Genomic DNA, 144,179 nt, shown 5'->3' with positions numbered 1-144,179 from the left:
CAGTACTTCTGCATTATCCACAGACATCTCTGTAGCTTCTTTTCCAGTCACCTCTTCCAGATGACCGCGCAACTCTAGCCCCACCTTGGGCTCATCTTCAGCTGGCGGATGGAACCCATGTTCCTGTACCTGATCCGTTTCTGGTTTCACTGAAGATTCTCTTTCAGTCAGAGGCACACTTGTCACTTGAGTCACTGGATCCTCTTGGACTTGACTCACGGTCTGGTCTTCAGCTCCCCCAGCAGTCTGGCAGACCCCTATCTGACCTACATCTAGTGACTGCTGACACTCCCCGTCCTCAGCCTCTGCTGAGTAACTCTCCTCTAGTGTGTGATGCAAGTCAAGTGTTGTGAGCCCATCAGGTGTACCTGCTCTAGTTACCCGACAGTCTTCCCATAATTGCTGAAAAAATTGAAAATCCGTCCCCAGTACTACATCATACTCCAAGGAGGGCTCTATTGCAACCTTGTGACCTATAGTACCATAGGGAGTAGAAATACAGACATTAACCGTTTTATATCCCCAAATACAGGCTTGTATAGACATTATAGCGGGGTCTGGATTTCTGCTGCTGGACTTTACCAGACTTATTACACATCTAGGGTCTAACAAAACGGTCATCTTTTTACCTTCTATTTCCAGCTCACACAGGTTTTCTTTTGTCCTGTCAGAGGTGGCAGCAGTACTCTTTACATCTGAACACATCAACATAAGTTTTTCAACAAAAACATTATCAGATTGCACATGTTCAAAATTTACAGGACAGTTCATAGCACTAGGACCTAACTCAGGCAAAGTGTGTTTTGTTACATTTGTTCCCAGTCCTGCATTTAACATTTTCTGTTCACCAGATTTTTTCAATCCGATCTGCACAGTGTGAACAGTCCCATGAGTCTTCATGAGGGGTTCCCCACCCTCACATGATTTTACAACTGGACATAGGTTGGTACCACCTTGAACACTGTTCACACAGTCAACTAGGGAAACACCACCCTCCGCCTCAGCATTTTTATGCACAGTCTTATAGTCTCTAAACATGGCCCCCATAACCCCTGGAACAGTCTTACCAGAATCTCTTGCCGTCCAATCGGTTAAGGGCTGGCGCTGGACACCTCTCACCAGCTTCTCTGCTGCAGAACATCGCTCCATTTGCTCTTTAAGTAGCTCTGCAACCTTAAACCCAGCATCACTGTTAGGCTGAAGTGCACACTGTTGTCTTGCAGCTTGGCTTACTCCCACTTTAGTCAGGATCTCTGTCTTGACTTTCTCATAGTCCCGTAAGATCTTTGGATCCAGTTCACAATGAACTTTTTGGGCATCTCCTCCAATGAATCCAAACACCAAGTTTCCCCAGTGTGTCTTGGGCCATGCCTCATGCGTAGCAATCCTTTCAAACTCTGCAAAGCTTGCTACCTCCTGTGCTGCAGCAGTCTGCAACAAAGCACTTATCAGGACATCCATCTTGCAACACTTCAAACCTTGCAAACACAGTACAGTCGTCTGCCGAAATGTCAGCCGCTTGCCAACAAAATTTTTCTGTTGCCCCTAGCAACGCCTTTATACACAGTCTCAAAACGTAATCTGCACTCTCTTACTTGAGAAAGAGCGCCCACTCGCTTGATGCGATCTGTTGCCCCTAGCAACAACTTCACCACAGGCGCAGTCCTGCTCTTGTACTCCACAGCTGGGCTCGTCCCACTGTCTCCTCTCTGAGAAAGAGTACACCCTTGCACCATGCACGGTAGTTTTCTCTTGGCAACAACTTCACTGCAACTCGACCACAGGTTGCTCCTAGCAACGTGTTTGCCCGCATCCGACACAAATTGTAAGGATTCCTCCTTGGGGATTAGCTCTGGGATCGTCCTGGACACTGCCACGGGACACGTTTCCACTCAATAAACCCGCAGACAACAGTTATTCATGCAAGCCTGGCACCTTGCCAGCTTTATTTAGACAGGTTGCAGGTAAAACAAAACATAACTCAGGAACAAACTAAAGTCCTAGACCGTCTGGTCACTGACTACACATATCAGCATGCCCTGACTACTATCTGGTGAGCTACCCTCAGCCAGCATAAAACATGTGCCCCTGCAACCTGTTACTCACAGTTCACACCACTTCTTCACTTCTTGGACCGCTCACAGTTCGCTGTGTGTTTCCTCAACAGGGTCCGTGTGTCTCCCCCTACAGCGACATGCTGTTAACCAGGGAGAGCCCCAACTATTCTGTTTCTTTTCCTTTTAAACACACACTTTCCCTTCCTGATACCTCATTAATCAGGCCACAGGTGGAGCATTCTGCAGAGATAGCAAGGGAAATACACCCTTTCCTTGCCACACTGCCACTATATATATATATATATATATATATATATATATATATGTGTATATATATATATATATATATATATAACCGATAGATAGTTATGGCATTATAAGGGTTATTCTTGTTATGTATAGCTATGTAGCTAAATGCTGTGTTAAATTGTCTTTATAATGTTTGGGGTGTCCAATCTTATAATTTGAGTTGCCTGATCAGGAATAATATTATCTTAGGTTAGATGGGCAAGGATATCATATTATATAATGGTAGATATAGGCAGATATGTTTAAATAATATATTTCAAATACTTTCTTATGGTAGTATCCACCAGTAGTGTTATGATATACCACAGTATAAAATTTAGTTATGATGACCATACAAATGTTATAGCATTTAGGAAAATTAAGATACTGGCCATGAAGATTGAACACATATGTGGATACCACTTTTATATATATATATATATATATATATATATATATATATATACATATATATATCTATTTCCAGTCATCTATTTGAGATTTAGATTTGTGGATATTATTTTGATCTAATGGGACATGGACATCAAATAGTTATAGAAAATATGGCTGTTTTTAAAGTCAATACCTTGTCACAGACTGCCCCCTATAGTTAACCCTAGGAATAGCATACAGTCATGGCTGTAAATGTTGGCACCCCTGAAAATTTTCTAGAAAATGAAGTATTTCTCACAGAAAAGGATTGCAGTAACACATGTTTTGCTAAACACATGTTTATTCCCTTTGTGTGTATTGGAACTAAATCAAAAAAGGGAGGAAAAAAAAGAAACTCCATAAATGGGCTCGACAAAATTATTGGCACCCTTAACTTAATATTTGGTTGCACACCCATTGGAAAAATAACTGAAATCAGTCGCTTCCTATAACCATCAATAAGCTTCTTACACCTCTTCCCTTGCAAACTGCTCCAGGTCTCTCTTATTGGAAGGGCGCCTTTTCCCAACAGCAATTTAAAGATCTCTCTACAGGTGTTCAATGGGATTTAGATCTGGACTCATTGCTGCTATTCAGAACTCTCCAGCGCTTTGTTGCCATCCATTTCTGGGTGCTTTTTGACGAATGTTTGGGGTCATTGTCCTGCTGGAAGACCCAAGATCTCGGGCGCAAACCCAGCTTTCTGACACTGGGCTGTACAGTGGGACCCAAAATCCATTGGTAAACCTCAGATTTCATGATGCCTTGCACACATTCAAGACACCCAGTGCCAGAGACAGCCAAAAAAACACAAAACATCATTGAACCTCCACCATATTTCACTGTAGGTGCTGTTTTCTTTTCTTTGTAGGCCTCATTCCATTTTTGGTAAACAGTAGAATGATGTGCGTTACCAAAAAGCTTTATCTTGGTCTCATCTGTCCACAAGACATTTTCCAAGAAGGATTTTGGCTTACTTAAGTTCATTTTGGCAAAATGTAGTCTTGCTTTTTTTTATGTCTCTTTGTTAGCAGTGGGATCCTCCTGGGTCTCCTGCCATAGCGTTTCATTTCATTTAAATGATGACGGATAGTTTGTGCTGACACTGATGCTCCCTGAGCCTGCAGGACAGCATGAATATCTTTAGAACTTGTTTGGGGCTGTTTATCCACCATCTGGACTATCCTGCGCTGACACCTTTCATCAATATTTGTCATCCGTCCACGCCCAGGGAGATTAGTTATAGTGCCATGGGTTGCAAACTTCTTGATAATGTTGCGCACTGTGGATAAAGGCAAATCTAGATCTCTGGAGATGGACTTGTAATCTTGACATTGTTGATATTTTTCCACAATTTTGGTTCTCAAGTCCTCAGACAGTTCTCTTCTAATCTTTCTGTTGCCCATGCTTAGTGCGGCACACACAGACACACAATGCAAAGACTAAGTGAACTTATCTCCTTTTTATCTGCTTTCAGGTGTGTTTTTACTATTGCCCACACCTGTTAATTGCCCCAGGTGAGTTTAAAGGAGCATCACATGCTTGAAACAATCTTATTTTTCCACAATTTTGAAAGGGTGCCAATAATTTTGTCCAGCCCATTTTTGGAGTTTGGTGTGACATTATGTCCAATTTGCTTTTTTTCCTCCCTTTTTTTTTTGTTTAGTTCCAATACACTCAAAGGGAATAAACATGTGTATAGCAAAACATGTGTTACTGCAATCCTTTTCTATGATAAATGCTTCATTTTCTAGAAAAATTTCAGGGGTGCCAACATTTACGGCCATGACTATAAGTGAAATTGTAAGGTTAATTACATAGTCACACCCACCAGATGACATCATATTTGATGAGGGTGGGCTTTAGATAAAGAAAGGTTTAAAACCTGTGGAGGAGAAAGGTTGAGAGGAGCCTATCAATCAGTCACCACATCAGAGAGACCATACTTGATCCAAAGAGCTGACCTTCCTAAAGACCCTGCATATTGTCTGCATTCCTGAACCTATTAGGCCCAGATATCTGGTAAAGTATAACTTTGATTACCTGTAGTAAGGGTTATAATTAACTGGCTTGATATTTAGTCATTCCTGCCTTATTGCTGAGGTGTAGTGTTAAAGGTGCTACATCATTATTTAGTGCTATTCGATAGAGATGGATATTACCGAATATTGGCCGGCATTTATCATTGTAGGTGTAAGTGAGGCCTTTTTCTACACCTTTTTTTGTGTGCTGGAAATTTGTAGGAGCACCAAATTAATTAAATAGTCACAGAGCATTTGATAAATTTTGTGCAGGTCACATTTTCTGAAATTTCTCTCTTCACATACACCAAAAAGCTAAGCTAAGTCTGGGCTGGTGTCGTTTTAGAGACTTTTCAGTGGCTTTGTGCCTTTTTGCGCCTTTTCACAAAAAGGAGCAGTTCATAAAACAGATCCATATCATGTGTATTGCCAAAATCAGTGGATTGAAACCCCAAATCAGTAGAAATGTGTAAACCAAAAGGCGAAAAAAAGGCCCAAATAAACCCTGCTTGCGCCCTTTTTGCACCTTTTGTAGACACAAAAAACAGTCTAAAGACAATGATAAATGTCGGTCATTGTATCTAAATTGATTCAGAGGAAAATCTCTGCCCTGGAATCCATATTCTGGGGAGTTAATATCAAGCCAGGTAATTTGGGATACTATACTACCAGATATCTGAGATTGGTTATAGTCTGAGCAGAGCAAATAGTTGAGTGTATAATATTATTATTGCTTCCTTGGGTGTAATTGATTGCAATTATATACTTCCTGCCATATTCAGGGTGGCTCTGCTGCCCCCTTGTGTTTTAAAGTGATAGAGACAGTTTTGTTGGGGTAGAGCCATCTTGTGGCCGAATTTGTGCACTGCATGCTATTGTGTATTATTGGGTTTTGTATTGATTAGTTTGATTGTATTTTAATTTATTGTATATTAAATAATTCATACATTTTGCATAGACGTTTGTACCCTGTTTTACTAATTGCACAACATAATTAACTATCCTTGAACTCTTTTTGAGGTGTTTTTATGTCCACCTCGTAGGATCAATCATATTTATAATTTTTCTTTGATCCTTCTTTTTTGTATAAAGCTCTTTGCTTTATACTACGACAGGGTAAATTTTGACGTGTGTGTTACACAGTTTATTACTGTTGGGTGGCTTTTAGAAAGCCACCTGTATAGACAGGGGATATCATTTTATAGTTAGTGCTTGGATGAGCAGAAATGTATTTTGTGCCTTAGTTTGAAAGCTGTATTTTTGTTTGCTGAAAAACAGGAGAAGTTCTATTGAAATGTTTCTTCCATGTCCCTGTCTCTCTAACCCCTTCACGCAGAAGGCCACATATATACAGCGGATGACGCGATACCTTCGCCTATACAGTGGGGATCAAAAGTTTGGGCACCCCAAGTAAAACATTTTATTAATGTGCATAAAGAAGCCAAGGAAAGATGGAAAAATTTCCAAAAGGCATCAAATTACAGATTAGACATTCTTATAATGTATCAACAAAAGTTAGATTTTATTTCCATCATTTACACTTTCAAAATAACAGGAAAAAAAATGGCGTCTGCAAAAGTTGGAGCACCCTGTAGAGTTAATATCTTGTACTGCCCACTTTGGCAAGTATTGCAGCTTGTAAACACTTTTTGTAGCCAACCAAGAGTTTTTCAATTCTTGTTTGAGGTATCTTTGCCCATTCTTCCTTACAAAAGTCTTCCAGTTCTTTGAGATTTTTGGGCTGTCTGGTATGCACTGAAATTTTAAGGACTATACATAGATTTTCAATTATGTTGAGGTCAGGAGATTGTGAAGGCCATGGCAAAACCTTCAGTTTACTCCTGTGTTTAGGATCATTATCCATTTGTAGAAGCCATCCTTTCTTTAACTTCAGCATTTTCACAAATGGCATCAAGCTAGCATCCAAGATTTGCTGAATTTTTAATGAATCCATTTTCCCTGTGCCACTGGCTGCAATACAACCCCAAAGCATGATTGATCCACCCCCATGCTTAACAGTTGGACAGAGGTTATTTTCATTAAATTCTGTTCCCCTTCTTTTTGAATTGTTTTTCTCACAATCCTGCAAGCTGTTCTGTCTGATATTTTTCTTGGTCTTCCAGATATTTCTTAAATTTTCACTTTTCCTGATGGCTGCCATTTCTTAATTACATTCCGAACAGAGGATATTGACATCTAAAACGTTTTGCTATCTTCTTTTAGCCTTCTCCAGCTTTGTGAGTGTCAACTATTTTCAGTTTCAGATTTCTAGACAACTGCTTACAAGAACCCATGGTGTTGATTGTTGAGGCAAGGTCAGATGAGTCTGGGCATTTAAAACCTTTGAGATTGACATCACCTGGTCTTCCCAGATGATGATTGAGAACAATCTATGACACTGGCAGGTCTCAGCTTTGCAAAGGGTGCGGTGCATGCTATAAATTCTGCAGGGTGCCCAAACTTTTGCAGACGCCATTTTTTTTGTTTTCTGTTATTTTCAAAGTGTAAATGATGGAAATAAAATCAAACTTTTGTTACATATTATAGGAATGTCTAATCTGTAATTTGATGCCTTTTGGAGATTTTTCCATCTTTCCTTGGCTTCTTTATGCACATTAATACAAATTTTTACCTGGGGTAGTCAAACTTTTTATCCCCACTGTAGAAATGCATGGGGTCTGTACAGGACATGAACATCACTTTCTATGTCAGCATTCATAAGGGATGTAGAAATGCACAGGGTTCATACAGGGAAGCAGAAATACACGAGGTTCATACAGGGATGTAGAAATGCACAGGGTTCATACAGGGAAGCAGAAATACACGAGGTTCATACAGGGATGTAGAAATGCACGGGGTTCATACAGGGAAGCCGAAATGCACGGGGTTCATATAGGGAAGCAGAAATGCACGAGGTTCATACAGGGAGGCAGAAATGCACGAGGTTCATACAGGGAAGCAGAAATGCACAGGGTTCATACAGGGAAGCCGAAATGCACGGGGTTCACACAGGGAAGCAGAAATGCACGAGGTTCATACAGGGAGGCAGAAATGCACGAGGTTCATACAGGGAAGCAGAAATGCACGAGGTTCATACAGGGAAGCAGAAAAGCACGGGGTTCATACAGGGAAGCAGAAATGCACGGGGTTCATACAGGGAAGCAGAAATGCAAGGGGTTCATACAGGGAAGCAGAAATGCAAGGGGTTGATACAGGGAAGCAAAGATGCAGAGCGTTCATACAGGGAAGCATAAATGCACGGGGTTCATACAGAGAAGCAGAAATACACGGGGTTCATATAGGGAAGCAGAAATACAAGGGGTTCTTACAGGGAAGCATAAATGCACGGGGGTTCTTACAGGAAAGCAGAAATGCACGGAGTTCATACAGGGAAGCAGAAATGCACAAAGTTCATACAGTGAAGCAGAAATGCACAGGGTTCATACAGGAAAGCAGAAATGCACGGAGTTCATACAGGAAAGCAGAAATGCACAGGGTTCATATAGGGAAGCAGAAATGCATGGGGTTCATACAGAGAAGCATAAATGCATTGAGTTCATACAGGGAAGCATAAATGAACAGGGGTCATACAGAGAAGCAGAAATGCACAGGGTTCATACAGGGAAGCATAAATGCACGGGGTCCATACAGGGAAGCATAAATGCACGGGGTCCATACAGGGAAGCAGAAATGCACAGGGTTCATACAGGGAAGCAGAAATGCACGGGGTCCATACAGGGAAGCAAAAATGCACAGGGTTCATACAGGGAAGCAGAAATGCATGGGGTCCACACAGGGATGCATAAATGCACAGGGTTCATACAGGGAAGCAGAAATGCACGGGGTTCATACAGGGAAGCAGAAATCCACGGAGTTCATACAGGGAAGCAAAAATGCACGGGGTTCATACAGGGAATTGTAAATGCACAGAGTTCATACAGGGAAGCATAAATGCACTGGGTCCATACAGTGACGTAGATATCCACAGGGTTCATACAGGTAAGCATAAATGCATGGGGTTCATAGAGGGAAGCATAAATACACAGGGTTCATAGAGGGAAGCATAAATACACAGGGTTCATAGAGGGAAGCAGAAATGCACGGGGTTCATACAGGGAAGCAGAAATGCATGGAGTTCATACAGGGAAGCATAAATGCATGGGGTTCATACAGAGAAGCATAAATGCATGGAGTTCATACAGGGAAGCAGAAATGCATGGGGATCATACAGGGAAGCAGAAATCCACGCACAGGGTCCATACAGGGAAGCATAAATGCACGGGGTTCCTACAGGGAAGCAGAAATGCACAGGGTTCATACAGGGAAGCAGAAATGCACAGGGTTCATACAGGGAAGCAGAAATCCATGGAGTTCATACAGGGAAGCAGAAATGCATGGGGATCATACAGGGAAGCAGAAATGCACAGGGTTCATACAGGGAATTATAAATGCACGGGGTTCATACAGGGAAGCATACATGCATGGGGTTCATACAGAGAAGCATAAATGCATGGAGTTCATACAGGGAAGCAGAAATGCATGGGGATCATACAGGGAAGCAGAAATGCATGGGGTTCATACAGGGAAGCATAAATGCACGGGGTCCATACAGGGAAGCATAAATGCACGGGGTTCATACAGGGAAGTAGAAATGCACAGGGTTCATACAGGGAAGCAGAAATGCACAGGGTTCATACAGGGAAGCAGAAATGCACAGGGTTCATACAGGGAAGCAGAAATGCACAGGGTTCATACAGGGAAGCAGAAATGCACAGGGTTCATACAGGGAAGCAGAAATGCATGGGGTCCATACAGGGATGCAGAAATGCACAGGGTTCATACAGGGAAGCAGAAATCCATGGAGTTCATACAGGGAAGCAGAAATGCATGGGGATCATACAGGGAAGCAGAAATGCATGGGGTTCATACAGGGAATTATAAATGCACAGAGTTCATACAGGGAAGCATAAATGCACTGGGTCCATACAGGGAAGTAGAAATGCACAGGGTTCATACAGGGAAACAGAAATGCACGGGGTCCATACAAGGATTTAGAAATCCACAGGGTTCATAAAGGTAAGCATAAATGCATAGGGTTCATAGAGGGAAGCATAAATACACGGAGTTCATAGAGGGAAGCAGAAATGCAAGGCGTCCATATAGGAAAGCCTAAATGCAGAGGGTTCATACAGGGAAGCAGAAATGCATGGGGTTCATACAGAGAAGCATAAATGCATGGAGTTCATACAGGGAAGCAGAAATTCATGGGGATAATACAGGGAAGCAGAAATGCATGGGGTTCATACAGGGAAGCAGAAATCCACGCACGGGGTTCATACAGGAAAGCAGAAATGCATGGGGTTCATACAGAGAAGCATAAATGCATGGAGTTCATACAGGGAAGCAGAAATTCATGGGGATAATACAGGGAAGCAGAAATGCATGGGGTTCATACAGGGAAGCAGAAATCCACGCACGGGGTTCATACAGGAAAGCAGAAATGCACGGGGTTCATACAGGGAAGCAGAAATGCACAGGGTTCATACAGGGAAGCAGAAATGCACGGGGTCCATACAGGGAAGCAGAAATGCACAGGGTTCATACAGGGAAGCGTAAATGCATGGAGTTCATACAGGGAAGCAGAAATGCACAGGGTTCATACAGGGAAGCAGAAATGCATGGGGTCCATACAGGGATGTAGAAATCCACAGGGTTCATAAAGGAAAGCAGAAATGCATGAGGTTCACACAGGGAAGCAGAAATATACGGGGTTCATAGAGGGAAGCAGAAATGCACAGGGTTCGTACAGGGAAGCAGAAATGCATGGCGTCCATATAGGAAAGCCTAAATGCAAAGGGTTCATACAGGGAAGCAGAAATGCACGGGGTTCATACAGAGAAGCAGAAATCCACGGGTTCATACAGGGACGTAGAAATCCACAAGGTTCATACAGGTAAGCATAAATGCATGGGGTTCATAGAGGGAAGCATAAATATACGGGGTTCATAGAGGGAAGCAGAAATGCACGGGGTTCATACAGGAAAGCAGAAATTCATGAGGTTCACACAGAGAAGCAGAAATGCGCAAGGTTCATACAGGGAAGCAGAAATGCACACAGTTCATACAGGGAAGCAGAAATGCACACAGTTCATACAGGGAAGCAGAAATGCACGGGGTTCATACAGGAAAGCAGAAATGCACGGGGTTCATACAGGGAAGCATAAATGCATAGGGTTCATACAGAGAAGTATAAATGCATTGAGTTTATACAGGGAAGCATAAATGAACAGGGTTCATACAGGGAAGCAGAAATGCACGGGGTTCATACAGGGAAGCAGAAATCCACGGGGTTCATACAGGGAAGCAGAAATGCACAGGGTTCATACAGGGAAGCATAAATGCATGGAGTTCATACAGGGAAGCAGAAATGCATGGGGATCATACAGGGAAGCACAAATGCATGGGGTTCATACAGGGAAGCATAAATGCACAGAGTTCATACAGGGAAGCATAAATGTACGGGGTTAATACAGGGAAGCAGAAATGCAAGGGGTTCATACAGGGAAGCAGAAATGTACAAGGTTCATACAGGGAAACAGAAATGCACGGGGTTCGTACAGGGAAGCAGAAATGCACGGCTTCTATACAGGGAAGCCTAAATGCAGAGGGTTCATACAGGGAAGCAGAAATGCACGGAGTTCATACAGAGAAGCAGAAATACACGGGGTTCATACAGGGAAGTAGAAATACACAGGGTTCATACAGGGAAGCAGAAATGCACGAGGTTCCTACAGGGAAACAGAAATGCACGGGGTTCCTACAGGGAAGCAGAAATGCATGGGGTTCATACAGGGATGTAGAAATGCATGGCGTCTATACAGGGAAGCCTTAATGCAGAGGGTTCATACAGGGAAGCATAAATGCACAGAGTTCATACAGGGAAGCATAAATGCACAGAGACTATATATATATTTGTTGGAACCGCATGTGCTATATTTGTTGTAATATCATGCACTGTATTACATTATATATGGTTCAAGAGTGGAAATTTAAATATATTGTGCTGTTGCATTTCTGATGGTAGTATATCTTAGGATGGTATAAACGTTTAGTGATAAGTGAGATTAATTGATAGTCATTTGTGTTGGGAATGATGATTTTCAGTACTATGTCCTAGATGTATACTGGACTATATATTTTTATATGTTATCGATATTCTCATTAGACCCAGTGGGGTTAAAGTGTTCATCTTAAAAATCCAGAATGATTTTCTCCGAATTTGTCGCCACAGTTGTCAGGTATTTGTTCTATTCCGGTGATTTTGAATTATTTAAAGTTGTTGTTGTGTTTATCAGTTGCGTGTCTCCATACACTATGTTTTGGAAACTTACGTGTAACATTAAAACGTTGTCCACTCATGCGGTTTCTTTAAGTCTGTAGGTTGATTTGCAGTCCACTCTGGTTTTCATTTTGAACTTTTCACCCGTTTGGTTATTTTTGAATGTTTTTGCATTGTGATTAATATTTATACAAAGTTTGCAGTTTTTTACTCCACATTTAAAACATCCACTTTGGTCCATGGTCAAATTTTTTATCTGTTTGTCCATTGGTGTTTCTTCTCTAAGGCGACTTGGAGCTACCATATTTTTTATGGTTTTTGCACGTCTATACATGAATCTCGGTTTCTTGGGTAGTACTTTTCTAAGGATGGGGTCTTGCAGTAGGGAAGCAGAAATGCATGGGGTTCATACAGAGAAGCATAAATGCATGGAGTTCATACAGGGAAGCAGAAATTCATGGGGATAATACAGGGAAGCAGAAATGCATGGGGTTCATACAGGGAAGCAGAAATCCACGCACGGGGTTCATACAGGAAAGCAGAAATGCATGGGGTTCATACAGAGAAGCATAAATGCATGGAGTTCATACAGGGAAGCAGAAATTCATGGGGATAATACAGGGAAGCAGAAATGCATGGGGTTCATACAGGGAAGCAGAAATCCACGCACGGGGTTCATACAGGAAAGCAGAAATGCACGGGGTTCATACAGGGAAGCAGAAATGCACAGGGTTCATACAGGGAAGCAGAAATGCACGGGGTCCATACAGGGAAGCAGAAATGCACAGGGTTCATACAGGGAAGCGTAAATGCATGGAGTTCATACAGGGAAGCAGAAATGCACAGGGTTCATACAGGGAAGCAGAAATGCATGGGGTCCATACAGGGATGTAGAAATCCACAGGGTTCATAAAGGAAAGCAGAAATGCATGAGGTTCACACAGGGAAGCAGAAATATACGGGGTTCATAGAGGGAAGCAGAAATGCACAGGGTTCGTACAGGGAAGCAGAAATGCATGGCGTCCATATAGGAAAGCCTAAATGCAAAGGGTTCATACAGGGAAGCAGAAATGCACGGGGTTCATACAGAGAAGCAGAAATCCACGGGTTCATACAGGGACGTAGAAATCCACAAGGTTCATACAGGTAAGCATAAATGCATGGGGTTCATAGAGGGAAGCATAAATATACGGGGTTCATAGAGGGAAGCAGAAATGCACGGGGTTCATACAGGAAAGCAGAAATTCATGAGGTTCACACAGAGAAGCAGAAATGCGCAAGGTTCATACAGGGAAGCAGAAATGCACACAGTTCATACAGGGAAGCAGAAATGCACACAGTTCATACAGGGAAGCAGAAATGCACGGGGTTCATACAGGAAAGCAGAAATGCACGGGGTTCATACAGGGAAGCATAAATGCATAGGGTTCATACAGAGAAGTATAAATGCATTGAGTTTATACAGGGAAGCATAAATGAACAGGGTTCATACAGGGAAGCAGAAATGCACGGGGTTCATACAGGGAAGCAGAAATCCACGGGGTTCATACAGGGAAGCAGAAATGCACAGGGTTCATACAGGGAAGCATAAATGCATGGAGTTCATACAGGGAAGCAGAAATGCATGGGGATCATACAGGGAAGCACAAATGCATGGGGTTCATACAGGGAAGCATAAATGCACAGAGTTCATACAGGGAAGCATAAATGTACGGGGTTAATACAGGGAAGCAGAAATGCAAGGGGTTCATACAGGGAAGCAGAAATGTACAAGGTTCATACAGGGAAACAGAAATGCACGGGGTTCGTACAGGGAAGCAGAAATGCACGGCTTCTATACAGGGAAGCCTAAATGCAGAGGGTTCATACAGGGAAGCAGAAATGCACGGAGTTCATACAGAGAAGCAGAAATACACGGGGTTCATACAGGGAAGTAGAAATACACAGGGTTCATACAGGGAAGCAGAAATGCACGAGGTTCCTACAGGGAAACAGAAATGCACGGGGTTCCTACAGGGAAGCAGAAATGCATGGGGTTCATACAGGGATGTAGAAATGCATGGCGTCTATACAGGGAAGCCTTAATGCAGAGGGTTCATACAGGGAAGCATAAATGCACAGAGTTCATACAGGGAAGCATAAATGCACAGAGACTATATATATATTTGTTGGAACCGCATGTGCTATATTTGTTGTAATATCATGCACTGTATTACATTATATATGGTTCAAGAGTGGAAATTTAAATATATTGTGCTGTTGCATTTCTGATGGTAGTATATCTTAGGATGGTATAAACGTTTAGTGATAAGTGAGATTAATTGATAGTCATTTGTGTTGGGAATGATGATTTTCAGTACTATGTCCTAGATGTATACTGGACTATATATTTTTATATGTTATCGATATTCTCATTAGACCCAGTGGGGTTAAAGTGTTCATCTTAAAAATCCAGAATGATTTTCTCCGAATTTGTCGCCACAGTTGTCAGGTATTTGTTCTATTCCGGTGATTTTGAATTATTTAAAGTTGTTGTTGTGTTTATCAGTTGCGTGTCTCCATACACTATGTTTTGGAAACTTACGTGTAACATTAAAACGTTGTCCACTCATGCGGTTTCTTTAAGTCTGTAGGTTGATTTGCAGTCCACTCTGGTTTTCATTTTGAACTTTTCACCCGTTTGGTTATTTTTGAATGTTTTTGCATTGTGATTAATATTTATACAAAGTTTGCAGTTTTTTACTCCACATTTAAAACATCCACTTTGGTCCATGGTCAAATTTTTTATCTGTTTGTCCATTGGTGTTTCTTCTCTAAGGCGACTTGGAGCTACCATATTTTTTATGGTTTTTGCACGTCTATACATGAATCTCGGTTTCTTGGGTAGTACTTTTCTAAGGATGGGGTCTTGCAGTAGGATCTTCCAATGTGTTTCCATTATATTGTTAATTTTTTGTTTGTCCACAGCATAATCTGTAATAAAATTATACTTATATTGTTCTTGTTCTTTTTCCTGGGTTTTGCTTTTGGATCCTTTCCCTTGTGTATCCTTGACTGTAGTCCTTGTAGATGTGTATGCTTTTTAGTAGGCTGCTTGGATTATCTTTTTAGGATAACCTTTTTCCAATAGTCTCTTTTTTATGATTTTGCTTTGTGATACAAAATCTGGCCCTGGTCCGGCGGGGTTCCCCTCGGGATCGGTGGCGGCAACAGGAGTGGCAGGATCGGCGGCAGCAGCGTTGGCGGTCCCAGCGGATGGATGCAGCAGGAGGTGAGGCCTGTTCACTTCCTGCTGTTGCTTAGCAACAACTCGCAGCATGCACAGCCAAAGTTTTGCAACAGCTGAAGTTCCAAATACAACTCTCAGCATGTCCTTTGGTAGTCTGTGCATGCTGGGGGTTGTAGTTTTGCAACAGCTGGAGGCACTTTTTTTCTATGAAAAAGTGTGCAGCCAGCTGTTACATAACTACAACTCCCAGCATGCACAGACTACCAAAGGGCATGCTGGGAGTTGTAGCAGTGTGCCTCCAGCTGTTGCAAAACTACAACTCCCTGCATGCCCTTCGACTGTCAATGCATGCTTATTGTTGCAGTTTTGCAACAGCTGCAGACATATTGGTTGTGAAACTGAGTTTGTTACCTAACTAAGTGTTTTGCAACCTGTGTGCCTCCAGCTGTTGCAAAAATACAACTCCAAGCATGCACTGAGAGACTGTACATGCTGGGAGTTCTAGTTTTGCAACAGCTGGAGGCACACTGGTTGCGAAACACTAAGTTAAGTAACAAACTCTGTGTTTTGCAACCAATGTGCCTCCAGCTGTTGCATAACTACAACTCCCAGCATGTATGGTCTGTCAGTGCATGATGGGAATTGTAGTTTTTCAACAGCTGGAGGTACATTCACACGGGGGCGGGTTTACAGCGAGTTCTGCTGCAAGTTTGAGATGCGGCAAACTTTCCGCCGCAGCGCAAACTCCCAGCGAGAAACTCATTGTATACCTTCGCCCGTGTGAATGTATCCTAAAAACACTACACTAACACATAATAAAGGGTAAAACACTACATATACACTAGTGCTGGGCGGTATGGCCTAAAATGAATATCACGGTATTTTTCTTTTATTATCGCGGTATCACGGTACTATCGCCTGTCCCCCCCCACCCCGTGAGCGGGGTCCCTGTGCCCACTAGCGGTGTCACAAGAATGCAGAGCGTGGCTCTATTCCCCGTCCCTGTCAGCTCTCAGGGTACGGGAACTGATTTAAAAGCCTCGCGCACGGCTAACGTAGTACTGCGCATGCGCAGTACTACGCAAATAGCGTAGGGCTAACGCTAGGCTCCTAGCTCTGCCTAAGTTAGCCCTACGCTATTTGCGTAGTGCTGCGCCTGCGCAGTACTACCTTAGCCACGAGCGAGGATTTTAAATCTGTTCCCGTACCCTGAGAGCTGACAGAGACGGGTAGCAGAGCCACGTTCGGCATTCTAGTGACACCGCTAGTGGGCACAGGGACCCCGCTAGCGGTGATGGTAGCGATCACGCTTGCGGGAGGCATTCTTGTGACACCGCTAGTAGGCACATGGATCCTGCTAGCGGTGGGGATTGATCGTGCTCGTGGGGACACTGGCTGAAAGGCGCAGTGGGGGGACACAGTAAATGGATTAGCTTCTGTGGCCCGATTCTGCTCTCGGAATCGGGCCACAGAAGCACACCGGGACAAGTAAGGGTGCAGCACTGGGCTCTACAATTCATCCGGTGGGTGGGGGAGGGGCCGACCGGTATAGCGGTATGGGCAAAAATCCATACCATGGGAGAAAAAAAAAACATGCATTTCTGCTTCCCTGTATGAACCCCGTGCATTTCTGCTCCCCTGTATGAACTCCGTGCATCTCTGCTTCCCTGTATGGACCCCGTGCATCTCTGCTTCCCTGTATGAATCGCGTGCATTTCCGCTCCTCTGTATGAACCCTGTGCATTTATTGTATGCTTCCCTGTATGAACCCCGTGCATTTCTGCTTCCCTGTATGAACCCCATGCATTTCTGCTTCCCTGTATGAACCCTGTGCATTTACTGTATGATTCCCTGTATGAACCCTGTGCATCTCTGCTTCCTCTGTATGACCCGGTGCATTTCTGCTTCCCTGTATGAACCCCGTGCATTTCTGCTTTTCTGTATGAACCCTGTGCATTTATTGTATGCTTCCCTGTATGAACCCAGTGCATTTACTGTATGCTTCCCTATATGAACTCCATGCATCTCTGCTTCCCTGTATGAACCCCATGCATTTCTGCTTCCCTGTATGAACCCTGTGCATTTACTGTATGATTCCGTGTATGAACCCTGTGCATCTCTGCTTCCCTGTATGACCCCGGTGCATTTCTGCTTCCCTGTATGAACCCCATGCATTTCTGCTTCTCTGTATGAACCCCATGCATTTACTGTATGCTTTCCTATACGAACTCCGTGCATCTCTGCCTCCCTATAGGATCCCCATGCACTTCTGCTTCCCTGTATGAACCCCGTGCATTTCTGCTTCTCTGTATGAACCACGTGCATTTCTTCTTCCCATTATGAACCCCGTGCATTTACTGTATGGTTCCCTGTATGAACCCTGTGCATTTCTGCTTCCATGTGTGAATCCCGTGCATATCTGCTTTCCTGTATGAACCCTATGCATTTACTGTATGCTTATCTCTATGAACCCCGTGCATTTCTGCTTCACTCTATGAACCCTGCGCATCTCTGCTTCCCTGTATGAACCCTGTGCATTTACTGTATGCTTCCCTGTATGAACCCCGTGCATTTACTGTATGCTTCCCTGTATGAACCCTGTGCATTTCTGTTTCCCTATATGAAACCGTGCATTTATTGTATGCTTCCCTGTATGAACCCCATGCATTTCTGCTTCCTTGTATGAACCCCGTGCATATCTGCTTCTCTGTATTAACCCTGTGCATTTACTGTATGCTTCCCTGTATGAACTACGTGCATCTCTGCTTCCCTGTATCAACCCCTTGCATTTCTGCTTCCCTGTATTAACCCTGTATGCTTCCCTTTATGATCCCCGTGCATTTCTGCTTCCGTGTATGAATCCTGTGCATTTCTGCTCCCCTGTATGAACCCCGTGCATTTCTGCTCCTCTGTATGAACCCCGTGCATTTCTGATTCCCTGTATGAACCCCGTGCATCTCTGCTTCCCTGTATGAACCCTGTACATTTACTGTATGCTTCCCTGTATTAACCCCGTGCATTTACTGTATGCTTCCCTGTACGAACTCCGTGCATCTCTGCTTCCCTGTATAAACCCCGTGCATTTCTGCTTCCCTGTATGAATCCCGTGCATTTCTGCTCCCCTGTATGAACTCCGTGCATCTCTGCTTCCCTGTATGGACCCCGTGCATCTCTGCTTCCCTGTATGAACCCTGTGCATTTCCGCTACTCTGTATGAACCCTGTGCATTTATTGCATGCTTCCCTGTATGAACCCCGTGCATTTCTGCTTCCCTGTATGAACCCCATGCATTTCTGCTTCCCTGTATGAACCCTGTGCATTTACTGTATGCTTCCCTGTATGAACCCCGTGCATTTACTGTATGCTTCCCTATATGAACTCCATGCATCTCTTCTTCCCTGTATAAACCCCGTGCATTTCTGCTTTCCTGTATGAACCCTGTGCATTTACTGTATGCTTCCCTGTATGATCCCTGTGCATTTCTGCTTCCCTGTATGAACCCCGTGCTTTTCTGCTCCCCTGTATGAACCCCGTGCATTTCTGCTCCTCTGTATGAACCCCATGCATTTACTGTATGCTTTCCTATACAAACTCCGTACATCTCTGCCTCCCTATATGATCCCCATGCACTTCTACTTCCCTGTATGAACCCCGTGCATTTCTGCTTCTCTGTATGAACCACGTGCATTTCTGCTTCCCATTGTGAACCCCGTGAATTTACTGTATGCTTCCCTGTATGAACTCTGTGCATTTGTGCTTCCCTGTATGAACCCCGTACATTTACTGTATGGTTCCCTGTATGAACCCCGTACATTTCTGCTTCCATGTGTGAATCCCGTGCATCTCTGCTTCCCTGTATGAACCCTATGCATTTACTGTATGCTTATCTCTATGAACCCCGTGCATTTCTGCTTCCCTCTATGAGCCCTGCGCATCTCTGCTTCCCTGTATGAACCCTGTGCATTTACTGTATGCTTCCCTGTATGATCCCTGTGCATTTCTGCTACCTTTTGTATTTATGCTTCCCTGTATGAACCCTGTGCATTTACTGTATGATTCCCTGTATGAACCCTGTGCATCTCTGCTTCCCTGTATGACCCCGGTGCATTTCTGCTCCCCTGTATGAACCCCGTGCATTTCTGCTTCTCTGTATGAACCCCATGCATTTACTGTATGCTTTCCTATACGAACTCCGTGCATCTCTGCCTCCCTATAGGATCCCCATGCACTTCTGCTTCCCTGTATGAACCCCGTGCATTTCTGCTTCTCTGTATGAACCACGTGCATTTCTTCTTCCCATTATGAACCCCGTGCATTTACTGTATGCTTCCCTGTATGAACTCTGTGCATTTGTGCTTCCCTGTATAAACCCCGTACATTTACTGTATGGTTCTCTGTATGAACTCTGTGCATTTCTGCTTCCATGTGTGAATCCCGTGCATATCTGCTTTCCTGTATGAACCCTATGCATTTAATGTATGCTTATCTCTATGAACCCCGTGCATTTCTGCTTCACTCTATGAACCCTGCGCATCTCTGCTTCCCTGTATGAACCCTGTGCATTTACTGTATGCTTCCCTGTATGAACCCCGTGCATTTACTGTATGCTTCCCTGTATGAACCCTGTGCCTTTCTGTTTCCCTATATGAAACCGTGCATTTATTGTATGCTTCCCTGTATGAACCCCATGCATTTCTGCTTCCTTGTATGAACCCCGTGCATATCTGCTTCCCTGTATTAACCCTGTGCATTTACTGTATGCTTCCCTGTATGAACTACGTGCATCTCTGCTTCCCTGTATCAACCCCATGCATTTCTGCTTCCCTGTATTAACCCTGTATGCTTCCCTTTATGATCCCCGTGCATTTCTGCTTCCGTGTATGAATCCTGTGCATTTCTGCTCCCCTGTATGAACCCCGTGCATTTCTGCTCCTCTGTATGAACCCCGTGCATTTCTGATTCCCTGTATGAACCCCGTGCATCTCTGCTTCCCTGTATGAACCCTGTACATTTACTGTATGCTTCCCTGTATTAACCCCGTGCATTTACTGTATGCTTCCCTGTACGAACTCCGTGCATCTCTGCTTCCCTGTATAAACCCCGTGCATTTCTGCTTCCCTGTATGAATCCCGTGCATTTCTGCTCCCCTGTATGAACTCCGTGCCTCTCTGCTTCCCTGTATGGACCCCGTGCATCTCTGCTTCCCTGTATGAACCCTGTGCATTTCCGCTACTCTGTAGGAACCCTGTGCATTTATTGCATGCTTCCCTGTATGAACCCCGTGCATTTCTGCTTCCCTGTATGAACCCCATGCATTTCTGCTTCCCTGTATGAACCCTGTGCATTTACTGTATGCTTCTCTGTATGATCCCTGTGCATTTCTGCTACCTTTTGTATTTATGCTTCCCTGTATGAACCCCGTGCATTTACTGTATGCTTCCCTATATGAACTCCATGCATCTCTTCTTCCCTGTATAAACCCCGTGCATTTCTGCTTTCCTGTATGAACCCTGTGCATTTACAGTATGCTTCCCTTTATGATCCCCGTGCATTTCTGCTTCCCTGTATGAACCCCGTGCTTTTCTGCTCCCCTGTATGAACCCCGTGCATTTCTGCTCCTCTGTATGAACCCCATGCATTTACTGTATGCTTTCCTATACGAACTCCGTGCATCTCTGCCTCCCTATATGATCCCCATGCACTTCTACTTCCCTGTATGAACCCCGTGCATTTCTGCTTCTCTGTATGAACCACGTGCATTTCTGCTTCCCATTATGAACCCCGTGCATTTACTGTATGCTTCCCTGTATGAACTCTGTGCATTTGTGCTTCCCTGTATGAACCCCGTACATTTACTGTATGGTTCCCTGTATGAACCCCGTACATTTCTGCTTCCATGTGTGAATCCCGTGCATCTCTGCTTCCCTGTATGAACCCTATGCATTTACTGTATGCTTATCTCTATGAACCCCGTGCATTTCTGCTTCCCTCTATGAACCCTGCGCATCTCTGCTTCCCTGTATAAACCCTGTGCATTTACTGTATGCTTCCCTGTATGATCCCTGTGCATTTCTGCTACCTTTTGTATTTATGCTTCTCTGTATGAACCCTGTGCATTTATTGTATGCTTCCCTGTATGAACCCCATGCATTTCTGCTTCCCTGTATGAACCGCGTGTATTTCTGCTTCCCTGTATGAACCCTGTGCATCTCTGCTTCCCTGTATGAACCCCGTGCATTTACTGTATGCTTCCCTGTATGAACCCCGTGCATTTCTGCTTCCCTGTATGAACCCCAAGCATTTCTGCTTCCCTCTATGAACATTGTGCATCTCTGCTTCCCTGTATTAACCCTGTGCATCTACTGTATGCTTCCCTGTATGAACCCTGTGCATCGCTGCTTCCCTGTATGATCACCGTGCATTTCTGCTTCCCTGTGTGAACCCTGTGCATTTCTGCTTCTCTGTATGAACCCTGTGCATTTACTGTATGAACCCCGTGCATTTCTGCTTCCCTGTATGAACCCCAAGCATTTCTGCTTCCCTCTATGAACATCGTGCATCTCTGCTTCCCTGTATTAACCCTGTGCATCTACTGTATGCTTCCCTGTATGAACCCTGTGCATCTCTGCTTCCCTGTATGATCCCCGTGTATTTCTGCTTCCCTGTGTGAACCCTGTGCATTTCTGCTTCTCTGTATGAACCCTGTGCATTTACTGTATGCTTCCCTGTATGAACCCCGTGCATTTCTGCTTCCCTGTATGAACCCCGTGCATTTATTGTATGCTTCCCTGTATGAACCCCATGCATTTCTGCTTCCCTGTATGAACCGCATGCATTTCTGCTTCCCTGTATGAACCCCGTGCATTTCTGCTTCCCTGTATGAACCCTGTGCATCTCTGCTTCCCTGTATGAAACCTGTGCATTTACTGAATGCTTCCCTGTATGAACCCTTTGCATCTCTGCTTCCCTGTATGATCCCCCGTGCATTTCTGCTCCCCTGTATGAACCCTGTGCATTTACTGTATGCTTCCCTGTATGAACCCTGTGCATCTCTGCTTCCCTGTATGATCCCGTGCATTTCTGCTTCCCTGTGTGAACCCTGTGCATTTCTGCTTCCCTGTATGAACCCTGTGCATTTACTGTATGCTTCCCTGTATGAACCCCGTGCATTTCTGCTTCCCTGTATGATCCCCGTGCATTTCTGCTTCCCTGTATGAACCCCGTGCATTTCTGCTTCCCTCTATGAACCCTGCGCATCTCTGCTTCCCTATATGAACCCCGTGCATTTACTGTATGCTTCCCTGTATGATCCCTGTGCATTTCTGCTACCTTGTGTATTTCTGCTTCTCTGTATGAACCCTGTGCATTTATTGTATGCTTCCCTGTATGAACCCCATGCATTTCTGCTTCCCTGTATGAACTGCGTGCATTTCTGCTTCCCTGTATGAACCCTGTGCATCTCTGCTTCCCTGTATGAACCCCGTGCATTTACTGTATGCTTCCCTGTATGAACCCCGTGCATTTCTGCTTCCCTGTATGAACCCCAAGCATTTCTGCTTCCCTCTATGAACATCGTGCATCTCTGCTTCCCTGTATTAACCCTGTGCATCTACTGTATGCTTCCCTGTATGAACCCTGTGCATCTCTGCTTCCCTGTATGATCCCCGTGCATTTCTGCTTCCCTGTGTGAACCCTGTGCATTTCTGCTTCTCTGTATGAACCCTGTGCATTTACTGTATGCTTCCCTGTATGAACCCCGTACATTTCTGCTTCCCTGTATGAACCCCGTGCATTTATTGTATGCTTCCCTGTATGAACCCCATGCATTTCTGCTTCCCTGTATGAACCGCATGCATTTCTGCTTCCCTGTATGCACTTAGTGCATTTCTGCTTCCCTGTATGAACCCCGTGCACTTCTGCTTCCCTGTATGAACTCAGTGCATTTCTGCTTCCCTGTATGAACCCCGTGCATCTCTGCTTCCCTGTATGAACCCTGTGCATTTACTGAATGCTTCCCTGTATGAACCCTGTGCATCTCTGCTTCCCTGTATGATCCCCCGTGCATTTCTGCTCCCCTGTGTGAACCCTGTGCATTTCTGCTTCTCTGTATGAACCCTGTGCATTTACTGTATGCTTCCCTGTATGAACCCTGTGCATCTCTGCTTCCCTGTATGATCCCCGTGCATTTCTGCTTCCCTGTGTGAACCCTGTGCATTTCTGCTTCCCTGTATGAACCCTGTGCATTTAATGTATGCTTCCCTGTATGAACCCCGTGCATTTCTGCTTCCCTGTATGAACTCCATGCATTTCTGCTTCCCTGTATGAACTCAGTGCATTTCTGCTTCCCTGTATGAACCCCATGCATCTCTGCTTCCCTGCATTAACCCCGTGCATTTACTGTATGCTTCCCTGTATGAACCCCGTGCATTTCTGCTTCCCTGTATGAACCCTGTGCATTTACTGTATGCTTTCCTATGCGAACTCCATGCATCTCTGCCTCCCTATATGATCTCCATGCATTTCTGCTTCCCTATATGAACCCCGTGCATTTCTGCTTCTCTGTATGAACCACGTGCATTTCTGCTTCCCTTTATGAACCCCGTGCATTTACTGTATGCTTCCCTTTATGAACTCCGTGCATTTTTGCTTCCCTGTATAAACCCCGTACATTAATTGTATGGTTCCCTGTATGAACCCAGTGCATTTCTGCTTCCATGTGTGAATCCCGTGCATCTCTGCTTCCCTGTAAGAACCCTATGCATTTACTGTATGCTTCCCTGTATGAACCCCTGCATTTCTGCTTCCCTGTATGAACCCCGTGCATCTCTGCTTCTCTGTATGAACCCTGTGCATTTACTGTATGCTTCCCTGTATGAACCCCGTGCATTTCTGCTTACCTGTATGAACCTCGTGCATTTCTGCTTACCTGTATGAACCCTGTGCATTTATTGTATGCTTCCCTGTATGAACCCCATGCATTTCTGCTTCCCTGTATGAACCGCATTCATTTCTGCTTCCCTGTATGAACTCAGTGCATTTCTGCTTCCCTGTATGAACCCCGTGCATCTCTGCTTCCCTGTATGAACCCTGTGCATTTACTGTATGCTTCCCTGTATGAACCCCGTGCATTTCTGCTTCCCTGTATGAACCCCGTGCATTTCTGCTTCCCTTCATGAACCCCGTGCATCTCTGCTTCCCCGTATGAACCCTGTGCATCTACTGTATGCTTCCCTGCATGAACCCTGTGCATCTCTGCTTCCCTGTATGATCCCCGTGCATTTCTGCTTCCCTGTGTGAACCCTGTGCATTTCTGCATCTCTGTATGAACCCTGTGCATTTACTGTATGCTTCCCTGTATGGACCCCGTGCATTTCTGCTTCCCTGTATGAACCCAGTTCATTTATTGTATGCTTCCCTGTATGAACCCCATGCATTTCTGCTTCCCTGTATGAACCGCGTGCATTTCTGCTTCCCTGTATGAATCCCGTGCATCTCTGCTTCCCTGTATGAACCCCGTGCATTTACTGTATGCTTCCCTGTATGAACCCTGTGCATCTCTGCTTCCCTATATGATCCCCGTGCATTTCTGCTTCCCTGTGTGAACCCTGTGCATTTCTACTTCCCTGTATGAACCCTGTGCATTTACTGTATGCTACCCTGTATGAACCCCGTGCATTTCTGCTTCCCTATATGAACTCCGTGCATTTCTGCTTCCCTGTATGAACTCAGTGCATTACTGCTTCCCTGTATGAACCCTATGCATCTCTGCTTCCCTGTATGATCCCCGTGCATTTCTGCTTCCCTGTGTGAACCCTGTGCATTTCTGCTTCCCTGTATGAACCCTGTGCATTTACTGTATGCTTCCCTGTATGAACCCCGTGCATTTCTGCTTCCCTGTATGATCCCCGTGCATTTCTGCTTCCCTGTATGAACCCCGTGCATTTCTGCTTCCCTCTATTGAACCCTGCGCATCTCTGCTTCCCTGTATGAACCCCGTGCATTTACTGTATGCTTCCCTGTATGATCCCTGTGCATTTCTGCTACCTTGTGTATTTCTGCTTCTCTGTATGAACCCTGTGCATTTATTGTATGCTTCCCTGTATGAACCCCATGCATTTCTGCTTCCCTGTATGAACCGTGTGTATTTCTGCTTCCCTGTATGAACTCAGTGCATTTCTGCTTCCCTGTATGAACCCTGTGCATCTCTGCTTCCCTGTATGAACCCCGTGCATTTACTGTATGCTTCCCTGTATGAACCCCGTGCATTTCTGCTTCCCTGTATGAACCCCAAGCATTTCTGCTTCCCTCTATGAACATCGTGCATCTCTGCTTCCCTGTATTAACCCTGTGCATCTACTGTATGCTTCCCTGTATGAACCCTGTGCATCTCTGCTTCCCTGTATGATCCCCGTGCATTTCTGCTTCCCTGTGTGAACCCTGTGCATTTCTGCTTCTCTGTATGAACCCTGTGCATTTACTGTATGCTTCCCTGTATGAACCCCGTACATTTCTGCTTCCCTGTATGAACCCCGTGCATTTATTGTATGCTTCCCTGTATGAACCCCATGCATTTCTGCTTCCCTGTATGAACTGCATGCATTTCTGCTTCCCTGTATGCACTTAGTGCATTTCTGCTTCCCTGTATGAACCCCGTGCACTTCTGCTTCCCTGTATGAACTCAGTGCATTTCTGCTTCCCTGTATGAACCCCGTGCATCTCTGCTTCCCTGTATGAACCCTGTGCATTTACTGAATGCTTCCCTGTATGAACCCTGTGCATCTCTGCTTCCCTGTATGATCCCCGTGCATTTCTGCTTCCCTGTGTGAACCCTGTGCATTTCTGCTTCCCTGTATGAACCCTGTGCATTTAATGTATGCTTCCCTGTATGAACCCCGTGCATTTCTGCTTCCCTGTATGAACTCCATGCATTTCTGCTTCCCTGTATGAACTCAGTGCATTTCTGCTTCCCTGTATGAACCCCATGCATCTCTGCTTCCCTGCATTAACCCCGTGCATTTACTGTATGCTTCCCTGTATGAACCCCGTGCATTTCTGCTTCCCTGTATGAACCCTGTGCATTTACTGTATGCTTTCCTATGCGAACTCCATGCATCTCTGCCTCCCTATATGATCTCCATGCATTTCTGCTTCCCTTTATGAACCCCGTGCATTTACTGTATGCTTCCCTTTATGAACTCCGTGCATTTTTGCTTCCCTGTATAAACCCCGTACATTAATTGTATGGTTCCCTGTATGAACCCAGTGCATTTCTGCTTCCATGTGTGAATCCCGTGCATCTCTGCTTCCCTGTAAGAACCCTATGCATTTACTGTATGCTTCCCTGTATAAACCCCTGCATTTCTGCTTCCCTGTATGAACCCCGTGCATCTCTGCTTCTCTGTATGAACCCTGTGCATTTACTGTATGCTTCCCTGTATGAACCCCGTGCATTTCTGCTTACCTGTATGAACCTCGTGCATTTCTGCTTACCTGTATGAACCCTGTGCATTTATTGTATGCTTCCCTGTATGAACCCCATGCATTTCTGCTTCCCTGTATGAACCGCATTCATTTCTGCTTCCCTGTATGAACTCAGTGCATTTCTGCTTCCCTGTATGAACCCCGTGCATCTCTGCTTCCCTGTATGAACCCTGTGCATTTACTGTATGCTTCCCTGTATGAACCCCGTGCATTTCTGCTTCCCTGTATGAACCCCGTGCATTTCTGCTTCCCTTCATGAACCCCGTGCATCTCTGCTTCCCCGTATGAACCCTGTGCATCTACTGTATGCTTCCCTGCATGAACCCTGTGCATCTCTGCTTCCCTGTATGATCCCCGTGCATTTCTGCTTCCCTGTGTGAACCCTGTGCATTTCTGCATCTCTGTATGAACCCTGTGCATTTACTGTATGCTTCCCTGTATGAACCCCGTGCATTTCTGCTTCCCTGTATGAACCCAGTTCATTTATTGTATGCTTCCCTGTATGAACCCCATGCATTTCTGCTTCCCTGTATGAACCCTGTGCATCTCTGCTTCCCTGTATGAACCCCGTGCATTTACTGTATGCTTCCCTGTATGAACCCCGTGCATTTCTGCTTCCCTGTATGAACCCCAAGCATTTCTGCTTCCCTCTATGAACATCGTGCATCTCTGCTTCCCTGTATTAACCCTGTGCATCTACTGTATGCTTCCCTGTATGAACCCTGTGCATCTCTGCTTCCCTGTATGATCCCCGTGCATTTCTGCTTCCCTGTGTGAACCCTGTGCATTTCTGCTTCTCTGTATGAACCCTGTGCATTTACTGTATGCTTCCCTGTATGAACCCCGTACATTTCTGCTTCCCTGTATGAACCCCGTGCATTTATTGTATGCTTCCCTGTATGAACCCCATGCATTTCTGCTTCCCTGTATGAACCGCATGCATTTCTGCTTCCCTGTATGAACTCAGTGCATTTCTGCTTCCCTGTATGAACCCCGTGCATCTCTGCTTCCCTGTATGAACCCTGTGCATTTACTGAATGCTTCCCTGTATGAACCCTGTGCATCTCTGCTTCCCTGTATGATCCCCCGTGCATTTCTGCTCCCCTGTGTGAACCCTGTGCATTTCTGCTTCTCTGTATGAACCCTGTGCATTTACTGTATGCTTCCCTGTATGAACCCTGTGCATCTCTGCTTCCCTGTATGATCCCCGTGCATTTCTGCTTCCCTGTGTGAACCCTGTGCATTTCTGCTTCCCTGTATGAACCCTGTGCATTTAATGTATGCTTCCCTGTATGAACCCCGTGCATTTCTGCTTCCCTGTATGAACTCCATGCATTTCTGCTTCCCTGTATGAACTCAGTGCATTTCTGCTTCCCTGTATGAACCCCATGCATCTCTGCTTCCCTGCATTAACCCCGTGCATTTACTGTATGCTTCCCTGTATGAACCCCGTGCATTTCTGCTTCCCTGTATGAACCCTGTGCATTTACTGTATGCTTTCCTATGCGAACTCCATGCATCTCTGCCTCCCTATATGATCTCCATGCATTTCTGCTTCCCTTTATGAACCCCGTGCATTTACTGTATGCTTCCCTTTATGAACTCCGTGCATTTTTGCTTCCCTGTATAAACCCCGTACCTTAATTGTATGGTTCCCTGTATGAACCCAGTGCATTTCTGCTTCCATGTGTGAATCCCGTGCATCTCTGCTTCCCTGTAAGAACCCTATGCATTTACTGTATGCTTCCCTGTATGAACCCCTGCATTTCTGCTTCCCTGTATGAACCCCGTGCATCTCTGCTTCTCTGTATGAACCCTGTGCATTTACTGTATGCTTCCCTGTATGAACCCCGTGCATTTCTGCTTACCTGTATGAACCTCGTGCATTTCTGCTTACCTGTATGAACCCTGTGCATTTATTGTATGCTTCCCTGTATGAACCCCATGCATTTCTGCTTCCCTGTATGAACCGCATTCATTTCTGCTTCCCTGTATGAACTCAGTGCATTTCTGCTTCCCTGTATGAACCCCGTGCATCTCTGCTTCCCTGTATGAACCCTGTGCATTTACTGTATGCTTCCCTGTATGAACCCCGTGCATTTCTGCTTCCCTGTATGAACCCCGTGCATTTCTGCTTCCCTTCATGAACCCCGTGCATCTCTGCTTCCCCGTATGAACCCTGTGCATCTACTGTATGCTTCCCTGCATGAACCCTGTGCATCTCTGCTTCCCTGTATGATCCCCGTGCATTTCTGCTTCCCTGTGTGAACCCTGTGCATTTCTGCATCTCTGTATGAACCCTGTGCATTTACTGTATGCTTCCCTGTATGAACCCCGTGCATTTCTGCTTCCCTGTATGAACCCAGTTCATTTATTGTATGCTTCCCTGTATGAACCCCATGCATTTCTGCTTCCCTGTATGAACCGCGTGCATTTCTGCTTCCCTGTATGAATCCCGTGATTCTCTGCTTCCCTGTATGAACCCCGTGCATTTACTGTATGCTTCCCTGTATGAACCCTGTGCATCTCTGCTTCCCTATATGATCCCCGTGCATTTCTGCTTCCCTGTGTGAACCCTGTGCATTTCTACTTCCCTGTATGAACCCTGTGCATTTACTGTATGCTACCCTGTATGAACCCCGTGCATTTCTGCTTCCCTATATGAACTCCGTGCATTTCTGCTTCCCTGTATGAACTCAGTGCATTACTGCTTCCCTGTATGAACCCTATGCATCTCTGCTTCCCTGTATGATCCCCGTGCATTTCTGCTTCCCTGTGTGAACCCTGTGCATTTCTGCTTCCCTGTATGAACCCTGTGCATTTACTGTATGCTTCCCTGTATGAACCCCGTGCATTTCTGCTTCCCTGTATGATCCCCGTGCATTTCTGCTTCCCTGTATGAACCCAGTGCATTTCTGCTTCCCTCTATGAACCCTGCGCATCTCTGCTTCCCTGTATGAACCCCGTGCATTTACTGTATGCTTCCCTGTATGATCCCTGTGCATTTCTGCTACCTTGTGTATTTCTGCTTCTCTGTATGAACCCTGTGCATTTATTGTATGCTTCCCTGTATGAACCCCATGCATTTCTGCTTCCCTGTATGAACCCCATGCATTTCTGCTTCCCTGTATGAACCCTGTGCATCTCTGCTTCCCTGTATGAACCCCGTGCATTTACTGTATGCTTCCCTGTATGAACCCCGTGCATTTCTGCTTCCCTATATGAACCCCAAGCATTTCTGCTTCCCTCTATGAACATCGTGCATCTCTGCTTCCCTGTATTAACCCTGTGCATCTACTGTATGCTTCCCTGTATGAACCCTGTGCATCTCTGCTTCCCTGTATGATCCCCGTGCATTTCTGCTTCCCTGTGTGAACCCTGTGCATTTCTGCTTCTCTGTATGAACCCTGTGCATTTACTGTATGCTTCCCTGTATGAACCCCGTACATTTCTGCTTCCCTGTATGAACCCCGTGCATTTATTGTATGCTTCCCTGTATGAACCCCATGCATTTCTGCTTCCCTGTATGAACCGCATGCATTTCTGCTTCCCTGTATGCACTTAGTGCATTTCTGCTTCCCTGTATGAACCCCGTGCACTTCTGCTTCCCTGTATGAACTCAGTGCATTTCTGCTTCCCTGTATGAACCCCGTGCATCTCTGCTTCCCTGTATGAACCCTGTGCATTTACTGTATGCTTCCCTGTATGAACCCTGTGCATCTCTGCTTCCCTGTATGATCCCCGTGCATTTCTGCTTCCCTGTGTGAACCCTGTGCATTTCTGCTTCCCTGTATGAACCCTGTGCATTTAATGTATGCTTCCCTGTATGAACCCCGTGCATTTCTGCTTCCCTGTATGAACTCCATGCATTTCTGCTTCCCTGTATGAACTCAGTGCATTTCTGCTTCCCTGTATGAACCCCATGCATCTCTGCTTCCCTGCATTAACCCCGTGCATTTACTGTATGCTTCCCTGTATGAACCCCGTGCATTTCTGCTTCCCTGTATGAACCCTGTGCATTTACTGTATGCTTTCCTATGCGAACTCCATGCATCTCTGCCTCCCTATATGATCTCCATGCATTTCTGCTTCCCTATATGAACCCCGTGCATTTCTGCTTCTCTGTATGAACCACGTGCATTTCTGCTTCCCTTTATGAACCCCGTGCATTTACTGTATGCTTCCCTTTATGAACTCCGTGCATTTTTGCTTCCCTGTATAAACCCCGTACATTAATTGTATGGTTCCCTGTATGAACCCAGTGCATTTCTGCTTCCATGTGTGAATCCCGTGCATCTCTGCTTCCCTGTAAGAACCCTATGCATTTACTGTATGCTTCCCTGTATGAACCCCTGCATTTCTGCTTCCCTGTATGAACCCCGTGCATCTCTGCTTCTCTGTATGAACCCTGTGCATTTACTGTATGCTTCCCTGTATGAACCCCGTGCATTTCTGCTTACCTGTATGAACCTCGTGCATTTCTGCTTACCTGTATGAACCCTGTGCATTTATTGTATGCTTCCCTGTATGAACCCCATGCATTTCTGCTTCCCTGTATGAACCGCATTCATTTCTGCTTCCCTGTATGAACTCAGTGCATTTCTGCTTCCCTGTATGAACCCCGTGCATCTCTGCTTCCCTGTATGAACCCTGTGCATTTACTGTATGCTTCCCTGTATGAACCCCGTGCATTTCTGCTTCCCTGTATGAACCCCGTGCATTTCTGCTTCCCTTCATGAACCCCGTGCATCTCTGCTTCCCCGTATGAACCCTGTGCATCTACTGTATGCTTCCCTGCATGAACCCTGTGCATCTCTGCTTCCCTGTATGATCCCCGTGCATTTCTGCTTCCCTGTGTGAACCCTGTGCATTTCTGCATCTCTGTATGAACCCTGTGCATTTACTGTATGCTTCCCTGTATGAACCCCGTGCATTTCTGCTTCCCTGTATGAACCCAGTTCATTTATTGTATGCTTCCCTGTATGAACCCCATGCATTTCTGCTTCCCTGTATGAACCGCGTGCATTTCTGCTTCCCTGTATGAATCCCGTGCATCTCTGCTTCCCTGTATGAACCCCGTGCATTTACTGTATGCTTCCCTGTATGAACCCTGTGCATCTCTGCTTCCCTATATGATCCCCGTGCCTTTCTGCTTCCCTGTGTGAACCCTGTGCATTTCTACTTCCCTGTATGAACCCTGTGCATTTACTGTATGCTACCCTGTATGAACCCCGTGCATTTCTGCTTCCCTATATGAACTCCGTGCATTTCTGCTTCCCTGTATGAACTCAGTGCATTACTGCTTCCCTGTATGAACCCTATGCATCTCTGCTTCCCTGTATGATCGCCGTGCATTTCTGCTTCCCTGTGTGAACCCTGTGCCTTTCTGCTTCCCTGTATGAACCCTGTGCATTTACTGTATGCTTCCCTGTATGAACCCCGTTCATTTCTTCTTCCCTGTATGAACCCCGTGCATTTATTGTATGCTTCCCGGTATGAACCCCATGCATTTCTGCTTCCCTGTATGAACCCCGTGCATTTATTGTATGCTTCCCGGTATGAACTCCATGCATTTCTGCTTCCCTGTATGAACTGCGTGCATTTCTGCTTCCCTGTATGAACCCCGTGCATTTCTGCTTCCCTGTATGAACTCAGTGCATTTATGCTTCACCGTATGAACCCCGTGCATCTCTGCTTCCCTGTATGAACCCTGTGCATTTCTGCTTCCCTGAATGAACCCTGTGCATTTCTGCTTCCCTGTATGAACCCTGTGCATCTACTGTATGCTTCCCTGTATGAACTCCGTGCATCTCTGCTTCCCTGTATGATCCCCGTGCATTTCTGCTTCCCTGTGTGAACCCTGTGCATTTCTGCTTCTTTGTATGAACCCTGTGCATTTACTGTATGCTTCCCTGTATGAACCCCGTGCATTTATTGAATGCTTCCCTGTATGAAACCCATGCATTTCTGCTTCCCTGTATGAACCGCATGCATTTCTGCTTCCCTGTATGAACTCAGTGCATTTCTGTGTCCCTGTATGAACCCCGTGCATCTCTGCTTCCCTTTATGAAACCCGTGCATTTACTGTTTGCTTCCCTGTATGAACCCCGGGCACTTCTGCTTCCCTGTATGAACCCCGTGCATCTCTTCTTCTCTGTATGAACCCTGTGAATTTACTGTAGGCTTCCCGGTTTGAACTCTGTGCATCTCTGCTGCGCTGTATTATCCCCGTGCATTTCTGCTTCCCTGTGTGAACCCTGTGCATTTCTGCTTCTCTGTATGAACCCTGTGCATTTACTGTATGCTTCCCGGTATGAACCCTGTGCATCTCTGCTTCCCTGTATAATCCCCGTGCATTTCTGCTTCCCTGTGTGAACCCTGTGCATTTCTGCTTCCCTGTATGAACCCCGTGCATTTACTGTATGCTTCCCTGTATGAACCCCGTGCATTTCTGCTTCCCTATATGAACTCCGTGCATATCTGCTTCACTGTATGAACTCAGTGCATTTCTGCTTCCCTGTATGAACCCCATGCATCTCTGCTTCCCTGTATGAACCCTGTGCATTTCTGCTTCCCTCTATGAACCCTGTGCATCTCTGCTTCCCTGTATGAACCCTGTACATTTACTGTATGCTTCCCTGTATGAACTCTGTGCATCTCTGCTTCCCTGTATGATCCCTGTGCATTTCTGCTTCCGTGTGAACCCTGTGCATTTCTGCTTCTCTTTATGAACCCCGTGCATTTCTGCTTTCCTGTATGAACCCTGTGCATTTACTGTATGTTTCCCTGTATGAACCTCGTGCATTTCTGCTCCCCTGTATGAACCCTGTGCATTTCTGCTTCCCTGTATGAACCCCGTGCCTCTCTGCTTCCCTGTATGAACCCTATGCATTTACTGTATGCTTCCCTGTATGAATCCTGTGCATCTCTGCTTCCCTGTATGATCCCCGTGCATTTCTGCTTCCCTCTGTGAACCCTGTGCATTTCTGCTTGCCTGTATGAACCCTGTGCATTAACTGTATGCTTCCCTTTATGATCCCTGTGCATAACTGCTTCCCTGTATGAACCCCGTGCATTTCTGCTCCCCTGTATGAACCCCATGCATTTCTGCTCCTCTGTATGAACCCTGTGCATTTATTGTATGCTTCCCTGTATGAACCCCGTGCAATTTTTCTTCCCTGTATGAACCCCAGGCATTTCTGCTGCCCTGTATGAACCCTGTGCATTTACTGTATGGTTCCCTGTATGAACCCGTGCATCTCTGCTTCCCTGTATGATCCCGGTGCATTTCTACTTCCCTGTATGAACCCCGTGCTTTTCTGCTCCCATGTATGAACCCTGTGCATTTATTGTATGCTTCCCTGTATGAACCCCATGCATTTCTGCTTCCCTGTATGAACCGCATTCATTTCTGCTTCCCTGTATGAACCCCGTGCATCTCTGCTTCCCTGTATGAACCCCGTGCATTTACTGTATGCTTCCCTGTATGAACCCCGTGCATTTCTGCTTCCCTGTATGAACCCCGTGCATTTCTGCTTCCCTTCATGAACTCAGTGCATTTCTGCTTCCCTGTATGAACCCCGTGCATCTCTGCTTCCCTGTATGAACCCTGTGCATTTACTGTATGCTTCCCTGTATGAACCCCGTGCATTTCTGCTTCCCTGTATGAACCCCGTGCATTTCTGCTTCCCTTCATGAACCGCGTGCATCTCTGCTTCCCTGTATGAACCCAGTTCATTTATTGTATGCTTCCCTGTATGAACCCCATGCATTTCTGCTTCCCTGTATGAACCGCGTGCCTTTCTGCTTCCCTGTATGAATCCCGTGCATCTCTGCTTCCCTGTATGAACCCTGTGAATTTCTGCTTCCCTGTATGAACCCCGTGCATCTCTGCTCCCATGTATGAACCCTGTGCATTTATTGTATGCTTCCCTGTATGAACCCCATGCATTTCTGATTCCCTGTATGAACCCCGTGAATTTCTGCTTCCCTGTATGAACCCCGTGCATCTCTGCTCCCATGTATGAACCCTGTGCATTTATTGTATGCTTCCCTGTATGAACCCCATGCATTTCTGCTTCCCTGTATGAACCGCATTCATTTCTGCTTCCCTGTATGAACTCAGTGCATTTCTGCTTCCCTGTATGAACCCCGTGCATCTCTGCTTCCCTGTATGAACCCCGTGCATTTACTGTATGCTTCCCTGTATGAACCCCGTGCATTTCTGCTTCCCTGTATGAACCGCGTGCATTTCTGCTTCCCTGAATGAATCCCGTGCATCTCTGCTTCCCTGTATGAACCCTGTGCATGTACTGTATGCTTCCCTGTATGAACCCAATGCATTTTTGCTTCCCTGTATGAACCCTGTGAATTTCTGCTTCCCTGCATGAACCGCGTGCATTTCTGCTTCCCTGTATGAACTCAGTGCATTTCTGCTTCCCTGTATGAACCCCGTGAATCTCTGCGTCCCTGTATGAACCCCGTACATTTACTGTATGCTTCCCTGTATGAACCCCGTGCATTTCTGCTTCCCTGTATTAACCCCGTGCATTTCTGCTTCCCTCCATGAACCCCGTGCATCTCTGCTTCCCTGTATGAACCCTGTGCATCTACTGTATGCTTCCCTGCATGAACCCTGTGCATCTCTGCTTCCCTGTATGATCCCCGTGCATTTCTGTTTCCCTGTGTGAACCCTGTGCATTTCTGCTTCTCTGTATGAACCCCGTACATTTACTGTATGCTTCCCTGTATGAACCCCGTGCATTTCTGCTTCCCTACATGAACCCCGTGCATCTCTGCTTCCCTGTATGAACCCTGTGCATCTACTGTATGCTTCCCTGCATGAACCCTGTGCATCTCTGCTTCCCTGTATGATCCTCGTGCATTTCTGCTTCCCTGTGTGAACCCTGTGCATTTCTGCTTCTCTGTATGAACCCCGTGCATTTACTGTATGCTTCCCTGTATGAACCCCGTGCATTTCTGCTTCCCTGTATGAACCCAGTGCATTTATTGTATGCTTCCCTGTATGAACCCCATGCATTTCTGCTTCAATGTATGAACCGCGTGCATTTCTGCATCCCTATATGAACCCCGTGCATCTCTGCTTCCCTGTATGAACCCCGTGCATTTACTGTATGCTTCCCTGTATGAACCCCGTGCATTTCTGCTTCCCTGTATGAACCCCGTGCATTTACTGTATGCTTCCCTGTATGAACCCTGTGCATCTCTGCTTCCCTGTATGATCCCCATGCATTTCTGCTTCCCTGTGTGAACCCTGTGCATTTCTGCTTCTCTGTATGAACCCTGTGCATTTACTGTATGCTTCCCTGTATGAACCCTGTGCATCTCTGCTTCCCTGTATGATCCCCGTGCATTTCTGCTTCCGTGTGAACCCTGTGCATTTCTGCTTTTTTGTATGAACCCTCTGCATTTACTGTATGCTTCCCTGTATGAACCCCGTGCATTTCTTCTTCCCTGTATGAATCCCGTGCATTTATTGTATGCTTCCCGGTATGAACCCCATGCGTTTCTGCTTCCCTGTATGAACTGCGTGCATTTCTGCTTCCCTGTATGAACCCCGTGCATCTCTGCTTCCCTGTATGAGCCCCGTGCATTTCTGCTTCCCTGTGTGAACACTGTGCATTTCTGCTTTCCTGTATGAACCCCATGCATTTATTGTATGCTTTTCTGTATGAACCCCATGCATTTCTGCTTCCCTGTATGAACCGCATGCATTTCTGCTTCCCTGTATGAATCCCGTGCATCTCTGCTTCCCTGTATGAACCCCGTGCATCTCTGCTTCCCTGTATGAACCCTGTGCATTTACTGTATGCTTCCCTGTATGAACCTCGTGCATTTCTGCTTCCCTGTATGAACCCTGTGCATTTCTGCTTCCCTCTATGAACCCCGTGCATCTCTGCTTCCCTGTATGAACCCTGTACATTTACTGTATGCTTCCCTGTATGAACCCTGTGCATCTCTGCTTCCCTGTATGATCCCTGTGCATTTCTGCTTCCGTGTGAACCCTGTGCATTTCTGCTTCTCTTTATGAACCCCGTGCATTTCTGCTTTCCTGTATGAACCCTGTGCATTTACTGTATGCTTCCCTGTATGAACCTCGTGCATTTCTGCTTCCCTGTATGAACCCTGTGCATTTCTGCTTCCCTGTATGAACCCCGTGCCTCTCTGCTTCCCTGTATGAACCCTATGCATTTACTGTATGCTTCCCTGTATGAATCCTGTGCATCTCTGCTTCCCTGCATGATCCCCGTGCATTTCTGCTTCCCTCTGTGAACCCTGTGCATTTCTGCTTGCCTGTATGAACCCTGTGCATTAACTGTATGCATCCCTTTATGATCTCTGTGCATACTTGCTTCCCTGTATGAACCCCGTGCATTTCTGCTCCCCTGTATGAACCCCATGCATTTCTGCTCCTCTTTATGAACCCTGTGCATTTATTGTATGCTTCCCTGTATGAACCCAGTGCAATTCTTCTTCCCTGTATGAACCCCATGCATTTCTGCTGCCCTGTATGAACCCTGCGCATTTACTGTATGGTTCCCTGTATGAACCCGTGCATCTCTGCTTCCCTGTATGATCCCGGTGCATTTTTGCTTCCCTGTATGAACCCCGTGCTTTTCTGCTCCCATGTATGAACCCTGTGCATTTATTGTATGCTTCCCTGTATGAACCCTATGCATTTCTGCTTCCCTGTATGAACCGCATTCATTTCTGCTTCCCTGTATGAACTCAGTGCATTTCTGCTTCCCTGTATGAACCCCGTGCATCTCTGCTTCCCTGTATGAACCCCGTGCATTTACTGTATGCTTCCCTGTATGAACCCCGTGCATTTCTGCTTCCCTGTATGAACCCCGTGCATTTCTGCTTCCCTTCATGAACCCCGTGCATCTCTGCTTCCCCGTATGAACCCTGTGCATCTACTGTATGCTTCCCTGCATGAACCCTGTGCATCTCTGCTTCCCTGTATGATCCCCGTGCATTCTGCTTCCCTGTGTGAACCCTGTGCATTTCTGCATCTCTGTATGAACCCTGTGCATTTACTGTATGCTTCCCTGTATGAACCCCGTGCATTTCTGCTTCCCTGTATGAACCCAGTTCATTTATTGTATGCTTCCCTGTATGAACCCCATGCATTTCTGCTTCCCTGTATGAACCGCGCGCATTTCTGCTTCCCTGTATGAATCCCGTGCATCTCTGCTTCCCTGTATGAACCCTGTGCATGTACTGTATGCTTCCCTGTATGAACCCCGTGCATTTTTGCTTCCCTGTATGAACCCCATGAATTTCTGCTTCCCTGTATGAACTCAGTGCATTTCTGCTTCCCTGTATGAACCCTGTGAATCTCTGCGTCCCTGTATGCACCCCGTACATTTACTGTATGCTTCCCTGTATGAACCCCGTGCATTTCTGCTTCCCTGTATTAACCCCGTGCATTTCTGCTTCCCTCCATGAACCCCGTGCATCTCTGCTTCCCTGTATGAACCCTGTGCATCTACTGTATGCTTCCCTGCATGAACCCTGTGCATCTCTGCTTCCCTGTATGATCCCCGTGCATTTCTGCTTCCCTGTGTGAACCCTGTGCATTTCTGCTTCTCTGTATGAACCCCGTACATTTACTGTATGCTTCCCTGTATGAACCCCGTGCATTTCTGCTTCCCTTCATGAACCCCGTGCATCTCTGCTTCCCTGTATGAACCCTGTGCATCTACTGTATGCTTCCCTGCATGAACCCTGTGCATCTCTGCTTCCCTGTATGATCCTCGTGCATTTCTGCTTCCCTGTGTGAACCCTGTGCATTTCTGCTTTTTTGTATGAACCCTCTGCATTTACTGTATGCTTCCCTGTATGAACCCCGTGCATTTCTTCTTCCCTGTATGAATCCCGTGCATTTATTGTATGCTTCCCGGTATGAACCCCATGCATTTCTGCTTTCCTGTATGAACCCCGTGCATTTATTGTATGCTTTTCTGTATGAACCCCATGCATTTCTGCTTCCCTATATGATCCCCGTGCATTGATGCTTCCCTGTGTGAACCCTGTGCATTTCTACTTCCCTGTATGAACCCTGTGCATTTACTGTATGCTACCCTGTATGAACCCCGTGCATTTCTGCTTCCCTATATGAACCCCGTGCATCTCTGCTTCCCTGTATGAACCCTGTGCATCTACTGTATGCTTCCCTGCATGAACCCTGTGCATCTCTGCTTCCCTGTATGATCCCCGTGCATTTCTGCTTCCCTGTGTGAACCCTGTGCATTTCTGCTTCTCTGTATGAACCCCGTACATTTACTGTATGCTTCCCTGTATGAACCCCGTGCATTTCTGCTTCCCTCCATGAACCCCGTGCATCTCTGCTTCCCTGTATGAACCCTGTGCATCTACTGTATGCTTCCCTGCATGAACCCTGTGCATCTCTGCTTCCCTGTATGATCCTCGTGCATTTCTGCTTCCCTGTGTGAACCCTGTGCATTTCTGCTTCTCTGTATGAACCCCGTGCATTTACTGTATGCTTCCCTGTATGAACCCCGTGCATTTCTGCTTCCCTGTATGAACCCAGTGCATTCATTGTATGCTTCCCTGTAAGAACCCCATGCATTTCTGCTTCAATGTATGAACCGCGTGCATTTCTGCATCCCTATATGAACCCTGTGCATCTCTGCTTCCCTGTATGAACCCCGTGCATTTACTGTATGCTTCCCTGTATGAACCCCGTGCATTTCTGCTTCCGTGTATGAACCCCGTGCATTTACTGTATACTTCCCTGTATGAACCCCGTGCATCTCTGCTTCCCTGTATGAACCCTGTGCATCTACTGTATGCTTCCCTGCATGAACCCTGTGCATCTCTGCTTCCCTGTATGATCCTCGTGCATTTCTGCTTCCCTGTGTGAACCCTGTGCATTTCTGCTTTTTTGTATGAACCCTCTGCATTTACTGTATGCTTCCCTGTATGAACCCCGTGCATTTCTTCTTCCCTGTATGAATCCCGTGCATTTATTGTATGCTTCCCGGTATGAACCCCATGCATTTCTGCTTTCCTGTATGAACCCCGTGCATTTATTGTATGCTTTTCTGTATGAACCCCATGCATTTCTGCTTCCCTATATGATCCCCGTGCATTGATGCTTCCCTGTGTGAACCCTGTGCATTTCTACTTCCCTGTATGAACCCTGTGCATTTACTGTATGCTACCCTGTATGAACCCCGTGCATTTCTGCTTCCCTATATGAACCCCGTGCATCTCTGCTTCCCTGTATGAACCCTGTGCATCTACTGTATGCTTCCCTGCATGAACCCTGTGCATCTCTGCTTCCCTGTATGATCCCCGTGCATTTCTGCTTCCCTGTGTGAACCCTGTGCATTTCTGCTTCTCTGTATGAACCCCGTACATTTACTGTATGCTTCCCTGTATGAACCCCGTGCATTTCTGCTTCCCTCCATGAACCCCGTGCATCTCTGCTTCCCTGTATGAACCCTGTGCATCTACTGTATGCTTCCCTGCATGAACCCTGTGCATCTCTGCTTCCCTGTATGATCCTCGTGCATTTCTGCTTCCCTGTGTGAACCCTGTGCATTTCTGCTTCTCTGTATGAACCCCGTGCATTTACTGTATGCTTCCCTGTATGAACCCCGTGCATTTCTGCTTCCCTGTATGAACCCAGTGCATTCATTGTATGCTTCCCTGTAAGAACCCCATGCATTTCTGCTTCAATGTATGAACCGCGTGCATTTCTGCATCCCTATATGAACCCTGTGCATCTCTGCTTCCCTGTATGAACCCCGTGCATTTACTGTATGCTTCCCTGTATGAACCCCGTGCATTTCTGCTTCCGTGTATGAACCCCGTGCATTTACTGTATACTTCCCTGTATGAACCCTGTGCATCTCTGCTTCCCTGTATGATCCCCATGCATTTCTGCTTCCCTGTGTGAACCCTGTGCATTTCTGCTTCTCTGTATGAACCCTGTGCATTTACTGTATGCTTCCCTGTATGAACCCTGTGCATCTCTGCTTCCCTGTATGATCCCCGTGCATTTCTGCTTCCGTGTGAACCCTGTGCATTTCTGCTTTTTTGTATGAACCCTCTGCATTTACTGTATGCTTCCCTGTATGAACCCCGTGCATTTCTTCTTCCCTGTATGAATCCCGTGCATTTATTGTATGCTTCCCGGTATGAACCCCATGCATTTCTGCTTTCCTGTATGAACCCCGTGCATTTATTGTATGCTTTTCTGTATGAACCCCATGCATTTCTGCTTCCCTGTATGAACCGCATGCATTTCTGCTTCCCTGTATGAATCCCGTGCATCTCTTCTTCCCTGTATGAACCCAGTGCATTTACTGTATGCTTCCCTGTATGAACCCTGTGCATCTCTGCTTCCCTATATGATCCCCGTGCATTTCTGCTTCCCTGTGTGAACCCTGTGCATTTCTACTTCCCTGTATGAACCCTGTGCATTTACTGTATGCTACCCTGTATGAACCCCGTGCATTTCTGCTTTCCTATATGAACTCCGTGCATTTCTGCTTCCCTGTATGAACTCAGTGCATTACTGCTTCCCTGTATGAACCCCATGCATCTCTGCTTCCCTGTATGATCCCCGTGCATTTCTGCTTCCCTGTGTGAACCCTGTGCCTTTCTGCTTCCCTGTATGAAACCCGTGCATTTACTGTATGCTTCCCTGTATGAACCCCGTTCATTTCTTCTTCCCTGTATGAACCCCGTGCATTTATTGTATGCTTCCCGGTATGAACCACATGCATTTCTGCTTCCCTGTATGAACCCCGTGCATTTATTGTATGCTTCCCGGTATGAACCCCTTGCATTTCTGCTTCCCTGTATGAACCCTGTGCATTTCTGCTTCCCTGTATGAACCCCGTGCATCTCTGCTTCCCTGTATGAGCCCCGTGCATTTACTGTATGCTTCCCTGTATGAACCCCGTGCATTTCTGCTTCCCTGTGTGAACACTGTGCATTTCTGCTTTCCTGTATGAACCCCGTGCATTTATTGTATGCTTTTCTGTATGAACCCCATGCATTTCTGCTTCCCTGTATGAACCGCATGCATTTCTGCTTCCCTGTATGAATCCCGTGCATCTCTGCTTCCCTGTATGAACCCCGTGCATTTACTGTATGCTTCCCTGTATGAACCCTGTGCATTTCTGCTTCCCTATATGATCCCCGTGCATTTCTGCTTCCCTGTGTGAACCCTGTGCATTTCTACTTCCCTGTATGAACCCTGTGCATTTACTGTATGCTACCTTGTATGAACCCCGTGCATTTCTGCTTCCCTATATGAACTCCGTGCATTTCTGCTTCCCTGTATGAACCCCGTGCATTTACTGTATACTTCCCTGTATGAACCCTGTGCATCTCTGCTTCCCTGTATGATCCCCATGCATTTCTGCTTCCCTGTGTGAACCCTGTGCATTTCTGCTTCTCTGTATGAACCCTGTGCATTTACTGTATGCTTCCCTGTATGAACCCTGTGCATCTCTGCTTCCCTGTATGATCCCCGTGCATTTCTGCTTCCGTGTGAACCCTGTGCATTTCTGCTTTTTTGTATGAACCCTCTGCATTTACTGTATGCTTCCCTGTATGAACCCCGTTCATTTCTTCTTCCCTGTATGAATCCCGTGCATTTATTGTATGCTTCCCGGTATGAACCCCATGCATTTCTGCTTTCCTGTATGAACCCCGTGCATTTATTGTATGCTTTTCTGTATGAACCCCATGCATTTCTGCTTCCCTGTATGAACCGCATGCATTTCTGCTTCCCTGTATGAATCCCGTGCATCTCTTCTTCCCTGTATGAACCCAGTGCATTTACTGTATGCTTCCCTGTATGAACCCTGTGCATCTCTGCTTCCCTATATGATCCCCGTGCATTTCTGCTTCCCTGTGTGAACCCTGTGCATTTCTACTTCCCTGTATGAACCCTGTGCATTTACTGTATGCTACCCTGTATGAACCCCGTGCATTTCTGCTTTCCTATATGAACTCCGTGCATTTCTGCTTCCCTGTATGAACCCCATGCATCTCTGCTTCCCTGTATGATCCCCGTGCATTTCTGCTTCCCTGTGTGAACCCTGTGCCTTTCTGCTTCCCTGTATGAAACCCGTGCATTTACTGTATGCTTCCCTGTATGAACCCCGTTCATTTCTTCTTCCCTGTATGAACCCCGTGCATTTATTGTATGCTTCCCGGTATGAACCACATGCATTTCTGCTTCCCTGTATGAACCCCGTGCATTTATTGTATGCTTCCCGGTATGAACCCCTTGCATTTCTGCTTCCCTGTATGAACCCTGTGCATTTCTGCTTCCCTGTATGAACCCCGTGCATCTCTGCTTCCCTGTATGAGCCCCGTGCATTTACTGTATGCTTCCCTGTATGAACCCCGTGCATTTCTGCTTCCCTGTGTGAACACTGTGCATTTCTGCTTTCCTGTATGAACCCCGTGCATTTATTGTATGCTTTTCTGTATGAACCCCATGCATTTCTGCTTCCCTGTATGAACCGCATGCATTTCTGCTTCCCTGTATGAATCCCGTGCATCTCTGCTTCCCTGTATGAACCCCGTGCATTTACTGTATGCTTCCCTGTATGAACCCTGTGCATTTCTGCTTCCCTATATGATCCCCGTGCATTTCTGCTTCCTGTGTGAACCCTGTGCATTTCTACTTCCCTGTATGAACCCTGTGCATTTACTGTATGCTACCTTGTATGAACCCCGTGCATTTCTGCTTCCCTATATGAACTCCGTGCATTTCTGCTTCCCTGTATGAACTCAGTGCATTACTGCTTCTCTGTATGAACCCCATGCATCTCTGCATCCCTGTATGATCCCCGTGCATTTCTGCTTCCCTGTGTGAACCCTGTGCCTTTCTGCTTCCCTGTATGAACCCCGTGCATTTACTGTATGCTTCCCTGTATGAACCCCGTTCATTTCTTCTTCCCTGTATGAACCCCGTGCATTTATTGTATGCTTCCCAGTATGAACCCCATGCATTTCTGCTTCCCTGTATGAACCACGTGCATTTCTGCTTCCCTGTATGAACTCAGTGCATTTCTGCTTCACCGTATGAACCCCGTGCATCTCTGCTTTCCTGTATGAACCCTGTGCATTTCTGCTTCCCTGAATGAACCCTGTGCATTTCTGCTTCCCTGTATGAACCCTGTGCATCTACTGTATGCTTCCCTGTATGAACTCCGTGCATCTCTGCTTCCCTGTATGATCCCCGTGCATTTCTGCTTCCCTGTGTGAACCCTGTGCATTTCTGCTTCTTTGTATGAACCCTGTGCATTTACTGTATGCTTCCCTGTATGAACCCCGTGCATTTCTGCTTCCCTGTATGAACCCCATGCATTTATTGAATGCTTCCCTGTATGAAACCCATGCATTTCTGCTTCCCTGTATGAACCGCATGCATTTCTGCTTCCCTGTATGAACTCAGTGCATTTCTGCGTCCCTGTATGAACCCCGTGCATCTCTGCTTCCCTTTATGAAACCCGTGCCTTTACTGTTTGCTTCCCTGTATGAACCCCGGGCACTTCTGCTTCCCTGTATGAACCCCGTGCATCTCTTCTTCTCTGTATGAACCCTGTGAATTTACTGTAGGCTTCCCGGTATGGACTCTGTGCATCTCTGCTGCCCTGTATTATCCCCGTGCATTTCTGCTTCCCTGTGTGAACCCTGTGCATTTCTGCTTCTCTGTATGAACCCTGTGCATTTACTGTATGCTTCCCGGTATGAACCCTGTGCATCTCTGCTTCCCTGTATAATCCCCGTGCATTTCTGCTTCCCTGTGTGAACCCTGTGCATTTCTGCTTCCCTGTATGAACCCCGTGCATTTACTGTATGCTTCCCTGTATGAACCCCGTGCATTTCTGCTTCCCTATATGAACTCCATGCATCTCTGCTTCCCTGTATGAACCCCGTGCATTTACATATCTGCTTCCCTGTATGAACTCAGTGCATTTCTGCTTCCCTGTATGAACCCCATGCATCTCTGCTTCCCTGTATGAACCCTGTGCATTTACTGTATGCTTCCCTGTATGAACCTCGTGCATGTCTGCTTCCCTGTATGAACCCTGTGCATTTCTGCTTCCCTCTATGAACCCCGTGCATCTCTGCTTCCCTGTATGAACCCTGTACATTTACTGTATGCTTCCCTGTATGAACCCTGTGCATCTCTGCTTCCCTGTATGATCCCTGTGCATTTCTGCTTCCGTGTGAACCCTGTGCATTTCTGCTTCTCTTTATGAACCCCGTGCATTTCTGCTTTCCTGTATGAACCTTGTGCATTTACTGTATGCTCCCCTGTATGAACCTCGTGCATTTCTGCTTCCCTGTATGAACCCTGTGCATTTCTGCTTCCCTGTATGAACCCCGTGCCTCTCTGCTTCCCTGTATGAACCCTATACATTTACTGTATGCTTCCCTGTATGAATCCTGTGCATCTCTGCTTCCCTGTATGATCCCCGTGCATTTCTGCTTCCCTCTGTGAACCTGTGCATTTCTGCTTGCCTGTATGAACCCTGTGCATTAACTGTATGCTTCCCTTTATGATCCCTGTGCATAACTGCTTCCCTGTATGAACCCCGTGCATTTCTGCTCCCCTGTATGAACCCCATGCATTTCTGCTCCTCTGTATGAACCCTGTGCATTTATTGTATGCTTCCCTGTATGAACCCCGTGCAATTCTTCTTCCCTGTATGAACCCCATGCATTTCTGCTGCCCTGTATGAACCCTGTGCATTTACTGTATGGTTCCCTGTATGAACCCGTGCATCTCTGCTTCCCTGTATGATCCCGGTGCATTTCTGCTTCCCTGTATGAACCCCGTGCTTTTCTGCTCCCATGTATGAACCCTGTGCATTTACTGTATGCTTCCCTGTATGAACCCCGTGCATTTCTGCTTCCCTGTATGAACCCAGTGCATTCATTGTATGCTTCCCTGTAAGAACCCCATGCATTTCTGCTTCAATGTATGAACCGCGTGCATTTCTGCATCCCTATATGAACCCTGTGCATCTCTGCTTCCCTGTATGAACCCCGTGCATTTACTGTATGCTTCCCTGTATGAACCCCGTGCATTTCTGCTTCCCTGTATGAACCCCGTGCATTTACTGTATACTTCCCTGTATGAACCCTGTGCATCTCTGCTTCCCTGTATGATCCCCATGCATTTCTGCTTCCCTGTGTGAACCCTGTGCATTTCTGCTTCTCTGTATGAACCCTGTGCATTTACTGTATGCTTCCCTGTATGAACCCTGTGCATCTCTGCTTCCCTATATGATCCCCGTGCATTTCTGCTTCCCTGTGTGAACCCTGTGCATTTCTACTTCCCTGTATGAACCCTGTGCATTTACTGTATGCTACCTTGTATGAACCCCGTGCATTTCTGCTTCCCTATATGAACTCCGTGCATTTCTGCTTCCCTGTATGAACTCAGTGCATTACTGCTTCTCTGTATGAACCACATGCATCTCTGCATCCCTGTATGATCCCCGTGCATTTCTGCTTCCCTGTGTGAACCCTGTGCCTTTCTGCTTCCCTGTATGAACCCCGTGCATTTACTGTATGCTTCCCTGTATGAACCCTGTTCATTTCTTCTTCCCTGTATGAACCCCGTGCATTTATTGTATGCTTCCCAGTATGAACCCCATGCATTTCTGCTTCCCTGTATGAACCACGTGCATTTCTGCTTCCCTGTATGAACTCAGTGCATTTCTGCTTCACCGTATGAACCCCGTGCATCTCTGCTTTCCTGTATGAACCCTGTGCATTTCTGCTTCCCTGAATGAACCCTGTGCATTTCTGCTTCCCTGTATGAACCCTGTGCATCTACTGTATGCTTCCCTGTATGAACTCCGTGCATCTCTGCTTCCCTGTATGATCCCCGTGCATTTCTGCTTCCCTGTGTGAACCCTGTGCATTTCTGCTTCTTTGTATGAACCCTGTGCATTTACTGTATGCTTCCCTGTATGAACCCCGTGCATTTCTGCTTCCCTGTATGAACCCCATGCATTTATTGAATGCTTCCCTGTATGAAACCCATGCATTTCTGCTTCCCTGTATGAACCGCATGCATTTCTGCTTCCCTGTATGAACTCAGTGCATTTCTGCGTCCCTGTATGAACCCCGTGCATCTCTGCTTCCCTTTATGAAACCCGTGCCTTTACTGTTTGCTTCCCTGTATGAACCCCGGGCACTTCTGCTTCCCTGTATGAACCCCGTGCATCTCTTCTTCTCTGTATGAACCCTGTGAATTTACTGTAGGCTTCCCGGTATGGACTCTGTGCATCTCTGCTGCCCTGTATTATCCCCGTGCATTTCTGCTTCCCTGTGTGAACCCTGTGCATTTCTGCTTCTCTGTATGAACCCTGTGCATTTACTGTATGCTTCCCGGTATGAACCCTGTGCATCTCTGCTTCCCTGTATAATCCCCGTGCATTTCTGCTTCCCTGTGTGAACCCTGTGCATTTCTGCTTCCCTGTATGAACCCCGTGCATTTACTGTATGCTTCCCTGTATGAACCCCGTGCATTTCTGCTTCCCTATATGAACTCCATGCATCTCTGCTTCCCTGTATGAACCCCGTGCATTTACATATCTGCTTCCCTGTATGAACTCAGTGCATTTCTGCTTCCCTGTATGAACCCCATGCATCTCTGCTTCCCTGTATGAACCCTGTGCATTTACTGTATGCTTCCCTGTATGAACCTCGTGCATGTCTGCTTCCCTGTATGAACCCTGTGCATTTCGTCTTCCCTCTATGAACCCCGTGCATCTCTGCTTCCCTGTATGAACCCTGTACATTTACTGTATGCTTCCCTGTATGAACCCTGTGCATCTCTGCTTCCCTGTATGATCCCTGTGCATTTCTGCTTCCGTGTGAACCCTGTGCATTTCTGCTTCTCTTTATGAACCCCGTGCATTTCTGCTTTCCTGTATGAACCTTGTGCATTTACTGTATGCTCCCCTGTATGAACCTCGTGCATTTCTGCTTCCCTGTATGAACCCTGTGCATTTCTGCTTCCCTGTATGAACCCCGTGCCTCTCTGCTTCCCTGTATGAACCCTATGCATTTACTGTATGCTTCCCTGTATGAATCCTGTGCATCTCTGCTTCCCTGTATGATCCCCGTGCATTTCTGCTTCCCTCTGTGAACCTGTGCATTTCTGCTTGCCTGTATGAACCCTGTGCATTAACTGTATGCTTCCCTTTATGATCCCTGTGCATAACTGCTTCCCTGTATGAACCCCGTGCATTTCTGCTCCCCTGTATGAACCCCATGCATTTCTGCTCCTCTGTATGAACCCTGTGCATTTATTGTATGCTTCCCTGTATGAACCCCGTGCAATTCTTCTTCCCTGTATGAACCCCATGCATTTCTGCTGCCCTGTATGAACCCTGTGCATTTACTGTATGGTTCCCTGTATGAACCCGTGCATCTCTGCTTCCCTGTATGATCCCAGTGCATTTCTGCTTCCCTGTATGAACCCCGTGCTTTTCTGCTCCCATGTATGAACCCTGTGCATTTACTGTATGCTTCCCTATAAGAACTCTGTGCATCTCTGCTTCCCTGTATAAATTCCATGCATTTCTGCTTCCCTGTATGAACCCTGTGCATTTCTGCTTCCCTGTATTAACCCCGTGCATTTACTGTATGCATCCCTGTATGAACTCCGTGCATTTGTGCTTCCCTGTATGAACCACGTGCATTTACTGTATGCTTCCCTGTATGAACTCCGTGCATTTGTGCTTCCCTGTATGAACCACGTGCATTTACTGTATGCTTCCCTATATGATTCCTGTGCATTTCTGCTTCCCTGTGTGAACCCCATGCACTTCTGCTTCTCTGTATGAACCCTGTGCATTTACTGTATGCTTCCCTATATGAACTCCGTGCATCTCTGCTTCCCTGTATAAATCCTGTGCATTTCTGCTTCCCTGTTTGAACCCTGTGCATTTCTGCTTCCCTGTATGAACCCCGTGCTTTTCTGCTCCCCTGTATGAACCCCGTGCATTTATTGTATGCTTCCCTATACGAACTCCGTGCATCTCTGCTTCCCTGTATGAACCCTGTGCATTTCTGCTTCCCTGTATGAACCCTGTGCATTTCTGCTTCCCTGTATGAACCCAGTGCATTTACTGTATGCTTCCCTATATGATCCCTGTGCATTTCTGCTTCCCTGTATGAACCCCGTGCTTTTCTGCTCCCCTGTATGAAACCTGTGCATTTCTGCTTCTCTGTATGAACCACGTGCATTTCTGCTTCCCTTTATGAACCCCGCGCATTTCTTCTTCCATGTATGAACCCGTGCATTTCTGCTCCCCTGTATGATTCCTGTGCATTTCTGCTTCCCTGCATGAACCCTGTGCATTTCTGCTTCCCTGTATGAACCCCGTGCATTTATTGTATGCTTCCCGGTATGAACCCCATGTATTTCTGCTTCCCTGTATGAATCGCGTGCATTTCTGTTTCCCTGTATGAACCCCGTGCATCTCTGCTTCCCTGTATGAGCCCCGTGCATTTACTGTATGCTTCCCTGTATGAACCCTGTGCATCTCTGCTTCCCTGTATGATCCCTGTGCATTTCTGCTTCCCTGTGTGAACCCTGTGCATTTCTGCTTCCCTGTATGAACTCAGTGCATTTTTGCGTCCCTTTATGAATCCCGTGCATCTCTGCTTCCCTGTATGAACCCCGTGCATTTACTGTATGCTTCCCTGTATGAACCCTGTGCATCTCTGCTTCCCTATATGATCCCCGTGCATTTCTGCTTCCCTGTGTGAACCCTGTGCATTTCTGCTTCCCATTATGAACCCTGTGCATTTACTGAATGCTACCCTGTATGAACCCCGTGCATTTCTGCTTCCCTCCATGAACTCCGTGCATTTCTGCTTCCCTGTATGAACCCCGTGCATTTCTGCTTCCCTATATGAACTCCGTGCATTTCTGCTTCCCTGTATGAACTCAGTGCATTTCTGCTTCCCTGTATGAACCCCATGCATTTCTGCTTCCCTATATGAACTCCGTGCATTTCTGCTTCCCTGTGTGAACCCTGTGCATTTCTGCTTCCCTGTATGAACTCAGTGCATTTTTGCGTCCCTTTATGAATCCCGTGCATCTCTGCTTCCCTGTATGAACCCCGTGCATTTACTGTATGCTTCCCTGTATGAACCCTGTGCATCTCTGCTTCCCTGTATGATCCCCGTGCATTTCTGCTTCCCTGTGTGAACCATGTGCATTTCTGCTTCCCTGTATGAACCCTGTGCATTTACTGTATGCTTCCCTGTGTGAACCCCGTGCATTTCTTCTTCCCTGTATGAACCCCGTGCATTTATTGTATGCTTCTCGGTATGAACCCCATGCATTTCTGCTTCCCTGTATGAACCGCCTGCATTTCTGCTTCCCTGAATGAACCCCGTGCATCTCTGCTTCCCTGTATGAACCCCGGGCATTTCTGCTTCCCTGTGTGAACCCGGTGCATTTCTGCTTCTTTGTATGAACCCAGTGCATTTACTGTATGCTTCCCTGTATGAACCCCGTGCATTTCTGCTTCCCTGTATGAACCCAGTGCATTTATTGTATGCTTCCCTGTATGAAACCCATGCATTTCTGCTTCCCTGTATGCACCGCATGCATTTCTGCTTCCCTGTATGAACTCAGTGCATTTCTGCGTCCCTGCATGAACCCCGTGCATCTCTGCTTCCCTGTATGAAACCCGTGCATTTACTGTTTGCTTCCCTGTATGAACCCCGGGCATTTCTGCTTCCCTGTATGAACCCCGTGCATCTCTTCTTCCCTGTATGAACCCTGTGCATTTACTGTAGGCTTCCCGGTATGAACCCTGTGCATCTCTGCTGCCCTGTATTATCCCCGTGCATTTCTGCTTCCCTGTGTGAACCCTGTGCATTTCTGCTTCTCTGTATGAACCCTGTGCATTTACTGTATGCTTCCCTGTATGAACCCTGTGCATCTCTGCTTCCCTGTATGATCCCCGTGCATTTCTGCTTCCCTGTGTGAACCCTGTGCATTTCTGCTTCCCTTTATGAACCCCATGCATTTACTGTATGCTTCCCTGTATGAACCCCGTGCATTTCTGCTTCCCTATATGAACTCCGTGCATTTCTGCTTCCCTGTATGAACCCCATGCATCTCTGCTTCCCTGTATGAACCCTGTGCATTTACTGTATGCTTCCCTGTATGAACCCCGTGCATTTCTGCTTCCCTGTATGAACCGCGTGCATTTCTGCTTCCCTGTATGAACCCCGTGCATCTCTGCTTCCCTGTATGAACCCTATGCATTTACTGTATGCTTCCCTGTATGAATCCTGTGCATCTCTGCTTCCCTGTATGATCCCCGTGCATTTCTACTTCCCTCTGTGAACCCTGTGCATTTCTGCTTGCCTGTATGAACCCTGTGCATTTACTGTATGCTTCCCTTCATGATCCCTGTGCATTTCTGCTTCCCTGTATGAACCCCTTGCATTTCTGCTCCTCTATATGAACCCTGTGCATTTATTGTATGCTTCCCTGTATGAACCCCGTGCAATTCTTCTTCCCTGTATGAACTCTGTGCATTTACTGTATGGTTCCCTGTATGAACCCGTGCATCTCTGCTTCCCTGTATGATCCCGGTGCATTTCTGCTTCCCTGTGTGAACCCCATGCATTTCTGCTTCTCTGTATGAACCCTGTGCATTTACTGTATGCTTCCCTATATGAACTCCGTGCATCTCTGCTTCCCTGTATAAACTCTGTGCATTTCTGCTTCCCTGTATGAACCCTGTGCATTTCTGCTTCCCTGTATGAACCCTGTGCTTTTCTGCTCCCCTGTATGAACCCCGTGCATTTACTGTATGCTTCCCTATACGAACTCCGTGTATCTCTGCTTCCCTGTATGAACCCCGTGCATCTCTGCTTCCCTGTATAAACCCCGTGCATTTCTGCTTCCCTGTATGAACCCTGTGCATTTCTGCTTCCCTGTATAAACCCCATGCATTTACTGTATGCATCCCTGTATGAACCCGTGCATTTCTGCTCCCCTGTATGATTCCTGTGCATTTCTGCTTCCCTGCATGAACCCTGTGCATTTCTGCTTCCATGTATGAACCCCGTGCATTTATTGTATGCTTCCCGGTATGAACCCCATGTATTTCTGCTTCCCTGTATGAACCGCATGCATTTCTGTTTCCCTGTATGAACCCCGTGCATCTCTGCTTCCCTGTATGAGCCCCGTGCATTTACTGTATGCTTCCCTGTATGAACCCTGTGCATCTCTGCTTCCCTGTATGATCCCTGTGCATTTCTGCTTCCCTGTGTGAACCCTGTGCATTTCTGCTTCCCTGTATGAACTCAGTGCATTTTTGCGTCCCTTTATGAATCCCGTGCATCTCTGCTTCCCTGTATGAACCCCGTGCATTTACTGTATGCTTCCCTGTATGAACCCTGTGCATCTCTGCTTCCCTATATGATCCCCGTGCATTTCTGCTTCCCTGTGTGAACCCTGTGCATTTCTGCTTCCCTGTATGAACCCTGTGCATTTACTGTATGCTACCCTGTATGAACCCCGTGCATTTCTGCTTCCTTCCATGAACTCCGTGCATTTCTGCTTCCCTGTATGAACTCAGTGCATTTCTGCTTCCCTGTATGAACCCCGTGCATTTCTGCTTCCCTATATGAACTCCGTGCATTTCTGCTTCCCTGTATGAACTCAGTGCATTTCTGCTTCCCTGTATGAACCCCATACATCTCTGCTTCCCTGTATGATCCCCGTGCATTTCTGCTTCCCTGTGTGAACCCTGTGCATTTCTGCTTCCCTGTATGAACCCTGTGCATTTACTGTATGCTTCCCTGTATGAACCCCGTGCATTTCTTCTTCCCTGTATGAACCCCGTGCATTTATTGTATGCTTCTCGGTATGAACCCCATGCATTTCTGCTTCCCTGTATGAACCGCGTGCATTTCTGCTTCCCTGAATGAAACCCGTGCATTTACTGTTTGCTTCCCTGTATGAACCCCGGGCATTTCTGCTTCCCTGTATGAACCCCGTGCATCTCTTCTTCCCTGTATGAACCCTGTGCATTTACTGTAGGCTTCCCGGTATGAACCCTGTGCATCTCTGCTGCCCTGTATTATCCCCGTGCATTTCTGCTTCCCTGTGTGAACCCTGTGCATTTCTGCTTCTCTGTATGAACCCTGTGCATTTACTGTATGCTTCCCTGTATGAACCCTGTGCATCTCTGCTTCCCTGTATGATCCCCGTGCATTTCTGCTTCCCTGTGTGAACCCTGTGCATTTCTGCTTCCCTTTATGAACCCCATGCATTTACTGTATGCTTCCCTGTATGAACCCCGTGCATTTCTGCTTCCCTATATGAACTCCGTGCATTTCTGCTTCCCTGTATGAACCCCATGCATCTCTGCTTCCCTGTATGAACCCTGTGCATTTACTGTATGCTTCCCTGTATGAACCCCGTGCATTTCTGCTTCCCTGTATGAACCGCGTGCATTTCTGCTTCCCTGTATGAACCCCGTGCATATCTGCTTCCCTGTATGAACCCTATGCATTTACTGTATGCTTCCCTGTATGAATCCTGTGCATCTCTGCTTCCCTGTATGATCCCCGTGCATTTCTACTTCCCTCTGTGAACCCTGTGCATTTCTGCTTGCCTGTATGAACCCTGTGCATTTACTGTATGCTTCCCTTCATGATCCCTGTGCATTTCTGCTTCCCTGTATGAACCCCTTGCATTTCTGCTCCTCTGTATGAACCCTGTGCATTTATTGTATGCTTCCCTGTATGAACCCCGTGCAATTCTTCTTCCCTGTATGAACTCTGTGCATTTACTGTATGGTTCCCTGTATGAACCCGTGCATCTCTGCTTCCCTGTATGATCCCGGTGCATTTCTGCTTCCCTGTGTGAACCCCATGCATTTCTGCTTCTCTGTATGAACCCTGTGCATTTACTGTATGCTTCCCTATATGAACTCCGTGCATCTCTGCTTCCCTGTATAAACTCTGTGCATTTCTGCTTCCCTGTATGAACCCTGTGCATTTCTGCTTCCCTGTATGAACCCTGTGCTTTTCTGCTCCCCTGTATGAACCCCGTGCATTTACTGTATGCTTCCCTATACGAACTCCGTGTATCTCTGCTTCCCTGTATGAACCCCGTGCATCTCTGCTTCCCTGTATAAACCCCGTGCATTTCTGCTTCCCTGTATGAACCCTGTGCATTTCTGCTTCCCTGTATAAACCCCATGCATTTACTGTATGCATCCCTGTATGAACCCGTGCATTTCTGCTCCCCTGTATGATTCCTGTGCATTTCTGCTTCCCTGCATGAACCCTGTGCATTTCTGCTTCCATGTATGAACCCCGTGCATTTATTGTATGCTTCCCGGTATGAACCCCATGTATTTCTGCTTCCCTGTATGAACCGCATGCATTTCTGTTTCCCTGTATGAACCCCGTGCATCTCTGCTTCCCTGTATGAGCCCCGTGCATTTACTGTATGCTTCCCTGTATGAACCCTGTGCATCTCTGCTTCCCTGTATGATCCCTGTGCATTTCTGCTTCCCTGTGTGAACCCTGTGCATTTCTGCTTCCCTGTATGAACTCAGTGCATTTTTGCGTCCCTTTATGAATCCCGTGCATCTCTGCTTCCCTGTATGAACCCCGTGCATTTACTGTATGCTTCCCTGTATGAACCCTGTGCATCTCTGCTTCCCTATATGATCCCCGTGCATTTCTGCTTCCCTGTGTGAACCCTGTGCATTTCTGCTTCCCTGTATGAACCCTGTGCATTTACTGTATGCTACCCTGTATGAACCCCGTGCATTTCTGCTTCCTTCCATGAACTCCGTGCATTTCTGCTTCCCTGTATGAACTCAGTGCATTTCTGCTTCCCTGTATGAACCCCGTGCATTTCTGCTTCCCTATATGAACTCCGTGCATTTCTGCTTCCCTGTATGAACTCAGTGCATTTCTGCTTCCCTGTATGAACCCCATACATCTCTGCTTCCCTGTATGATCCCCGTGCATTTCTGCTTCCCTGTGTGAACCCTGTGCATTTCTGCTTCCCTGTATGAACCCTGTGCATTTACTGTATGCTTCCCTGTATGAACCCCGTGCATTTCTTCTTCCCTGTATGAACCCCGTGCATTTATTGTATGCTTCTCGGTATGAACCCCATGCATTTCTGCTTCCCTGTATGAACCGCGTGCATTTCTGCTTCCCTGAATGAACCCCGTGCATCTCTGCTTCCCTGTATGAACCCCGGGCATTTCTGCTTCCCTGTGTGAACCCTGTGCATTTCTGCTTCTTTGTATGAACCCAGTGCATTTACTGTATGCTTCCCTGTATGAACCCCGTGCATTTCTGCTTCCCTGTATGAACCCAGTGCATTTATTGTATGCTTCCCTGTATGAAACCCATGCATTTCTGCTTCCCTGTATGCACCGCATGCATTTCTGCTTCCCTGTATGAACTCAGTGCATTTCTGCGTCCCTGTATGAACCCCGTGCATCTCTGCTTCCCTGTATGAAACCCGTGCATTTACTGTTTGCTTCCCTGTATGAACCCCAGGCATTTCTGCTTCCCTGTATGAACCCCGTGCATCTCTTCTTCCCTGTATGAACCCTGTGCATTTACTGTAGGCTTCCCGGTATGAACCCTGTGCATCTCTGCTGCCCTGTATTATCCCCGTGCATTTCTGCTTCCCTGTGTGAACCCTGTGCATTTCTGCTTCTCTGTATGAACCCTGTGCATTTACTGTATGCTTCCCTGTATGAACCCTGTGCATCTCTGCTTCCCTGTATGATCCCCGTGCATTTCTGCTTCCCTGTGTGAACCCTGTGCATTTCTGCTTCCCTGTATGAACCCCATGCATTTACTGTATGCTTCCCTGTATGAACCCCGTGCATTTCTGCTTCCCTATATGAACTCCGTGCATTTCTGCTTCCCTGTATGAACCCCATGCATCTCTGCTTCCCTGTATGAACCCTGTGCATTTACTGTATGCTTCCCTGTATGAACCCCGTGCATTTCTGCTTCCCTGTATGAACCGCGTGCATTTCTGCTTCCCTGTATGAACCCCGTGCATCTCTGCTTCCCTGTATGAACCCTATGCATTTACTGTATGCTTCCCTGTATGAATCCTGTGCATCTCTGCTTCCCTGTATGAACTCTGTGCATTTCTGCTTCCCTGTATGAACCCCATGCATCTCTGCTTCCCTGTATGAACCCTGTGCATTTACTGTATGCTTCCCTGTATGAACCCCGTGCATTTCTGCTTCCCTGTATGAACCGCGTGCATTTCTGCTTCCCTGTATGAACCCCGTGCATCTCTGCTTCCCTGTATGAACCCTATGCATTTACTGTATGCTTCCCTGTATGAATCCTGTGCATCTCTGCTTCCTTGTATGATCCCCGTGCATTTCTTCTTCCCTCTGTGAACCCTGTGCATTTCTGCTTGCCTGTATGAACCCTGTGCATTTATTGTATGCTTCCCTTCATGATCCCTGTGCATTTCTGCTTCCCTGTATGAACCCCGTGCATTTCTGCTCCTCTGTATGAACCCTGTGCATTTATTGTATGCTTCCCTGTATGAACCCCGTGCAATTCTTCTTCCCTGTATGAACTCTGTGCATTTACTGTATGGTTCCCTGTATGAACCCGTGCATCTCTGCTTCCCTGTATGATCCCGGTGCATTTCTGCTTCCCTGTGTGAACCCCATGCATTTCTGCTTCTCTGTATGAACCCTGTGCATTTACTGTATGCTTCCCTGTATGAACTCCGTGCATCTCTGCTTCCCTGTATAAACCCTGTGCATTTCTGCTTCCCTGTATGAACCCTGTGCATTTCTGCTTCCCTGTATGAACCCTGTGCTTTTCTGCTCCCCTGTATGAACCCCGTGCATTTACTGTATGCTTCCCTATACGAACTCCGTGTATCTCTGCTTCCCTGTATGAACCCCGTGCATCTCTGCTTCCCTGTATAAACCCCGTGCATTTCTGCTTCCCTGTATGAACCCTGTGCATTTCTGCTTCCCTGTATAAACCCCGTGCATTTACTGTATGCATCCCTGTATGAACTCCGTGCATTTGTGCTTCCCTGTATGAACCACGTGCATTTACTGTATGCTTCCCTGTATAAACTCCGTGCATTTGTGCTTCCCTGTATGAACCACGTGCATTTACTGTATGCTTCCCTATATGATCCCTGTGCATTTCTGCTTCCCTGTGTTAACCCCATGCATTTCTGCTTCTCTGTATGAACCCTGTGCATTTACTGTATGCTTCCCTATATGAACTCCGTGCATCTCTGCTTCCCTGTATAAACCCTGTGCATTTCTGCTTCCCTGTATGAACCCTGTGCATTTCTGCTTCCCTGTATGAACCCCGTGCATTTACTGTATGCTTCCCTATACGAACTCCGTGCATCTCTGCTTCCCTGTATGAACCCTGTGCATTTCTGCTTCCCTGTATGAACCCCGTGCATTTACTGTATGCTTCCCTGTATGAACTCCGTGCATTTGTGCTTCCCTGTATGAACCCCGTGCATTTACTGTATGCTTCCCTATATGATCCCTGTGCATTTCTGCTTCCCTGTATGAACCCCGTGCTTTTCTGCTCCCCTTTATGAAACCTGTGCATTTCTGCTTCTCTGTATGAACCACGTGCATTTCTGCTTCCCTTTATGAACCCCGCGCATTTCTGCTTCCATGTATGAACCCCGTGCATTTCTGCTCCCCTGTATGATTCCTGTGCATTTCTGCTTCCCTGTATGAACCCCGTGCATTTACTGTATGTTTCCCTGTATGATCCCCATGCATTGCTGCTTCCCTTTATGAACCCCGTGCATTTCTGCTTCCCTGTATGAACCCCGTGCATTTCTGCTTCCCTGTATGAACCCGTGCATTTCTGCTTCCCTTTATAAACCCTTTGCATTAAAAGAAGCAAATGTCCAGCGCGGATGTCAAGCAATACGAAATTTCTTTCTTCAGCCATAACGCAAAGTGATGATACCTGTCATCCGCGCTGGACATTTGCTTCTTTTAATTCATAAGTGAACCAAGGTCCGGTTCTGTCCGGGACGCGGGAGGGGCGACCGAGTGAGCTGTGCCGCACTTACCATATGTGCTGAAACCCTGTTCATGTATGTTTCCCTGTATGAACCCCATGCATTTCTACATCCCTTATGAACGCTGACGTAGAAATGCACAGGGCTCATACAGTGATGTTCATGTCCTGTACAAACCCCATGTATTTCTATGTCCTCTTTATGGGGCTAATGAACACCCCCATGAAAAAGTAGAAACCAGCCCGTGCAGTTTGTCCTCCCCCTTGCAAACCTGCGTTATACACAGCATACTCATATAACTCAGCCCTGGCTGGGATACACTGGCATACACACACAAAAGGTACTACAACTCCCAGCTTGTGTCATTCAGGAGTCTTCAGTCTGTGGTATAACAGCAGCATGCTGCCTCTGTAGTCTCCTGGGGGTTGTAGTACAACATACTTCTATAGGGCATTACACAACAGGGACTACCAATCCCAGCATGTTGTGTCAGGAGTCTTCAGTCTATGGTACAACACCAGCAGCTGCGTCTGTAGTCTACAGGGGGTTGTAGTTCACCAACACCTCTATTGTCTCTCAGAAGTCTCCTGGGGGTTGTAGTTCACCAACACCTCTATTGTCTCCTGGGGGGTTGTAGTTCACAACACCTCTATTGTCTCTCAGAAGTCTCCTGGGGGTTGTAGTTCATCACACCTCTAAAGGGCATACACCAGTGTTTCCCAACCAGGGTGCCTCCAGGTGTTGCAAAACTACAACTCCCAGCATTCCCTGTTTGGGAAATACTAGCATACACACACACACACACACACACACACACACACAACTGGGACTACAACTCCCAGCATGTGTCATTCAGGAGTCAACCATGATGGATTTTTTCCTTTATGCGTTCAGCCTCTACCCTACAGCGTCGCTCTCTGAAACCCTGGGATATTAGGTTTTTGTCCCGCTTCTGTTCGCTTCGTCTCCTGTTTACAGGGAGGAGGGGCCGGAGGAGGCCGAGCTCTCTGCGCATGGCAAACAGTGATTCCAGGCTGAGGAGACAAGAGAAGGAAGGGAGAAGAGCCGGAGAGCTGACACTCAGGTAATGTCACCCTGATACCAGTGCTCTGGGCTCGGCTCCTGGGCTGCCCTCCTGCTGACAGCCATACCCGAGAGCTGCCAGTGGCTGGACACTGCTGTGTATAGTGCTGTGTAGTCTCAGTGCTGTCCACTCTGTGCACTACAGTTAAAGTTGATTAAAAAAGAAAAAAAAAAAAAGAAAAAAAAAAAGCCTACACATAGACTGTAATGGGCCGAGCAGACTGTTGTGACCAGTGTATATGAATAGAAGGGGCAGCATTACTAATGTGTCCTGGGGACAACTCATAGGGGGATCCACAATCCCTCACTGCCTATAATCTTCACTTTATTCATAGATCATTGTGCAGCATCCCAGCTCTTGTGACACTACAACTCCCAGCATGCCTGAGAGCACCTTCACACATATTTACCCCATGTTTACTATACATAGGGAAGCATTGTCAGGCCTTGGCCTGTATCCGTTGTTAACTTCAAGATGTAATCATTTTGATGTGAAATTGATGCCAAATTGTCACCTGATTATGGCCGTACGAATATGTCACTTATTGTCACCAGATTATGGCCGTACTAATATGTAATTTATTGTCACCAGATTATGGCCGTACTAATATGTAATTTATTGTCACCAGATTATGGCCGTACTAATATGTAATTTATTGTCACCAGATTATGGCCGTACTAATATGTAATTTATTGTCACCAGATTATGGCCGTACTAATATGTAATTTATTGTCACCAGATTATGGCCGTACTAATATGTAATTTATTGTCACCAGATTATGGCCGTACTAATATGTAATTTATTGTCACCAGTTTATGGCCGTACTAATATGTAATTTATTGTCACCAGATTATGGCCGTACTAATATGTCACTTATTGTCACCAGATTATGGCCGTACTAATATGTCACTTATTGTCACCTGATTATGGCCGTACTAATGTCATTTATTGTCACCTGATTATGGCCGTACTAATGTCATTTATTGTCACCTGATTATGGCCGTACTAATGTCATTTATTGTCACCTGATTATGGCCGTACAAATATGTCATTTATTGTCACCAGATTATGGCCGTACTAATGTCATTTATTGTCACCTGATTATGGCCGTACAAATATGTCATTTATTGTCACCAGATTATGGCCGTACTAATGTCATTTATTGTCACCTGATTATGGCCGTACAAATATGTCATTTATTGTCACCAGATTATGGCCGTACTAATATGTCACTTATTGTCACCAGATTATGGCCGTACTAATATGTCACTTATTGTCACCAGATTATGGCCGTACTAATATGTCACTTATTGTCACCAGATTATGGCCGTACTAATATGTCACTTATTGTCACCAGATTATGGCCGTACTAATATGTCACTTATTGTCACCTGATTATGGCCGTACTAATGTCATTTATTGTCACCTGATTATGGCCGTACTAATATGTCATTTATTGTCACCAGATTATGGCCGTACTAATATGTCATTTATTGTCACCAGATTATGGCCGTACTAATATGTTACTTATTGTCACCAGATTATGGCCGTACTAATATGTCACTTATTGTCACCAGATTATGGCCGTACGACTACGAATATGTCACTTATTGTCACCAGATTATGGCCGTACGACTACGTCACTTATTGTCACCAGATTATGGCCGTACGAATGTCATTTATTGTCACCTGATTATGGCCGTACTAATGTCACTTATTGTCACCAGATTATGGCCGTAAGAATATGTCACTTATTGTCACCAGATTATGGCCGTACTAATATGTCACTTATTGTCACCAAATTATGGCCGTGCAAATATGTCATTTATTGTCACCAGATTATGGCCGTACGAATGTCACTTATTGTCACCAGATTATGGCCGTACAAATATGTCCGTTATTGTGTGTGTGTGCATGTGTGGGTGTCTGTCTGTGTGTGTGTGTGAGTCCGGGGGGGGGGGGGGGGGCTTTCTACTGCCTAATGTGGGGAACCTGCTTCTACCTAATGTGGGGAACCTGCTTCTACCTAATGTGGGGAACCTGCTTCTACCTAATGTGGGGAACCTGCTTCTACCTAATCTGGGGAACCTGCTTCTACCTAATCTGGGGAACCTGCTTCTACCTAATCTGGGGAACCTGCTACTACCTATACTATACTGTATAACTATACTGCCAACCTAATGTGGAGAACTATACTGCACCTGATGTGGGGGGAACTATACTGCACCTGATGTGGGGGGAACTATACTGCACCTGATGTGGGGGAACTATACTGCACCTGATGTGGGGGAACTATACTGCACCTGATGTGGGGGAACTATACTGCACCTGATGTGGGGGAACCACACTGCACCTGATGTGGGGGAACCACACTGCACCTGATGTGGGGGAACCACACTGCACCTGATGTGGGGGAACCACACTGCACCTGATGTGGGGGAACCACACTGCACCTGATGTGGGGGAACCACACTGCACCTGATGTGGGGGAACCACACTGCACCTGATGTGGGGGTACTATACTGCACCTGATGTGGGGGTACTATACTGCACCTGATGTGGGGGTACTATACTGCACCTGATGTGGGGGAACTATACTGCACCTGATGTGGGGAACTGTACTGCACCTGATGTGGGGGAACTATACTGCACCTAATGTGGGGAACTATACTGCACCTAATGTGGAGAGCTATACTGCACCTAATGTGGGGGAACTATACTGTATCTGATTAAGGGGAGCAGGGGACTGGTGAAGGGGTACATGGGACTGATTAAGGGGGCAGGGGACTTATTAGAATTTTTTTCCCTCTTTGTGTACGTTTATTGGGGGGGGGGGGGGGGGCACAAGGTTAGCTTGCACAGGGCGCCTGAACACCTAAGGCCGGCCCTGAATCGGGCCATATAAGAACTATAGTGACGTGACCTCATGAGGTGGCCGTTGGGCAGCATAGTCTGCTGAATGTCTGGTTACTGGGCTGTTCTGTTGTCTCCCAAAAAATGTATGTAAGAAGACGCTTTGCTTGGTGTCATTTGTTGTGCACCATGGGGCATTGGTAGGAAGTAAAAAGGAGGTCTTGGAGTTGCTGCTACAGTGGGGCAAAAAAAGTGTATAGTCAGCCACCAATTGTGCAAGTTCTCCCACTTAAAAAGATGATAGAGGCCTGTAATTTTCATCATAGGAATACCTCAACTATAAGGAAAAAAAATCCATAAAATCACATTGTCAGATTTTTTAAGAATTTATTTGCAATTATGGTGGAAAATAAGTATTTGGTCAATAACGAAATAACATCCTAATACTTTGTTGGCAATGACAGAGGTCAAAAGTGATGTTTTGGGGCTGTTGCTGGACAACACATACATTCAACTCCCTCCAAAGGTTTTCTGTGGGGTTGAGATCTGGAGACTGGCTAGACCACTCCAGGAACTTGAAATGCTTCTTACGAAGCCACTCCTTCGCTGCCCGGGCAGTGTGTTTGGGATCATTGTCATGCTGAAAGACCCAGCCACGTTTCATCTCCAATGCCCTTGTTGATGGAAGGAGGTTTTCACTCAAAATGTCACGATACATGGCCCCATTCATTCTTTCCTTTACACGGATCAGTGGTCCTTTTCCCCTAACAGAAAAACAGCCCCAAAGCCTGATGTTTCCACCCCATGCTTCACAGTAGGTATGGTGTTCTTTGGGTGCAACTCAGCATTCTTTCTCCTACAAACACAACAAGTTGAGTTTTTACCAAAAAGTTCTACTTTGGTTTCATCTGACATATGACATTCTCCCAATACTCTTCTGGATCATCCAAATGCTCCCTAGCAAACTTCAGTCGGGCCCGGACATGTACTGGCTTATGCAGGGGGACACGTTTGGCACTGCATGATTTGAGTCCCTGCGGCGTACTGTTTTACTGATGGTAGCCTTTGTTGCTTTGGTCCCAGCTCTCTGCAGCTCATTCACTATAACTACAACTCCCAGCATGCACAGACTACCAAAGGGCATGCTGGGAGTTGTAGCAGTTTGCCTCCAGCTGTTACAAAACTACAACTCTCAGCATGCCCTTCGACTGTCAGTGCATGCTGAATGTTGCAGTTTTGCAACAGCTGGAGACACATTGGTTGTGAAACAGAGTTTGTGTCCTAACAGTGTTTTGCAACCAGTGTGCCTCCAGCTGTTGCAAAACTACAACTCCCAGCATGCACTGAGAGACTGTACATTCTGGGAGTCCTAGTTTTGCAACAGCTGGAGGCACACTGGTTGCAAAACACTGAGTTAAGTAACTAACTCTGTGTTGCGCAACCAATGGGCCTCCAGCTGTTGCATAACTACAACTCCCAGCATGTATGGTCTGTCAGTGCATGCTGGGAGTTGTAGTTTTGCAACAGCTAGAGGTTTGAGCCCCCATGTGAATGTACAGGGTACATTCACACGGGCGGTGGTTTAGAGCGAGTTTTCTGCGACAAGTTTGACATGTGGCAAATTTTCCGCCGCACCCCAAACTCCCAGCTCAAACTCACTGTAAACCCGCCTGTGTGAATGTACCCTAAAAACACTACACTACACTAAATAAAAAGTAAAACACTACATATACACCCCCTTACACAGTCACCTCCCCCCCCCAAATAAACAAAAAAGTCTTGTACGGCACTGTTTCCAAAACTGAGCCTCCAGCTGTTGAAAAACATCAACTCCCAGTATTGCCGGGCAGCCACTGACTGTCAAGGCATGCTGGGAGTTTTGCAACAGCTGGATGCACCCTGTTTAGGAAACACTGCTGTAGGGTATTTTGGTGGCGGATGCAAATCCCCCATATAGGCCTCAAATGCGCATGGGGCTCTCCCTCTTCGGAGCCCTGTTGTATTTCAAGGCAACAGTTTAGTGCCAGATATGGGGTATTTCCGTACTCTGGAGAAATTGCACTACACATTTTGGGGGGCTTTTTCTCCTTTTACCCCCTTATAAAAAGGTAAAGTTGGGGGTCTACACCAACATGTTAGTGTAAAAAAATAAAATTTTGTTACGTTCCTTGAGGGGTATAGTTTCCAAAATAGTATGCCATGTTGTTATTTTTTTTTTTTTTGGCTATTCTGGCACCATAGGGGCTTCCTAAATGTGACATGCCCCCAAAAACCATTTCAGAAAAACTCACTCTCCAAAATCCCATTGTCGCTCCTTCCCTTTTGAGCCCTCTACTGTGCACTCCGAACAGTAGAGGGCTCAGGTATTTCCTCACTGGAGAGAAATTGGGTTACAAATTTTTGGAGTCTTTTTCTTCTATTACCCCTTGTAAAATTTCCAAAACTGGGTCTACAAGAACATGTGAGTGTAAAAAATGAAGAATTTGAATTTTCTCCTTCACTTTGCTGCTATTCCTGTGAAACACCTAAAGGGTTAACACACTTACTGAATGTCATTTTGAATACTTTGAGGGGTGCAGTTTTTATAATGGGGTCATTTGTGGGGTATTTCTAATATGAAGGCCCTTCAAATCCACTTCAAACCTGAACTGGTCCCTGAAAAATTCTGATTTAGAAAATTTTGTGGAAAATTGCTGCTGAACTTTGAAGCCCTCTGCTGTCTTCCAAAAGTAAAAACATGCTTGATATGCAAAAAAATTGGAAACACAAAGGGGAAGCGCAACAATGTGCCGTAAGTGTATTCAGATAAAAAGAAAGAAAAAGAGGTGATAGAAACTTGCTCACCTTCTGGTGTTGGGCAGTGAGCACAACACCATATCGCGCTTGTATCCCATTTCAAAGGGAATAGTGAGATCAGGGGGTGCAGCTCACACCGTGGCGTCCTGGGATTCCTGGACGTCTGGAGGATGCAAGAGATGAAGATCCCCGGGGCTCCGGTTCACGTGGTAAAAAAGGTGTGTTAGAGCGCTCACTCCTGTAGATTAGCTTGACTGTGATCGTGGCGTTATAGAGGTAGCCGAACACGGATTTTATTAGGGTAGATCACAGACGTTTTCCCCCGGACACCCAGAAGAGGGGTCTCCCATACATGAGAGGACCGCGATCCTGCTGTACCTCTATCTTTGAAATGCCACCTTAACACGGAGAACGGCGCTTTGATTTTTTTACTTGCTCCGCTCCCCGAACGGAAGGCCAGGCTAATAGTAGTAACACCTCATTTGATTTGCTACCTAAGCACTATTCGTGTTAAATGTAATTTGTTTTATATTTATGTTTGCTTTGGATTTGAGATATCCTCAACACTGTGCAAACTGTATTGCACAGATGCATATATGTATTTTATTCTGTACCCGGTAATTGCTGTTAAATTTCGCGGGCTTTTTTTGCATAAATCATGTGGCCTCCCGCATCTGCCACATCATTGGATCTGACGAAGAGGGGGTCCCACCCCTCGAAACGCATTATCTGTGATCTACCCTAATAAAATACGGTTATTATCTCTTAAACTCAACCGTGTCCTCTATACCGCCACGATCCCAGTCAAGCTAATCTACAGGAGTGAGCACTCTAAGGCTGGGTTCACACTACGTTTTCCCCCATACGGGAGCGCATACGGCAGGGGGGAGCTAAAAGCTCGCGCTCCCGTGTGTCACCGTATGCGCTCCCGTATGTCATTCATTTCAATGAGCCGACCGGAGTGAAACGTTCGGTCCGGTCGGCTCATTTTTGCGCCGTATGCGCTTTTACAACCGGACCTAAAACCGTGGTTGACCACAGTTTTAGGTCCGGTTGTAAAAGCGCATACGGCGCAAAAATGAGCCGACCGGACCGAACGTTTCACTCCGGTCGGCTCATTGAAATGAATGACATACGGGTGCGCATACGGTGACATACGGGAGCGCGAGCTTTTAGCTCCCCCCTGCCGTATGCGCTCCCGTATGGGGGAAAACGTAGTGTGAACCCAGCCTAACACACCTTTTTTACCACGTGAACCGGAGCCCCGGGGATCTTCATCTCTTGCAAAAGTAAAAACATGTCAACTGTATGATGCAAACATAAAGTAGACATATTGTATATGTGAATCAATATATAATTTATTTGTTATGTCTATTTTCCTTATAAGCAGAGAGTTTCAAAGTAAGAAAAAATGCAAAATTTTCTAATTTTTCATCAAATTTTGGAATTCTTCACCAAGAAATGATGCAAGTATCGACAAAAATTTACGACTAACATGAAGTAGAACATGTCACGAAAAAACTATCCCGGAATCAGAATGAAAAGTAAAAGCATCCCAGAGTTATTAATGCTTGAAGTGACAGTGGTCAGATTTGCAAAAAATGTTCGGGTCCTTAAAGGGGTACTCCGGTGCTTAGACATCTTATCCCCTATCCAAAGGATAGGGGATAAGATGCCTGATTGCGGGGGTCCCGCCGCTGGGGACCCCCGTGATCTTGCATGCCGCACCCCATTTAAAATCAGTCCCTGGAGCGTGCTCGCTTCAGGTCTGATTACTGTCGATCACGGGGCCGGAGCGTTGTGACGTCAAGGCTCCGCCCCGTGTGACATCACACTCCGCCTCCCCAATGCAAGCCTATAGGAGGGGGCGTGGCAACTGTCACGCCACCTCCCATAGGATTTCATTGAGGGGGCGGAGCATGACGTCACACGGGGCAGAGCCTTGACTTCACAATGCCCCATGATCGACAGTAATCAGACCTGAAGCGAACACGCTCCGGGGACTGATTTTAAATGGGGTGTGGAGGGTACCCAGCGGCGGGACCCCCGCGATCAGGCATCTTACCCCTATCCTTTGGATAGGGCATAAGATGTCTAAGCGCAGGAGTACCCCTTTAAGGGGAAAATGGGCTGGGTCCTTTAGGGGTTAAAGAAGAAGTTACAGGTCTGTGAGAGCCAGAAATCTTGCTTGTTTGTAGGTGACCAAATACTTATTTTCCACCATAATTTGCAAATAAATTCTTTAAAAATCAGACAGAATGAGAAAAAAAATCCATAAAATCACATTGTCTCTCATAGTTGAGGTCTACCTATAATGAAAATTACAGGCCTCTCATCTTTTTAAGTGGGAGAACGTGCACAATTGGTGGCTGACTAAATACTTTTTTGCCCCACTGTATATACTGGCATAAACATTACCACAGGTGATGCACAGGACAAAATCTGCTTTATTGGGTATACAACTGGACAATGCGTTTCGGCATAATCCTGTCCACCAGAATAAATAATGCAGTGTTCTGGTGTGTGCCTGTGCAGTGGATCACAGCAGTTAATCAGTCGTATTGAGCGTATTGGCCGCTGCAGTCAAGTGACACCAGAGCGCTGACCAAAGACATCCTGACATGCTGTATACGCCAACACATAAAGCTAGCAACTATATAATGATGAAGAGTAATGAAAACATCTTTATTGGACACAAAAAGTCCTGACATGCTGAACACTGGAGGAAGAACTGGGGATCCGCGTGGGAACGGAGGTGGAGGTAAGTCAAATAGTTTTTCTTTTGTTTAGTTTTTTTTTTTAATAAGAGGACTTTATGATTGTGACACACAGGAGAAGATGAAGGGACAGTAATGACTGTAACACTCGTGGGGGAGATGAGGGGACACTGATCATATGATGTCACATATCCCATTGCATGACGTGCAGCATCCAGGCTTCTAACTCTTTTTTTTGCTGGCTTCATTTTTTTGGCTTTCTACAAGGTCTTGAAAACATTCCTCAAAGATTTTGGACCATACGGACACCATGGCAGTTTTGTCAGCTGCACATCCATGATTCCATGATCTGGTGACTGTGGAGGCCATTGAAGTACATTGACCCCTCGACCTACGATGGCCCCGACATACGATAATTTCAACATGCGATGGCCTCTCAGATGCCATTGCATGTTTAAGGCAGCATCAACATACGATGCTTTTGTATCTAGGGGCCATCGCATAAATGGCTATCCGGCAGCGCTGACTGCTTCAGCTGCCGCTGGATAGCCGTTTACGTTGCCCCGTGAGCTCCGGTGATGGTCACTCACCTGTCCTCGGGGCTCCGGCGCGTCCTCTTCGGCATCCACTGCATTGTTGGCGCTCTCCATCGTTGCTGCGCTCGCTGTCTCGTCATCCAATAGGAGCGGCGTGCGTAGCGACGTGATGGCGGCGACGGAGAGCGAGGATGCCGGGGAAGCAGAGGCCTTGCTGGAGCGTCGGGGACGCGGCAACAGCGATGGACGGCGACATCCCAGGCAGCGGTGACGGTCCGTAGCGGCGGGGACAGGTGAGTACAACTTTCTCTAACAGTGGTCTACAACCTGCGGACCTCCAGGTGTTGCAAAACTACAACACCCAGCATGTGTTGCAAACACTCCAGGTGTTGCAAAACTACAACACCCAGCATGCTGGGTGTTGTAGTTTTGCAACATCTGGAGGTCCGCAGGTTGTAGACCACTGTCCTATACTTTACAGTGCACGGATCCCTCAACATACAATGGTTTCAACAAACGATGGTCCATTTGGAACGGATTACCATCGTATGTTGAGGGATCACTGTAGTGTTGTGTATTCGGTGTCATGTTCAAGAAATCAGCATGAGATGATTTGAGATTTGTTGCATTATCCTGCTGGACGTAGCCGCTAGAAGCTGGATGCACAGGGTTAAAAAGAGATAGACATAGTCAACAACAATACTCCAGTGGACTGTCACTTTTATATGTTGCTCAGTTGGCACTTAGTGGCCCAAAGTCTGCCAAGAAAATGTCCCCCACACCACCAGCTTGAACCGCTGATACAAGGCAGGTAGATCCATGCTTTCATGTTGTTTAAGCCAAAATTCTCACCCTGCTTTCTGAATATTGCAGCTGGAATCGAGACTCCTCGGACCAGACAACGTTCTTTCAGTCTTCCTTTATCCAATTGTATAAAGCTAATGGTATTTCAGTCCCCTAGGCTATATATGTATAGAAAATAATAGAAAAAATTCTCCTAAAAATAATACATGACATGTGGGAGTGAAAAGCATTGGGATCCGAGGATAAAGATCCTTTTCTCAGCAACTTATGGTAGCTAATAAATAAATGTTATCTAATATCTACCATAAGCTGCTGAGGAAAGGATCTTTATCCCGAAACGTTTCCAGCTTTTCTATATATTATAGATTAACCCCTTGGGGACTGAGCCCATTTTGACCTTAAAGGACATCTGCAGCGTTACAAACACTTATCCCCTTTCCCTAAAGATAGGGGATAAGTGTTTGATCGCGGGGGGCCCCGGCGATCTCCTGTATGGGGCTGCGGCTCTCCCTTGCAGGGTGCGTGCCAGCCGCAGCATGACGTTGCAGCCGGCACGCCTCCTCCATACATCTCTATGGGAGAGGCGGGGAGGCAGCATTCGTGCCTCCCCCATAGAACTGTATGGGGACGGGGAGGAGAGCGTGACAGTCGATCTCTAGGTCGACGCTACGTGCCTTAGCGCTTACCATGAGCGCTTATGGCGGCGCCCCGTTAGGGAGATCGGGGGGGGGGGTCCCAGCGGTCGGACCCGCCGCGATCAAACACTTATGGGATAAGTGTGATGCCGCTGCAGTTGTCCTTTAAGGACCAGAGCATTTTTTTGCAATTCTGACCACTGTCACTTTAAGCATTAATACTCTGGGATGCTTGTACTTATTAATTTGAATCCGAGACAGTTTTTTCGTGACATATTCTATTTTATGTTAGTGGTACATTTTCGTCAATACTTGCTTCATTTCTTGGTGAAAAATTCCAAAATGTCATGAAAAATTTGAAGATTTAGCATTTTTCTAACTTCGAAGCTCTCTCACATACCTCATATGTGGATGTAAAGTGCTCTGTGGGTGCACTAGAGGGCTCAGAAGAGAAGGAGGGACAATGGGATTTTGGAGAGCGAATTTAGCTGAAATGGTTTTTACGGGGAATGTCTCATTTAGGAAGCCCCTATGGTGCCAGAACAGCAAAAAACACCCTACATGGCATAGTATTTGGGAAACTACACCCATCAAGGAATATAACTAGGGGTACAGTGAGCCTTAACACCCCACAGGTGTTTGACGACTTTGCATTGAAGTTGGACGTAAAAATTACATTTTTTTTTTTTTTTTTTTTTTTTTACTAAAATGCTGATATTACCCCAAATTTTTCATTTTCACAAGGGGTAATAGGTGAAAATTTCTCCCAAAATTTGAAACCCCATTTCTCTCGAGTAAGTGTTCTGTGGGGGCACTAGAGGGCTCAGAAGGGAAGGAGCGACATTGGGCATTTGAAAATTGCTGAAATGGTTTTTGGGGGGCATGTCTCATTTAGGAAGCTCCCATGGTAACAGAACAGCGAAAAACACCCCACATGGCACACTATTTGGGAAACTGCACCCCTCAAAGAACGTAACAAGGGGTGCAGTGAGCATTTACACCCCACTGGCATTTGACAGATCTTTGTAAAAGATCCATAAATCTGTCAGACACCTGTGGGGTGTAAATGCTCGCTGCTCCCCTTGTTACGTTCCGTGAGGGGTGTAGTTTCCGAAATGGGGTCACATGTGGGTATTTAATTTTTGCGTTTATGTCAGAACCGCTGTAACCAGAAGCCACCCCTGTGCGAATCACCAATTTAGGCCTCAAATGTACATAGTGCGCTCTTACTCCTGAGCCTTGTTGTTCGCCTGCAAAGCATTTTACGCCCACATATGGGGTATTTCCCTACTTGGGAGAAATTGTGTTACAAATTTTGGGGGTCTTTTTTTCCTTTTACCTCTTATGAAAATGAAAAGTATGGGGCAACACCAGCATGTTAGTGTAAAAAATAAAAAAAAATTACACTAACAGGCTGGTGTAGCCCCCAACTTTTCCTTTTCATAAGGGGTAAAAGGATAAAAAGCCACCAAAAATTTGTAGCCCAATTTCTCCAGAGTACGGAGATGCGCCATGCGCATTTGAGGCCTGAATTAGGGATTTTCATAGGGGTGTACCTGGATACAAGCGTTACAATTGCCTACACCACCACAAATACTGTTCTTCAGTTTTCAGGGTGCCTCCAGCTGTTGCAAAACTCCCAACATGCGTGGACAGTCAATGGCTGTCCGGAAATACTGGGAGTTGTTATTTTGCAACAGCTGGAGGTTCTGTTTTGGAAAAACTGACGTACAAGATGTTTTTAATTTTTATTTTGGGGGGGGAACAGTGTAAGGGTGTAGTGTATATGTAGTGTTTCACTCTTTATTTAGGGTTAGTGTAGTGTAGTGTTTTTAGGGTACATTTACACGGGCGGGGGTTTACAGTGAGTAAACCCCCGCCCATGTAAATGTACCCTGTATATTCACATGGGGGGGGACTACAACTCCCAACATGCACTGACCGACCGTGCATACTGGGAGTTGTAGTTATGCAACAGCTGGAGGCACACTGGTTGGGATTGGCACCACTGTCTGTTTCCTAACTCAGTGTTTCACAACCCATGTGCCTCCAGCTGTTGCAAAACTACAACTCCCAGCATGCATGGTCTGTCAATGCATGCTGGAAGTTATAGTTTTGCCACAGCGGGAGGCACACGGTTGTGAAACACTGAGTTAGGAAAAAATACAATGTTTCCCAATCAGTGTGCCTTCGGTTGTTGCAATACTACAACTCCCAGCATGCCCAGACAGCCGAAGGGCATGTTGGGAGTTGTAGTTATGCAACAACTGGAGGAGAACAGTTTGTTTTCTTTTATTTTGCAGCCCGGATCGGATGAAATGAGAAAAGTGCGCGCCAGACATGTCCTTTAAGCAATTTGGTTACTATGGCAACTGCTTCACTTTTTCTCTGAACAGGTTTTGATACATCTCCCCCTAGAGTGTAGTGTTGGTCTGTAACCTGGCGAAAAGCTGTCAACAACGGGAGGAAAGCAGCAGGAGAGAATGTCCTGAAGAAATGTCAAAAGTTTTGCTCGGTGGGGATCTTAGTGTTTAGACATCCACCAATCAGGAGAACAAGCCGAGAGAAGTCTTTGCTTAGCGTGTTCTCTCCCATCTTTGTGTCACGTGATCAGAAGACAGTGTAAGTCTATGGAGTGTTTCTCAATAATGTGACACAGAGCAGGGAGAGGAGCACACGGCCTTCTCCTGGCTTGTTCTCCTGATCAGTAGAGGTCTGAGCACTTGGACCCCCATTGATTAAAACTTTTGCCATGTCTCTAGGAAAAGTGTCAAGTGACAGACAGGTACACATTAAGATTTCATTTGTGCCTAACAATATTTGCGGGAAATGTATGTACAATCATACTGTTGTTCCTGTGTCACCAGTGCATAAATTCTCTTTTTTTGTTATTTTCTTAGTCCTCATTATAGTATAACTATGTCCTCATTATAGTATAACTATGTCCTCATTATAGTATAACTCTGCAGCGTCCATTTCTGAATGCACCGCAGATGTCATCACTAGAGAACTGAAGTGTAAAGCGTCAACTAGAACTAGAAATATGAAGGATTTTCAGCCTCAGCCTCTTCTGTCGGACTACATCAATGCCGGGTTAGTTAGAAGTTTCCTGAATTTAAAGTACAGTAAGGCCACGTTCACATGTGGTGGATTTGTTACCGATTCCACTCCAAAAATAGGCAACAAAGTGCAGTACAATAAAATGAATGAGATTCTCGAAACTCCATTAATGTGGAGAAGATTTTCACTGTGGGTTTTTACTTTTGTAGATTTGTAGCAAACTCGCCAAACTCTATTTCAGCATAAAGTACAGAGAACATTAAAGGGTAGAAAAGACAAGAAATCATCCGATCCCAATTCGGTCTGCAGAAGCTGTGGTTTATGTTATGAGTTGAAGGTGACCTGTACATTGTAGAGAACCCTCTGGCAAAGTAATAAAGTATCATTTGCCCTTTTCCAACCCTCACAATATTACTTACCTGGCATCTCCTGATACTTAGATATTTGGGCTTCTCTCTGCTGCTTTACTTCATTGTGTCATGTTATGAACCTTGTGGTTATCTAGTAGTATAGTAGTGTAGTATATACACTTGTCTGATGCTCCTCGTAGTAGGAGGTTATGGTGTCACCTGAAACATTCAGAGGTTCGTACAGAGAAGATCCTATGTATTGCTTCTTTACTTTATTCATTGTACTTTAGAATATAAAGAGGGATTGAATGCAGAATTAGAAGGTTGCTTGACTATTAATCATACCATAAATAGACTGTGTTTTAGTTTATTCAAACATAATGACTAGGGATCGACCGATTATCGGTATGGCCGATATTATCGGCCGATAATCACGATTTTGGGCATTATCGGTATCGGCAATTACCTTTCCGGGTGGAGGGTGAACCGGTCCGGGCTGTCGTTCTCCGGGGGTCCTCTTCTCCACTCCGGGCAGGCTCCGGCCTAGTACGCTGCATAGACGCCGCTACGCCGTGACGTCAGGTGCGTCGCTGCGCAGCGGCGTCTATGCAGCGTTACTAGGCCGAAGCCTGCCCGGAGTGGAGAAGAGGACCCCCGGAGAAGAAGGACAGCCCGGACCGGTTCACCCTCCACCCGGAATGCCGCCGGACACTACAGGAAGGATGGAGGGCCCGGACCACCCTCCCCGGACGGTCCCTGCAGCAACTGGGAAGGTGAGTCAGGGTTCTGGGATGGACAGGGGTCTGTATAATATACTATACCTACAGTAGGCCCTCCAGCTGTTGCAAAACTACAACTCTCAGCATGCCCGGACAGCCAACGGCTGTCCGGGCATGCTGGGAGTAGTAGTTTTGAAGCAGCTGGAGGCACCCCTAGACGTGGTGGGGGGAGCGGTGACGGTGATAGGTCTCAGGACCCCCGGACAGGCAGGGGGAGAGAAGCGGGTGGCGGCGGCGGCCTATGGCACCGCAAAAGCCACTGCAGTGCATTGATTTAAAGCACCCGCTTTAAATCAATGATCTGCAGCGGTGTCGCAGGGGGATAAATAGCCGATAACTTATACCGGAATATCGGTATAAATTATCGGCTATCGGTCCTAACCTGCACCGATTATCTGTATCGGCCCTAAAAAAAACGATATCGGTCGATCCCTAATAATGACATCATATTAGGCTATATGGACATTATAAAGATGGATCCTCTATTTGGTATACGCATTTATTAGTCAGAGAGCTGCAATGAGTTCAATACAGTAATGCTACAAATACTGATACATGTCTGTCTTGCTTCTAGATACTGAAGATCAACCCATGTGATGAGTCGAGTCACCCTCATCCCTCTTTTTCATCTCTATAGTAAAAGGTGAACACTTTCAATTCCCTGATTAATATTAGAGATTAGGCAATGGCTCCCCTCCTGGAATATGAAAATCAGATCTTCCTAGACCTCTTCCATGAGGATGGACTTGTCATCACTGCTCGTGGACTTGGCATTGATCGAATTCTGCAGAATTTCTTGAAGCTTTATTGTGATCCTGGGAACTTGGTGCTGGTGCTCAATAGTAATACTGCAGAGGAGGTATGCATGTCCTGCTGGATAACCACTCTATCGTTCACACGTCATTTTGCACATACAATGCTTACCATGCTCTTCCCTGTGTCCTTTTGTAGATGAGACTTACCTAAATGTTGCTACTGTACTACCAAATGAACAGCCCCTGAATTCTTTTTCTGGGCCCGGTCCATGCAGTAGTACCCACGGCACTGCATAGGTTGTGCATCTACTTGATATCACAGTTTAAAGTGGACTAGTCTGTGATTTTTAGAAACCATTTACATTTTGGTTTTCTTCACTTGGCAACCAAGCTACCTAAACACAGCAATTCCTAATATAGTGAAAATTCTTTAACCCGTTAAGGACTCAGCCATTTTGGCCTTAAGGACTCAGACAAATAAAATTTTTACGTTTTTTACATTTTTTCCTCCTCGCCTTCTAAAAATCATAACTCTTTTATATTTTCATCCACAGACTAGTATGAGGGCTTGTTTTTTACGCGACCAGTTGTCCTTTGTAATGACATCACTCATTATATCATAAAATGTATGGCGCAACCAAAAAAACACAATTTTTGTGGGGAAATGAAAAAGAAAAACGCAATTTTGCTAATTTTGGAAGGTTTCGTTTTCACGCCGTACTATTTATGGTAAAAATGACGTGTCTGCTTTATTCTGAGGGTCAATACGATTAAAATGATACCCATTATTACATACTTTTCTATTATTGTTGTGCTTAAAAAAAATCACAAACTTTTTAACCAAATTAGTACGTTTATAATCCCTTTATTTTGATGACCTCTAACTTTTTTATTTTTCCGTATAAGCGGCGGTATGAGGGCTCATTTTTTGGGCCATGATCTGTACTTTTTTTTGATACCACATTTGTATATAAAAAACTTTTAATACATTTTTTATAATTTTTTTTTTATAAAATGTATTAAAAAAGTAGCAATTTTGGACTTTTTTTTTTTTTTTACGTTCACGCCGTTCACCATACGGGATCATTAACATTTTATTTTAATAGTTCGGACATTTACACACGCGGTGATACTAAATATGTCTATTAAATACATTTTTTACGCTTTTTGGGGGTAAAATAGGAAAAAACGGACGTATTACTTTTTTATTGGGGGAGGGTATTTTTCACTTTATTTTTAACTTTTACATTTTTTTACATTTTTTTTTACACTTGAATAGTCCCCATAGGGGACTATTCATAGCAATACCATGATTGCTAATACTGATCTGTTCTATCCATAGGACATAGAACAGATCAGTGTTATCGGTCATCATCTGCTCTGGTCTGCTCGATCTCAGACCAGAGCAGGAGACGCCGGAAGGAGGAAGGAGAGGGGACCTCCGTGCGGCGTTCTGAATGATCGGATCCCCGCAGCAGCGCTGCGGGCGATCCGATCATTCATTGAAATCGCGCACTGCCGCAGATGCCGGGATCTGTATTGATCCCGGCACCTGAGGGGTTAATGGCGGACGCCCGCGAGATCGCGGGCGTTGGTCATTGCCGACGGGTCCCTGGCTGCGATCAGCAGCCGGGATCAGCCGCGCATGACACGGGCATCGCTCAGATGCCCGCGGTTATGCACAGGACGTAAATGTACGTCCTGGTGCGTTAAGTACCACCGCACCAGGACGTACATTTACGTCCTGCGTCCTTAAGGGGTTAAAGGGGAACTCCCATGGAAAAAATGTTTTCAAATCAACTGGTGCCAGAAATTTATACAAACTCTTCTAAACTCCTCTAGGGGTTTCTGGGCCAACTAATATATACAACAAACCTACTGGGGAATTGATCCCCTCGGGGATAACCCTGACTAAAGTACCCCAATAGAAATAATATAAATTTTAACTTTTATTTTATCAATTAAAAAGTCTATGTATTTTTACTTTTTAGCCACTATATGGCAGTGGTACTTTAAAATTTCTCAGCACTGTGCACTCACTGTTCAATGTACTGGAATATTAGAGTCTGTATTCAGACTACTATTAGATTATATTAGATGTAATAACCTCCAATGCCTTACTGCAGTTTGGCAGCAGGAGCGCTCTAACTACAGAGAACTGGCACAGTGCGATATTAAAACATAACACCTCTCCTCCTTTAAATTTATACAGTAGAAGAGTTTAGTTTGGGGGATTTGCTTCTACTCTGGACAGTTCCTGCCACAGATAGAGATGAAAGGAGACAGCACTGTGGTCAGACTGGAAAGAACTACACAACTTTTTTTGGAGTATACAGCAGCCGTTAAGTACTGAAAGGCTTAAGATGTTTAAATAGAAGTAATTTACAAATGTGTATACCTTTCTGACACCAGTTGATTTGAAAACCGTTGTTTTCCAGTCAAAGTTGAGTTCCTCTTTAATTAAATTTAACACATTATGAGTTGTCAGAATTCTGGGTTATGCAGTCATGATAAGGTAAGTAACATAATACTAATAAAAAAAAGGCTACTATAGCTTCTGTTTTCTGCTTATTTAAACAGAATGATATTTCTTTTGCTCGGTCTCCTAGTTCTGGCTTTGTAAAATGAAGATTATTATTCAGTTTTTGTACTGAAAAAATGAGAATCAGAATTTATTTTGGATCAGATGCCAGATTTATTTTAGTCTAAACAATGACAATACCTTTCATGACCAAAAATTCTGTGTATAATACTGTGTATGTGAGAAAAGAGACTGTAGATCTGTAGTCCCACATATTATCTGCAAGGCAAGACCCATGCAGCTAAAGTAACATTTTCCCTCCGTTGCTTCTTTTTATTAACATTGTATTGCGTTGTTATTTTAGGAGTATCTAATTGAACAGATGAGATCAGAAGGAGTCACCCATTTGCCACGTATTGTCACCAATGAGGTTAGCAGCAATGAGCGTTATGATGTCTACACACAAGGAGGAGTACTATTTGTCACTAGTCGTATCCTTGTGGTTGATTTCCTCACTGATAGAATTCCTGCCAACCTGATAACTGGTAAGTGTTATAAGAGTCCATATAGACCAGTGTTTCCCTACCAGGGTCCACAGCACCAGCAAAAAGGGTGTCATAGTTATGTAAGATAGATGCTTGCCACAATATGCAGGCAAAATGTCAATACGTAGTCCTACATTGTACATAACATTTTATGAAAACCTGTTCACACAGTACAGTAGAAAGCAGAGACCTAGTACTGGCCAAGAATATTGGAGTTATTTGCCAAAGTTATGCCAAGATTCTTGTGTTATGAGTTTTGCAGCATGAAACATTTTAGAGGTAGTAAGGATGGAAACCACTGTATTAACCATTGTAACACCAGGTAACTTGGCCATAACTATAGTAGGTATCAAGGCCTTGGAGTCTGGCAGGATACAAGCAGTCTTTGCCCCATACAAGAAAATCTGTAGGATAGTTTACTAAGTACTATACTGAAATTAAAATTTACCCTCTATTCTGCTTTTTAGTACACAATATTACAGTCTATTTGTTCCTTTAAAAGAATTTAACATGTCACAGAGACATGTCAAAAGTTTGGATTGGTCAGTGTACCTGTGATAAGACCCAAACAATCAGGAGACCGATTAGGGTTAAGCACACAGTAGCGTGCTGTACTCTGGCTGTCAGCAAGTTTATTCCTATACGCTTATCCCTGCTCGTTATTTCGATTGGTGGGGTCTCAGCACTGAAACCCCCACTGATTAAAGACTTTTGATATGTTACTGTGACATGTCATAGGTTTATATTTTTTAAATGACATCACTTCAGTGTTATGCCTCTGCTTATTTTCATAGAATACAAAAATAATTCATATCAAAGTTGAGAAACCTAGTAAACACTTTCCATTACTTATTTAATGTATTCTAGTCCAAAGCTGCATACACAATTGTGCAACCTAGAGCTGGAATCTTCTAGCATTCTCTTCAGTGTTTGCCCAAAATGTTCTCTGGGAAAAATAACAGTGCCACTGCTTTATAGGAATAGGTATATTAAATAATATAACTGCTGCTTAAAAGCACTTCTCTATCCATGCATTACTTTAGACACTTAGAACATATAACTGGTCTCTATTCACCATGGCACTGGCACAAGATTTTCCTTAGGCTGTATCCACAACTAGTAGTCAGTATTTTTATGCCCAGGAGTGGGTCCAGAACACAACAAATATTGCCATTATAGTTTTCCTTTTTGTCAGTTCCACTCCTAGTTTTGGCTAATATTGTCTAGATACTACTTTTAAACCCAGTTGTATCGTACTTTAACCACTAGATGTCACCAAAGTCCTGCATTATTTCTCTCTCTCTCTCTCTCTCTCTCTCTCTCTCTCTCTCTCTCTCTCTCTCTCTCTCTCTCTCTCTCTCTCTCTCTTTTCTTCTTTGGAAAGGAAAGTTGTCATTGGGTTTATGCTGCCCTATATGAGGGTAGCATAAACCTGGTGACAGAAAAGCTGAACAGAACAATGTATTACTTTGTTCTGTTTAGCTGTTCTCCAGATATGCAGGAAAATCTGATATGAAAGAAAGATATGCTGTTTCCTCCACCCATTGGCTGCTGATTGACAGCTGTCTGCCTATATACAGTGGGTTCTCATAATTCTTGAGGACTACTTAGCGTGCACATATAATGGAGAGGACTAGTGCATGGAACTCAGTATCCTCCATAATAATGAGAATATCTTAAAGGAGATCTCCAGTATTGAAAAATGTATCCCCTATCCTAAGGAGGGGACCCCCCCACGATCTCCCATACGGGGACCTGGCTCTCCGGCCAGATAGCTTGTTTTGACCACCGCAAGAAGCGGCAACTGACACACCCCCTCACTACAACTCTATGGGAGAGCCAGAGTGCTGCCTTCGGCAATCTCCGGCTCTGCCATAGCCCTGTATTGAGGGGGCGTGTCGGCTGACGCTTTGTGCGGTGGTCGAAACAAGCTATCTGGCCGGAGAGCCAGGTCCCCGTATGGGAGATCATGGGGGGTCCCAGTGGTCGGAACCCCCCACGATCTGAAACTTATCCCCTATTCTTAGGATAGGGAATACGTTTTTCAATACTGGACTACTCCTTTGAGAACAGATAAGTATACATACATGAAATAATACATCATTCTGTTCAGTGTCTGTCACTAGGTTATACGGCCCTCAGATCAAGCAAACTCTTAGGCTAGGTTCATGCTGAGGAATTTCTGAGTGTAATTTAGTTTAAAGATTACAGTTGGAAATTACGATGTAGCAGAAGCCGATTGCTGTCAATAGGGTTCCGCTGCACAGTGCACACTTTGGTATTTCAGTGGTGGAGCTTTCACTGCTGAAATTTCTTCCGAAAGAATGATCTTGCTTATACTTTCTGCGGAAAGAATTCTGTCAGCGCAGGACACCCTTTGATTTTTCGGCAGGAGGAAAAATGGGAACCCTGCCGTACTTTGCTTGACCTGAATCCTTAAAGGGGTATTCCAGGCCAAAACTTTTTTTTTATATATCAACTGGCTCCAGAAAGTTAAACAGATTTGTAAATTACTTCCATTAAAAAATCTTAATCCTTCCAATAGTTATTAGCTTCTGAAGTTGAGTTGTTGTTTTCTGTCTAACTGCTCTCTGATGACTCACGTTTCGGGAGCTGTGCAGTTCCTATGGGGATATTCTCCCATCATGCACAGCTCCCGGGACATGACATCATCATTGAGCAGTTAGACAGAAAACTTCAGAAGCTAATAACTATTGGAAGGATTAAGATTTTTTTAATAGAAGTAATTTACAAATCTGTTTAACTTTCCGGAGCCAGTTGATATATATAAAAAAAAGGTTTTGCCTGGAATACCCCTTTAACCACTGCAGACCAGCCTTAGTATTTTAATGTGGAGGTAAGTGATATAATTTCAGTATTTGTTACAGTTTAAAACAATTAACATTCACCTTGTGTTAATCAAAAAAGCAGTCCTATGTAAGAAATAAAACATTACAAGACAGTTGCTACAAGTTAGGTCTATTGTTTAACTTAAGATAGGGTATAGGATATATTTGTCAACATTACACAATGCTTCCCCCAGCAGGGCCCTTGCTGGTAGAAGGCAATCAATATATACAAATACATAGGATAAGATAAATGGTATAAAATGCTGAATAATAAAAAATAGTGAACGGGTTTAAATGTCCATCCCAATATTGCCTGCAACGTTCCCTGATTGAGGTAGAAGTATAACAATAGCAAGTCTGTATAATAAGTCTATGAAGAACGTAGGTGGTACAGCGTGCCGCTCACCCTTTTGTCAGTTTGCTGAGTTTACTGAAAAAGGTCCCTAAGTAGGGACCGAAAAGCGACCGAAAGTTTCAGCATACCAAGCTTATGGTATATATAGCATTTAAATCTCTGGTCCTGCATTTCTCTGCCACAAGGACAAAAAATGTATATATCATTATTTTTTTCATTGCTATCACAAACCAGCATGATCTCAAACAACGTAACTGGCATCTCCAAGATCACTACAGGCATCTCTGCATACATTCAGGTCTGCACGCTACTAGTGAGTGCCAGAACCAGGAGGCATGTATGATCACAGGAGAGGAGCAACATCGCCAGCATATTATGATGCATCGGTGACTGTAACATCGCTTGTCCGGCTGCAAGAACCAGGAGATCCACATGATACAACTAGGTCTGCACCGATAATCTGCACATCACATACTCGGCTGCAAGAACCAGAACAACAATTGGTGGTACCACCTGCGTCTTCATAGACTTATTATACAGACTTGCTATTGTTATACTAATACCTCAATCAGTGACATGTTGCTGGCAGTATTGGGATGGACATAAACCGGTTCGCTATTTTAATTATTCAGCATTTTATACCATTTATCTTATAGCATCCATTTGTATATATTGATTTCCTCCTACCAGCAAGGGGCCCTTATTTTAATTTAAAATGGTTCGGACCTTTTTAGACTATTTCTGTAATGGAAATCTGTTACAGAATACTAATATTAATGTTAGTAATTTGATGTATACAATTGGGAAGGCAAGTAAATATGAAAGGATGATTACTTTTAATAATCTTCCATTAGGTATCCACAGATAACTTTCTGCTTTTTTAGGTATCCTTGTTTATAAGGCACACAAGATTATCGAGTCCTGCCAGGAAGCCTTCATACTGCGCTTATATCGGCAAAAGAACAAGCAGGGCTTCATTAAAGCTTTTACAGACAATCCAGTCGCCTTTAACGCAGGTTTCTGCCAAGTGGAACGAGTAATGAGAAACCTATTTGTCCGAAAACTTTATTTATGGCCAAGGTGCGTACATACTGATATTTTTTGCTCTCTGAACCTTCTAAAACCTTTGTCTTTAAGTTGGTGAAAAATGTGCTGTTAAAAGTGGAAATAAAACTGGTGTTGGTTATCTGCTTGCTGGGCACTACTGTTAAAGGGGTACTCCGCCCCTAGACATCTTATCCCCTATCCAAAGGATAGGGGATTAGATGTCAGATCGCTGCGGTCCCACTGCTGGGGAGCCCCGGGATCCCCGCTGCGGCACTGCGCTATCATTACGGCACAGAGCGAGTTTGCTCTGTGCGTAATGACGGGCGATACAGGGGACGGAGCAGCGTGATGTCATGGCTCCGCCCCTCGTGACATCATGGCCCGTCCCCTTAATGCAAGTCTATGGCAGGGGGCGTGACGACCGCCACGCCCCCTCCCATAGACTTGTATTGAAAGGGGCGGGCCGTGACGTCACGAGGCTCCGGCCCCTGTATTGCCCGTCATTACGTGCAGAGTGAACTCGCTCTGTGCTGTAATGATAGCGCAGTGCCACAGCGGCAATCCCGGGGCTCCCCAGCTGCGGGACCGGGGCGATCTGACATCTTATCCCCTATCCTTTGGATAGGAGATAAGATGTCTAGGGGCGGAGTACCCCTTTAACTTACGTAATTGTGCCTCTGTGCTTCAGTTGTAAACTATTAAGGGGAACTTACCCAAATATACTGTTTATAAGCCGCTGCTATAGCGTTATACAGGATAGTAATAACTTTAAAAAGATGTGACTCTGAAATGGGCTTTGCAGTATAAAGGGAAACATTTAGAGAATAGAGTTTGCAGTATAGAGGGAAAACAAGTTAATTACATTGCAAAAACATATATATTGCTTCAAACTGACACAAAATTGCTGTTTAAAACTGCTTCCCCAGCTGCGTATTACCGACAAATGGGTGGCCTCCACAATTAAAAGTGGTATTATCATTTCACAAAACTATTGAGATGTCACAGACACATGTCAAAAGTTTTCATCCAATGGGGTCTGGGTGTTCTGCCCCCTCAATGTTCGTTAGAGCAAGCCGCGAGAAGTGCTTAGTTAAGAGATTTTCTCCTTGGCTTGCTGCAGGAGACTGATCCTATAGTAAGTCTTTATCTTCACCGTGCCATAAAGAGAAGCGCTCGTTCTAGTGAACAGTTGGGATGTGGACACCCAGACCTTGACAAATCAAAATGTTAGACTTGTCTCTCTGACCTGTATGTAAGAAGAAAAATGCTTCAGTCAGTAGTTTATTCCAGTAAGATATACATGAAAATGCATTTCAGCCCATACAAACAAGTGTGAATCTTGCATGCTTAATGCACAGTGTTTATATATATATGAAACAGCTAATCTCCGACCTTCCAGCCCAACCTATGATGTCATCAGTATCCTCCCCAATACATTCATAAAACTCCAACATTCTTTATTAAAGGGGTACTTTGCCACTATACATGTCATCCCCTATAAAATGTCTGATCACAGGGGTAGCCAGCGAGGCACCCCAGTCATCCGGTGCACGGAGAAAACTCTGTTCTGTGTCAGATGATGGGCAACCACAGCCGTCACATCCCTCCATGGCTATGGGAGGAGGTGTGACGCCTATGTACTAGCCATCACACCCGCTCCCATAGACCTGAATGGAGGGGGTGTAGCATGACATCACAAACACAGAAGCTCTAAGCTTCCGTATTCAGAACTCCCTGGCGTAAGATGTCTTGGGGCAGAGTACTCCTTTGATGTAGTGTGGAGGATACTGACAACATCAAGGGTTGGACTAGAAGGTCTGCGCAAATGTATTGTGATATGTAAAAAGACACTGTTAAGCACAATGTATTATGCTAAAAAAAGACCCACACGTTTTGCTATTTTCATGTATATTCTACTGATATAAACTATATATGTCAGTTGGAAGTTGTTTTGTCCGTGCATCTGAGATATTGCTGAGGTGCTGTGGTCTTGTCTTTTGAATTGCATTGATGTCTTAAACTTGTTAAAAAGTTTTGTGAACTTTTGAAGCCGATTCACCAGTGAGGAGTTTTCCCCATTTGTTGGTGCGGTACAGCTGGGGAGGCTGTTTTAAGGGGACATATATATACTAATATGTATATATATATGAAAATCTGAACATTAAAGAGCAAACCTATCCACATAGCCAAACAACAAAACCATGGGCATAACAAAGTTGCATATTATTCAAACTAAGTACGTCTCTGTCACAGACTTGTCAGGAATGAACACCAGGGGAGGAAATTGGAAAACTTGGGTCCAATAGCCCTGGATGTACGAGCATTGCTGCATTAGATGTAGAAAGGTACCAGAAACTGTGTTGCATTCAGAACAGATGTCACATCTGCTTGGATAAAGCTTGGCCACCCTGGCTGTGGTCAAGTAAGCCTGGTGCAGTATATAAAGCTGGGAGGCTTTTTCACGGTACCGAGGAGAGACCTCTAAATAGTCAGGATATCATCCCATCTTTATTGCTCCAATAGTTTCCATTTTGTCTTACATGGTTTGTTGTTCATCCACTTTCTATAGATTACGTATCTTTTGGACAGATGCTGCAGGGTAGGGGTATCATAGTGCGGCGTGGAGAATGACAGCTGCCAGTATCAGGCAAATTTCTAATCAATCCTTAAACACATGAACATGAAGTTAGTAAAATCACTTTCTTGTAGGCCCTAAACAGTAACCCAAAAGGCTGTAAAGCAGAAGTAGATGGTTATTAAGTCTATTTCCAGTAACAGAAATGTCTGTGAATTGCCCCAAGGGCTTTCATTTCTCCATTGAGACATTTCCTCCTGGGAATTGGTTATAGTCCAAGATTTCAGCCGTGTTCATCTATGACATATGTATCATATCATAGATGACAGATCATTATTTACCTTTAATAACATTTCTCGATCAGTTGTCATATTGGGTGTTTCCCAGCATTTCCAGAATATCTACATACACCACACACTTACCATATAGGGGGATTAAAGGGAAATATGTGACCTGATTATTTTAAAGTATGTCTGTTTTCCATACATTGGATCTCGCCTGATGAATGTCTATAAATCAACATCAGCGTTGACTTAGCCTGGCTCCTTTACCAAATCCTTATGTTGTACTTCCAAAATATAAATGCAAAGTCAGCAGCATTTTTCTTCTTATAGCCCTGAGTGGACCATTAAAATGCAATTTATTTTAATAACAGGAAGTTTTTTTTCACCTATACTTATCACAGAAAGAGCTTTTTGCTGAAATCCTTCAGTGCTGTCAAGGATCCAGCTGGATAGGAAACCAAGGAGAATCATGGATTCAGTTACTTTGTTTTCTAAATGGCACAATGAATCGTCATTAACCATAAAACAATGTCAAGGTTAATGAAGAATGTCTTTTGATCACAGGTTGCTGTTCTGCATGCTGTGTATTGTCTTGTGTACTCTCTGAACACATTGCATTGGAAACTTCTGACTTCTTGCCAGTTCTCCCATGTTTATCTGGCTTATTTGGGGCATTTTGGCTGCTGTTTGCTGCTTTCTCCAGATGGTGGATTTTTTCTTCCCTCTAGTCCACCGAGCATTAGTGACCAAGAATAAAAGGTTGCAGACTAGTACGGATCTGGCTGCTGTTCACAAAGGGATTAATGTTCTACTTTGAAGTAGTAAAAAGAGTAATAATCTGCTGGAAATGAATAATTTGTGTGTGTTCTGCAAAGAGAGATAATACCACACTACCGTGAACTCACACGTGAGACGAATGAGAAAGTACAGTCAGCATATAACAATTAGCATGGGCTGAATATCCTGTGTGAAGTGAAGAATTGTAGCGATAATGGGGTTTTGGCACAAAAAAAGCAAAAAAGTGTATAATCCAATCACTATTGTTAGTAGATGTGGAAAAGGAAACTTCTTTTTTAAATCTTTTTCTAATCTTTTTTTGTGAAAATGTTATTTTTTCAGCTTTAGTAATTTCAGATATATATTGAAAACTACAAAGCCCATGATTTCCCAAGCCTTCTGTAGAGATGTATATGCAGACTATGCATCCCAAGCACAGCAGTGCAGTCCCTCTAGCCAAGAGTACTAATTCAGCCCAGTGTATGGCACGTAAGTGAAGACATGCATGTTCAGTGGGGAAGTTACTTTGTAAAGACGACACACAGATATCTTTGCATATCTGTGGTCTGTAACACCTTTATCCTGTGCTGAGCACATACCGTATTTATCGGCATATAACACACACTTTTAAAACTTAAATTCAAGACAAAAAGTCTGCCTGCGTGTTATACACCGATAAATCTTTTTGTCACTGATTTAAAGTGGCCGCAGCAGCGTCTGCTTGTTAAGAATTAGCAGCCTGGCCGCGGCCACTTTAAATCAGTGACCAGCGCGCGGCTTCTGTTTGCTTTTTCCTCCCCTTCCCCCCTGCTTTTTATTGTATTGGTTTTTCTTTTATCTTCCTTACCTAGCCGCGCTCGGCAGGCCAGGTCCGGTGTCGGGTCTTGCGGGCTGCGGTCAGTGAAGCAGGATGAGTGACGCTGCACAGCGTCAGGGACGTCACTCGTCATTCGCTGCAGCCGCCGCTGGTCAGTGTGGTCACAGCAACTGCAGCCATTAGAATAGTAACAGCGGCAGCACCATTGAATGAGTGACGTTCCTGATTGCTAGCTCCGCTGCACAATCAGGGACATCACTCATTCAATGGTGCTGCCGCTGTGACTATTCTAATGGCCGCGGTTGCTGTGACCACACTGACCAGCGGCGGCTGCAGCGAATGACGAGTGACGTCCCTGACGCTGTGCAGCGTCACTCATCCTGCTTCACTGACCGCAGCCCGCAAGACCCGACACCGGACCTGGCCTGCCGAACGCAGCTAGGTAAGAAAGATGGGGAAAAAATATATATATCAAAAACGGGGGGAAAGGGCATGATGAGCAGGGGGGAATGATGAGACAGTGGGGGAATGATGAGAGGGTAAGGGGGGGATGGGTGTAAATGTGGCACAGGGGCTGATAAAAGGGGAGGAACGATGTGGCACTGGAAGGGGGGACCAAACTGAAGTTCAGGCAAAATCAAAGTTAGAGGGATGATATGGCATTTAGTCTGTCATTTATCTTATATGTATTTATTTATTTATTTTTTTACTTAAATTTCTCTATTAAAATGGGGGTGCGTGCAATACACCAGTGCGTGTTATACGCCGATAAATACGGTAACTTAAAAGATGGCAGAATGCAGATGGACATGTCTTTGGCACACTGCTGGGGATGTAAATACCTATGTATATCTTCTTATTTGACTAGCATCTTAAAGGGGTTTTAAGAAGCATTCTAATAATCTTTAACTGACCATGTCATCAGTTACGTGACATTTACAGGGCTGAGTTAGTATTCCTGGCTAGAGGGCCTGCATTGCTGTCCCTATGATGCATGCTCTGCATATACATCTCTACAGAATATTTAATGAGGTGCAGGGATGATGAATGGATTTTCCCATCATGGGAACAAGGGAAAAAAGATGTAATATAGTGGGGCAAAAAGTATTTAGTCAGCCACCAATTGTGCAAGTTATCCCACTTAAAAAGATTAATGAGGCCTGTAATTTTCATCATAGGTATACCTCAACTATGAGAGACATAATGAGAAAAATATCCATAAAATCACATTGTCTGATTTTTAAAGAATGTATTTGCAAATTATGGTGGAAAATTAGTATTTTGGTCCATAACAAAAGTTAATCTTAATACTTTTTTATATACCCTTTTGTTGGCAACGACAGAGGTCAAACGTTTTCTGTAAGTCTTCACAAGGTTTCCATACACTGTTGCTGGTATTTTGACCCATTCCTCCATGCAGATCTCTTCTAGAGCAGTGATGTTTTGGGGCTGTCACTGGGAAACACGGACTTTCAACTCCCTCCAAAGGTTTTCTATGGGGTTGAGATCTGGAGACTGGCTAGGCCACTCCAGGACCTTGAAATGCTTCTTATGAAAATACTCCTTCATTGCCCGGATGGTGTGTTTGGGATCATTGTCATGCTGAAAGACCCAACCACATTTCATCTTTAATGCCCTTGCTGATGGAAGGAGGTTTTCACTCAAAATCTCACGATACATGGCCCCATTCATTCTTTCCTTTACACAGATCAGTCGTCCTGGTCCCTTAGCAGAAAATCAGCCCCAAAGCATGATGTTTCCACCCCCATGCTTCACAGTAGGTATGGTGTTCTTTGGATGCAACTCAGCATTCTTTCTCCTCCAAACACGACGAGTTTTTACCAAAAAGTTCTACTTTGGTTTCATCTGACCATATGACATTCTCCCAATCCTCTTCTGGATCATCCAAATGCTCTCTAGCAAACTTCAGACGGGCCCGGATATGTGCAGGCTTAAGCAGGGAGACACGTCATAATTTGGCACTACATAATTTGAGTCCCTGGCGGCATAGTGTGTTACTGATGGTAGCCTTTGTTACTTTGGTCCCAGCTCTCTGCAGGTCATTCAATAGGTTCCCCCATGTGGTTCTGGGATTTTTGCTCACCGTTTTTGTGATCATTTTGACACCACGTGGTGAGATCTTGCGTGGAGCCCCAGATTGAGGGAGATTATCAGTGGTCTTGTATGTTTTCCATTTTCTAATGATTGCTCCCACAGTTGATTTCTTCACACCAAGATGCTTGCCTATTGCAGATTAATTCTTCCCAGCCTGGTGCAGGTCTACAATTTTGTTTCTGGTGTCCTTCAGCAGCTCTTTGGTCTTGGCCATAGGGGAGTTTGGAGTGTGGCTGTTTGAAGTTGTGGACAGGTGTCTTTTATACTGATAACAAGTTCAAACAGGTGCCATTAATACAGGTAACGAGTGGAGGACAGAGGAGACTCTTAAAGAAGAAGTTACAGGTCTATGAGAGCCAGAAATCTTGCTTGTTTGTAAGTGACCAAATACTTATTTTCCATCATAATTTGCAAAAAAATTCTTTAATAATCAGACAATGTGATTTTATGGAATTTTTTTTCTCATTATGTCTCTCATAGTTGAGGTATGCCTATGATGAAAATTACAGGCCTCTCATCTTTAAGTGGGAGAACTTGCATAATTGGTGGCTGACTTAATACTTTTTTGCCCCACTGTATGCCTAAAGTAAGTTTATTTAAAAGTTATAGCTGTTATAGCTATTTTAAAGTTAAAGAATATTAGAATGTTTCTTAAAACCCCTTTTAAGGTGCTAGTCAAATAAGAAGGTATACACAGGTATTTAAATCCCCAGCAGTGTGCCAAAGAGATGTCCTTCTGTATCCTGCCATCTTGTAAGTTATGTGCACACCATAAAGCACATGATAAAGGTGCTACAGACTGCAGATTTGAAAGATATCTGTGTGTTTTTGGTGGTCTTGTATGAGACTGCAACCAATTCTCTAAGGTTAGAGGGATGGTATAGGTATGTGTCAATGTGTGATTTCTATGTAATGATGGCTCACTGCCTTCCATGGGGATCACATCATTGGAAAGCCTGGAATAAGCTTGTTGACAGGAAACCGGTCACACTGCTATTGTAAAGGGCAACCCTAACTACTTTTACAGCCTTGGGTGAAGTGTACATTTTGTGACTATGCAACTCAATCCTTGTTTCTGCAGGTTTCATGTGTCTGTAAATTCATTTTTGGAGAAGGAAAAGCCTGAAGTAGTGGAGCTGCACATCACAATGACCCCAGCCATGCTGGCCATACAAGCATCTATACTGGATATAATGAATGCTTGTTTGAGGGAGCTCAAACGCTACAATCCCGCTCTGGAGGTGGAAGATCTGTCCCTGGAGAATGCAATTGGCAGGGCATTTGACAAGGTATTAATGTTCAATATTGTTTAATGCATATGTCACTTCTGTAAAAAGGCTGCAGTCTTCGACATCCGCAGAAGATTTTTTTAGGGGGACATAAATTAACATCCTCCATGTTCCACCTTTTTGATAATGTCAGGAAGGGAAGGGGCATAGACAGTATCACATTAAACTCAGGCATGCAAGGGGTTTAAAAAACTTGATGGAAAAGCCTAATAGAAGAAGCAATCTACCATTGCCTGATTTGACTTGCAATTTCTAATGTTTTTATGTTAACACTAATGAATGTTTACATAATTTATCATTGGATAAGAATGTAACTGTATATAAAAATATATGGGCTCAGGCTTGTTATATTTTCATATAATGATCCATGATCATCCAGCCAGTTATGTACTTTCTGAGTTTTGGTGCATTAACATACCTGCAGGCCTGGCTGCTTGTCTACATCACAGTTACTGACAGTGGCAGCTGGCTGCAAGCAGATTTGATATAGAGACCACCAATAGTTAGTGAAATTGTCCGTGTCTCAAGAGGCAGACATGATGTTGATGCAGCAGTTTTCCTGCTGTCCTGTCACTGTGCGGCTCCAGCGTCACTCAATGCCATCAGTGCCATAGCCTATAGTCAAGTGTCCGCCCATGACTGCAGTACTCAATATTCATGGCATGTGATTTCATTGAGCGTCTGTAACAGCAGAGTAATATTATCATAGATACAATAGTCTTCATCAGTCTGTATGTTTTATTATGTACCCTTTTGGAGTGGCCATACCATTTTTATCCAGAAAAGGATGTAAGAGCATATATCATAGACCCCATAGTAATTTGTCTGCAGATTCCTGAACCTATAGGAAACCATTTAACGTGTGTTTTGCAAAGGGTGCATCCACAATACATACTGGCCCACATGGGAAATACTGTTCTAGTAATAAGTGCCAGTACAGCTCTTAACAACAAATCAGATTACTGCCTACGTTTGTAGATTTGCTTTAAAAAGATGGCTCCAATTGCCTTTTATATTAAAGACATAGGGGGAGATTTATTAAAACCTGTCCAGAGGAAAAGTTCCCCAGTTGCCCATAGCAACCAATCAGCTCGCTTCTTTCATTTTTAAAAAGGCCTCTGCAAAATGAAAGAAGCAATCTGATTGGTTGCTATGGGCAAAGGTTTTGATAAATCTTTGCAAAGGTTTTGATAAATCTCCCCCTTAATCCCTTCCTGACCAATGATATACATGTACGTTATGGCTCAGGTAGGGAAGTAAGGACCAGTCTCAAGCTGATCAAGCACCATACATGGCTGGTGCTGACACCCTATGCCAAAAACTGGCATCGGGGTTCAGTACAGTGTCGGCCATGTAACTATTTGGATGCTGTAATTGCGGCATCTAGTCATTTATTAAACAATTGAAATGACTGTGAAATAAAGCATGTTTTTAAAATATAAAAAAAATCCCCCAATAAAAATTTCTAATAACTCTTCCCTTTTCCATTTTTTTACAATAAAAAACTCTTAATGCCCAAAAAAATAAACCTATGACATCACTAGGCACGGAATTGTCTGAGCTGTTAATAAATGTTATTGATCCCACAGTGTGAACACTGTAAACAAAAACAAAAAAGTATCAGATGCCAGAATTGCAGATTTTTGGTCACATCACATACCAGGAAAAATGGGATAAAAAGCGATCAAAGGGTACGTTCACACGAGCGGATTTCCGCAGCGGATTTAGCTGCGGATCTGCTGGTGAAGGCCCGCTCTATGCTGTCTTTACATGTGCCTGCTTGTAGCGGCAATACGCCGCTACGAGCAGACACACTGCGATGTGCGAGTACGCCGTGCACATCCCTGCAGTGTGTCTGCTCGTTTCTGTGTATTGCCACTACGAGCAGGCACATGTAAAGACAGCATAGAGCGGGCCTTTTGCTGTAAATCCGCTCGTGTGAACGTACCCAAAAAGTAACATCAGTCTCAAAGTGGCAGAATTTAGGCACAAACATGAGCCCTTACACCACTTCATAGATGAAAGAAAAGAAAAAACCTTATCGGGGTTAGAACATGGTTTTGTTGTAATAAAAAAAAAAAAAAGAAAGCTAACGACAGTTATACCAAATTTTTTTCAGTTTTACCAAACACTTTTTCTTTCTGGGGTTCACTATACATTATATCATGAAATCGAGCCCAAAAAATGTACTATTTATCCAGCAAAAAATAAGCACTAGAGGAAAAAGAGTTGTAATAGATCTCCACCCATAAGTCTATGAGTTTGCCAGGTTGGGAAAGGGTTAGCACACTTTACACACAAACATACACAATTTACACTTACACATACAGTGGTCCCTCAAGTTACAATATTAATTGGTTCCGGGATGACCATTGTATGTTGAAATCATCGTATGTTGAGACCATAACTCTATGGAAACCTGGTAATTGGTTCTGAAGCCCAAAAATGTCATCTAAAAATAGGGAAAAGTGAGGATTAAAAAGAAATATTAGATAACTAATATAGATAAAGCAAGTCCTTACATATTAAATAAAGAAAGATCTGCTGGGAGCTGTAAATCACTGTCTTTTTCAGTGTTTCCCAAAGAGAGTGCCTCTAGCTGTTGCAAAACTTTGGGAAGCACTGGTCTATGTAGAGGACAGGAGCTTCTTCAGGGTCCTGTACAGAACACGCAGTGTACTAAAAATAGTAAAATGGACCCTCACCTGGTGTCCAAAGAAGCAGCTAACCCTGGCACAGGTAAAGAGTACAGAACATGTAATACCTCCCTGTACTGTAGGGGGCGCTACCAGACACCAGTCAGTGCATACACTTCAGTAATATAGGGGTTTTACCAGTGAATGTCCATTCTGATTGGTCAGTTCTTCCGGCCATTGACACGTTTCGCAGATTCCATAGCAATGTATGTTGAGTCTGGTTTCAAGTTACAATCGTCCAGAAAAGACCATTGTATGTTGAAACTATTGTATGTTGAGGCCATTGTAAGTTGAGGGATCACTGTATATGCATTATGCACACATACCTATACACATCTAGTCACACATACTTCTCTCTGGTAGATTACTGTCATATCCCAGCAAAGAAAAGGAGCTGTTGTAAGCAGAGAATTGGGCATCTCTGCATACTACCTCCCCCTCCCTTTTTAGTGTATCAGTACCGCTGCCTGGATCGAGTCACAACAACCAATAAGAAGCCCCAAGTGTTGTAAATTAAGGCAGGGGAAGGAGGGAAGTAGGACTTCCAGAGACCCATATCTGGTGCCTGCTTCCACATGGTGACATGAACGCTCTCATCTGTGCATTACACGTACAGTATTCTGCGCAGATTTGATGCGCACAATTTTCTGCTGCAGATCTCAATGTAAACTGACTGAACACAGCTTGAAATCCTGCGCATCAAATCTGCGCAGAATACTGTACGTGTGAATAGACCCTTAAAGTGGATACCTCATCAATGTGAGATCGGTGGGTATCTAGCACCACTGCTGAACAGCTGTATTCCAGAGCTAAAGCGCCTTCATACACTGAAACAGAGCGAGAAGCAGACCGCCCCATAGATTGGGAAGTGACTGTGCTGGGTTACTGCAGCTTGGCTCCCATTCTCTATAACACAAAGTAGAAAAATGTGACCAATAATAATGTCTTATACAGGTGAAAATATTGACAGAAGGTGACAGTAAACATTATTTCTATTTGTTTTCAATATGCAGAAATCTAGGTGACAACACTAGTTACACAAAAGGAAAATGGAAAAGAACCGGATGAGCACCGAGATCTTCATGTCCAGATGTAGCAGAGCTGGGTGGGTGTGAGGTATACATTGAATCATTTTGTGCACCACCTGATGACCTAACCGGCAGCACCTGGATGAATGAGGTTCTTTTCCATTTTCCTTTTGATGACTACGTCAGGACTTATGTGCCTGTGACCTCCGGCTTGCAGCCCCCCTGGACATCAGTGAGTACCCCTATATGGGGTGATATGCGCTACTTCTATTTACATCTGGTGAGCAGCCACCTATAAGTGCCGTGGGTTTCCCCACATTTACACTTGCTGTTTGTGTTTAAGGGTAATACACGAGGCGCCGTTCCCCGGTCTTTTTTTCTATTTCAACACTAGTTACAGTCAGTGGAGTTGCTGGAGGTTGTGCAGTAGATCGGGTAAAACATTACAAAGCATTTACTTGTGGTTTTATTTTCTAGACTATACGACATTACTTGGATCCTTTGTGGCATCAGCTTGGAGCCAAAACAAAATCTTTGGTCCAGGATTTGAAAATCCTTCGCACCCTTTTACAGTACCTGTCCCAGTATGACTGTGTGACTTTCCTGAACTTGCTGGAGTCAATGAGAGCAAGCGAAAAAGCATTTGGACAAAATTCAGGTGCATTCTCAATAAGCCTGTTATTAGAAAAGGTAGACAAGTTTGCAATACAGTTTGTACAGTTCAAAACATTACTGTCATTTAAGTCAACTCTTGCCTAGAGATGTTAAAGTTTAAGGGGTACTCCGGTGGAAACTATATTTTTTATATATCAACTGGTGCCAGAAAGTTAAACAGATTTGTAAATTACTTCTATTTAAAGATCTAAATCCAGTACTTATCAGCTGCTGTATGCTCCAGAGAAAGTTATTTTCTTTTTGAATTTTTTTTCTGTCTGACCACAGTCCTCTCTGCTGACACCTCTTTCCATGTCATTGCTATGGGGATTTGCTCCTGCTCTGGACAGTTCCTTACATGAACAGAGGTGTCAGCATAGAGCAGTGTGGTCAGACAGAAATTAAAAAAGAAAAGAACTTCCTCTGTAGCATACAGCAGCTGATATTGTGAAACCACAAATTCCTTGTGTTTTTTTGAGATGTGTTTGCGCTTATTAACCCTTATTTATCAAAATGTGTGAGAGAAAAACCGTAGAGATTTTGTCTAAAGTGACCAATCCCATTGTTCGCTGTGTGCCCATCCCATGATCCTACAACAGCATGCAGAGATCATCTGTAAAAAAACAAAGAAAAAGGGGAATTCAGCTCACCACCGTGCGGTATTGGATGCAGGAGCTCCGTAGTTGCAGGAGAGCAAGGCAGGCAAGGCGCGGGCCGTGTCCCGGAGAACAATGGAAGAAGAAAGCACACGTGCAGGGGGGCCTCCAGCTGCTCCAAAAAGTCCAATTAGAAAATTTAAACTTCACCTTTAATATAACAAAGGATATCCATGATGGAAATAAAAGAAGAGGGAAGGTAAACCGACGCGTTTCGAGCCTGTACTGGCTCTTTGTCGTGGCACATAGTATAATGGGCAAGTATAATAGTATAACGGGCAAGTGCCCCAGAGATCATCTGGAATCTATACAAAACTTACTGTGAAAAATGGGATAACCTTTGTGTTGTAAAACTAAAATACCCTTCTAAAAAATGTATTTTATGTGTTTGCTCCATTATAGAATGGTCACAAAATGATTTATCTCAATTGATGTAACTTTTGCATTTAAATAAAAAAATTCTATGTCTGTTGTGACCTGTGAGCTATTACTGCATCTTAATAAAGCAGAACAAATGATTGCCGTCTCCAGGTATTACTGTACTATGCAGACCTGAGCAGGGAGATCTTCAGTAACTGGCAATGTAGTCCAGTTTTCTCCACCCGTACACCCCCGACACGGATTCGCACCCAGCCCGGTGCACACAAATCCAAATGCAAGAATGGCAATCCAGCGTGGGTAAGTAGAAAATCCAGACTTTATTGACTCACGGTAAAAACGGTACAAACAACCAGCAGATCAGACACGTTTCAGGTGCATGCGCCCTTCGTCACTGACGAAGGGCGCATGCGCCTGAAACGCGTCTGATCTGCTGGTTGCTTGTACCGTTTTTACCGTGAGTCAATAAAGTCTGGATTTTCTACTTACCCACGCTGGATTGCTGTTCTTGCATTTAGATCTTCAGTAACACATTTCTGCATTCTGCAGCCACATACATCTCAACATGGAACAGAATTGATGTGGATTTTACCTGCAATTTGCACTTTTACATCGAATCATAGTACCAGGCATGTACTATAGAACACAGTGACATGCTGTGGATTTTTTTAGGCATGGAAATGAACATGCAGTGCAGATTTTTAGGGCCACAGCTTTTCAATTTATGTAGTATTTTTTTATGGTGGATTTTATATGTTAGTAAAACAGAAAAAGATGCAGTCCTACTAGGTATAGGGGAAACAGGAAAAAATAGAAGGAATAAGAAGTGTCTAAAACATAAATAAATTGTATTGATTGAATAATAATTCAATCAATACAATTTATTTATTTACGTTTTAGACACTTCTTACTCCTTCTATTTTTTCCTGTTTCCCCTATACCTAGTAGGACTGCTTCTTTTTCCGTTTTACTAAATTATCCTTTTGGCACAAGGGTAGGTGCAACGCAGTATCCTCGGTTTAGGCTTTCTTACTACTATATTTTCGTTGAGCTCCCCCCCCCCCCTTCTTTTTATATATTTGGATTTTATATGTTACCTTTGCATTTCACAATAAATCTCCTTTATTTTTTAAAGGCTGGCTGTTTCTTGACTCAAGTACATCCATGTTTGTCCATGCCCGAGGCCGGGTCTATAAGGTTCCTGACTCAAAATCTACCAAAAAATGTAAAACTGGTGCTGAGCCAGATGACAAGCAGGGTAAGTACATGAAAGGGGACTCTCCATGAACTATCCTTGCTCTTTTCGTACTGTATATGAAATGTATAAGTTGTCTGCGTGCACTGGTAAATCGTCTTTAAGGTTTCTCAGGTCTCATGCTTACTCCTTATGTATGGGGCTTCAAAAGCCAATTGGCCATTCCAGTAGGGATTTAGATGTCTCATAGCAACAGGAGTGAATTGGTATACATCCAGTTATGTTGTAATGAACAAAGGTTTTTTTATTGATAGTGTATCCGTCATGTCAAATGTTTTTTACCTGTCATAGACATATGTGAAAAGTCTTCTAATTATTTACAGATGGAAAGAGAGAGCTGGTTCTAGAAAGCAACCCTAAGTGGGAAGCTTTGAGTGAAGTTCTGAAAGAGATTCAACTGGAGAACAAGAACAGTGAAGCTTTAGGGGGGCCAGGTAAGATTGATTTAAGCAAAATCAGCATGTGTTTTCTTGTGTGGTGTGTATGTGTGCCCTGGAATGGGTGAAATGCATTTGTAAAACTCCAGTCAGATGCACTGTATCATATTTTCCTTGCAGTCTGTCTGTGCAAAATTGTATAAATGTAGCTCTATATTTCATTGTTAGTCACTTGTTAGGAGTGCCACTACTCCTGCTGGAGGTTTTCTTTTAAGGTAAGGTCCAGTTTTTCCAAGCCTTTATGTTAGGAGATCTAATGTTTTATATGTCTGTAACAGGAACTGTGAGTTACAGTTTGGTCTTTGTTCACTTTTCCTGCAGTGATAACATCTCATACACACACGTGGCTGCAGCAGCCCACCACTGGCAGTCACATGGATGTTTTTTGATTATATTTTTGATTATATTTTTAGAACTCGCAGACAACTCCAAGACTAGATACCAGTCGTGTGGTTACCTAATACAACATAATTGCTAGCAGGCTACCAGCCACATTCATTCTGTTAGATCAGATAGTACATCAGTACATCAAACAAAGTAATGGCATCCCACTCGCTGCCTTCACCTATGACACGGTATGCAAGCATTTGCATTAGCTTTTTGATATCCTGGTCAAAATGCTCACCTCTATACCCACATCAGTGTAAGAGAGGCAAACAATTTTGCTGATCTTTAAGACTAAAATCATTAAAGAGTACATGTCACTAAATAAACTTTTCTAAACTAACTCAGGCTATGTTCCCTAACTTCTCCTAACTCCCCCCCAACGCCCTTTACGGCGCTGCATTCCTTGATCACGGCGTCTCCGGAAGCGTTGATTGGAACAGGATGACTGCTGATATCTATCAGCAGCCATCCCGGCATATTGCCCAGGGGGGTCCTGAGAACCCCCCTTGTCAATTCTGACCGGCGAATCACGGCTTTTCCGGACTGATCGGGTCTCTGGTGACCTGATCGCAGAGACAGCCCCTTTCATTCTAAAGGATAGGAGCGAGGTGGCAGGGGTGCCACCTCCTCCTGTCCCCTGCGATTTGCAGGTCAGGATTAACCGGCCAATCGAAGGAGGGGGGGTTAAAGGTGAGATCCCCCACTCTGCCCACCAGGGGGAAGATGGCAGCGACTGCTTTGGGTCGTTGAAGAAGGGGGACCTGCGGCAGGGAGGTTTGGTGGCAAGGATCGGCGGCGGAGACAGAGGCAGCAGTGAAGAACTGGTAAGTGATCTTCACTGCTGCCTTCTAGTTTCACAACTACAACTCCCAGCATGCCCAGACAGCCAAAGAGGTGCGCGCCCGCCCGAAACACCGGACCGGCACACTGTGCCACTGCAGAGTTAAATACATTATGTCAGGATTTTTTTTTCATCCCCTACGCTACATATGCCTTTTGTGATCGTCTCACTACTTGGTCACTGCAGTACATTAGTGGCATACGGAGGAGATGAAATAATATTCGCCATGATCAGTTTTTATGATTAACGCCTATGAAGGGGATTTATTAAGAGCATTCTTTTGGACTTTATAAACTAATAAGTCCTACTTCTGATTATACGGATTGTTCAATACATAGGTTAAGGGTGCTAATCTGTATGCACCTCTGTTACTTGATGGTCCACTGATGAAGTGTGAGGGATCTATACTGAATTTTCCCACACATGGAAACGCATTGGGACAGGGACAGCTATATTCTATGTATTGATATTGGAATTATACAGTTATTGTCTGCTGCTGGATGCAGCAGTACATTTGTTATGATCAGTTGGCATACGATCTTTAATTTATAATTATTTAGTGATCTTTTTCTGAGCACGTATTAAAAGTTACGTTTTAAAAGGTACCCCAGTTCTTTTTGAACAATACTCTTTTGTTGATTGTGGTTGCCGAGGGGATTTTTCTTCCTATCCTGTTGGTATATAGCTCAACAATATATATATTTGAGTATGGAAATACCCCATGTGTGGACGTAAAGTGCTCTGCGGGCGAACTACAGGAAGAGAATGTGCGCCATTGGGCTTTTGGAGAGAGAATTTGGCTAGAGTTGAAGGCCACGTGCGTTTACAAAGCCCCCATGGTGCCAGAACAGTGGACCCCCCCATGTGACCCCATTTTGGAAACTACACCCCACAAGGAATGTAACAAGGGGTGCAGTGAGCATTTACACCCCACAGGTGACTGGCAGATTTTTTGAACAGTGATCCGTGAAAATGAAACATTTTGTTTTTCATTTGCACAGCCCACTTTTCCAAAGATCTGTCAAATGCCAGTGGGGTGTAAATGCTCACTACACCCCTTATTACATTACATGGGGTCACATGTGGGACGGGGTCCACTGTTCTGGTAGCACAGGGACTTTGTAAACGCACATGGCCCTCTACTTCTATTTCAACCAAATTCTCTCTCCAAAAGCCCAATGGCCCTCCTTCTCTTCTGAGCATTGTAGTTCGCCCGAAGAGCACTTTACATCCACATATGGGGTATTTCCATACTCAGAAAAAATGGTGTTACACATTTTGGGTGGCTTTTTCTCTTATTACCCCTTGTAAAAATGAAAAAATTGGGCTAACACCAGCATTTTAGTGAAAACATTTTTTTTTTATTTTCACGTCCAACTTTAGCGAAAATTTGTCAAACACTTGTGTGGTGTTAAGCCTCGCTGTACCCCTTGTTACGTTCCTTGAGGGGTGTAGTTTCCCAAATAGTGTGCCATGTGTTTTTTTTTTTGTTTTTTTTTGCTGTTCTGGCACCATGGGGGCTTCCTAAATGAGATATGCCCCCCAAAAACCATTTCAGCAAAATTCGCTCTCCAAAATCCCATTGTCGCTCCTTCCCTTCTGAGCCCTCTAGTGCTCCCACAGAGCACTTTACATCCACATATGAGGTATTTCCTTACTAGAGAGAAATAGGGTTACAAATTTTGGGGGACATTTTTACCTATTACCCCTTGTAATAATGAGGGGGAAAAAATGGGTCTACAAGAACTTGTTAGTGTAAAAAATGAAGATTTTGAATTTTCTCCTCCACTTGCTGCTATTCCTGTGAAACATCCAAAAGGTTAACAAACTTTCTGAATGTCATTTTGAATACGTTGAGGGGTGCAGTTTTCATAATGGGGTCCATTATAGGGTATTCCTAACATAAAGACCCTCAAATTCACTTCAAAACTTAACTAGTCCCAGAAAAATTGATTTTGACATTTTCGTAAAAAATTGGAAAATTGATGCCAAATTTTGAAGCCCTCTAATGTCTTCAAAGAGTAAAAACATGTCAACTTTACTATGCAAACACAAAGGAGACATATTGTATATGTGAATCAACATATGATTTATTAGGAATGTCCACTTTCCTTACAAGCAGAAAGCTTCAAATTTAGAAAAATGCAAAATTTTTGAATTTTTCCTAAAATTTTTGCATTTTTCACCAAGAAATAAAAAGTATTGATGAAAATTTACCACTAACATAAAGTAGAATATGTTACGAAAAAGCAATCTCAGAATCAAATTAATATGTTAAAGCATCCCAGAGTTATTAATGCTTAAAGTGACAAAGGTCAGATTTGCAAAAAAGGCTGCGTCCTTAAGCTCAAAATGGGCTGCGTCCTTAAGGGGTTAAAAAAATCTCTGTATCTTACCTCTCTTCTTGCTCACATAGTGTGAACTGCCGGCAGGAGGATGTGGGCTCCTGCTTGTCCTCAGTGTACAGAGCCCTGCTTGTCCTCAGTGTACAGAGCCCTGCTTGTCCTCAGTGTACAGATCCCTGCTTGTCCTCAGTGTACAGAGCCCCGCTTGTCCTCAGTGTACAGAGCCCCGCTTGTCCTCAGTGTACAGAGCCCTGCTTGTCCTCAGTGTACAGAGCCCCGCTTGTCCTCAGTGTACAGAGCCCCGCTTGTCCTCAGTGTACAGAGCCCTGCTTGTCCTCAGTGTACAGAGCCCTGCTTGTCCTCAGTGTACAGAGCACTGCTTGTCCTCAGTGTACAGAGCCCTGCTTGTCCTCATTTTACAGAGCCCTGCTTGTCCTCAGTGTACAGAGCCCTGCTTGTCCTCAGTGTACAGAGCCCTGCTCTTCCTCATTTTACAGAGCCCCGCCTGTCCTCAGTGTGCAGAGCCCCGCTTTTCCTCACAAAATTTTTGTGCACCAAAGGACCCGATTATGTGCAGACTTTGTTCATATCAGACCTAAATAACCCTGTCCACATATCTACAAAAAGAAGAAACTGCTTTTCGTCTGATTCTTCCAGTTTTAATGTGGCTGTTTTAGAGATATACTCTTGTAAACTGAATCCATAAATAATGTTTAACATATATAATTTTCTACTAAACCCTAAAACAGATCCAGTAAACCATAGCTTTGTTTCCTACCGGCACTACAGTTTTCAGAAAGTATTTCCTCCTTAAGTAAATTCTCCTTTCTGACATCTGGCACCAAGACTGGTAAATGAGAAGTTATATTTTTAGCTTTAACTTGACAGCGTGTTATATGGAGTGCGAGATCACGTATCCGGCTTCTTCTAGCGTGTTTTAATGAGGATCATTGAATTTTTTGTTTAAGTATCTGTAATCAAACTCAATCACATTAAACCAGATTGAGAAGGAAAACAATTTTATGTAGCTGTGGTAAAGTTCAATCTGTTATATACTAGACCTCTGGGTGTTCATTTTTCCTGGTAGGTATAGCTTACATGTGGATGGCATATTAGATCTAGTTTATAGTATTTAAGTTTACGTGGCAATGTATGTGTTCATTCCCGTTGCTTGGATTTTTATTTATTTGTTTCCATTGTTGTAAAATGTTTCATAAATATTTTGCACAAAGATCAAACATTAAAACTATCGGGATAATAATTTTAGTTGCTCATTTACAAATATGATATTACAAACAGGTATTTCACGGTGACTGGAACAAAGTTAACTATAAAGTGTACCTGTCATTTGCAAAAACTTTCTATATGATGTAGATGAAAAGATTCAATGTATATTTGTAATATACATTGGTTTAAAATGTGTATATGTTTGGGTGCAAAAATGCTGTTTTGTCCCTGCAGCTATTGCCTGTGTTTCTAAGCAAAGACAAAATACTGGAAGTGTGGGCAGGACAAGCAGGGCTCTGTGCAGGCTCCTGGCTTGTCAATCAGCCTGCTGTGTGAGTAGGAGGTGTGTCACAGAGCCTCACTCCACAGATCCCTGCTTGTCCTCAGCGCACAGAGCCCTGCTTGTCCTCAGCGCACAGAGCCCTGCTTATCCTCAGCGCACTAAGCCCTGCTTGATCTCAGCATACAGAGCCCTGCTTGTCTTCAGCGCACCGAGCCCTGCTTTTTCACCTTACAACACCAGAGGTAGGAGTCAACCAGTAGACCACTGTAGACAGACCACAAGGAGCATATCGCTAAAACTCTAAAGGTGTGAATGTAGACAGCTGTTAGTTACTGAGTAGGACCATCCACTTAACATTTCTGTACTAAGTAGTCAAGTGGGTGGTCCTACTAAGTGATTGACAGCTATTTCTACATGCACACATATACAGATAGCTATGAATCACTAAATAGGACTGCCAGGAAGGTTATTCATATTTTTGCATCCAGTCATTTATCAGGTTCACTATATTGGTCATTTTCTTTTCTGGTCAGGCCGTGTACTGATATGTGCCAGTGATGATCGTACCTGTGCCCAGTTGAGAGAATATATTGCAGTGGGAGCTGAGGCTCTGATGATGAGACTGTACAACAAAACCTTTGGGAAAGATGAGAAAGCTGCTGAAGTGTGGCTGAAAAACAGAAAAACTGTCAAAAAGAAGAAAGATTTGGGCGTGAGTGGGAAAAACATTCGGCCAAAGACGACAAAAGAAGGTACAAGTAAGCAGAAAAAAAATTTAAAGAAGGCCGAGCTGACTTTAACTCAGATGATGGGAAAAGCAGGAGACGACAATGTTGGGAAAGATCAAGATGAAGACCAATTCGGCGAGGGAAGTATTAGTATTGAGAGTAGTGTCGAAGAGCCAAAGTATGAAGACCTTGAATTGAATTTGCCTTCCGACTGTTATTATGGCATCTTGAAGGAGCCCCTCACTGTCATCCATCCATTGCAAGGTTGCACTGATCCCTATGCACTTACTAGGGTACTGCATGAAGTGGAACCAAGATATGTTGTCTTATATGATGCAGAGCTCAGCTTTGTGCGACAGCTCGAGATATACAGGGCAAGCAAGCTAAAGACTTTAAGGTATTATGAGGGTTGGAAATATTTCTGATCAGATAATTGTCTTGGAAAGTAAAGCTTTAGCTATTAGCTATAAATTCTATAACTGGGAATGCAAAACTGCTCCACAAAGCTGTACTACTATGATCTGATACTCTAACTGGCATTCTGGCCTGTGCAGAGCATGGTGAAAGTAGCAGAAAATTGCATTACTTTTTCCTGAGGTACTACATACTTATGGTGTCCACTTGGATGTAAAAGGGGATTTAAAGGGGTACTCAAGGGGAAAACAATGTTTCTTTAAATCAACTGGTGTCATAAAGTTAAACAGATTTGTAAATTACTTCTATTTAAAAATCTTAATCCTTCCAGTACTTATCAGCTGCTGTATGTTCCAGAGGAAGTTCTTTTATTTTCGAATTTCTTTTCTGGCTGACCACAGTGCTCTCTGCTGACACCTCTGTCCATGTTAGGAACTGTCCAGAGCAGGAGCGGTTTGCTATGGAGATTTTCTCCTGCTCTGGACAGTTCCTGAAATGGACAGAGGTATTAGCAGAGAGCACTGTAGTCAGACAGAAAAGAAATTCAAAAAGAAAAGATCTTCCCGTGGAGCATACAGCAGCTGATATGTACTGGAAGAATTAAGATTTTTAGATAGAATTAATTTACAAATCCGTTTAACTTTCTGGCACCAGTTGATTTAAAAAAAAAAAAAAATTCCACTGGAGTACCCATTTAATCCATATTATTAGCATTTGTCTCAAAGTAGTATTTCCTTTTTACATCTTAATGAGAACCTTTTTCTCATTTATCTTCCCAAATTTTAGGGTTTATTTTCTTATCTATGGAGGATCCACAGAAGAGCAGAGATACCTCACTTCACTCAGGAAGGAAAAAGAAGCATTTGAGCAGCTGATTAGGTAACAATGTGAATACTGACCTAGGCAAACCAGTCAATGGCCACAGAAAATGGAAATGAAAGAAGTTGAAATGTTTTACCAAAGTAGCATTATTATTACATGATACTCTAAACTAGGCTTATCTGGTGTAACTTGTAGCTTCTGTGTCCCAGTGCAAATTCTGCAAGAGGGCCCCTTGTCAACCATGTGCCATGTAAATTACTGTTATCCCCTTGGGGCCCCCTCAGGCACCAGAGCCCTAGTTCGACTGATACCTCACCACTCCTATTATAATACCCCTGGTTTAGTACAATGCATTTTCTGGCCCTTTCACTTTTTTAACATTATGTTATGTTGTGGCCTTGTACTATAATAAAAAATAAAAAAAAAACATTCTGCAACAAAAAACCCATAATGACAAAGTGAAAGCAGAATTTTACACATTTTTGCAAATTTATTAAAAATACTAACTAAAAGTCTGACTTAATATTACCAACATACCTGATAGAGTAACTGATGTGCAAGTAGAAGAACAGCTAGGAAATAGTGATCATAATATTATACATTATAACTTGTTCTTCAATAAGGAAATCTCTCGAGGGGCCACAAAAACAATGAACTTTAGGAAAGCAAAGTTCGATCAACTCAGAGAAGCCCTTAACAATATAAAATGGGATAATGCCCTCAAAAATATGAATACTGACACTAAATATGAGACTTTTAGGAATATCTTAAATTCTCACTGTAAGATGTATATACCCTATGGGAATAAAAGGGTCAGAAATAAAAGAAAAGCAATATAGGTGAATGAAAATGTTAAGGGGGCAATAAATTACAAGAGTAAAACTAACCCCAAAATGTTTTTTAACTATATAAATAGCAAAAAGGTCAAAAATGAGAGTGTAGACCCTTTAAAAAATTATGAGGAAGAAATTCTAGACGGGATCAGGAAAAAGCAAATATATTAAACAAATTCTTCTCCACTGTATTCACTGAGAAAAATGAAATGCCAGGTGAAATATAGTGTGATAAGGTAAACTCCCCAGTACAGGTCACCTGCCTAATCCAGGAAGAAGTACAGTGCCATCTACAAAAAATCAAAATAGAGAAATCACCAGGTCCAGATGGCATTCACCCCCGTGTTCTAAAGGAATTAAGTAATGTAATAGACAGACCCCAATTTTTTTATATTCAGGGACTCTATAGTAACAGGGACTGTTCCCCAGGACTGGCGTATGGCAAATGTGGTGCCAATATTTAAAAAGGGGACAAAAGGTAATCCCGAGAATTACAGACCTGTTAGTTTAACCTCCTTTGTATGTAAATTTTTGAGGGTTTTCTAAGAGATGCTATTTTGGAGTATATTGATAAAAAAAAATGTATGACCCCATATCAGCATGGATTTATGAGGGATTGGTCCTGTCAAACTAACCTGATCAGCTTTTATGAGGAGGTGAGCTCCAGACTGGACCAGGGGCAATCGCTGGATGTCTTATATCTGGGTTTTTCCACAGCGTTTGATGCGGTGCCACATAAAAGATTTGTGCATAAAATGAGAAGGATCAGGCAGAATGTGTGTAAGTGGGTAAGTAACTGGCTCAGTGATAGGAAACAGAGGGTGGTTATTAATGGTACTTATTCTGATTGGGTGACGGTTACTAGTGGGGTACCACAGGGGTCAGTCTTGGGTCCTGTTCTATTTAATATATTCATTAATGACCTTGTAGAGGGGTTGAATAGTAAAGTAGCAATCTTTGCCGATGATACTAAACTCTGTAAAGCAGTAAACACAATAGAGGACAGTGCCCTGTTACAAATGGATCTTGATAGGTTGGAGGTGAGAAGTGGTAGATGAGGTTTAACACTAATAAATGTAAGGTAATGCACGTGGGGAGGACAAATCCGGGACAGGGTTATATATTAAATGGGAGAACACTTGGGATGACTGACGTAGAAAAGAACTTAGGGGTCTTAGTTAATAGTAAACTTAGCTGTAGTGACCAGTGTCGGGCAGCTGCTGCCAAGGCAAATAAAATCATGGGGTGCATCAATAGGGGCATAGATGCCCATGACAAGGAAATAATTCTACCGCTGTACAAATCCCTAGTCAGACCACACATAGAATACTTGTACAGTACTGGGCACCAGTGTACAAGAAAGATATAGTGGAGCTGGAGAGGGTTCAAAGACGGGCAACCAGAGTAATACGGGGAATGGGAGGACTACAGTTCCCAGAAAGATTATCAGAATTGTGGTTATTTAGTTTAGAAAAAAGAAGGCTTAGGGGAGACCTAATAACTATGTATATATATATAGATATATATATGTACACAGACACATCAGGGGACAGTACAGAGATCTCTCCCATGATCTATTTATACCCAGGACTGTATCTATAACAAGGGGGCATCCTCTACGTTTAGAGGAATGAAGGTTTCTACACCAGCACAGATGGGGGTTCTTTACAGTAAGAGCAGTGAGACTGTGGGATTATCTCCCGGAGGAGGTGGTCATGGTGAACTCTGTAAAAGAGTTCAAAAGGGGTCTGGATGCATTTTTGGAGAGTAATAACATCGCTGGTTATGTATATTAGATTTATAGGGACAGAACGTTGATCCAGGGATTTATTCTGACTACCATATTTGGAGTCAGGAAGGAATTTTTACATCTAGTATGAGGGTTTTTTGCCTTCCCCTGGATCAACTCAGTAGGGACTCATTAGGGATATAGGTTGAACTAGATGGACTCTGGTCTTTTTTCAACCTTATGAACTATGTTGCTATGTTACTATGCACACAAGTGTTTAGACCCTTTGCTATGACACTTAGCTCTGAGGCCTCCTATCTCTCTCAATCATCTCTGAGATGTTTCTACACCTGAATTGGAGTCACTTGTGGTCAATTTAGTTGATTGATCATGATTTAGTCAAACACCTGACTCCAACACTCCATCAATCTGGACTCAGAGGGGAGGATTTATCAAAACCTGTGTAGGGTGAAGAGTGATCCAGATGCCTATAGCAGACCAGAGAAGACCACCAATAATACTTATCAGTGCTATGCCTATGCATAGCACTGAACAGTAATAGCAATATAATGATTTCTATAAATAGTCCCCTATGGGGACATAAAAAGTATAAAGAAAAAAAGTGAAAAAAAATTTGAAAAGGCCTCTCCCCCAATAAAAAATGTAAATCGACCCTTTTCCCCATTTTGCCCTCAAAAAGCCTTAAAAAATGTAATTTATAAACATATATTTGGTATCTCTGCATGCATAAATGTCCGAACTTTTAAAATATAATGTAAATGTGAACGGTGAACAACGTAAACATAAAAAAAACAAAGTCCAAAATTGCTGTGTTTTGATCACATCACATTCCAAAAAATGTAATAAAATGCGATCAAATAGTCACATATATACCAAAAAAAAAAATGGTCCTTCATATAGCCCCGTATACGGAAAAATTTGAAACTTATGGGAGGTCAAAATAGGGCAATTTTAAACACTTTATTTTGTGAAAAAATATATATATATTTTAAGTAGTAAAATAATAAAGTATGCAAAGATCATATTGACCCACAAAATAAAGAAAACATGTAATTTTTAATAGGGATCGACCGATATCGTTTTTTAGGGCCGATAATCGGTGGAGGTTAGGGCCGATAGCCGATAACTTATACCGATATTCCGGTATAAGTTATTGGCTATTTATCTCCCCGTGACACCGCTGCAGATCATTGATTTAAAGCGGGCGCTTTAAATCAATGCACTGCAGTGGCTTTTGCGGTGCCATAGGCCGCCGCCGCCACCCGCTTCTCTCCCCCTGCCTGTCCGGGGGTCCTGAGTCCTATCACCGACCCCCCCCCCCCCCCCCCCCGTGCGGTGGGGGGTACGACGCGGTGCGGCGGGTCGGGGGGCGGTCGCGATGCGGCGGATCGGGGGCTATGCACGGCGCGGCGCTCTGACGTCATGCGCCGCGCCGTTCAGCGCATAGCAACGACGCCGGGGACGCACGACGGAGGCCTGGAGCAGCGCGGACCCGACTCAGGTAATTATGCCACCGGGGGTGGGGGGAGGCAACAGGGCAGCGGCGCCGGCAATGGGTGCCGCTGCCCCTTCTCTCCCCCTGGCTGTCGGCGCCGCTTCTCTCTCCCTGGCTATCGGCGCCGGCACCGATAGTCAGGGGGACAGAACGGGCAGCGGCGCCGATAACCAGGGGGTGAAAAGGGCCGACAACAGCGCTCTAGACCCCAGGAAAGGCAGGGGGAGAGAAGCGGGCAGCGACGGCCTCTCTCCCCCTGCCTTTCCTGGGGGTGTATCGGCGTATAACACGCACACAGACTTTAGGCTAAAAATTTTAGCCTAAAAAGTGCGTGTTATACGCCGATAAATACGGTAGTTATGATTTTTTCCCAAAGTACGACAATATCCAACGTATATAAGTAGGGTATCATTTTAACCGTATGGACCTACAGAATAAAGATAAGGTGTAATTTTTACACCATGCTTTGAAAGGGAAGCCCCCAAAAGTTACAAAATGAAATTTTTTCTTCAATTTTGTCGCACAATAAAAAATTTTTCCGTTTCTCTGTGGATTTTTTTTGTAAAATGACTATTGTTACTACAAAGGAGAATTGCTGGCTCAAAAAATAAGCCATCATATGGAATTTTATGTGCAAATTTGAAAGCATTATGATTTTTAGAAGGTGATGAGGAAAAAATGAAAATGCAAAAACGGAAAAACCCTGCGTCCTTAAGGGGTTAAAGGGACACTCCGCTGAATTTTGTTCCCCGCCGCGCCCTGGGTCGGACCAGGGTGACTGCTGATATCAATCAGCAGGCACCCCGTGCAAATGGCCAGGGAGTCCTGAGATTCCCCCCCATGTCGGCAATCGCCACAAATCGCCGGTCATCTAGAAGCGACGACCAATAGCAGATCGTGGCCGGGGGGGGGTTACCTTTCGGTTTCCCTGTTCAGCCCACCCACAATAGGCCGGGCAGAACGGGTAAACCAACGAGAACCGGCACCAAAGGTCCACTTACCCATCGGCGGCAGCGGCCGGCGATCGGCGGCAGAAGAGGATGGCGATGCGGCTCCCTGGATCCTAAGGAAGCCGGTGAGTTGCCTTGCAACATCTGGAGGGCTACAGTTTGAGACCACTATACAGTGGTCTCTAAACTGTAGCCCTCCAGATGTTGCAAAACTACAACTCCCAGCATGCCCAGACAGCTGTTTGGGCATGCTGGGATTTGTAGTTTTGCAACAGCTAGAGGGTCACAGTTTGGAGACAACTATGCAGTGATCGCTAAACTGTGGCCCTCTAGGTCTTGCACAACTACAACTCCTAGCATGCCCACACAGCAGTTTGCTGTCTGGGCATGCTGGGATTTATAGTTTTGCAACATCTGGAGGGCCACAGTTTGGAGATCACTGTGAAGTGGTCTCTAAACTGTAGCACTCCAGATGTTGCAAAACTGCAAATCCCAGCATGCCCAAACAGCTGTCTCGGCATGCTGGGAGTTGTAGTTTTGCAACAGCTGGAGGCACACTGGTTGAAAATTACTGAGTTAGGTAACAGAACCTAACTGAAGTTTTCCAACCAGTGTGCCTCCAGCTGTTGCAAAAGTACAACTCCCAGCATGTACAGACCATGCTGGGAGTTGTAGTTTTGAAACACCTGGAGGGCTACAGTTTGGAGATCACTGTGCAGTGGTCTCTAAACTGTATCCCTCCAGATGTTGCAAAACTGCAAGTCCCAGCATGCTGGGAGTTGTAGTTGTGTACCTCCAGCTGTTGCATAACTATTTCTCCCAGCATGCCCTTTGGCAATCAGTACATGCTGGGAGTTTTTTTGCAACAGCTGGAGGCACACTGGTTGAAAAATACTGAGTTAGTTAACAGAACCTACCTGAAGGATTTCCAACCAGTGTGCCTCCAGCTGTTGCAAAACTACAACTCCCAGCATGCATGGTCTGTCAGTACATGCTGGGAGTTATAGTTTTGAATCAGCTGGAGGTTTGCCCCCTCATGTGAATGTACAGGGTACATTCACACGGGCGGGTTTACAGTGAGTTTCCTGCTTCAAGTTTGAGCTGCGGAAAATTTTTCGCTGAAGCGCAAACTCCTAGCGGGAAACTCACCATAACTCGCCAGTGCGAATTTACCCTAAAAACACTAGACTACACTAACACAAAATAAAGGGTAAAACACTACATATACACCCCCTTACACTCCCCCAAACCCCCCCCCCCCCCCCAATAAACATGAAAAACGTATTGTACGGCAGTGTTTCCAAAACGGAGCCTCCAGCTGTTGCAAAATAACAACTTCCAGCATTTCCGGACAGCTACTGACTGTCCAGGCATGCTGGGAGTTTAGCAACAGCTGGAGGCACCCTGTTTGGGAATCACTGGTGTAGAATACCCCTATGTCCACCCCTAAGCATGGCGCTCTCTCACTTTGGAGCCCTGTCGTATTTCAAGGAAACAGTTTAGGGCCACATCTGGGGTATTTCCGTACTCGGGAGAAATTGCACTACAAATTTTGGGGGGCTTTTGCTTCTTTTTCCCCTTAGGAAAAGGAAAAATTGGGGGCTATACCAGCCTGATAGTGTAAAAAAATTAAAAAATTTACACTAACATGCTGGTGTTGCCCCATACTTTTTATTTTCACAAGCGGTAAAAGGAAAAAAAGACCCCCAAAATTTGTAACGCAATTTCTCCTGAGTACGTAAATACCCCATATGTGGGCGTAAAATGCTCTGCGGACGCACAACAAGGCTCAGGAGTGAGAGCACACTATGTACATTTGAGGCCTAAATTGGTGATTTGCACAGGGGTGGCTGATATTACAGTGGTTCTGACATGAACGTAAAAAAAATAAATACACACATGTGACCCCATTTTGGAAACTACACCCTTCACGGAATGTAACAAGGGGTATTGTGAGCCTTAACACCCCACAGGTGACTGATGATTTTTCATTAAAGTTGGATGGGAAAATGAAAAAAAAATAAAAATAAATCCCCAAAATGCTGGTGTTACCCGAAATTTTTCATGTTCACAAGGGAAAATAGGAAAAAAGCCCCCCAAAATTTGTAACCCATTTCTTCTGAGTAAGAACATATGTGGATGTAAAGGTCTCTGCAGGTGAACTACAATGCTCACTACAATGCTACATTGTTCTGGCCCCCATAGTGCCAGAACAATGGACCCCCCCCACCCCACCCCATTTTGGAAACTACACCCCTCACATAATGTAATAAGGGGGGGTGTAAATACTCACTGCACCCCTTATTAAATTCTGTGAGGGGTGTAGTTTCCAAAATGGGGTCACATGTGGGGGGATCCACTGTTCTGGCACCATGGGGGGCTTTGTAAACGCACATGGCCCCTGACTTCCATTCCAAACTAATTCTCTAAAAGCTCAATGGTGGTCCTCCTCTTCTGAGCATTGTAGTGCACCAGCAGAGCACTTGACGACCACACATGGGTAATTTCCATTCTCAGAGGAAATTGGGTTACAAATTTTGGGGGTCATTTGCTCCTATAACCCCATGTAAAAATGTAAAATTTGGGGGGAAAACAGCATTTTATTGAAATTATTATAATTTTTTTCATTTACACATCCAATTTTAACAAAAAGTAATCAAACACCTGTGAGGTGTTAAGGCTCACTGTACCCCTTGTTACCTTCCTTGAGGGATGTAGTTTCCAAAATAGTACTCCATGTGGGTTTGTTTTTTGCTGTTGTGGCACCATAGGGGCTTCCTAAATGTGACATGCCCCCCAAAAACCATCAGCAAAATTGGCTTTCTAAAAGCCAAATGTGACTCCTTCTCTTCTGAGCATTGTAGTTTACCCGCAGAGCATTTTACGTCCTAACATGGGGTATTTCCATACTCAGAAGAGATGGGGTTACAAGCCCCCCAAAAACCATTTCAGCAAAATTGGCTTTCCAAAAGCCAAATATGACTCCTTCTCTTCCGAGCATTGTAGTTTACCCGCAGAGCATTTTACGTTCTAACATGGGGTATTTCCATTTTCTCCCATTACCCTTTGTAAAAATGGTAAATTTGGGGGATAAAACTGCACTTAAGTGGAAAAGTTTTTTTTTCATTTACACGAAAATTCGTTAAACACCTGTGGGGTGTTAAGGCTCACTGGGACCCCTTGTTACGTGCCTTGAGGGGTGTAGTTTCCAAAATGTGGGGGGGGGGGGTTCTGCTGTTCTGGCACCATAGAGGCTTCCTAAATGTGACATACCCCCCAAAAACCATTTCAGCAAAATTCACTCTCCAAAGTCCCATTGTCACTCCTTCCCTTCTGAGCCCTCTACTGCACCCGCCGAACACTTGACATACACATATGAGGTATTTCCTTACTCTAGAGAAATTGGGTTACAAATTTTGGAGGACTTTTTCTCCTATTACCCCTTGTAAAAATTCAAAAACTGGGTCTACAAGAACATGCGGGTGTAAAAAAATGAAGATTTTGAATTTTCTCCTTCACTTTGCTGCTTTTCCTGGGAAACACCTAAACGGTTAACACACTTTCTGAATGTCATTTTGAATACTTTGAGGGGTGCAGTTTTTATAATGGGGTCATTTATGGGGTATTTCTAATATGAAGACCCTTCAAATCCACTTCAAAACTGAACTGGTCCATGAAAAATTCCAATTTTGAATTTTTTTTTTTTATTTGAAAATTGCTGCTGAACGTTGAAGCCCTCTGATGTCTTCCAAAAGTAAAAACATGTCAACTTTATGATGCACACATGGGGGTAGATTTATCAAAACCTGTCCAGAGGAAAAGTTGCTGAGTTGCCCATAGCAACCAGTCAGATCACTTCATTTTTGAAAAGGCCTGGAAAAAGTGAAAGAAGTGATCTGATTGGTTGCTAAGGGCAACTCAGCAACTTCTCCTCTGCACAGGTTTTGATAAATCTTTCCCATGAAGTATACATATTGTAAATGTGAATCAATATATAATTTATTTGGAATGTCTATTTACCTTACAAGCAGAGAGCTTCAAAGTTAGAAAAATGCAAAATTTTCAATTTTTTCATAGAATTTTGGAATTTTTCACCAAGAAATGATGCAAGTATCGACAAAAATTTACCACTAACATAAAGTAGAATATGTCCAGAAAAAACTCTCCTGGAATCAGAATGAAAAGTGAAAGCATCCCAGAGTTATTAATGCTTAAAGTGACAGTGGTCAGATGTGCAAAAAACGCTCTTGTCCTTTAGAGGAAAATGGGCTTGGTCCTTAAGGGGTTAAAGGGAATGTGTCACCAAATGTACATTTTTTTTTTTTTTTTTAGAGGTTAAATAATGTTTTCACATTTTTAAAATGTTTTTGGAAATATTTAACTTTTTTTTACTTGTCACAAAATATGAAAAATTTTATAATAACTTGTCATATTTCCCACTGTTGACCAGCAGATGGAGCTAACATGAGGAATCTGGGGAAGGCAAGCAACTTGTGAATACACTGCTGAAAACCTGGTCTCGCTTGTCTACCTTCCTCTTTTGTCTGTGTGCATGAGATGGGGGAGGGGGTTTGTGTAGTTTTTTCAATTTCACTGTGTGCACCATTTTGTTGGTGTCTAAAGAGTGGTAAAGAACAGACTACTGGATATCACCTCCAGAGCTGGGTCATTGCAGACTAAGGATACTATGGAATGTCCACACGGAGAATTTCTGTGCAGACATCCCGCAAACTGCACAGGGATACGCCGTCTCATAGACAGTTATGCATTCTGTGTGGAGTCCGCAGAAAGACAGCTTTGGATGTGACTGGAAGATAAGATGTAATGTAACTGTAGAATAGTGACTGCAGCTTTGGAGGTGACTGGAGGAAAAGACGTTATATAACAGCAGAATAGTGAGTACAGCTCTGGAGGTGACTGGAGGATAAGTCGTAATGTAACCGTAGAATACTGACTGCAGCTTTGGAGGTGACTGGAGGAAAAGATGTTATATTACAGCAGAATAGTGAGTACAGCTTTGGAGGTAACTAGAGGATAAGATGTGATATAACAGTAGAATACGGAGTGCAGGTTTGGAGGTAACTAGAGGATAAGATGTGATGTAACAGTAGAATACTGACTGCAGGTTTGGAGGTGACTGGAGGATAAAACATTATAGAACAGATAATGTGCCATTCAGAAGCCTGGGAAAGCTGTGTGTGACAGTCAGACCCTGTAATTATTACAGGGCCATGAGTCATTAGACAGAGTTTGAGTGTCACACACAGCTTTTTTAGGCTTCTGAATGGCACATGATCTAACTAGTCCTGACACATTCCTTGCCATTCAGAAACTATTGGAAAATTGTGTGTGACAGTCAGACACTGTTATGACTCATGGCTTTGTAATGATTACAGGGTCTGACTGTCACACACAGGCTAGAAATGTGTCAGTGCTAAGCAGGTCACGTGCCATTCAGAAGCCTGGGAAAGCTGTGTGTGACAGTCAGACCTTGTAATCGGTACAGGGCTGAGTCATTAGACAGTCTAAATGTCACACACAGCCTTCTTACAGACCTGCAGCCGTCCCTGGTGTAAATCTTCCTTCAGCACGGGGTCCGACCTCATACCACATTCCTTTCCCTTCTAACAGGGGCAGTTCACGGCCCGGACCTGCCATGTGATCTGTTACTCATCATGCAGATAGTCAGGGAAGCGCTGTGCTGCAGACACCAGCTAAGGGGCCGACCCGAACTCCCCCTCCTCCTATCTCAGCTGATCCTCCTGCCGACTGGAAGCCAGGAGGCGCAGAGTCCTGGCCCTGAGGCAGGGAGGCTGCGGCTGCCGTTACTGTCAGGAGGATGGATGGTAGGGGCTCGGCCAGTACATATAGGAGAGCCAGCTGGGGAGAAGGACAATAGTTCGAGAAGCAGCCACTAGTGATTTACAGTGGAGGCTTCCGGACTTCACCAACATGGCGCTGACTCTTCTTTTGTCGCTGTGTTCTGCACATGATAGAACACATGCTTTTTTATGAGAAGGTCGGCGTCTTAATGTTCTTATGGCCAGTGATTGCCGTAGAGCATCTGTGATGGTGTCGTTAAGTGACGTCATCACAGATGCTCTAGGTCAGTGATGGCGAACCATTTTGAGCCCCAGTGCCCAAACGATAATGCACGCCAACTTTTTTTCCCTCAAAGTGCCAGCACAGCAATTAAATCAAAATACTGAGGTTTAAAGGAGTACTCCGGCACGCACTTTTTTCCTTTTATCCTGTCCGGGCTGCAAAATAAAAGAAAACACACTTTCTCTTACCTGCCAACGAGCCCCCAGAGCTCCGGTACACTAGGGTATAGGTGTTCGGTCCCCGGGCTGTATTCTTCTTACTTCCAGTTAGCCCGGCACGTCACACGGAGCTTCAGCCTATCACTGGCCGAGGCGGGACATCGCTGCGTGTACCGGAGCTCCGGGGGCTCGTTGGCAGGTAAGAGAAAGTGTGTTTTCTTTTATTTTGTAGCCCGGACGGGATAAAAGAAAAAAAGTGCACGCCGGACTACTCCTTTAAGTTTAGAAAAAACAACTCATACAGTTGCCATAACTAATTAACATCTTTTGTTTTAAAAGAAGAACACAACAACAGAGTTCAATGATCCAAACTTTTTTTTTTTTATTGATTATAGTCCCCCCACATTAGGTTGGCAGTATAGTCCCCCCACATTAGGTTGGCAGTATAGTTCCCGCACATTAGGTTGGCAGTATAGTTCCCCCACATTAGGTTGGCAGTATAATTCCCCTACATTAGGTTGGCAATATAGTTCCCCCACATTAGGTTGGCAATATAGTTCCCCCACATTAGGTTGGCAATATAGTTCCCCCACATTAGGTTGGCAGTATTGTTCCCCCACATTAGGTGCAGAATAGTCCCCCACATTAGGTGCAGTATAGTCCCCCACATTAGGTGCAGTATAGTTCCCCCACATTAGGTGCAGTATAGTTCCCCCACATTAGGTTGGCAGTATAGTTCCCCCACATTAGGTTGGCAGTATAGTTCCCCCACATTAGGTTGGCAGTATAGTTCCCCACATTAGGTGCAGTATAGTTCCCCCACATTAGGTGCAGTATAGTTCTCCACATTAGGTGCAGTATAGTTCCCCCACATTAGGTGCAGTATAGTCCCCCCACATTAGGTGCAGTATAGTCCCCCCACATTAGGTGCAGTATAGTTCCCCCACATTAGGTTGGAAGTATAGTTCCCCCACATTAGATTGGCATTATAGTACCCCCACATTAGGTTGGCAGTATAGTTCCCCCACATTAGGTTGGCAGTATAGTTCCCCCACATTAGGTTGGCAGTATAGTTCCCCCACATTAGGTTGGCAGTATAGTTCCCCCACATTAGGTTGCCAGTATAGTTCCCCCACATTAGGTGCAGTATAGTTCCCCAACATTAGGTGCATTATAGTTCCCCACATTAGGTGCAGTATAGTTCCCCCACATTAGGTGCAGTATAGTTCCCCCACATTAGGTGCAGTATAGTTCCCCCACATTAGGTGCAGTATAGTTCCCCCACATTAGGTGCAGTATAGTTCCCCCACATTAGGTTGGCAGTATAGTTCCCCCACATTAGGTTGGCAGTATAGTTCCCCCACATTAGGTGCAGTATAGTTCCCCCCACTTTAGGTGCAGTATAGTTCCCCCACATTAGGTTGGCAGTATAGTTCCCCCAGATTAGGTTGCCAGTATAGTTCCCCCAGATTAGGTTGGCAGTATAGTTCCCCCACATTAGGTTGGCAGTATAGTTCCCCCACATTAGGTGCAGTATAGTTCCCCCACATTAGGTTGGCAGTATAGTTCCCCCACATTAGGTGCAGTATAGTTCCCCCAGATTAGGTTGGCAGTATAGTTCCCCCACATTAGGTTGGCAGTATAGTTCCCCCACATTAGGTGCAGTATAGTTCCCCCACATTAGGTTGGCAGTATAGTTCCCCCACATTAGGTGCAGTATAGTTCCCCCACATTAGGTTGGCAGTATAGTTCCCCCACATTAGGTTGGCAGTATAGTTCCCCCACATTAGGTTGGCAGTATAGTTCCCCCACATTAGGTTGGCAGTATAGTTCCCCCACATTAGGTTGGCAGTATTGTTCCCCCACATTAGGTGCAGAATAGTCCCCCACATTAGGTGCAGTATAGTCCCCCACATTAGGTGCAGTATAGTTCCCCCACATTAGGTGCAGTATAGTTCCCCCACATTAGGTTGGCAGTATAGTTCCCCCACATTAGGTGCAGTATAGTTCTCCACATTAGGTGCAGTATAGTCCCCCCACATTAGGTGCAGTATAGTCCCCCCACATTAGGTGCAGTATAGTCCCCCCACATTAGGTGCAGTATAGTTCCCCCACATTAGGTTGGAAGTATAGTTCCCCCACATTAGATTGGCAGTATAGTACCCCCACATTAGGTTGGCAGTATAGTTCCCCCACATTAGGTTGGCAGTATAGTTCCCCCACATTAGGTTGGCAGTATAGTTCCCCCACATTAGGTTGGCAGTATAGTTCCCCCACATTAGGTTGGCAGTATAGTTCCCCCACATTAGGTTGGCAGTATAGTTCCCCCACATTAGGTGCAGTATAGTTCCCCAACATTAGGTGCATTATAGTTCCCCAACATTAGGTGCATTATAGTTCCCCACATTAGGTGCAGTATAGTTCCCCCACATTAGGTGCAGTATAGTTCCCCCACATTAGGTGCAGTATAGTTCCCCCACATTAGGTGCAGTATAGTTCCCCCACATTAGGTGCAGTATAGTTCCCCCACATTAGGTGCAGTATAGTTCCCCCACATTAGGTTGGCAGTATAGTTCCCCCACATTAGGTTGGCAGTATAGTTCCCCCACATTAGGTTGGCAGTATAGTTCCCCCACATTAGGTGCAGTATAGTTCCCCCACTTTAGGTGCAGTATAGTTCCCCCACATTAGGTTGGAAGTATAGTACCCCCACATTAGGTTGGCAGTATAGTTCCCCCAGATTAGGTTGCCAGTATAGTTCCCCCAGATTAGGTTGGCAGTATAGTTCGCCCACATTAGGTGCAGTATAGTTCCCCCACATTAGGTGCAGTATAGTTCCCCCACATTAGGTTGGCAGTATAGTTCCCCCACATTAGGTTGGCAGTATAGTTCCCCCACATTAGGTTGGCAGTATAGTCCCCACATTAGGTGCAGTATAGTTCCCCAACATTAGGTGCATTATAGTTCCCCACATTAGGTGCAGTATAGTTCCCACACATTAGGTGCAGTATAGTTCCCCCACATTAGGTGCAGTATAGTTCCCCCACATTAGGTGCAGTATAGTTCCCCCACATTAGGTGCAGTATAGTTCCCCCACATTAGGTGCATTATAGTTCCCCACATTAGGTGCAGTATAGTTCCCCCACATTAGGTGCAGTATAGTTCCCCCACATTAGGTGCAGTATAGTCCCCCCACATTAGGTGCAGTATAGTTCCCCACATTAGGTGCAGTATAGTCCCCCCACATTAGGTGCAGTATAGTTCCCCCACATTAGGTTGGCAGTATAGTTCCATCATATTAGGTTGGCAGTATAGTTCCATCATATTAGGTTGGCAGTATAGTTCCATCACATTAGGTTGGCAGTATAGTTCCATCACATTAGGTTGGCAGTATAGATCCCCCACATTAGGTTGGCAGTATAGTTCCCCCACATTAGGTTGGCAGTATAGTTCCCCCACATTAGGTTGGCAGTATAGTCCCCCCACATTAGGTTGGCAGTATAGTTCCCCCACATTAGGTTGGCAGTATAGTTCCCCCACATTAGGTGCAGTATAGTTCCCCAACATTAGGTGCATTATAGTTCCCCACATTAGGTGCAGTATAGTTCCCCCACATTAGGTGCAGTATAGTTCCCACATTAGGTGCAGTATAGTTCCCCCACATTAGGTGCAGTATAGTTCCCCCACATTAGGTTGGCAGTATAGTTCCCCCACATTAGGTTGGCAGTATAGTTCCCCCACATTAGGTGCAGTATAGTTCCCCCACTTTAGGTGCAGTATAGTTCCCCCACATTAGGTTGGCAGTATAGTTCCCCCAGATTAGGTTGCCAGTATAGTTCCCCCAGATTAGGTTGGCAGTATAGTTCCCCCACATTAGGTTGGCAGTATAGTTCCCCCACATTAGGTGCAGTATAGTTCCCCCACATTAGGTTGGCAGTATAGTTCCCCCACATTAGGTTGGCAGTATAGTTCCCCCACATTAGGTTGGCAGTATAGTTCCCCCACATTAGGTTGGCAGTATAGTCCCCACATTAGGTGCAGTATAGTTCCCCAACATTAGGTGCATTATAGTTCCCCACATTAGGTGCAGTATAGTTCCCCCACATTAGGTGCAGTATAGTTCCCCCACATTAGGTGCAGTATAGTTCCCCCACATTAGGTGCAGTATAGTTCCCCCACATTAGGTGCAGTATAGTTCCCCCACATTAGGTTGGCAGTATTGTTCCCCCACATTAGGTGCAGAATAGTCCCCCACATTAGGTGCAGAATAGTCCCCCACATTAGGTGCAGTATAGTCCCCCACATTAGGTGCAGTATAGTTCCCCCACATTAGGTGCAGTATAGTTCCCCCACATTAGGTTGGCAGTATAGTTCCCCCACATTAGGTTGGCAGTATAGTTCCCCACATTAGGTGCAGTATAGTTCCCCCACATTAGGTGCAGTATAGTTCTCCACATTAGGTGCAGTATAGTTCCCCACATTAGGTGCAGTATAGTCCCCCCACATTAGGTGCAGTATAGTTCCCCCACATTAGGTTGGAAGTATAGTTCCCCCACATTAGGTTGGAAGTATAGTTCCCCCACATTAGATTGGCATTATAGTTCCCCCACATTAGGTTGGCAGTATAGTTCCCCCACATTAGGTTGGCAGTATAGTTCCCCCACATTAGGTTGGCAGTATAGTTCCCCCACATTAGGTTGGCAGTATAGTTCCCCCACATTAGGTTGGCAGTATAGTTCCCCCACATTAGGTGCAGTATAGTTCCCCAACATTAGGTGCATTATAGTTCCCCACATTAGGTGCAGTATAGTTCCCCCACATTAGGTGCAGTATAGTTCCCCCACATTAGGTGCAGTATAGTTCCCCCACATTAGGTGCAGTATAGTTCCCCCACATTAGGTGCAGTATAGTTCCCCCACATTAGGTTGGCAGTATAGTTCCCCCACATTAGGTTGGCAGTATAGTTCCCCCACATTAGGTTGCCAGTATAGTTCCCCCAGATTAGGTTGGCAGTATAGTTCCCCCACATTAGGTGCAGTATAGTTCCCCCACATTAGGTGCAGTATAGTTCCCCCACATTAGGTTGGCAGTATAGTTCCCCCACATTAGGTTGGCAGTATAGTTCCCCCACATTAGGTTGGCAGTATAGTCCCCACATTAGGTGCAGTATAGTTCCCCAACATTAGGTGCATTATAGTTCCCCACATTAGGTGCAGTATAATTCCCACACATTAGGTGCAGTATAGTTCCCCCACATTAGGTGCAGTATAGTTCCCACACATTAGGTGCAGTATAGTTCCCCCACATTAGGTGCAGTATAGTTCCCCCACATTAGGTGCAGTATAGTTCCCCCACATTAGGTGCAGTATAGTTCCCCCACATTAGGTGCATTATAGTTCCCCACATTAGGTGCAGTATAGTTCCCCCACATTAGGTGCAGTATAGTTCCCCCACATTAGGTGCAGTATAGTCCCCCCACATTAGGTGCAGTATAGTTCCCCACATTAGGTGCAGTATAGTCCCCCCACATTAGGTGCAGTATAGTTCCCCCACATTAGGTTGGCAGTATAGTTCCATCATATTAGGTTGGCAGTATAGTTCCATCACATTAGGTTGGCAGTATAGTTCCATCATATTAGGTTGGCAGTATAGTTCCATCACATTAGGTTGGCAGTATAGTTCCATCACATTAGGTTGGCAGTATAGATCCCCCACATTAGGCTGGCAGTATAGTTCCCCCCCAACATTAGGTTGGCAGTATAGTCCCCCCCCCCCCCACATTATGTGCAGTATAGTTCCCCCCCACATTAGGTGCAGTATAGTTCCCCACATTAGGTGCAGTATAGTTCCCCCACATTAGGTGCAGTATAGTTCCCCCACATTAGGTGCAGTATAGTTCCCCACATTAGGTGCAGTATAGTCCCCCCACATTAGGTGCAGTATAGTTCCCCCACATTAGGTTGGCAGTATAGTTCCATCATATTAGGTTGGCAGTATAGTTCCATCACATTAGGTTGGCAGTATAGTTCCATCACATTAGGTTGGCAGTATAGATCCCCCACATTAGGCTGGCAGTATAGTTCCCCCCCCAACATTAGGTTGGCAGTATTGTTCCCCCCCCCCCCCACATTATGTGCAGTATAGTTCCCCCCCCACATTAGGTGCAGTATAGTTCCCCCCGACATTAGGTGCAGTATAGTTCCCCCCCACATTAGGTGCAGTATAGTTCCCACCTGCATTGGGTGCAGTATAGTTCCCCCCACATTAGGTGCAGTATAGTTCCCCCCCCCACATTAGGTGCAGTATAGTTCCCCCCCCACATTAGGTGCAGTATAGTTCCCCCCACATTAGGTGCAGTATAGGTCCCCCACATTAGGTGCAGTATAGTTCCTCCCACATTAGGTGCAGTATAGTTCCCCCCCCAAATTAGGTGCAGTATAGTTCCCCCACGTTAGGTGCAGTATAGTTCCTCCACATTAGGTGCAGTATAGTTCCATCACATTAGGTTGGCAGTATAGTTCCATCACATTAGGTTGGCAGTATAGATCCCCCACATTAGGCTGGCAGTATAGTTCCCCCCCAACATTAGGTTGGCAGTATTGTTCCCCCCCCCCCACATTATGTGCAGTATAGTTCCCCCCCCACATTAGGTGCAGTATAGTTCCCCCCGACATTAGGTGCAGTATAGTTCCCCCCCACATTAGGTGCAGTATAGTTCCCACCTGCATTGGGTGCAGTATAGTTCCCCCCCCCCACATTAGGTGCAGTATAGTTCCCCCCCCACATTAGGTGCAGTATAGTTCCCCCCACATTAGGTGCAGTATAGTTCCCCCACATTAGGTGCAGTATAGTTCCCCCACATTAGGTGCAGTATAGTTCCCCCACATTAGGTGCAGTATAGTTCCCCCACATTAGGTGCAGTATAGTTCCCCCACATTAGGTGCAGTATAGTTCCCTCACATTAGCGACAGAACACAGCGACAAAAGAGGAGTCAGCGCCATGTTGGTAAAGTCAGGAAGCCTCCGCTGTAAATCACCAGTGGCTGCTTCTAGAACTATTGTCCTTCTACCCTGCTAGCTCTCCTGTATACGGGCCAAGCTCCTACCATCCATTCCCCACATTAGGTGCAGTATAGTTCCCCACATTAGGTGGAGTATAGTTCCCCACATTAGGTGCAGTATAGTTCCCCACATTAGGTGCAGTATAGTTCCCCACATTAGGTGCACTATAGTTCCCCACATTAGGTGCAGGATATTTATACCAGTTTTTTCATTTTATACTTTTAGCCACTAGGGGTCTCTCTTCTATGCCTGGTCTGCAGACAGCTTCCTATGCTTTTCATTGTAAGTGTACAGCTTTTAGGGAGTGCTGCTCTGTGCCTAGCCCCCCCCCCCCCCCCCCCCCGACATTCAATTACTGCCTCTGTAATTGCTCCCACCGCCCCTGGTTCTCAGCATTGACTTTTTAGTGCAGAGAGACACAGGAGAGAAAGAGATAGAGGCTGCCGTCCCTCCCCTGTACTTAGTCTGTATGCACACTGCAGAGCAGTGTTGGCTGTCTGGGCATGCTGGGAGTTGTAGCTTTGAAACAGCTGGAGGTACCCTGGTTTGGAAACATTGCTGCAGAGGTAGAGCAGCATAGAGGAAGACTGGCAGAAGCAGAGTCCCGGCCAGGCTTCATGTGACATCATGCCTGCCGGGACCCGCCTCCTTCCACCCCTCAGAAAGACAGTGCTCCTGAGCTAATGAAGAGGGATAAAAAAAAGTATTTCCACAGCGTTTTAAACCTCAATAAACACAGGGATAGGCATGGTTAGAGTAAGGGACAGATGGGGAGGGGGATCAGGGAAAATTTAGTTGATGACAGGTACTCTTTAATCCTTCCAGTACTTATTAGCTGCTGAATACTACAGAGAAAATGATTTTCTTTTTGGAACACAGAGCTCTCTGCTGAATTACGAGCACAGTGCATCTCTGTCCATTTTAGGAACTGTCTAGAGTAGCAGAAAATCCCCATAGCAAACATATGCTGCCCTTGACAGTTTCTAAAATGGACAGAGATGTTAGCAGAGAGCACTGTGGTTATGATGTCAGCAGAGAGCACTGTGTTCCAAAAAGAAAATAATTTTCTCTGTAGTATTCAGCAGCTAATAAGTACTGGAAGGATTAAGATTTTTTTAATAGAAGTAATTTATAAATCTGTTTAATTTAACTTACCTGCACCAGTTGATTAAAAAAAAAAAAAAGTTTTCCACCGGAGTACCCCTTTAAAGATTAATAAAATGTTAAATAAATTAAATATACACCAAACACACACATGAACTAAACTTATTTTATATAACAATTCATTAATATATTTTTAAAAAGGTGACCGTTTCCCTTTTAAGCCGTTCATGAAAACATAATCCAGAGAGCTGGATCTAAGAATGGTACGAAGGTTCACCTTCCAACAAGGCAATGGGGAAACTTATCAAAACCTGTGCAGAGGAAAAGTTGGCCAGTTGCCCATAGGAACCAATCAGATGACTTCTTTCTTTTTTCAGAGGCCTTTTCAAAAATGAACGAAGCGAGCTGATCAATGCTGGGAGCTGTAGTACCTGCATTAATAGACAGATCGCAACAGGTGTCAGAAGTTACATTCGCTGCAAATCTGTCTATTAATGCAGGTACTACATCTCCCAGCATGGAGCAGAATGTGCTCCATGTGTGAAGTAGTTGTACCTGCAGTTAAGGACAGATCACAGCGGATGTCACTCCTGACACCCGATGCCATCGTCCTTTCTATTGCAGAGATGCGGAGCGGCTCTCTACAGCGCTCGCGTCTTTGCACTATACTCCGGCTGGCCAGTGATATGAATAGAACATCACTCGTTCATATTTGATCGGCTGCAACCGGCTGGGCAGAAAATATGAATGAAGGAAAGGAATTTCTATTCACATCACTGGCTGGCCCTGAGTACAGAGCAGAGATTCGAGCACTGAGTGACACCCTGGGCGATATGTCTATTAATACAGGTACTACTACTCCCATCATGAAACAATCTGTTCCATGCTGGTAGTAGTACTACCTAAGAGAAAAAAATACATTTTCCCATCCCTACTGCATTTTTTTTTGGTACCCAACAAATTTTGCAAAAAAAACGCCAAAGGGGCCAAAAATGCAATTTCCGCTCAAATGCAAAAATGTCAGACACAGGAAATTGCACTGGCATTTTTTTCTGCCATTTTTTTCACACAAAATAACGCAGGAAAGAAAACCAAGTGGAAACTTAGTCTAAACCTTACAGCATTATCCCCAAGAAGACTGGAGGCTGTAATTGCTTTCAAAGGGGCTGGAGGCTGTAATTGCTTCCAAAGGGGCTTCAATTACAGTCATGGCCGTAAATGTTGGCACCCCTGGAATTTTTCAAGAAAATTAAGTATTTCTCACAGAAAAGGATTGCAGTAACACATGTTTTGCTATACACATGTTTATTCTCGTTGTGTGTATTGGAACTAAACCAAAAAAGGGAGGAGAAAAACCAAATTGGACATAATGTCACACCAAACTCCAAAAATGGGCTGGATTGTTTCAAGCAAAACTCATCTGGGGCAAGTAACAGGTGTGAGCAATATAAAAATCACACCTGAAAGCAGATAAAAAGGATAGAAGTTCACTTAGCTTTTGCATTGTGTTTCTGTGTGTGCCACACTAAGCATGGACAACAGAAAGAAGGGAAGAGAACTGTCTGAGGACTTGAGAACCAAAATTGTGGAAAAATATCAACAATCTCACGGTTACAAGTCAATCTCCGGAGATCTAGATTTGCCTTTGTCCACAGTGCGCAACATTATCAAGAAGTTTGCAACCCATGGCACTGTAGCTAATCTCCCTGGGCGTGGACGGAAGAGAAAAATTTATGAAAGGTGTCAACGCAGGATAGTCCTGATGGTGAATAAGCAGCCCCAAACAAGTTCCAAAAGATATTCAAGCTGTCCTGCAAGCTCAGGGAGCATCATTGTCAGCGCAACATTTAAATTAAATGAAACGCTATGGCAGGAGACCCAGGAGGACCCCACTGCTGACACAGACATAAAAAAAGCAAGACTACATTTTGCCAAAATGAACTTGAATAAGCCAAAATCCTTCTGGTAAAACATCTTGTGGACAGATGAGACCAAGATCAAGAGCTATTTGGTAAAGCACATAATTCTACTGTTTACTAAAAAAAGGAATACGGCCTACAAAGAAAAGAACACAGTGCCTACAGTGAAATATGGTGGAGGTTCAATGATGTTTTGTTGTTGTTTTGCTACCTCTGGCACTGGGTGCCTTGAATGTGTACAAGGCATCATGAAATTTGAGGATTACCAATGGATTTTGGGTCGCACTGTGCAGCCCAGTGTCAGAAAGCTGGGTTTGCATCCAAGATCTTGGGTCTTCCAGCAGGACAATGACCCCAAACATACGTCAAAGCACCCAAAAATGGATGGCAACAAAGCACTGGAGAGTTCTGAAGTGGCCAGCAATGAGTCCAGATCTAAATCCCATTGAACACCTGTGGAGAGATCTTAAAATTGCTGTTGGGAAAAGGCGCCCTTCCAATAAGAGAGACCTGGAGCAGTTTGCAAAGGAAGAGTGGTCCAACATTCCAGCTGAGAGGTGTAAGAAGCTTATTGATGGTTATAGGAAGTGACTGATTTCAGTTATTTTATCCAAAGGGTGTGCAACCAAATATTAAGTTAAGGGTGCCAATAATTTTGACCAGCCCATATTTAGAGTTTGGTGTGACATTATGTCCAACTTGCTTTTTTTTTCCCTTTCTTTATTGGTTTAGTTCCAATACACACAAAGGGAATAAACATGTGTATAGCAAAACATGTGTTACTGCAATCCTTTTCTGTGAGAAATACTTGATTTTCTTGAAAAGTTTCAGGGGTGCCAACATTTACAGCCATGACTGTACTAAGTAAAGGGTATGAATACTTATGCCAAAGAAATCTTTGCTAGTTTATAAAAAAGAAAAAAAGTTAACTATTGCAAACATTCTGTTTACACTTTGTCATTATGGGGTATTGAGGGCAGAATTACTTTTTAATTTAGTGTAAGACTGCATTATAACAAAAAGTGAAAGGGTCTAAAAACTTTTCAAATGCACTTTATAATGTTCATGTATGTTTTGGTACATTTGTTGGTTTGTATCTTGCAGCCAGCAGGTGTCACTATTTCAAATGATATTCATAGAAAGGATAAAAGTACTTCAGTACAGTGTACAGACCCGCTTGTTGAACAAGTTATCCAGGATTGACAATTTTCTTTCAAACATGCCCAGAATGCCGCCATTTAACCACCTTCAGACCTTAAAGGGGTACTCCATTCCCTTGCTTTTGCAGCTCCGCTCCCCATATATTTTATAACAAATTTTTTATAATTTTTTAATAAATTGTGTGCGTTTCACTTTTTTTTCTCTATTTTTTACATTTTTAGGTAGTACTAGTACTCCCAGCATGTAACACACTGTTCCATGATGGGAGTAGTAGTAGTAATGGTACTATAGACATATCACCCCGGGTGTCACTCCTGACACCCGATACGATCATCCATAATATAGCAGAGATGCGGCTCTATACAGTGCTCGCATCTCTGCTCTGTACTCCGGCCAGTGATGTGTATAGAACAGCATTCATATTTTCTGCCCAGAGCTGTGATTGGCCGGATGGTTGCAGCCAATCACAGCTCCGAGGAAAATATCAATGAGTGGCCAACCGGAATACAGAGCAGAGATGCGAGAGATGTATACTGCCGCTCCATCTCTGCTATAGACAGGACGATCCCAGTGGATGTCAGTAGTGAAATCCACTGTGATGTATCCTTAACTGCAAGTACTACTACTCCCAACATGGAGCACACTCTGCTCCATGCTGGGAGCTGTAGTACCTGCATTAATAGACAGATCGCAGCGAGTGTAACTTATGACACCCGCTGCGATCTGTCTATTAATGCAGGTACTACAGCTCCCAGCATGGAGCAGAGTGTACTCCATGTTGGGAGTAGTAGTACTTGCAGTTAAGGACACATCACAGTGGAGGTTACTACTTACACCGGCTGTAATCCTCCTGTATAATGTATAGATGCAGCCGCTTTTCTCTGGTCCCCTGCACGGCTGTATATATGCACATATTCATATATCCCACAGAGAGCTGTGATTGGCTGGAACCATCTGGCCAATCACAGCTCTGCGGGAAATATAAATATGTGTATATATACAGCAGTGCAGGGGACCATAGAAGAGCGGCCGCCGCATCTATACATTATACAGGAGGATCGCAACGGGCGATCTGTCTATTAGTACAGGTACTACTACTCCCATCATAGAACACTGTGTTCCATGCTGGGAGTAGTAGTACTACCTAAAAAAAATGTAAAAAATAAAGAAAAAAGTGAAAAACACACACACTACATTTTTATTATTGTCGGCTACATTTTTAGGTCCCCGCCCACCCACATAAATTGATCCCTGTTTAAAAAGTAATACAAATTTTGTTTTAAAAAAAGATGCATTTTGATCTGAAAAACGCCAAAAGGATAAAAAAAAAAAAAAAAAAACGCCAAAGTGAAAAATGCCAAGTGGAATAAGAATTTTGCGATTTCTCATTGATTTACAGCTAACATCTGGCCGCAGCGTTTTTTGGCCGAAAAAAACGCCATGCGGCAGAATTGGCGTTTTTCTTTTCGTTTTCACGCCTAAGCAGATTATTCACCTCTCCCTATTGCAATGAAGTACCTATTATGCATGTTTATAGGGATGTTGAGGGACATAGCAGTCAGCCAAACTAGGTAATTAAAGAAGCACTCAGTATATTTTTTGTTGTTCTTTTTGCCCATATAATACATGTTCCTTACAGTATTCCTGCAGTGTCCTCTGTCTCAATCAAGCTCAACTACATCCATTCATCACTGCAACTGTGTCATGTGACCACCAGTCCTCTAATCCATAGACAGAAAGTAGGTCAGATTACTTGTGGCAGCACAAAACCCCTCCCCACCCAGCCCCATCCTCCATCTGCTGTAGTAGCAGAGTGCCCATTAAATAGATCAATGCAATATATACTTTTTGTATTGCATTGATGAATATAAGAAACCCAGTGATCGCTTAAAAAAGGACTTAAAAAAATAAAATAAAATAAGTTATGGCACAAAATATTATCTCTCACACAGCTCTAACATAAAAAGGTGTTAGGACCAAAACATATACTGTATATTTTTTATAGTAGTAAAACAAAAATTATACAAATGTTAGTATTTATGTAGTCATATTGGTACATAAATTTGAGTTGTCAGTTAAAATTTCTGGTAATCTTTGCACATGTTTTTTTCCAGTTTCATCTCACAATTTTATGCCTGGTTTACAAAATATTACATGGCTAAATAAAGGAAGGCCTGCAAAAAATAAGCCCACATATGGCTCTGTAGATGGAAACACAAAAACGTTATGGATCTTGGGTAAAAAAAAAATCCTTGGCAAATAATAAAAAATTTCCATGCCAGAAAGGGGCTACTGCAAAGCTGTTGATCTGGTACCTGTTACCTTGGTATAAAAAGCTAATGAAAATTATCGAACACATATTTGGCTGAAGTCCAGTAGTTCTTCATAGTGATGATGCTTAGGCTCTTGTTTTCTCCTGTTTGGCTGCCATTTTGTGCCCAACACATCACATTTTCATGTGACTTGGGCAGTGCTTCTGAGCTCAGACTCAGTGCCGCCCACCTACTGAACTTGATGCTGTGCTACGATCGGAAGTCTCATGTCTCACGCCCATTTCCATAGCATGGGCTGTCAATGAGGGCGTCTACTAGGTTGAATGGGCTGGTCAGAGAGTGGGAGCTCTAGGCATCATGGGGATTGTAGACAAAAGGCAGAGCACTGTGCACTGGAAGCATGAAAGAAAGCCTGGTCTGAGATAAAATGGGTCTGAAAAGGACCAGTAAGCCTAAAGGATCCAAAAAGTTTAGATTTTTTTTTTTTACCACCCGATGCTGAATAACCCCTTTAATAAAGGTTACGTTTGGACTGCTGATTTTCATGTTGCCATATATATACGGTATATATTTATTAGATTTTTATTTGATTTTTTTCAGAGAAAAGGCCAGCATGGTGATCCCTGAGGAGAGAGAAGGAAGAGATGACACAAACTTGGATCTTCTGAGAGATGTTTCCCAAGCCTCAGATGCCACTGATACCCGCAAAGCTGGTAGGTGGTGTGAGATACCGTCAGGGAAAGTTCATAGAATTGTAAATATTTTTTTAAGCTGATTATTTTCACCATGTAAATGTGATTTAAAAGCTTTTGTTCTCAGATGGTTATCTGATATTTCTTACAATGAAATCTTAAATGTAAATAGATACAGTTCTGCAAGAATGTTGTGGCCATCTTAGTCTCCCCAGCTATTTGCATCAGTTATATTATTAACCGTTGAAGTAAAGAAATGATGTGTGCTGTAAATCCTAATGAGACCACATAAACATTGGTCATCATCCGGAATGGCTGCAAGTGGCTACTGCTACTTAACCCCTTAACGACCACGGACGTAAATGTACGTCCTGGTTTGGCGGGACTTCGCGCACCAGGACGTACATTTACGGCCTGTGTATTACCGAGAGCATCGGAACGGTGCTCGCGTCATACACGGCAGGTTCCGGCTGCTAGCAGCAGCCGGGGACCCGCCGGTAATGGCTGACATCCGCGATTGCGCGGATGTCAGCCATTAACCCCTCAGATGCAGTGATCAATACAGATCATGGCATCTGCGGCAGTGCAGTACTGCCACGGCGATCCGATCATCCAGCATGGCGGCCGGAGGTTCCCTCACCTGGCTCCGGCCGTCTCCCGGGGTCTTCTGCTCTGGTTTGAGATCGAGCAGACCAGAGCAGAAGATCACCGATAATACTGATCGGTGCTATGTCCTATACATAGCACTGAACAGTGTTAGCAATCAAATGATTGCTATAGATAGTCCCTATGGGGACATAAAAAGTGTAAATAAAAAAGTAGAAAAATGTAAAAATAAAAAGTAAAAAAAAGTGAAAAATCCCCTTCCCCAATAAAAATTGAAATTGTCAGTTTTTCCCATTTTTTTTTTTATAAACATATTTGGTATCGCCGCGTGCGTAAATGTCTGAACTATCAAAATATAATGTTAATCATCCCCTACGGTGAATGGCGTAAACATAAAAAATAAAAAAATTCCAAAAATGCTGCTTTTTTGTTACATTTTATTTTAAAAATGTATAAAAAATTATCTAAAAGTTTTATATAGGCAAATGTGGTATTGATATAAAGTACAGATGACGGCGCAAAGAATGAGCCCTCATACCACCCTATATATGGAAAAATGAAAAAGTTATAGGTGGTCAAAATAGGGCGATTTTAGATTACTGATTTTGTACAAAAAGTTTTAGATTTTTTTTTAAGCAGTACAAAAATATCAAAGTATCTAGCCATGGGTATCATTTTAATCGTATTGACCCACAGAATAAAGAACACATATCATTTTTACCATAAAGTCTACAGTGTGAAAACAAAACCCTCCAAAATGTGCAAAATTGTGGTTTTCATTTTAAATTTCCTCCCTAAAAAAAAAAATTGGGGGTTCGCCGTACATTTTATGGTATAATGAGAGGTTTCATTACAAAGTACAATTGGTCACACAAAAAACAAGCCCTCATATGGGTCTGTAGATGGAAATATAAGAGTTATGGATTTTAGAAGGAGAGGATGAAAAAAAGAAAACACAAAAATAAAATTGGCCTGGTCCTTAAGGTTAAAATGGGTTTGGTCCTTAAGGAGTTAAAGAGGTACTCCACTTTATTACAACATATCCCCTATCCAAAGGATTGGGGATAATTTTCTGATCACAAAGTGGGGGGGGGGGGGGTTCTGACCTCTGGTACCCCTGTCTATCTCCTGTACAATTCCCTGCTCTCCCCTCTTCATTGAGGGTCTGTCACTCCTCCACTGGATGCTCCTCCCCCCTCCCTGAGATGCACTGGTGCTGAACAAAAGTGACTGACCAGTGACTCGGCCAATAACCGGCCGAGACTGGGTCTGAGAAGCGATGGACCCTGCATAAAGCAGTGAGGCCCGGGCATTGTACAGGAAATCATGTGGGGTCCCAGAGGTCAAACCCCTGAGATAAGTTTTTATAAATTAGAGTACCTTTTTAAAGTGTACCCATCGCTCTTTTTCCATTTCTGTTATTCTGCCCTAAATAATTTATTTCACAATACTCTATATCTGATACTAAGAGCCAAATCCTCTGCTTCCCTTAACACAGCCATATTGAGTTACTGACTAATCTCTGGAGATTTCTTCATAGCTGTTCTTTTGTACTCCGGTGCTAAGACATCTTATCCCCATCCAAAGAATAGGGGATTAGATGCCTGATCGCGGGGGTCCCGCCGCTAGGGACCACCGTGATCTTCCACGCCGCAACCCATTAGAATCAGCCCCTGGTGCGTGCTTGCTCCGGGTCTGATTACTGGCAATAACTGGGACGGAGCATAGTGACATCACGGCTCCGCCCCCGTGTGACGTCACGCTCTGCCCCCTCAGTGCAAGCCTATGGACGTGTGACGTCACCATGCTCCGTTCCTGTGATCGCCAGTAATCGGGCTGATTCTAACGGGGTGCAGTGTGGAAGATCATGGGGGTCCCCAGCAGCAGGACCCCCACGATCAGGCATCTTATCCCCTATCTTATCCTTTGGATAGGGGATAAGATGTCTTAGCGCCGGAGTACCCCTTTAACTGGTTATAACTGTTCCCTTTGCCAATAATTGATAATGCCAGACTGTGTTGATTCATCATGTTTTACTGACAATTTGAAAGGTTAGCACACAGTTGTTGATGCTGTTATTCCTCCTGGAAATGTTTGTATAAATAAAGACACCATTTAGAGATCTAGAAAAATGTACTCTAGTGTTGCAGTATTTTTTAATGAGAAATTATTGAGGAAAAGTATTATTGCGTTTAGTGGAAGATTTCTGTAGTGTCCTGTTGTATTTTAGATACTTGTGTGAACTTATATCAATGTCCTATTCTTAGGCATTAGGCAATGGCCTATCCCCACGCAATCAGCACACCAATGGGATCACTGTAATTCCTTGAAGGGAACCTTTCATCACTTTCATGCTGCCTTAACCACGAGTCATTAGGGTGGTCCCTGGTCGCTTCTGTCTGCTCTATTGGTCTTGATTGATATATATATATATCTTGCCTAAAGGAGATTTCTTATCAATCAAGGCTGGAGGGACTGGAAGAAGCTGTTGAGGACTGACATGTGGTTCAGGGAACAGGGATGACCAGTTCCCTTTAACTGTAAAGCCAACATAGAAATGTTGTGTATTGGGAATCATTGAGCATTTTTTAACTTAGGTGACTTAGATGCTTATTAGCTAAAAGAGATTCTCTAGATAAGATAGAAGTTTATTGCTCTGCAGGTACTTTAGGTTTAAAATGGGTTGAAAAACTGTAAGATGTGTCCCTAACCACAAGACGTTTCTCTGTGTCTTATCCCTTGGACATCCTCTGATGTATTTTTATGTTTTTATAACATGTTGCTATGTTATTTACTTAAACCCCTCTGGTATTTTATATGTACTTCACATGGGAAGTTAATGGCACAAAATCATCTACTTGCCACGTTTGTCATTCTAGTTCTCTTTGATTTTTAGGCGGCCAACAGCGGAAGAATGTGCAGCACAATATCATTGTCGACATGAGGGAATTCCGAAGTGAGTTACCATCTCTGATCCACAGACGCGGCATTGACATAGAACCTGTCACTCTAGAAGTGGGAGATTATATTCTGACACCAGACATATGTGTAGAGAGGAAAAGTGTGAGCGACTTGATTGGTTCATTGAACAATGGACGTCTCTTCACACAAAGCGTTTCTATGTGCCGATACTACAAGCGGCCTATTCTTCTGATAGAATTTGACCCCAACAAGCCATTCTCCCTCACTTCTCGAAGCTCACTCCACCAGGAAATTTCAGTTAATGACATTACCTCAAAAATCACCCTTCTTACCCTTCACTTTCCTAGACTTCGCATTCTGTGGTGTCCATCACCTTACGCCACTGCAGAACTGTTTGAGGAGCTGAAGCAGAACAGGCCACAACCTGATGCTGCAACTGCCATGGCTATTACTGCTGACTCGGAAACCATCCCAGAGTCTGAGAAATATAATCCAGGCCCTCAGGACTTCCTTCTAAAGATGCCAGGGGTCAATGCCAAAAATTGTCGAGCAATAATGAATCATGTAAAGAACATAGCAGAACTGACAATGCTATCTCTAGAGAGATTGTCTGAGATTCTCGGAAACTCCAATGCAGCAAAACAACTTTATGATTTTATTCACACATCTTACACAGAAGCAATTTCCCAGGGGAAAGCAAAACGTTGATGTATGAGTGTGTGTGTATATACAGTCATGGTTGTAAATGTTGGCACCCCTGAAATATTTCTAGAAAATTAAGTATTTCTCACAGAAAAGGATTGCAGTAACACCTGTTTTGCTATACACATGTTTATTCCCTTTGTGTGTTTTGGAACTAAACCAAAAAAGGGAGAGAAAAAAGCTAATTGGACATAATGTCACACCAATCTCCAAAAATGGGCTGGACAAAATTATTGGCACCCTTAACTTAACATTTGGTCACACACCCTTTGGAAAAAATTATTGAAATCAGTCGCTTCCTATAACCATCAATAAGCTTCTTACGCCTCTCAGATGGAATGTCGGCCCACTCTTCCTTTGTAAACTGCTCCAGGTCTCTCTTATTGGAGGGGCGCCTTTTCCCAACAGCAATTTTAAGATCTCTCCACAGGTGTTCAATGGGATTTAGATCTGGACTCATTGCTGGCCACTTCAGAGCTCTCCAGCGCTTTGTTGCCATCCATTTCTGGATGCTTTTTGACATATGTTTGGGGTCCTTGTCCTGCTGGAAGACCCAAGATCTCCAACGCAAACCCAGCTTTCTGACACTGGGCTGTACAGTGTGCCCCAAAATCCATTGGTAATCCTCAGATTTCATGATGCCCACATCACATATTCAAGGCACCCAGTGCCAGAGGCAGCAAAACAACCACAAAACATCATTGAACCTCTGCCATATTTCACTGTAGGTACTGTGTTCTTTTTTTTTTTTGTAGGCCTCATTCCATTTTTGGTAAAAAGCTCTATCTTGGTCTCATCTGTCCACAAGATGTTTTCCCAGAAGGATTTTGGCTTACTGAAGTTCATTTTGGCAAAATGTAGTCTTGCTTTTTTATGTCTCTGTGTCAGCAGTGGGGTGGTCCTGGGTCTCCTGCCATAGCGTTTCATTTCATTTAAATGTCGATGGATAGTTCGCGCTGACACAGATGCTCCCTGAGCCTGCAGGACAGCTTGAATATCTTTGGAACTTGTTTGGGGCTGCTTGTTCACCATCCGGACTATCCTGCATTGACACCTTTCATAAAGTTTTCTCTTTTGTCCATGCCCAGGGAGATTAGCTACAGTGCCATGGGTTGCAACCTTCTTGATAATGTTGCGCACTGTGGACAAAGGCAAATCTAGATCTCTGGAGATGGACTTGTAACCTTCAGATTGTTGATATTTTTCTCCAATTTTGGTTCTCAAGTCCTCAGACAGTTCTCTTCTCTTTCTGTTGCCCATGCTTAGTGTGGCACACGCAGACACACAATTCAAAGACTAAGTGAACTTCTCTCCTTTTTTATCTGCTTTCAGGTGTGATTTTTATATTGCCCACACCTGTTACTTGCTCCAGGTGAGTTTAAAGGAGCATCACATGCTTGAAACAATCTTATTTTTCCACAATTTTGAAAGGGTGCCAATAATTTTGCCCAGACCATTTTTGGAGTTTGGTGTGACAATATGTGCAATTTGCTTTTTTTTTTCCTCCCTTTTTTGGTTTAGTTTCAATACACACAAAGGGAATAAACGTGTGTAGCAAAATGTGTTACTGCAATCTTTTTCTGTGAGAAATCCTTCATTTTCTAGAAAAATTTCAGGGGTGCCAACATTTACGGCCATGACTGGATATAGATAGGTGCTAGTGTCTAAGACACGATCACGGTCCATTTAGATGGCTCAGCACTCTAAAAGTTCATGCAAAAAACTTGTACATTTATTCACCACAAATCTTCAGCAATGTTTTAGCTCAATAATAGAGCCTTTTTCAAGCTTTGTTGAGCTGGAACGTTGCTGGAGATATGTGGTGAATAAACGCACAAGGTTTTTGCATGAACTTTTGGAGTGCTGCACTATTGTCTGTTGAAAGATAGAGAAAGAGAGAAAGATATTTAGATAGGTAGATAGATAGATTTAAAGAAGATATTTATTTCATAAATATATGCAATTATTCCTATTTTTCATCAAATAGCAGCTACTAACAAATATTTTTTTTACGTAATAGTTAGATTTTCTCCTATTTATAATACCTTGTATCCCCTGGGAACTTGCTGTTATGAAGGCAAAAATAACATAATTTACTGTCCATTATTTTTCAGTAACATCACAGTTAAAGGGGTAGTCCAGCGAAAAAATATCCACAGGATAGGGGATTAGGGGATAAGTGTTTGATCACGGTGTGTCTGACCGGTAGGACCCATCCATAATTTCCTGCCCGGCACCCTGGCTCTCTGAGAGGAGCGAGTGCTACAGACAGCACGCACTCCTCTCAGAGACCTGGGGCACCCAGCAGGAGATTGTGGGGTGTCCCAATTGTCAGACCCCACACAATCAAACACTTATCCCCTATCCTATGGAGTTATCTAAGTTATTTTTCGCCTCACTACTTCTTTAACGTAAAGTCTGCAGTGGAATGTTCATCATCCACAAGTGGACGTGTTTGGAGTTGTACATCAGCATTACAGCCAGTAAATTGGGAGCTGCCTTATTTGAATACAGGTCATGCTATAATTGAACTGTATTTTAAAGGTAATCTGTCATCAGTTTTATGCTGCCCAAACCGCTGGGATGCATAAAATTGTTGCGGCAGCGCAATACCGGGACACTTTGAGTTACTCTTACCTGAGTAACTAGTCATGCAGGTGGGTCCCAACGGCTGCTTCCTACCCAGCCTGCCTAAGTGATGCGTCTTTCCCTATTTGTGTATAGCGAGAGATATGTCATTCAGTACTGGCAGGACAGAGAACAGCTTTCAAGACCTGCCCCATGACTAATTACCTGGGTCCCAATGCCACACAGATCCTTAGGTTCTGGATGGTATTATAACTCTGCTTCATTTATTTCAATAAAACTGAGATGCAATACCACTAAAAAACTAAGGACAAGAAGGGTGCTGTTTTTGTAAGAAAGCAGCTATGTTTTACTGACACAGCACAGGTATATCTGAACTACTGTGTAAAAGCCCTATAGCAGCATGGCTGTAATCTGAAATGGACAACGCTAGTTACAGATTCCTTTTAAAATAAAAATGGCTTTTTCCTTTGCTGTATTTGTATCTGTATTTAGTTGCTCATATTGCTTGAAAGACTCTTCTGATTTTCTGTATCCAGTTGCTTATACATCTATAAGAGCAACACTGGTATTGGTAGAGGACTACGGTAGTTAATACTGATACTTATATCACTACAATCATCTTTTTCCTTCTCAGCACATTATTCACATATTATTAAAGGCAACACAATGAGTTCTGCCCTTCTACTCTGCACTACTGAAAATCCTACTTTATTCAGTCTATTAAATCACTATCAATTGGTGATCCAAAAATTGTTACAGATGTTTCTTTCATTACTCTTGTTATATGAATAACACCATTTTCTAGCACCAACTTAATTTGAAATGTGGTATGGCAAACATTTACAAACCGTACGATAATGTAACAATCATTCCTAACCAACAATAGTTTTATCAATGACCCCTATTCAGTTATCACAAGAAAACTTACACATTAGGCAGGGGTTAAAGGGGTATTCCAGGTTTTATTAACGCCGTCACAACAGCATGTACAGCTGGACTGCACACATCATCAAGGGGCTTGCTTGTCAGGGAAGACTAGAAGCCAAGCACCCTGTGATCAGCTGTTGTCTCGAGCTGCACAGGATCCTGGGAAAGGTTCGAGACAACAGTCATCCAAAGACCAGAGGAATGCTGAACCTGGGGGAAACAGCAAAAGACCAAAAAGGGGTAGATACCTCACTCACATGTAATGCAGGTAAAGTATATAAGACATAGCTTTGCATCACGGGCACAACACTGAGCCTCCTATGCTGCAGAATGGAGCTCCACTCTGCAGCTAGACCCTTCTTCCTCACTGTGAAATCTCTCTCACAGAGAGATTTCATTTCATGTCTCCTGTGGCTGACTGCGCATACAGAGGAGAGGGGTATAGCTGCATAGTGGAGCTCTATTCTGCAGCATAGTTGGTCAGCACAGGGGACAAGGTGTCTCCTATGAAGATTCAAGCCAGATGTCACTGTGCAAAAGGGCTTAGGAATGTCCAATGTGCACCAAGCTCCTTAATTAGAATATTTACAAAAAGAGGAGTACTCATGGAGCAGAGGCACAGATAAGGGAGTGGTATGTACTGTTATCAGCGTTACCCACACTACAAATAGGTTAGTGCAGGTGATACTGATGACAGATTCCCCTTGATGGTCCAAGTCATGTGAAATTTTTGTAGGTGAGTGCAGAAACACGAGCGGATGGTAGGGTTATCTATAAAATAACAAATTGTCTATACTAGACTAAAAATAATAAAAAATCCTTCTTACACCACCCAATTTAAAGATATCGCTGCCACCACATATCAATTTCAAGCCGACAGGAAGCTATCAATCCAATCTGGATATGCTACAATTCCCAAATATAATCTGCTATCCCCAGTAGTATATCAAAACAGGAAAAAGCTTAATCCAGATCTATAATGTAGCCGAACAGGTAAGTAAATTTAAGACTATAACCTAGCTCTCTTCAAGGACAATGTATGTCTGTTTTACCAGAACTAAGGTGGGACTAAATAAATGAATGATTTATGATGAAAGAAAAATATTCACAGTACATGTAAAAACAGATAATAACCAGACAAAGTTTCACCGCACAGAAAATAAAAATAAATGGGGGAAAAAATAGAATCCTTACTTACAAAAAGTTACAGAGTTCTATTCCATGGGGTCTGGTAGGAAATGGTGTCTGGCATCCAAAATTAGATCTTGTCCCCCATGCAAGCACCCTAGCCCTCCCTGGTGTTTTTATACCCTGCTATGGACAGGTGATCCCTCTATGTTCAGCCCCTGGGCAGGACAAGGAGGAGAGATAGATGTTGCCACTTCCTTATGATGCCGTTATGCCCAAATATAGGGAGTGTCCTCTACTTTCTATCAGGAGCTATGCACACACATAATTTTAGTTCTCCATCAAATTTTCTTTCTAGGGGTATCCGACATGACCCCCTTATTGTGTATGATTTACCCAGTGCATACAGTTCGGGCAGGGATCAATACACAAGGGTCATGTGAGGACTCATTTTAAAGGTAGTATGATGGAGAATCCAACCGAATAAGATAGGTGCTATGGACATACTTCCCTGACCCCCATATTTAATATTAGAAGACATGGCATTTGCACAAGGGGGCTACTTCCCATACCTCTCTCTCATCTATTGACACCAGGTCTTGGAGTCTGTTCGGCTGGTGAAGGTGTCAAATTTACCATCCAGGCAGTGTCCATTAATTAGCACAGTTATGTTAATTGTCCCCAACTGGCCACTGGATGCAATGGCTTAGACTGTCGTCTCCTGGTAGTTTGATGAAACAGGATGGATTCTTTGGAATGTTAAACTACCACAGATAGGGGTAATGGAATTAAAAGTTGTGCATACCGAGGGACATTGATGCAGGACATATATCACCAGTAATGAATGACAAACAATCAATCACACGCAACGTCCGGAAGTTCATTAGTCCGAACGCTATGTGCGAGCTTTTGTGTTCGCGCCCGCCAAGCGTGACGTCACGCCCGGCCCCCTCGTGACGTCACGCCTGCCCCCTCAACGAAAGTCTATGGGAAGGGGGCACGACCTTTGCCACGCCCCCTTCCCATAGACTTTGGTAGAGGGGGCGGGCGTGACGTCACGAGGGGGCCGGGCGTGACGTCACGCTCGGCGGCCGCGAACACAGAAGTCCGCACACAGCGTTCGGACTAATGAACTTCCGGAAGCTACGTGCGGAGCTCCGAAAGGCAGGGCAGCGCACAACCCCTTTAATTCAAAGTTCTCAGAGGAGGCGAGGGAGCGGTTTACACTCACCAGTCGGGTAGAAACAACCTGTTCGATACTGTATACAGGACGCTGCGTCCCACGTGTATCAGCGCTAAGCACTGTGGGAGGGGATGTATCGGAGACCAATCAAGCACAGGAGGGGAAGAGCTGCTCACAGCGATGTCATCACGTGTCTTTGAACATGCGTGGTACAGTGTGTTGATTGTTGTATCGCCATCTTAATGCAGAGCAGCCAGTTTCTTGATACATATCTGTATTGGCATAAAGACAGACTTGAGCGGTATACATGTGAACTGGCATATCGCATCTCCGTGACACACAGCAATTGCCCACTGTGTCAGTATGCCGCACAAGTCCGCGGGGAGTATGGGGAACCCACACTACACCAGGGGCTCATCACCCAACACCAGATGATTGCTCAACAACATCCCCACATCATGGATCAGGGAGGCGGAGCTTAACTATAACACAGTATTGCGGGCAGTGGTCACCAATGGGGTATAAACATAAGAAAAACGTTGAAATCAATGTGAACATGACCATAGATCAAAAATAAAATGCTGATTGGCCCGATAACATAGCTCTTTGAGCCCGCTGATGAAGGGGACTCGGTTGTGGTCACGGACCATTTAAAATATATTGGAGAGGCAATGCGACAACTGGGGGACACCGATACTTACCAGCCACTTTCTAGAGATCTGAAATTGGAGATCCAGAGGAAAATTACTCAACTAATTGATGAAGCCTTCACTGCAGAAATCATTGATAAAGCCTTAAAGACTTATCTTATTGTTATACATCCTAAAACACCTTTTTTATACCCATTACCAAAGATTCACAAAACCTTGCAAGACCCACCCAGACAACCTATTTTCTCCGGGCGGGAGTCCTTGCCTAGTCATCTCTCGTCTTTCTTGGACCAAGTATTGCGTCCATATGCAGTGAAGGCTAGGTCTTACCTCTTGGAAACATGGGATTTTTGCAAAAAAATTGAAAAAGTGGTGATCCCCCAGGGTGCAATCGTGGCCTCTCTTAATGTCACTAGCATATACAGTATACATCAATCCCGCATGATCGAGGTATTATGGCAGTGCAAAAATGATTTTTCTCCAGACAAAACTAACTTTATAGTGTCAGCACTTCACATGGTCCTCACTAATAACTATTTCTCGGTCGCTTCATTGGGGGACACCTTACTGATGGGTATATGCTCTTGCCACTAGGAGGCGCTGACACTAGGAAAAATAGTCGGCTCCTCCCTGGCAGGATATGCCCGCCTACCTGCCATGAGGAACTCAGTTTTAGCTAGTGTCAGTAGGAGACAGACACATGTCTGGTCTTTTACTTGTTTTATAAGTTAGGGATGTTTAGTTGGTTTTTTTTTTCATTCCTTTTATTTTCTGTTGTCAGGTGGGGGTTCAAGAGCATGGCGCTGTCTGTTACCCCTTCTGCGATGAAGGGGCATGGGACATAGAATATGGAGTGTTTACCCCTTCTCGCCAACAGCCAGCGCCAGGGTAGTACCTCTTGCCCCTGCTCGCCCCTCTATGACAGCCTGGCATGATGCAGCGTGGCGGGAAAGGGGTATTCCGGTGGAAAACTTTTTTTTTTTTTTAGACCAACTCGTGCCAGAAAGTTAAACAGATTTGTAAATTATTGGTCGGGCAGAGTAACGGAGCATGGCTCTGCCCCCAGTCCCCTCTCCTGCAGCGCGGGAACTAGCGCCGGGGTTTTCTTTTCACATCCCCCCCGCTACTTTCTATTTAAACCGGCGGCCATTATCTGAGCCGCAGGAGTCGGGACTTAGCTCTGCCCTCCTTCCCCCACTTCATCAGCTCAGGACGTTCTTTTTTATTTCTTCCCTGCTGTCGCCGCAAGCCGGCGGCCTATGTCTTTACTCCGGGGAGTCGGTGCTTAGCTCCCCACCGCCCACTTGGCAGCTGGAGACGTCACTGTTTCTCTTTCCCCGCTCACGCTGCAAGCCGGCATCCGCTGTCTCTCAGCTGGGGAAGTCGGGGCTTAGTTCTGCCCTCCTCCCCTGCTTTGGCAGGAGATTAATGTTCTTTTTGCCTGTAGCCTGCTGTCATACATTTTGCAGGCCCAAAAATATAAATCACTATGTTCTAATTTAACATGGCAATATGATCCACCATTTTGTCTGAATTCTCAGACGATTTAAGAGGAGTTCATTGAAAGTCCATCTCTAGAAATGTGTATTCATGCCATTGATTGAAAAGGTGTATCTCTTCTAAGGGACATGTAAAGAAACTAAGGGTCAAAAACAATAGTTTATTGGTAAGTTCTTTACCAAACAATGACAAGTCTCCAAGGAAGTTCCTGGAGAGTTAAAAACTCATTGTCTGTACACAATGAGTGGTCTGATCTGTACACCTGGATACAGGTGTGTGTGCTTACAATGAGTTGTATTTTGCATTCTATTTATCTGTATCTGGCTATCTATTTGAGATACCCGAGAAGTTTAAAGGTATAGTCTTGTCTCTGTAAACAGATAAGTCCCTGAGAAGATTCAGTTAATATAAGACTAGTTTCAGCCAGGTGAAATAAAAGGCTAATATTAATATCTTCTTATAAAGCATTCTCATAATATGATCTTCATAGCATGAATGTGCTATCTTGCCCTAGTATGCAATATTGATATATAACTGATAGAAAGGGGCATTATAACCATTATTATTGTGTATACAGCTATATAGCTAAATGCTGTATTCAGGTGTTTAAATAATGTGTGGGATGTTTAATCATATAATTGGTGTTTCCTGATGGATTGATTCATGATTATTAATCTCAGGAATAATATAGCGTATTATGAAAATATAGTAGCCATGATTTAAATATATATATATATATATATATATATATATATATATATCACTTATGGTGAATTTAATCACATAGTATATAAAGAGTAAATTAATGATTAGCTGTGATGTCATGAGCCTAGACATGTGACTTGCCCTGATCTCCATACACACACCTACCAGACATCATTGGATAATATGATATTTTTGGGGGAGGATCTTTTAGATGATGAGTTAAAAAGCGGGTGTGGGACAGACCCAGGACATACATCCAAGAACTCACAGACAGGACACAGCCACACAGACAGAGGGACCCCATCCTCATCACAAAGGCGACCTGAAGGGGCGGAGCCATGAAAAACCAGGGAGAGAGCTAGATCCAATAAGTAATTTCTTCCCTGCTTACCGGTTATGAATATAGGCGTTCCCATGGATTCCAGGCAGCCATCTTTCTTTTATCCAGAAGTGCTCTCGGTAAGATACACAGGTTTCTTATTTGATTAAGTTACCTAATTTTAATGTGGACGGTTATGTCATGTTTATGAACAGACCGGCTTAATATATATATATATATATATATATATATTCTCCATTGTGAGATGGTAACAGTAGTGTATAAGTCACCTCCTTCTAATGCAGATGAACAGGGCGTCTTATGGGGATCAATGCAATGATCATATTGCATATTAGCATAGTCTGATTGGATCTCTCTACTCTTCCACATGACATAATAAGTGCCACGAGGAAAATTAATTTAAGTTTTTCCTAATAAATAGTATATTTTAATACTGTATCTTACCAGGGAAAGCTGTGGTTAGGACTGGGCGGGGTTTATTCCCATTTTATATATCTAGAGATAATATGCCCATAGGATATCATATAAGGTGATGATCTCCACACAAAGTAATATACTGATATCTGAACTGACCCACTTCTGTGACCAAGTTTAATGTTGTTAGTTAACTTACTAATACCTCATTGGTTTATATCTGACATTATGTCATTGATATTTTCTTTATATCATTTCATTGATATTATGGTCTGTTCGTATTACTCTCCTTAATGTTAATCAACTGTAACAAATAAATGTATATATCATTTTTATAATAACTGCGTTATTATTTTATTATATTGCAAAAGTTACTCTACCACTACTATATAGAACTCATGTCTGGGAAAATAGTCGGGCCCAGATATGGTGAATTGCATTGTTTGTATATTTTTGGCAATTCATAACGGTCATAATATTTTTCATTTTTTTGTTGACCATAATTAATAATTCATAAATGAGTTATTAACCCCCGACACTGTGCTGCAAACCGGCGGCCTCTATCTTGCTCCAGGGGAGTCGGGGCTTAGCTCCGCTCCTCACTCGCCTCGGGAGCCGGGGAAATTACTTCCTTTTCCCCGTCCCAGCCGGTGAGCATTTTGACGGAGGAGGATTAGTCACATAGCTCTGCCCCCTCACCTCTTCCGCAGAGCGGGTCTAGGGTCTCCATTCTGTCCCCCCCTCGCTCCTCCCCTTGCAGTCGTGCGTGCGTTATGGGGTCTCAGCCCCGTCACGCACTCTCCGGCAGCGGGGCGAGTGGGGAGTGCATAGGGAGGAGTCGTCAAGCTGACACTATCGCCAGCATGGACCCTCCTTCTTCCCTTTGGCCTGGCAGCTATGGAATCAATCACATAAAACAAAAACAAAAAATCAACATATAAATATATTTGTATATTTGCCCCCTTGTGGTTGTAAATTGTATTACAACTCCTGGTTTTATTCCTGCAATGCGCTCCCTCTGATGGTAATTTTATGATTTGCATCCCTGCAGTCTCTTCTCGGCCTTTTGACTATATATATTATTCCTGTCCACGGGCCATGCATTTGTGGGACCCTTCCAACAGGATTTGGGGGGTTGCTTCAATATTAGCATATTTTTGATAGTGCTGTACCTCTTTTCTGCAGGTTTACATGGGGTCGATGTTTTGGGCTTCCCTCCGCTTATGAGCATTGGGACTTCATTTGTCCCATCCCTCCATTCTCTTGCCGTGGGGGAACTTATGCGACCCTACTGTGGTGGGTCCCTACCAAGGAAGTATGTTCCCTTGGAAAATTCTGGGAGTTCATCCCTTGAC

At 44.3% G+C, this 144,179-nt stretch overlaps 1 protein-coding gene across 2 annotated transcripts; it reads left to right on the top strand.

Moving 5' to 3' along the window:
- The first annotated feature begins 58,872 nt into the window (after positions 1 to 58,872).
- Positions 58,873 to 133,467, top strand: ERCC4 (ERCC excision repair 4, endonuclease catalytic subunit). 2 transcript variants are annotated; one of them, XM_056534725.1, is made up of 12 exons: positions 58,873 to 59,045; positions 74,151 to 74,435; positions 77,217 to 77,397; positions 81,486 to 81,681; positions 89,298 to 89,505; positions 93,707 to 93,887; positions 96,053 to 96,175; positions 96,496 to 96,606; positions 102,226 to 102,817; positions 103,621 to 103,713; positions 129,067 to 129,179; positions 132,661 to 133,467. In XM_056534725.1, exons 2-12 carry the CDS (start codon positions 74,262 to 74,264, stop codon positions 133,392 to 133,394), a joined length of 2,706 nt encoding a protein of 901 aa, XP_056390700.1. In that variant the 5' UTR covers positions 58,873 to 59,045; positions 74,151 to 74,261; the 3' UTR covers positions 133,395 to 133,467. The 2 variants fall into 2 exon arrangements, with proteins under 2 accessions (XP_056390700.1, XP_056390701.1); XM_056534726.1 differs by lacking the exon at positions 58,873 to 59,045 and adding an exon at positions 72,349 to 72,480.
- The last annotated feature ends 10,712 nt before the right edge of the window (positions 133,468 to 144,179 follow it).

This window comes from Hyla sarda, chromosome 8 (genome assembly GCF_029499605.1).
Source record: "Hyla sarda isolate aHylSar1 chromosome 8, aHylSar1.hap1, whole genome shotgun sequence".
Classification (NCBI taxonomy): domain Eukaryota; kingdom Metazoa; phylum Chordata; class Amphibia; order Anura; family Hylidae; genus Hyla; species Hyla sarda.
This window is presented reverse-complemented; position numbering and strand designations above follow the sequence as displayed.

Coding starts and splice junctions, on each gene's coding strand:
- ERCC4 (XM_056534725.1), top strand. CDS start 74,262: ATGGCTCCCCTCCTGGAATATGAAAATCAGATCTTCCTAGACCTCTTC. Junction 93,888..96,052: donor AGCATTTGGACAAAATTCAG/GTGCATTCTCAA, acceptor TATTTTTTAAAG/GCTGGCTGTTTCTTGACTCA. Junction 129,180..132,660: donor CACTGATACCCGCAAAGCTG/GTAGGTGGTGTG, acceptor TTTGATTTTTAG/GCGGCCAACAGCGGAAGAAT.